This window comes from Dendropsophus ebraccatus, chromosome 7 (genome assembly GCF_027789765.1).
Source record: "Dendropsophus ebraccatus isolate aDenEbr1 chromosome 7, aDenEbr1.pat, whole genome shotgun sequence".
NCBI lineage: Eukaryota > Metazoa > Chordata > Amphibia > Anura > Hylidae > Dendropsophus > Dendropsophus ebraccatus.
The window spans coordinates 103,270,014-103,414,192 of NC_091460.1; the positions used below are offsets into that span (position 1 = coordinate 103,270,014).

The window sequence follows — 144,179 nt, forward strand, 5'->3', positions numbered from 1 at the left end:
GTTTTCCATGATAGCTAAAAAATTAAATAATGAATGTAAATTGCAAACTTGCTTTATATCACATCAACTGTTGATTTAGATTTTGAAAGTTCTAACTAGGGATGGTCTGAACCTGCCGGGGTTTGGGTTCGTACGAACCTGAACTCTCTGCAATGATTCCCGCTCTCTGCCCGCTCCGTGGAGAGGGTGGATACAGCCGGAGGACCGCCTGGAAAACTGGGATACAGCCTAAGGCTATGGCTGTATCCCAGTTTTTCAGGCAGTCCTCCGACTGTATCCACCCGCTGCACGGAGGCGGCAGACAGCGGGAATCATTGCCAAGAGTTCAGGTTCGTACGAACCCGAACCTCGGCAGGTTCAGACCATCCCTAGTTATAACGACAGTGATACTTTAACCAAATAGCAGTTAAATTTAATTTAACCGCAACCAAAAATCTGCACGTGTGGTCACACCATTAATTAAGTTAGGAATATTAAAATTCTGGGGTATATGCTGTCTGAAGTCTTTGCCTTTTTCAACGGTAAGTTCTTCTAAAGGCCCTATTCCACCAAAAGATCTAAAACATTTACCTCTGAAAATGCTGGAACAGAACCCTTACAATGCTCCAGTTTAACCATATTGTGCCTTTGAAAGTTTCCTTCTGAAAAAACTGGGTTAGTATATTTGATATGCTTGTGTGTGTTACCTAAAGGTTTTCTCCTAAATTTTATGGCTATGTTCACACAATGTAAAAATAAGGGCAAAATATGGCCGTATTTGGATAAATACGGCCAGAAATAAAGAACATGATCATTATTTCTGGCTGTATTTAAAAAAATACATCTGTATTTTGCCCTTATTTTTTACGTTGTGTATACATAGCCTAAAAACATGGATGTTTTTATTAAATTGATCCTAGTGTGCCTCATATAGGACACTCAGAAGGATGGAAATAGTGAGTTATGATAATCCCTGCACAGTGCTGAAGAGTATGTTAGCCATATATAAGTAACAGAATAAAATAACTGCATACAGAAGAATTGCATTGATATAAGATCACTATTGTATTCCTATTGCTGCTATGTGGAACAACCCCACAAACACATGCAGAACAATCTGTGTATTAAACAGGACTCATTGTCCGCAGGCTTCACAACTTGTTTGCCTTACACATTCCAATCCCTGCAAGTAAACTCATTAGTTATTAACTAACTAGTTATGAACAAAGACAGTAACATTCTGTTGTCATGAGAATTAACGTGTAGGTTCACTAGTAATGGTTTTTCTACAGTGTTTACCCTTCTATAGCTGGGGATCGCATTGAATCCAGTAACCAGGTGAAATGGAAGTATGACGCACTGTAAGGCTAGGTTCATACAGTGAAATAAAAATTATTTATGACCGTCATTTTTAAAAAAAAATAAATAAAACAAAGTGTGAACAGATAAGAAAAAAGGCCGTATTTTGCAAAAGTAGGTCATAAATAATGAGCATGTTCATTATTTGGACGGTTGTACTCAATTATGGCTGTTATTCTATTGCATTGCCCTTCAATTTCCTTCAATTGACTTTAATGGAGCGTATTACTGTACCGAAAATACAGCCGTATTTTACCTTTATTTTACAGTGTGTGAAGGCTTAGGCTGGCCATAAAGATATGACTTTGACTGGTCACAACATGCCAAAGTCCTATGGCAGATTACTGTCATTGCTTTTCTGCAGAGATCATGAAAATCACAATGAGCTGACAAAAAATAATGGTAGATCACACTTTAGGAAGACACAACTCTGTCTTTGGCCAATGCTAATGATGATTCACATGTATTTTACATCTGCCAGTTGTTCAAAAGTGCCCAAACTCTTCCATTTTACTATTTTCTAATGTATGACCAGCCAAAGATCACTTCACTTTTTAATCACTATTTTGTCCAGGTATTTTAATGCCAAAAAGCTATTTTCTTAAGTATATAGGTCAAGTTAATATGTATGCACCATCTTTCAGCAGCTACTTCTAGACTTGGCTGGATTCCCTCCTTCATAAGCTGTAAAGTTCTGTATGATGGATGTCTGAATGCAGATTCCACAAGACTTTGCCACCATTGACCTCCATTGAGAAGAAACGAACGGTCTGCTGAGCTAAACTTTCATGTGTATGTGGGAACAGGAGGGATAGCTGTTGGCTGAACGAATGTTTGGACTCTGTCTGCACCTTTAGGGCCAGTTCACAATGAGTAAACACGGTGTAATTCCGCGGCCGTCCTCCGCTGACTCTCCTCTCTGCTCAAAGAAGTAACATGTTACTTGTTTGAGCGGAGAGGAGTGGACAAGCGTGCGCCCTCTCAATCACTTACAGCAGCACACTGAGCATGGCGAGATTTTGCGGCAGAGAAGTCCGCCGCGGAATTACGCCGTGTTTACTCAGTGTGAACTGGCCCTTAGACAACAGCCTAGACTGCCTTATAGGTAATCTTCCACCAATTTGGATTAACCCCTTCAGGACCGTGCTAGTTTTCGTTTTTGCGTTTTTGTTTTTTCCTCCTCACGTTTAAAAGGCCATAGCACTTCCTTTTTTTCGCCTACAGACCCAAACGAACCCTTATTTTTTGCACCACTAATTAGACTTTGCAATGACAGACTTAATTTTCCAATAAAATATGCTGCGAAACCAGAAAAAAAAATATTTGGGCAGTGAAATTGAAAATAAAAAGTTTTTTTTTTTTGGGGGGGGGGGGGGAGTGTGTTCACACTATTTGTCCTATAGTAAAACTGTTATGACAAAAATGCGCAATTTTGCACTTGCCATTTACCGTGAAAGATCATGAATGTGATCATTTAATAGTTCGGGCGATTACGCACGCGGCAATACAAAATATGTTTATTTATTATTTTTTTATTTATAAAATGGGAAAAGGGGGGTGATTTTAATTTTTTTTTTTTTTTTTACACACAAAGGGACTTCTACGTACAAAGCATTGATCTCCCATTGAGTTCAATGCTGCGTATATAATAGAGCACCGATCTATGAGATCGGTGCTCTATTGGTCTGGTCTCCTGCAGACCTGATCAACAGAATACCGAGCCAGAATCAGGGTCATTTAGTGAATTACAGGATTATAATCATTTTTTTTTCACAGTGAAGACATGTAGCATACTGGAGTGAGGTACTCGGGGATGAGAGAGAGTTGCTGAATAAATAAATATAATCCTTGTTACAGGCCAAGTGGAACCAACTCTGCCTCTTCCTGAGGTAAAGCTGCCACAGAGGTTGAAGAGAGGGACTGTGCCTAGGTGTTAATGGTGATGGTTTAACCTTGTATTGTCTGCCTGGGACTTCTCTGTTACTGCCGCCTGAGGTGTTGGTGGAGACGCCCTTGATGTTGGTGAGGTGCAGAGTAAAGCAGACAACAGGTAGTCAAAGTCTTGAGGTGTAACGGTGACTTAAACTTGAGGTACATATCATAGAGATAGAGATTTATATGTTAAAATGGAGTAGGCTTTTTATATACCGGCAGTGAACCACAATCCAGTGGAGTGAGAGTCTTACAGGGTATCTGGGCCAGCTGGCTCCTAGAAATCTCCTCAGAGTTCCTCACCAAGCTTGTGGTCCCCCAACAATGTTACCATAACCTCAGCTTAAGGGGAGGCCATTAGAATATCTCCACCCACTTTCTGGATGTTTCTCCTAGCTGGTTTTATACACTATGGAGGCAGTGTGTGTAAATATAAGTGACCCATCTCTACCTAAGCTCAACTCCAGGTTCACACTCCATTTTTGAAGTTTGTTTAACTTATCCGTTTCTAAATGGTTTCTTTTAATGTACACACATTTTTGTATATGCTAAAAAAATGCATCCATTTTGGAAAACAGATCAAAACGGATTGCACACAATTGCATCTGTTTTTTCACCCTACTTTTCATAAAACATATACGTTAAACAGGCTGCAAAAACGCAGTATGAACCCAGCCTTATTGTCAGTAACTTACCTGACCGCGCTCCAGCGTTGTCTGGTCCGGCTGGAGCGCAGCGCCGCCCTCCTCGGCAGGGCCGGGTGACGTCACGGAGACCCGACGGCGTCCCTAGTAACCAGGGGAGCCGCGGGTCTCGCATCAGTGAGCGCCGCCCGGCCGAGCAGCTGAGTGCTGTTGGACTCAGGCTGAGTGACGGATCTCTCTGCCACTCAGCCTGCAGTGCACCAGCTGCTATGTGTCTGGATTCAGGAGGCCGGACCAATCAGTCTTTGGTCCGGGCTCCTGATCCAGTATAAAGTGTTGTCAGTACCAGCCTCTATCGCTGGCTATTAGTTGTTTCTGAACCCAGCTCCCCAGTTCCTTGTATTCTGCCCTATCCTTCCTCTATTGTCTTGCCTGGATTGTGACCTTTTGCCTGACCCCTGACTCTCCGTTCGGTTCCGATTTTGTACTGCGTTGCTCGTTTGGTTTCTGACTCGGCTAGTTTACTCCCCGCATTGTGTTTGTCTGTCTGTCTGCGTTTTATGTTTTGCACGTATACAGCATAGGGATTGTCTTCGTGGTTGTCCGCGACCGCCTAGGGTCGACCGAGGCAAGTAGGCAGGTGACAGTGGGTGGGGTAAGATTCAGGGCCCACTGTCAAGTGTCTTGTCTTCACCTGCTATTCCTGACAGAATAGCCAGCCGATACAGTTTCGTGACGTGCACCAGGATCTCTATTATGGATCCGATGAAAGCATTAGTGGAACAAATGCAGAACCTAAACACAGTGGTGCAGAGTCTTGCTGAACGGGTCCAGGAGCAGGAGGCTGCTCCCCGACAAGTTACCATGACCACCCCTTCTCCCCCTGAACCACCTGTACAACTCCCAGAAAAATTTAAGGGGGATAGAAGGAATTTTCGGACCTTCAGAGAGGGGTGCCGATTGTTTTTTCGACTACGTCCCCGCTCCTCAGGGGACGAGTCTCAAAGAGTGGGGATTATCATGTCACTATTGCAGGGGCCACCACAGGAGTGGGCATTTTCTCTCCCTCCCAATGCCATAGAGTTAACCTCTGTTGATTATTTCTTTTCAGCTTTAGGATTATTGTATGACGACCCTGACAGGACTGCGGTAGCCGAGCGACAATTGACGTCCTTAAAGCAAGGAAAAAGGCCAGTTGAGGACTACTGCGCAGAGTTCCGCCAGTGGTGTATCCCATCCGGTTGGAACGACTCTGCTCTGCGCTATCAGTTTCGGGTGGGCCTATCTGAGCAGCTAAAGGACCTGTTGGTAGCTTATCCACCCCCTGAAACGTTAGAGGAGACCATGACGTTAGCCATCAGGGTGGATCGTCGTATGCGGGACAGACGTAGGGAGAAAGGTACCGCTGAACTCTGTAAAACCCCTACCTCTTTTCTGTCTCCTTCTAAACCTCCTCCTTCCCTGTTACCACCACCGGAGGAACCCATGCAGATCGGTGCTACCGATGCGAAAACTAGACGAGCCCATCGCATTCAACATAACCTCTGTCTGTACTGTGGCAAAGCTGGACACCGTGTTCGGAAGTGTACCTCCAAGCCTGGATCATCGCCAGAAAACTCCAGCGCCTGAGTGACTATCGAGGGGGTCACTCAGGCGCACAGGTACCACTCGATAAGAATAAGTTAATGGTCCCTATCTCACTATGTTTGGGTGAGAAATGTATTTCGGGGTTTGCCCATGTTGATTCAGGGGCATCAGCTAATTTTATTAATTCCGGGTTTTGGTCCAGTCTGGGGGTATGCCCACTTCAGCTTAAGTGCCCGCTGAGTATTACTGGGGCGGTCTTTACCCCATTGGCTCAAGGTAGAGTGAAATATATCACTCCTCCTCTGGAAGTGAAAGTGGGGTCGATTCATTCGGAGTGTCTTGATTTTTTGGTTATGGACAATTTGTCTTCTAATGTTATTTTAGGTTTGCCCTGGTTGACCCAGCATAATCCTGTTTTTGATTGGGCAAGCAGAGAACTCGTTCAATGGGGGCCAGAGTGTGCTGCTCACTGTCTTTCTTTAAATTTAACAGGTTGTTCTGCATTAGAAGGGGAGATCCCCGAGTTTCTGTCTGATTTTCTTGATGTTTTTGATGAAAAATCGGTGGACGAGCTACCCCCTCATCGTCCATACGATTGTGCTATTGATTTAGTTCCTGAATCTAAATACCCAAAAGGGCGAATCTTTAATTTGTCTAGACCAGAGAGGGAAGCTATGCGGGATTATGTTAAGGAAAGCTTGCATAAGGGCCACATCCGTCCCTCCTGTTCTCCTCTTGGGGCCGGATTTTTCTTCGTAGGTAAAAAAGATGGTGGATTACGCCCCTGTATTGATTACCGGGAGTTAAATAAAATCACCATTAAAAATCAACACCCGCTTCCTTTGATTCCTAATTTGTTTGATCAGATTGTAGGAGCCCGGTGGTTTTCTAAGATCGACCTCCGGGGGGCCTATAATTTGATTCGTATAAAGGAGGGTGACGAGTGGAAGACTGCATTCAATACCCCCGAGGGACACTTTGAATACCTGGTCATGCCCTTCGGGTTGTGTAATGCACCCGCAGTTTTCCAACGCTTTGTCAATGATGTGTTTCGTGAGTACCTGGGTCGTTTTGTAGTGGTGTACTTGGACGATATTTTGATTTTCTCCCCAGATTGGTCCTCACATGTCAACCATGTCCGCAGGGTTATGGAACTTCTAAGGCAAAATCAGTTATTTGCCAAGTTGTCGAAGTGCCAGTTTGGTGTTCAGGAGGTCTCTTTTCTGGGATATAAGATCACCCCTAGTTCTTTTGGTATGGATCCCCTTAAAGTGGCAGCCATTGAAAAGTGGGAACGCCCCAGGAATCTGAAAGCTCTTCAGAGATTCCTGGGTTTCGCCAATTACTACAGAAAATTTATTAAAGGGTTCTCAGTGATTGCTAAACCCTTAACTGATCTTACCAGAAGGGGAGCTGATATGGAGAACTGGACTCCTGAAGCCATTCTGGCCTTCGACAAACTCAAAACATGTTTTTCTACAGCCCCGGTGTTGATTCAACCTGACTTTGAACTGCCTTTTATTGTCGAGGTAGATGCATCAGAGGTGGGTGTAGGGGCTGTCCTGTCACAAGGTCCAGAAACACTCACTAATCTCAAACCCATAGCCTACTTCTCTAGAAAATTCTCCAAAACCGAATGCAACTACGATATAGGCAATAGAGAACTCCTTGCCATTAAGTGGGCATTTGATGAGTGGAGACATTTCTTAGAGGGGGCTAAACACAAAATTAAGGTTTTAACCGATCATAAAAACCTCGTTTATTTAGATAAAGCCAAGCGCCTTACTCCACGGCAAGCCAGATGGGCTTTATTTTTTACACGGTTTAATTTTGAAATCACCTTCAGGCCAGGTTCCAAAAATATAAAAGCTGATGCTTTGTCTCGTAGTTTCAATATTAACGAAGGCCCCGTAAAGGAATCCGAAACTATCTTATCCCCTGGGGTGGTGGTGGCTATACTGCAGCCCGATCTGGCTGCTCAGGTGGTTCAGTCTCAGTCTATGGCGCCTAGAAACACCCCGGAAAACAAACTATTTGTTCCCCCAAATCTTCGGTTAAAAGTGTTGGAAGAAACACATTGTTCAGTACTGGCAGGTCATCCAGGTATTGCTGGCACCAAATATCTACTGTCTCGCCATTATTGGTGGCCATCCTGGGCTACAGATACTAAGCTGTTTGTAGAAGCTTGTGAGATTTGCGCCAGGTCCAAGGTTCCTCGCAGGTTACCGGAGGGACTTCTTCAACCCCTGCCTCTGCCTGCTAGACCTTGGACCCACATCTCCATGGATTTCATAACTGATTTACCACCCTCTAAGGGTAAAACGGTGATTTGGGTGGTTGTTGACAGGTTCTCGAAGATGTGTCATTTAATTCCTCTCAGCAAGCTTCCCAATGCTCGTACCTTAGCCTCTCTTTTTATCAGTCATATCTTACGTTTGCATGGGGTACCAGAGAATATTGTTTCTGACAGGGGAGTACAGTTTATATCTAGATTCTGGAGAGAGTTTTGTGGTCGCCTAGGTATATCTTTGTCATTTTCTTCAGCCTTTCATCCACAATCCAATGGACAAACGGAGAGGGTGAATCAGTCACTGGAGCAATTCTTAAGATGTTTTGTTGCAGGTTCACAGGAGAAATGGAGAGAATACTTACCATTGGCTGAATTTGCCCTAAACAATCATGAAAGTCAGTCTCTTAAAATGTCGCCGTTCTTTTGTAATTTTGGGTTTAATCCTCGTTGTTCTTCTGTACATGCGTCCGAATCCATTAATCCATCCGCCGAAAGAATCTACAGAAAACTGTGCACAGTTTGGGCCCAGGCTCTGCAGAACCTGGTTAAAGCCCAAGAAAATTGTAAAAAACAATCTAATAAAAGACGCATATCTGGCCCTGAGTACAGGGTAGGTGACAAGGTGTGGCTCTCTACTAGAAATTTGAAATTAAAGACACCATCTGGTAAACTGTCTCCTAAATACATTGGTCCTTATCCTATAGTAGAGATCATAAATCCAGTATCATTTAAGTTGCTGTTGCCTAGGAGTCTTAGAATTCACGATGTTTTTCATAAGTCTCTGTTGAAAAAATATGTTAATCCTGTGTTACCGTCTGCTCCTCCCGCTCCGTTGGTTATTCAGGGTGAACTAGAATATGAGGTAGAGAGAATTCTGGATTCTCGTCGGGTTCAGAATTCTTTGCAGTATTTAGTTCATTGGAAAGGATTTGGGCCAGAGGAGCGCACTTGGGTAGCTAGTAGGGATATGCATGCGTCACGTCTAGTTAGACAGTTTCATCTGCATAATCCATCTAAGCCTGGTCCCTTAGGTAGAGGTCCGGAGGCCCCTCCTGAAGGGGGGGGTAATGTCAGTAACTTACCTGACCGCGCTCCAGCGTTGTCTGGTCCGGCTGGAGCGCAGCGCCGCCCTCCTCGGCAGGGCCGGGTGACGTCACTGAGACCCGACGGCGTCCCTAGTAACCAGGGGAGCCGCGGGTCTCGCATCAGTGAGCGCCGCCCGGCCGAGCAGCTGAGTGCTGTTGGACTCAGGCTGAGTGATCTCTCTGCCACTCAGCCTGCAGTGCACCAGCTGCTATGTGTCTGGATTCAGGAGGCCGGACCAATCAGTCTTTGGTCCGGACTCCTGGTCCAGTATAAAGTGTTGTCAGTACCAGCCTCTATCGCTGGCTATTAGTTGTTTCTGAACCCAGCTCCCCAGTTCCTTGTATTCTGCCCTATCCTTCCTCTATTGTCTTGCCTGGATTTTGACCTTTTGCCTGACCCCTGACTCTCCGTTCGGTTCCGATTTTGTACTGCGTTGCTCGTTTGGTTTCTGACTCGGCTAGTTTACTCCCCGCATTGTGTTTGTCTGTCTGTCTGCGTTTTATGTTTTGCACGTATACAGCATAGGGATTGTCTTCGTGGTTGTCCACGACCGCCTAGGGTCGACCGAGGCAAGTAGGCAGGTGACAGTGGGTGGGGTAAGATTCAGGGCCCACTGTCAAGTGTCTTGTCTTCACCTGCTATTCCTGACACTTATACAAATAAAAACTAATACATCTTAATAAATACATACAATTAAAATTCAGGGTCCATTCTCTGCCAACCTTAGAGAAAACTAAACTTCAGTACACTGCAGACATTTAAACAACAAAGCTGTTTTTTAAGGCAGTGCTGTATCCCCTGGTTTCTTCCCTCCAGTTTGTAGTGGATATAGATCAATGTCCTGATTTGTTTTGATTAAAACCTCATTTCACAACAAGCAATGAACTTCTAGTAAGAATTCTGTAAATACGCTTATGCTAAGAAGCACATATGTGACATTATGACCCTTATATCGAAAAGAACTATGTTGGCAATCTGACTATTTGTTTAGCAGTTTTCTGCCTCCTACATAACCATGCAGGGTAGCGGCAATGTTTATTTTAAGACACATGGCTTGTAATAAATGGAAAATAGCTGAGAAATTCCAAGTAGGCAACTTATTTAGAGATTCACTGTTGGACAATTTGCTCATATCTGATTATTTCATTGTTGCCAACATTTCCAAAATGGACAAGATGAGTTCATATTCATGTTTGGCAGTAAGTATGTTCAGCCAGATCTATCATGTTGGGATCACTGGTTGAGGTTATAGTAATTCATGATGACTAAGGATGAAGTAACAATTCCTTCTCTTGAACAGCCTAAGGAATTTTGGACAGTGAACATGGGGTAAACAATAAGAACGTGACGCTGGCCTTTGACGTGAGACAATCAGCAGTCAACATCTACAAATGTTTTTTTATTTGTTGGTCATTGACTAATCACTTCCTGTCATCTAATTGCTGACAATCAATCAGTCAATCAAAGATTTGATTTGGCACATTGGATTTGGATATTGGTACTGGCCGGGATGATCTTCTCTGACGCCGGATGTTCCTTAACCCAGCCGGATCACAGAATGGCCATTGTCTTACTACGTGTGAACATGGCCTAAAAATATAGGTATCCAAAGAAAATTGTGTTCTCCCCCCCCCCCCCCCAAAAGGCCATGAAGCTACCAGCACTGGCATATCAATCCTTATAAATAGAGATGAGCGAATCAGATTTGTTTTGCTTCGTAACAGGCAAGACTGATCTATGCTTGTGTTCCTCAGGATACCTTCCGGGGACCACTGTCCATGTTTTCCCAGGATTTTGCAGGCGGTCCCCGGGTGGCATCCTCCCTCTGCACAGAGCCTAAGGGAGATGAGGGCAGATCAGTTTTGCTTCTTACAAAGCAAAATGAATCTGATTCACTCATCTCTACTTATAAATGATGTAAAGTAATACCTTTATAAGTTGTCTGTGTGTCTTCATCTTTGCAACAAATGCATCTATTCATTGATGGATAGTGTCAAAGAGGCAAAGTACCTGTCGTGTGCTCCTCTCCCCGCTCTTTGTCTGAGACCTAGACAGGCCCATAGATTGCATTGGAAGTCCGTCTAGGTCAGGGGTCTCAAAATCAAACACACAGTGGGCCAAAATTAATAAGCACATGGCATCTCCCCCTATTAGATTGGAGTTGATGGCTGCATGACTGCTCTGTTTTAATGCATTGTGTGAGAATTCCCAATATGCCAAGCTAAACATGGAAAGGGGCTTGTCCAGCGCCGGGTCCCGGATTGTGCCGCTCCGTTCTCCTGTCCTGCTGCCGCTTCCTGGTCTGAGCTGCGGCTTCAGATATGACGTCCCAAGGCAGCTCAGCCATGCAGCGGCCAAGGTGGGCCGCTACAATCGCTGAATGGCTGAGCTGCCTTGAGACATCATGACTTAAGCTGCAGCTCAGACCAGGAAGTGGCAGCGGGATGGGAGAATGGGACGGCGTTATCCGGGACCCGACGGTGGAACCGGAGAGGTAAATGGACAGTGGCGTCTATATCCACCCCCTCCTCGGCCATACAGTAAGAAGCACCCCAGCCTGGAGTACCCCTTTAAGCCAAACAGAATGATTTTAAAGCAGGCTTCACACAGCCTTAAAATCTTGGAAAAAAGGGCAATAAAAACAGCATTTATTTATTTATTTGGGAAGTTTAAGAATGTTTTTAGTGTGCCATTTTTTTTCTCCTTTCTGGCGTTTATGAGGCTCTGTGGCAGTTTTTCCAAAATGCATCATGCTGAGGATGTGCCGTCTTTTTTTTTCTGGTCCAGCAGGTAGGTTATGTGATGGTAGAGGAAAAAAGTTCAGCACACAAAAACGCCTAAACCACAAAAAAGATCATTCACACATAAAGTCAAAAACGCTAAAAAAAAATGCCAGAAAAAACACATGCATGAAAAAAAAAGCTATGCGCCTCATTGGCGTTTTTTCTTTTTTGGCCTTAAAAATGTCACACAAAAAGCGTGTGTGAGGGCACCCTGATGGTTACTGGTTATGAAAACAATCTTGGAAGAGTGGAAATATCTCCTGTGATGTTATACACCAGACCTGGGCAACATACAGCCCGCAGGCCACATCTGGCCCGCTGACTTACTCTGCCTGGCCCGCCTTCCCCTTTCAGCATCATTAGAAGTGCAGCTTCTAGGGATGCCTCACCGCTGTAAAGGAGAGGAATAGAGCAGCAGGACCTGTCAGCGATCTGCTGCTCTATTTATTGTAATAGGCTGTGGCCATTTCGTGCCTGAACCCGATGAGCAGCCAGGACATGAACTCTCCAGCAGGCACAATGATATGACGTCATCACACCTGCTTGAGTATCCCTCTCGCGGCTCACAGATTGGAGACAAAAGATGGAGGGACCTACTGCTTTCTTGGAATAGGTGAGTATGATGTGTTTGTTTTATTGTGCTGGAGCACAATGGAGGAATTATTACTGTGTGTAGGGGGACTGTACACAATAGGGGGCATTATTACTGTGGGTGGGGGGACTGTACACACAATAGAGGGCATTATTACTGTAGGTGGGAGCTGTACATAACAAGGGGCATTATTACAATGGGTGGGGGGTGCATAGCAGCGGACATTAATACTATGGAGGCACAGCAGGAGCATTATAAGTATATGGGGGTGTGCAGCAGAAGACATTATTTCTATGTTGATGAGGGACACAGCAGGGGGCAGTATTACTATGTGAAAGGCATAGAAGGGGGCATTATTACTATGTCGAGGACATAGCAGGGGACATTATTACAATATGGGGGTACAGCAGGAGACGTTATTACTATATGGGGAAACAGCAGGAGGCATTATTACTATATGGAGGGCACAGCAGGGGACAGTATTACTATATAGGAATGTCATAGAAGGGGATGTTATCAATATATGGAAGATTCTAAATACGAGGGCAACCGAAAAACCTACTCACTTTATTGCTCATGACACCAAACAGCAGAATTACTACTGTATGGGAGCCTATAGGTAGGAAAAAGGGAAGGAAGTTGAAAGAAAAGTTCAGAGCACAAGATGTTTGGCAGGCAGGTTCTATAGAGATAAAGTATAGCTGCAAGAAATCATCATAGTGGTCTGGGCCGGATGGAGAGGAAAAGGGAAAGTGAAGTAGACGTCACCTGTAAGTCACTGAATGAAGTTTTTTGTATTCTTTAGAACATTATTTGGTCCCCACCAGAACTGAGTTAAGTATATTGGTCTGGCCTTCGAAACCCATTTCAATTTATCATGTGGCCCCATGGAAAAATGTGGAGTATCTCAAGTCACATTGGGCCCTCTTCTCACGGTTCAGCTTCATCCTTACCTCTGGCAGAGAAGAGTTGTGGGATAGATGCCTTTTCCACTTTCCATTGATCCGACACATGTAATTAATCCAAATTGGATACTTGTCTTGACTTCTATCTCTCCCGAAGGGCCACTGAAAGGATGATCTTTTGTATTTAACCTTGACAGCAAGGTGTTATTTTGGATTCATCTCTGCTGTCAGGTCATTCTGGGGTCAAGTGCAGTTGTAAACTCCTCTCCTAGTTCTATTTGTATACTGAGCTGGATACAAGACTTTAGGGAATGTGTGTCCTCTTGCACAGTATGCTCTTAGTTTGGACTTTGCAGACAGGCACTGACAGTTTCCTTCAACCATTTGCTATTCCAACTTAACCTTGGAATGATATCTTAATGGATTTCATCACTGATTTCAGGAATGGTGTCAGCACCCAGCAAACCCATGCAAGTACTGAGGCCCCTTGCTATTGTGGTACCCACTTAGCTTCCGGGTGCTGTGTCTATCCCATTAACTGTAGGTGCTCATAGTGAGTGGAGAAGTCCAGCGAAAATTTTATTAAAGTAAAATATTAAAGTATTGTATTTCCCCCCAAAAGTTATACAAATCACCAATATACACTATTACGGGAAATGCTTATAAAGTGCGTTTTTCCCTGCCCTTACTACGGCATCAAGGCTTCACTTCCTGGATAACATGGTGATGTCACAACCCAACTCCCAGAGCTGTGCGGGCTGTGGCTGCTGGAGAGGATGATGGCAGAGGGATGCTCAGTGTCTCTCCAGTGTCCTGTGTCCCTCAGTGTCCCCCTGTCATCATCCTTTCCAGCAGCCACAGCCCACATCGCCTTGATGTAGTAGTAAGTGCAGGGAAAAAAAGCACGTTATGTGCATTTCCTGTAATAAGTGTATATTGGGGATTTGTATAACTTTTGGGGGGGCAATACAAAACTTTAATAAAAAATTTCACTGGACTTCTCCTTTAAATGCGGCCCTCTGATTGACCCAGCTATGAGCCATTGGTTCCCAGCCCTGCAATTCACAGTTGTGTTCACAGGTGGTATTATGCTTGCGGTTACAAGAGGCCACTCTTTTTCCCAGCTCAGAAGTGATACTATTCAAGCACTTGCAGTAAAGGAAGAAAGAGGATAGGGTGTTGGACTGCATGGGATAAAGGTGAGTATAGATGTTTTGTGTGTTTCTTTTCTTTTCTCTTGTACAGAGGGGAACCTTATGGAATATGGATGTACAGAGGGCTTTAACTACTATAAGGGAGCGCAGAGATAGCCTTATAGTATATGGATGCCCAGAGGTGTCCTAACTACATGGGGTACAGAGGGGGCCTAACTACTATGTGGGAGCACAGGGAGAGCCTAATTACTATATGGATGCCCAGAGGAAGTCTAACTACTATATTGGGGTACATAGGGGGCTTTACTATTATATTGGGGCACAAAGGGTACTTAACCACTCTATGGGGGCACAGAGGGGCCTAACTACTATATGGGGTCACAGAGGGGACCTAACAACAATTTATTATTATTTATTTATAAAGCGCCCTTAATTCCAGAGCACTATACAATAGATAGGCAACAGGCAGGAACAATACAAGATCAGAAAACATTACATAAAGGCAAATGACAGACTGGTACATGGGGGAAGAGGACCCTGCCCGCAAGGGCTTACAATCTATAGGGTATAGGGAGAGAAACAGGAGGTAAAGTGCAGCCATTCAATTGTGATGCAGAGTTATTGTATGTTGTAGCCTAGTTTGAAGAGGTGGGTTTTCAGGTTACTTTTGAAGGAGTTGATGGTGGATGAGAGACGGATGTGTCGGGGTAGCGAGTTCCAGAGTATGGGGGAGGCTCGGGCAAAGGCTCGGGCAAACTATATGGGGGGTGCAGAGGGTTGTAATTACTTTATGGGGGTGTAGAGGGGACCTACCTACTATATGGTACATAAGTAGGGCCTACCTTCTATAAAGAGGGGAGGGGACTTAACTACTATATGGTAGGGGGGGCCACACAGGAGCTAACTACTGTACATGGGCAAAGAGGGAACCTAACTATTTTATGGAAACACAACAGGATCTAGCTACTATATGGAGGCACGGGGGGGGGGGGGCAACTACCATTTGGGGGCACACAGGAGACCTAACTACTATATCAGGGCGCACAGAAGGCCCAATACTATATGTTCAGAAGAAAGGAACCTAAAATTTTCTCTGGCAGAGATTCTGCAAAGAAGAGCTGTGGTCCAAGCCGGATGGAAAAGAAAAAGAAAGGAACAACTATGATCTGAGAATACGTCATTTGTATAGTCAGCACAGTGTGTGTAGAACTGGTATGTGCCAATATAGGGTCACTGTATAGAGGGATGTTGTACACAGACAGCATCTTGTATAGTCGATTTGCCAGCATCCAACCCATTGTAATCTACAGTAGCAACATTGTGAATTGAATTTTAATAAATCCCATTCACATGTTATGGCTACAAGACACAGTGCAAGATTTCACCCACTGCTTTTGTATTGCAAAAGTTCAAAGCTGCAGGAGACCTCACATTTGGTGCCAGTAGTTTCACTGCAACTTCCCACTAAGGGCCTATTAAACAGAGCGATAATCTGCCGAAACAAACTGATTTGGCAGATTATTTCTATGTGTAATAAAGAAAACTATCAGCCGAAGACAATGATCATCCAGACCTTTTGGTCCTGACCTAAAATCATCGTCAGCTGGGAGTGCATTACTACATGTAATAGCGATGAGCAGCTGATGACTGTAAAAAAAAAAAAAGTACATAGATACCTGGAAGCATGGACAGGTATGTATAGTTGTACTCAAAAGTTTACATACCCCGGCAGAATTTTTGCTTTATTTTTCTAGAGAATATGAATGATAACACAAAAACTTTTTTACATCATAATGAAAACCAAAAACATCCAAATGACCTGATCAAAAGTTAACATACCCCAGTTCTTAATCCCGTGTATTGCCTCCTCTAGCATCAATGACAGCTTGTGGTAGTTGTGGATGAGGCTCTTTATTTTCTCAGATGATAAAGCTGCCCATTGTTCTTGGCAAAAGCCTTCAGTTCCTGTAAATTCCTGGGCTGTGTTGCATTAACTTTGTGCTTGAGATCTCTACAGAGCGGCCCAATGATATTGAGGTCAGGAGACTGAGACGGCCACTCCAGAACCTTCATTTTGTTCTGCTGTAGCCAATGACAGGTCGACTTGGCCTTGTGTTCTGGATCGTTGTCATGCTGGAATGTCCAAGTATGTCCCATGTGCAGCTTCCGGCCTGATACTGTGCAGCATTCATCTTCCCTTCAACTTTGACCAAGTATCTTGTGCTTTTGTAGCTCACACATCCCCAAAACATCAGCGATCCACCTCCATGCTTTACAGGAGGAATGGTGTTTCTTTCATCATAGGCCTCATCACTCCAAATGATCTTGTTCCAGAAGTTTTGAGATGTCTCTGTGCTGTGAAGTGTATTGTAGGCGAGATACTTTGTGGCATTTGCGCAGTTATGGATTAGGGTATGTTCACTTTGAACAAATTGTCAATTCTTTGAGTGGAGAGCGTAGGAGAGCATAGGGTCGCCAGCCCTCCCATAGAGACGCTGTCTCACACTGAAGTAGGCGGGATACTGCAGCAGAGAGATCCACTGCGGAATTCTGCCCCATTTGCTTAGTGTGAACATACCCTTTATTGTGCATCTTGAAACAGCCACACTGCTAGTTTTCAAAGAGTCCTGTATTTCAGCTGGGTTTTTCTTTTCATCCTGAACTATTTTCCTGGCAGTTGGGGTTGAAATTTTTGTTGGTCTACCTGACTGTGGTTTGGTTTGTACAGAGAACCTGATTTTCCATTTGTTAATCACAGTCTGAACACAGCTGACTGGCATTATCAATTCCTTGGATATCTTTCTGTACCCCTTTCCTGGTTCATACAGTTCACCTACCTTTTCCTGTAGATCCGTTGACAATTCTTTTGCTTTCCCCATGACTCACAATCCAGAAACCTCAGTGGCTGGATGAAAGATGCAAGAGTCTGTCTGGATTCCAGAAACTCACTGAGCTTTGTGTCACAGATTTAGTAGCCATTCAAACCTATTTGTGTCCACTTCTGTGCATTTTATCAGGCCAAAATCATCGGAGTATGTGAACTTTTGATCAGGGTCATTTGTATGTTTTTGGTTGTCATTATGATTTTAAAAGAGAAAACACAGTAATTTAATATAAATGGCTTCACCCAGGGATTCCATTTCTCTTATCACAACTAGAGGCCAATTAAAGGTTCACTTTGTGTACTTCCTATAAAACATGAAGTTATTCAGATTTATAATTATACAAAATTATATAGATTTGTAATTAACTTTTACTTTTAAATCTCCAGTCTTCCAGTACTTATCAGCTGCTGTGTCCTGCAGGAAGTGGTGTGTTCTTTCCAATGACACAGTGCTCTCTGCTGCCACCTCTGTCCATGTCAGGAACTGTCCAGAGCAGTAGCAAATGCCCATAGAAAACCTTTCCTGCTCTGGATACTTCCTGACATGGACAGAGGTGGCAGCAGAGAGCAGTATGTCAAACTTGAAAGAATACACCACTTCCTGCAGGATATACAGCAGCTGATAAGTACTGGAAGACTGGGGATTTTTACATACAAGTAAATTACAAATCTACATAACTTTCTGACAATGGTTGATTTGAAATAATTTTTTGTTGGAGTACCCCTTTTAGCTTTGTCATAGGAAGGAAATACAAAAACTAGGCATTTGCTTATTTGCCTCCCTTGTCTACTTGTTTACAATCTCGTATACTTAAGTTTATTAATGACCATGAAATGAATTTAGTATTTTGTTACTATGTTTGTATAATTACTTTTAGCAGGTATGCCAATAAGTGGTGTCAGATTTCTGATGCTCTGCTTTAAGGTGGTATTACTGTGATCCTGCACGCACAATATTAAGTGTAAACTTCAGATGAACAAAGCTGAACAAAGACAAAATGCAGAAAGAAAAGCTGACAGGCTTACCCCCACAATGATGGATATAGATGTCTGTGTAATGTGTACTTAAATTACTGATTGACAAAACGGGTTACTTAACACAATTAGGTTTATATTTGCAGACCATGTTAGAAACATGTTAGAGGTGGGTATTGTACGCATTTTATAGTATTTTATATATTATCTTTGAAGCTGAAAAAAAGCATTGTATTATTAATGCCTGTGATACCTACTTGTGGTCAGAGGGCCCCCACAAAAAGCCAGCAGCATTTTTAACCCTTTAACCCTACTCCAAGTATGCATGACCAACTTAAACTACCGACCAACCTTCTGGTTGTATCACCTATATGCAGGGCTGTCCCTATGCTGTGGCCCCGGGGACGGGATATTGCTGTTGAACCAGCGGGTAGGCTCTGGTGTTTTGAGGGCAACTTGTCACGGTGGCTAGGACTGGTATTACCCACCCCTGGACACACGGGCACCGGACCTTTGGTAGAACTAGTGTGAGGAGTCCCACTTAAACAATGCTTAACCTTTACTTGAAAAATATCTTCAGTGCAATACACAAAAATATAACAGTGCTTAGTGCAATATAACAGCAGATATCTCAGTAGGTAACTTGAGGTGAAGGTAAAGTAGAAATAAAGCTGTAGCAGTAGATAGGGGCCGAAAAGGAGCCCTTGCCTTATTAGTATAGTACTCTGTCAGGATGTGTTTGAAGTGTGTCTCTTAAAGGGAACCTGTCACCCCCCGTGCCGGGGTGACAGGCTCCCGACCCCCCGTTAGAGCCCCATATACTCACCTAATCCCGCCGGGTCCCGCTTCTGGATCCGGTCGGGTGACGGAGATATCAGCCGCTGCAGCCCGGCGCGCGCTCTGAGAGATGAGTCCAACGCTCATCGAGAATGACGGAGCGCTGGACTCTCCTGTCATTCTCTATGGGTGTTGGACTCATCTCTCAGCGCGCGCGCCGGGCTGCAGCGGCTGAGATCTTCATCACCCGACCACCTCCAGAAGCGGGACCCGGCGGGATTAGGTGAGTATAGGGGGCTCTAACGGGGGTCGGGAGCCTGTCACCCCGGCACGGGGGGTGACAGGTTTCCTTTAAAGAAACTCCTCATACTCACGTTAGGTAACTCTTTCTTATCTGACCGACTTCTGCCTACACAGTATCGGTGACCACCTGGTAGGTAGTATGAGTCCCAGGCCTTTGTCTCTGGTTGAAGCTAACTAGTGAACGTTTTTCCACGTAGTCGAGTGTAGTCAGTAGAGAGCTTCTAACTTGCATCTGTGCTCTACTGCGGATCAGTCCCACTGCCTTTTCTCTCTAGGCGGTGACTGTCCTGAAGTGAAAAATTAATGGCGTCGGCTAGGGGTTAGTCCTGTAACTCTGGTTACCCCAGGGTTGAGTTCAGCAGTGCATGACTGCTGTGGTCTCTCACACTCTAGAACTAGTTCTGACTCCTGACTGGAGTTCTCTCTGGAGCTAAGACTAAGAACTCTCCTGAACAGGAAGTCCCTTATGTTATATAGGACTGTGTGACTGGAACTGTGAGTGTAAGAGGCTAAACGTTCTTACATGTACTGCAGCTGTGCACAGGGGTAGTAAGAAATCTAGTGGCTGGAGCAGGGCACAGCAACTAAATAACTTAGCTGTGGCACCTGAGTGAAATAGATTTACCTGGGTTTGTGTAAGACAAGAAACCACCCATAGTGGGACACTACACTTAGGGTAGATGGCGCCATGTGTACAATTTGCTTTTGACAACCCCTTTCCCTCACCCGAAAGCAGTGTTATTAGTATCAGTGCTACACACACAGACCCCTTGTGTACTGCCCCAGTAGTATAGACCCCTTGTGTTCTGTCAACTTAGTATAGACTCCTTGCCTGTTGCCCACTTAGTATAGACCCTTTGCATTTAACCATGAGCGCTTGTAATGAGCACTCATAGTTATATTGCCAAGATGCAGCATCACACATGCTAACAAAACTGGCAGGGGGGGGGGGGGGGCGCTGTAGGTTTGCTGGCACTGATCAGCCAGCTCACGTGCATGCAGAGCCAAAGCTCAGTTGTGGAGAAGAAGTAAAGCTGCTCAAAGGGAACCAAGAAAATTCTCTGTTAAGGAGTCCAGTGGGCGGTGTCACTTAATGGACTGGACTTTTTAGAATGGAAACATCAGAGATTTTATTCAATAAATTAGAGGTTACACTGAATCTTTTCCCTATAAGGTTATGTTCACACTGAGTAAATTAGGGGGAATTCCGCAGCGGAACAGAACAGAGACAAGACAGATAAACACCAAAGGATAGTCTTACAGGACAGGGTCAAACCAAATGGACAATGCAGCACAAAACCAGGAACCAGAGTAGTAGTTAGGAAAAACAAGAGCCAAGGTCAGAAAGCCAGATAATGCAGACAACAGGATAAGGAGATGCTTGCATGCTAGTACGACTAGTCTAATAGTCAGCAGTGATAGCGGGAACTTATACATTATATAGGAGGTTAGGGACCCGGTCCAAGAAATAGTTGGATAGGCCCGCTGATCCCTCAACAGAACATATGTGGAACATAAACATAGGGTATAAGATGATGATAATTAGAGTTGAGCGTATCCAAGATCAGTTGTTTGGCCTTTGAATAACGGTGGCTGAAGAAGTTGGATGCAGACCTAACATCCAACTTCTGCCTAGAAAACATGGATATAGCCAAATATTTTCCTGGACTCCAACTTCTTCAGCCATCAGCATTCAAATGCAGAATGATCAGACTTGAGCATGCTCAAGTTGCGCTCATCTATAATGGTAATAAAAAGTAGAGGTGTTGAAAATTCTACAGATATAAAAAAACAATGTGTAACAGCCTCCACTGCATGCTGGGTATGTTTGTGCCCATAGGACAAGGCTTCTTAGGCGTTCCCTACTGACAGCAGAGCAGAACTAGAACCATGTGATTCTATGTTCTGCTGCAGATTTACACCATGTCTAGCACTTCCTTCCTTTCTTATTGCATAAAAGACCCATTTATTTACTTACATGAAAAGACAAAGAACACATGTGTACGTCATCCCTTTGCCTTAATCTACCATACTCAGATTACAGGATAATAAACTTCCATGGTGCATTTTAGCCTTTATATCTAAGATTGATGACATGGCTAAAAGTCATGGTCACGTGATATGATAAAATATGAAGAAGATTCTCCTGGAAAATAACTATATCGGGGAGCTGAATGTATTGCTGTTATTTCTTCTTTTTCATATATATATATATTGTGAGCTTTACAGCTCTGGGATCGTAGCATAGTCCTTGTTATGGCACAGAGACAGGAGCAGTCTTCTTTTTCCAATGCGGGGTTTTCCCGTATTAGGGGTTTATTGCAGCATAAGATGCATACAGCAGTAACACATACAGAACATAAAGAAAAACCTGCTCGTCTGAGCACTTACTATACAGGTAAGTTCCCTCACTATACCTTGTAGTAAACCAAACAGAACCTTGTGTGGCAGATACTGGCTTGCTCCAGTCTTCCTTCTCCCAGGGCCAAAACAGTTAGTCCAGGGTAGTAGCCACACCTAGTCAGCTGACTTGCTGACTTAGATATACCCAACAAGTCCCGGCCTGGAACATGGGGAGCAGGCACTCACCCAACACTTTGCCTGCTCCCAATAAGAGCCGGCCCGGAACTGACTAAACAGTCAATCTAACACTACACGTATCAGCTGCCTAACACCGCTGACACCATCTAAAGGCTCTTATTTCACCAAGGCTCCATACCTTGGTAACATGCGCCTGCGTCTCTCCAGGTATATACCAAGAACCTGGCCGGGATATATATACCATTGCAGACTTTTCCAGCCGCTGCCTTACATATCCCCCCCCTCTGCTCAGGCCTGTGGGGCAGAGCACCTTGTGCCCCGAAACTGTAGACACGTGATAATGCATCCGCATTCGCTTGTTGGGACCCCGGACGATGTTCCACACAGAACTTGAAATCCTGCAGTGCCAGGAACCACCGGGTCACCCTCGCATTTTTCCCTTTATTTTGGGCCATCCATTTCAAAGGGGAATGATCTGTGATTACCCTAAATTGTCTCCCCACTAGGTAGTAGCGTAGGGACTCTATTGCCCACTTTAAGGCCAGACATTCTCTCTCTACTATTGAGTAGTTTTTCTCAGCGGCGGACAGCTTCCGGCTAAGGTATACGACTGGGTGTTCTTCCCCATTGACTAGCTGAGACAGGACAGCTCCTAAGCCCACCTCTGAAGCATCTGCCTGAACTATAAATTCTCTCCTAAAGTTAGGAGTGATTAGTATTGGTCTCTTGCAGAGAACCTCCTTCAGCTTTTGAAATGCTTGTTCAGCCTCCTGGTTCCACTTTACTATGGTGGACCTTGTCCCTTTGGTGAGGTCTGTAAGAGGGGCAGCTATTGAGGCAAAGCCTGGTACAAACCTCCTATAATACCCTGCTATCCCCAAGAAGGCTCTGACCTGCTTCTTAGATGTAGGTTGGGGCCAATTTCTGATGGCTTCAATCTTATCTACTTGGGGTTTGATGACTCCTCGCCCAATGCTGTATCCTAGATAGCGGGCCTCCTCTAGGCCTATTGCGCACTTTTTTGGGTTGGCTGTAAGGCCTGCTGCCCTTATCGCATCTAGAACTGCCTGTACTTTGGCTAAATGGGACCCCCATTCGGAACTATATATGACTACATCATCCAGATAAGCGGCTGAGTATTCTTTATGGGGCCGCAGGATGAGGTCCATTAACCTTTGAAATGTAGCGGGAGCCCCATGTAAGCCAAAAGGAAGGACAACATACTGGAAATGCCCCTCCGGGGTTGAAAAGGCTGTTTTTTCCTTTGCTTCATCTGTGAGGGGAACTTGCCAATAGCCTTTGGTGAGGTCTAATGTGGTTATATACCTAGCAGGTCCCAACCTTTCAATCAGTTCGTCAACCCTTGGCATGGGGTAGGCATCGAATTTCGAAATTTCATTTAACTTGCGAAAGTCGTTGCAAAACCGTAAGCTACCGTCTGGCTTGGGGATGATCACTATGGGACTGGACCACCCACTTTGTGACTTCTCTATTACCCCTAGGGTCAACATATCCCCCACCTCTTTAGAGATAGCTTGTCTCTGGGCTTCAGGTACCCTGTATGGTCGTAACCGTACCTTCTGACCTGGCTCTGTAACAATGTCATGTTTAATGACTTCTGTTCGGCCTGGCCTTTCAGAAAAGACCCCTCGGTTCCTTTGGAGGAACTCCCTTACCTCTTGCTTTTGAACCTCTGACAAGGACTCTGCAATCTGTACAGGGGGCAATTCCTTAGTTGGGGCTTCCCTGGGCTCCCTTAAAGCTGCCAGGCTTTCACGGTCTTTCCAGGACTTGATGAGGTTTATGTGGTATATCTGATAGGGTTTCCTTTTCCCGGGCTGGAACACCTTATAGTTTACCTCATTAACCTTTTCACTGATCTCATAGGGGCCTTGCCATTTAGCTAGGAATTTGCTTTCAACGGTTGGGACTAGTACGAGCACCCTGTCACCTGGCTGAAAGACTCTGACCCTTGCTGCCCTGTTATACACCCTGGCCTGGGTTTCCTGAGCCTGCTGCATGTTTTCCCTTACTATAGGCATGACTGCCGCAATCCTATCCTGCATCTCCGCTATGTGTTCAATCACACTTTTGTATGGGGTATTTTCCTGTTCCCAGGTCTCCCTGGTTATGTCTAGGAGCCCCCGGGGATGTCTGCCATATAGAAGTTCAAACGGGGAGAAACCCGTGGATGCCTGGGGAACTTCTCGGATTGCAAACATCAGGTAGGGCAACAGGCGGTCCCAGTCTTTACCATCCTTATCCACAACCTTTTTTAACATCCCTTTTAACGTTTTGTTAAAACGTTCCACCAGGCCATCGGTCTGGGGATGATACACTGAAGTACGGAGGTGGGTAATTTTCAGGAGATTACATAGTTCTTTGGTGACTTTAGACATGAAGGGAGTGCCTTGGTTGGTTAGGATCTCCTTTGGGATACCTGTACGGGTGAACATGGTAAAAAGTTCCTTTGCTATCCCTTTAGAGGAAGTGTTTCTAAGGGGAATGGCCTCTGGGTAGCGGGTGGCATAATCCACCAGCACCAGGATATGCTGATGTCCCCTGGTGGATTTAGGAAGGGGCCCGACCAGATCCATGCCGATCCGGTCAAAGGGCACTTCGATTATAGGTAGAGGAATTAGGGGGCTTCGGAAATGGGGTCTAGGGGCATTAATCTGACACTCCGGACAGGATTGGCAATATTCCTCAACTGCCCTATAGATCCCCGGCCAGTAGAAGTTCCGCTCCACCCGCTCTTTAGTTTTCTCCACCCCTAAGTGTCCCCCCAGCACATGGGAATGGGCTAACTCTAAAACCATGCGGACATGGGTTTGTGGTACCACCAACTGCTCCACCACCTCAGTTGGTGTCTTTTTCACCCTGTACAATAGGTCATTGTATACTGCAAAATGAGGGTATACCAAACTTTCCCCTGTTTCGTGGGGTTTACCATCAATTACCTTAACGTTTTTCCATGCATTCACCAGATTAGGGTCCCTCAATTGTTCGGTCCCAAAGTTTCCCCTGGAGACTGGGAGGGATGACATGTCTAATTCAGAGGCGGTCTCCTCCGCGTCTCCAGCCAGAACGCATTGTGGGAATGTATTGGGCTCTATTGTAGCGGCATCCCTAGTTTTACACACATCAGTTACGGGTGGTACATCATCATACATGGCACTCATTTTAATTTCCCACATATCCCAAAACAAGGGAAAATAACACCCAATAATGGCACTGTGAGGCAAACTGGCTACAATGGCCATGTCATGTTGTACCCTCCCCCAGGGGGTCTCTACTGTAAGTTGGGCAGTCGGGTAGTCCTTGGTGTCCCCATGAATGCAGACTACCGCTATACGACGTGGGAGGAGTTGGTCTGAGTTCACCAGCCTGGATTGCACCAGGCTCACCAGGCTCCCGGAGTCCAAGAGAGCCTGCACAGTATGTCCATTAACAGTAATAGTACACTCTCGTCGGCTGGCAGCAACATGAGTGGAATACGACGGTCTGGCAAACCAGGAGGTACGCCTTCCTAGGTTGCATTCCATGGGTTCTTCCAATATTGGGCAACGGGCTGCCACATGTCCCAGTCCTTGGCATCGCCAGCAGACAATGGGGTCCCGGGCCCTATTTACAGGGTCCCTTCTTTGGGTGGGTGACCTTTCCCCCCTCTCTCCAGGCCGGACCCCCCTCCCCTCAGGACATTTTCTTTCCCCTTTTTGGGCAGGAACAGTCTTACCCTTTATAAGCGCCTGCTTGTTCCCAAGGGGATGAAGTACCTGAAGGAACTCCTCAGTGGCACTGTACCTCTCCACAACCCCAACCAGCTCATCCACGCTTTTGGGGTCCGTGTACCCCACACACCGCTGGAGCCTGACTGGAAGGGCACGGACAAAGCGGTCACAGACAACTCGCTCGACCACCTGGGCTGACGTGAGAGTCTCTGGCTCTAGCCACTTGTTGGTATGATGAAAGAGGTCGTACATCTGGGATCGGGCTGGTTTTTCCGGTTCAAATTCCCAGGCGTAGACTCTCTGGGCTCTTACTGCTAAGGTGACCCCTAGTCGGGCTAGTATCTCTCCTCGCAGCTTGGCGTAGTCCTTGGCATCTAGGACCCTCAGGTCGAAGTAGGCCTTCTGTGGCTCGCCGGTTAAGAAGGGGGCCAGGACATCTGCCCACTGATCCACGGGAAGCCGCTCTCTCTCAGCAATCCTCTCAAAGGTCACAAGATACGCCTCAATGTCATCATCCTTGGTCATTTTGCGCATCGCGCTTTGCACCACTTGGCGGGGTGTGGACTGCCCGCCTGGCATTCCCTCTGGCCTCCCAGCCAAGGCCTTTAGCTGCTGCTGCAGAGACTGGTTCACCTGCTGCTGCTCCTTCACCGTGGCTTGATGGGATTCCAACAGCAAGCGATTGGTTTCAGCCTGGCGTTGGATTGTCTCCTCATGCGCCTTTTGCTGGTTGGCCGCCATCAGCTGGAGGTTAGCATTAGCTTGGATCAGCTGTTTCACCAGGTCATCCATTTTAGCTGATGATATTGACTGCGCAGTTGCAGCTTTCACCCAGGACATAGGTTAGTAATGCTGTGGTACTGTCTCTTTAAGAGTACTGTCTCTTTAACATGCCGTCATCCTCCACCATATGTGAGCTTTACAGCTCTGGGATCGTAGCATAGTCCTTGTTATGGCACAGAGACAGGAGCAGTCTTCTTTTTCCAATGCGGGGTTTTCCCGTATTAGGGGTTTATTGCAGCATAAGATGCATACAGCAGTAACACATACAGAACATAAAGAAAAACCTGCTCGTCTGAGCACTTACTATACAGGTAAGTTCCCTCACTATACCTTGTAGTAAACCAAACAGAACCTTGTGTGGCAGATACTGGCTTGCTCCAGTCTTCCTTCTCCCAGGGCCAAAACAGTTAGTCCAGGGTAGTAGCCACACCTAGTCAGCTGACTTGCTGACTTAGATATACCCAACAAGTCCCGGCCTGGAACATGGGGAGCAGGCACCCACCCAACACTTTGCCTGCTCCCAATAAGAGCCGGCCCGGAACTGACTAAACAGTCAATCTAACACTACACGTATCAGCTGCCTAACACCGCTGACACCATCTAAAGGCTCTTATTTCACCAAGGCTCCATACCTTGGTAACATGCGCCTGCGTCTCTCCTGGTATATACCAAGAACCTGGCCGGGATATATATACCATTGCAGACTTTTCCAGCCGCTGCCGTACAATATATATATATATATATATATATATATATATATATATATATATACACATATATATATATATATTTGTTTTAAATTTCAGTGAGGCATTCAGCATTTCTCTACTGATCATTGTTACACAAGTACAAAAATAACACTGTGGGAAAGAAGTCTTCCCTTCTAAATCATCCCCAGACATTCATTTGAGACTTCCTGTTTAACGTACATTACCCCTTGTAATTTCTTGGCCAAGTTTTTAGCCAATCATCATGTCTCACAGATAAGGTTTAGTGCCACTAATACTAATGCGATGCCAAAAGAGCCTTAAGAGCTTAATGCGTCATATCTTCTCATCTTCCTGACAAAATATCAAATAACTATTCAAAGTTCCGAGAACAGATGTAGAGTCGACCATATAACCAGAGATGACTTGTGTTCGCTGTGGAGGATATTCTTTAAGATTACACCATCAAACTGGATCAGTTTCCCTTAATGGTAAAAACACTTTTAATACACAGAATTCTAAAAAGAATACTACATAAGCTATCCTTATCATGATGATCATCATGGCATAATATATATGTAGGAACCTATACAAGTAATAAGTACTGACAACAATACAAAACAGTCATAATTAAATGATTTTAGATTAGGTGTTATGTCTGCATGGCCATGATTCAGTGTGCATGTTTCCTTCCAATCTGATTCCAGTACTTACTGTGTGGTGATTGGTGCCACCCCACCTGTCTGGGTTCTTCTGCTAGCCGCTAGAGTAGTGATAGACAGTTGCCTTCTCCACTGATCTCCCTTCCCCGCCAGTCTTTGCTCTGTGTGGTCTGAATGTCAGAGGGCTGGTCCTATCACGCCCTGGACAAGGACTTTGGCATCTCATAAGAAGTCCATTTGTGCTCTGGGACATTGCTTGTAATAGTCTCTTGTAGCTAGAGCTGGTGTTTTATATTGGATTGAATTGCTTGGTATTCTGACCTTCTTACCTGTCCTCCTGACCTCCACTTTCGCCTGCTGTGTTTGTACCATTCTGCTATCTCCGGTTTGACCTATATTTGCCTAAATACTCTTAACTGCGTCGGTCTTGTTGCTTTCTGTGTTTTACTTATCCAGCGTAGGGACCATCACCCAGTTGTCGTTGACCACCTAGGGTGGCTGGCAAGTAGGCAGGGACAGTGTTAGGGGCTAGCTCTAGAGCTCAAACAGTTAGTCTGTCCCTGTCTGTGTGTCTCAGGTTGCTTTACACTAGGTGAAGCTACTTTAGAATAAATGGCCCCATAGACCCAAAAAATAAAAGTGTTATAAGGATGGCAATAGACCAATTTTAAACAGGTTTTTTTTTTTTTTAAAGGTTTAATTTTTTTAAAAAATATAATAAGTTATGTTGTTGCGCTATGGCCTTTTAAACACGAGGAAAAAACAAAAGTGCAAAATATGAAAATAATGGGTTAATTAGAAGATGAAATCTGCTCACCACTGCCATGTTTTGCCTGAGCAAAAAATAATACGTCCAATGGGCCCATGTTCTTGTCCGAAGGCCTGACCTTGTTATAAGAATTCAGAACTATGAACAACAAAAGTATCTAGTGCACGGTCTCTATCTGTATATTATATGAAACACTAGTCTTTATTTAATCCCCCCAGAGTTTACTAACTAAAAACCAAATTGTCCTACCACATCTGTACGCTACCATTAAGATGAAGTTACCACCTATTATAGTCATAACCCCTTTTGTCATTGTAAATTATCATTGGCAAAGCATTATGTGCTGCATGGGACTCAGTATGGCTATGCATGTTTGAACTTTGCTTGTGCTAACTATTGGTTTATATTTGCCATATGTAAATCTGATGACTTCCCTAAAGCTATGGATTTGCCTACAGCTTGGTATTTTCTGGAAAAGTGAATCTAAATTGGAGAAGACAAAGAGACTCCATGTCAAAAGTTTGCTGTGAAAACAATGAGCACACACTGCGGAAGGTGTATAATTATAAGGAAACCACTTCATGTATCCTTACTTAACCTCATGCATATTAATGATATAGTACCTGGCACACTCACCTATTACTATGTTAGCATATAAACAGTACCATTAGATTCTGTGTTTCTATGAGATAATTTACAACAGAGAAAATGACATGACCTTTGGCAGTTTCCCGCAGAGCATTTACTCTTGTTCCCACACGACTTCCTGCTGGTATAACTGGTGAAATAGCTCACAAAAAAAATCTATCCATGTTTATAGGACAAACTAATCTTCACTCCTCCATTATGTGCAAGGGACCTAACCAGTTAGATACTTTACTTTTTGCCATATTTACATAAATATTCCAACAAATTTCCTTTATCCATCTCTTCTCAAAATGTCTTTTCTCCTACAGTAATGTTTCTCAACTTTAGTCCTAAAGAGCCACCAACAGGTCATGTTTTGAGGATATCTTATGACAAATGCATTTAAATAGTTAATTAGCCGGGAGCGGCAATCTGCCATCGGCCACGTCGGCTAATACACCCGGTCCTCAGCTGCACATAGCAACCAGGGACCGTCCGCTGCAGAGAGGGCTCCCGGCGTAAGCCTTAGTTCCCACAGGACGAGTAGACTTGTCCTACGTCGTTAAGAGCTTAAGCAAAGTGGTGTTCCTTCAAGTCAGTGTTTCATTCCATCTAGGAGTTTTAGAACATTGACTGAGAATCTATGCCAATCCAAGCATCTCTCCAAAATGAAAGATCACTAGAGATGAGCGAACCGGGTTCGGGTTCGAGTCCATCCGAACCCCAACTTTCGGCATTTGATAAGCTGGGGCTGCTGAACTTGGATAAAGCTCTAAGGTTGTCTGGAAAAGATGGATACAGCCAATGACTATATCCATGTTTTCCACATAGCCTTAGGGCTTTATCCAACTTCAGCAGCCACCGCTAATCAAATGCCAAAAGTTCGGGTTCGGGTGGACTCGAGCATGCTCCAGGTTCGCTCATCTCTAAAGATTACCCATCTGCCGACAGCTGTTTCAGGGTTGTTGCCCCTCTTCACTGCAGAGCAGGGTGTTAGCTGGCTAGTAAGAGGTCTATCGACATGGGTTGATGGAGTAAAAAACTGACTTGAAGGGACAATATTTTCCCTAAGTGGTGTGAGAGCTATTTTGCATATCCTTTCTTCCCAGAATTCCCAGTGGAGCAAGACTGGCCACATGTCTTTATGACAGACTCTCTTTGACTCCTTGACCCACAGTATTATAAATGGCACTTGGCAGGTGGAGTACAGATACAGAGTTTGCCTCAGGGCCCTGGAACTTTAAAGTTATTCCTCAGCAAGGAAGTAAAGTTAGGGTCATCCAAGTACAGTAACCTGCCGATGCTTTGGTCACACTCAGTTTGTTTTTTTTCTAAGAAATGGAAATATTCTATATCAAGCCTCATCTGTGGAGAAGGTTAAAGATCTGGCAAGTTAGACAGACATTGATTGACTATGGGAACTGTTGTGAGACGGGCTGATTGTCTCTTTGGGGCTTCAACAAGCTATTATGACCTAGCTGTTCTTTCTATTGGCATTAAGGCTGACAGATTTAGTAATCTTTTGGCCTTTCCTAAACTTAGCAAGCCAAAAGTTTACTTTCTGCTGTTGAAATTAATATCGTAACTCAGTCACCAGATCGCAGCTGGCCCTGTACAGATTGACAACAGTACTGTTTAGTGTCAATATCATTTGGGGGTCTGTGTTTGTGGGCATCATTAATCATACCAGTGATTAGATACACATTGACACACTATTTACAATGTTTATCAGTCTTAGCCGCTGATTGATAAGGCTATATTTGGTAGTCACCCTCTAATGCCTTCAAGAAAATGTGTTTAGATCCAGCTACTAAAGCAATTCAGCAATTTTTTTTCAAGATCACTTGGTGATAGAAAGTTATACAGATTTGTAATTTACTTCTATTTAAAAATCTCCAGTCTTCCAGTACTTATCAGCTGCTGTATATCCTGCAGGTAGTGGTGTATTTTTTCCAGTTTGCTCTCTTCTGCCACCTCTGCCCATAACAGGAACTGTTCAGAGCAGGAAAGGTTTTCCATGAGGATTTGCTATTGCTCTGGGCAGTTCCTGACATGGACAGAGGTGTCAGCAGAGAGCACCATGTCAGCCAGGAAAGAATAAAAATACAAATACAGTGATGCCTTGGATTACGAGCATAATTCGTTCTAGGACTGCGCTTGTAATCCAAATCCACTCCTAAACCAAAGCAAAACTTCCCATAAGAAATCACTGAAATGCAGACAATTGGTTCCACACCCCGAAAATAATGATTATTTTTTTTATTCTGAATAACATGTAAAACTAATGAAACAAAGATTTAGAAAACGCTGGATACGTCATAATATAAATTACTGTACAGTATAGCAATCAGGATGTGGAGTATAATTTATAGTGAGTGCATAAGCCTGAAAAAACATCAGCTGTTTGTAGATACAGGATGGAACTGCAGATCCCTATAATGGCTGAGTGCAGGCACATTATAGCAGGAATGGAGAGGATGGGAAACACAAAGGCCGACAGAGACTGCAGGGAGCATGAAGGAATAAGCAGGGCAGATGTGAGCACAGTATAGCAGCACTCTCTGTCCGGGGAGAGAGGGGTTACAGCTATGAAGAGGTTACCTCCACAGTCCTGTCCCCTGATGCAAGCCCCAGCCTGAAGTGGAACTGCTATGCTTTGAAAGGTGAGGGAGACTTCCTGGGTCAGAGTACAGAGCTGTAGACCCCGCTGTGCAGACCATGCCCCTCCCCCACTCCCCCTCCCACCCAGTACAGGGAGCTCTTAAACCAAAGCAATGCTCTTAAACCAAGTCACAATTTTGAAAAATTGTGAGCTCTTAAACCAAAACGCTCTTAATTCAAGTTACTCTTAAACCAAGGTACCACTGTATATATATAAAACTTTCTAACAGCAGTTGATTTGAATTTTTTTGCCTGCTGGAGTATTCCTTTAAAGAGTAACCACAGCCAGGAAAACTAAAAAATTGCCAAAATAACATAGAATCTCTAAGGAGTCCAAATACAGAGGATCCCTGTTTGTAGGGTGGCATTGAAGTGGAATTACCTTTGTCATCATTTGCACCCATTTCAAATTATTTGGTATAACTATCCAGTCTCACCACTTGACTTTAGGGGTAGCTTCACATGTACCGACTCGCAGCGTTAATAACGCTGCGAGTCGGCTAGGTCCTGGCAGTTCACTTTCACTACATATACACAGCGGTCTGAACTACCACTGCGTGTATGTAATTCTGCCGGCCGCTTAACCCCTTCTGTTGCCGCCCGGCTCCCGCTCTGTATACATTACCTGTCTCTCGCTGCACGGGGTCCCGACGTACTGCTCTCCCGCCCGGCCAATCAGTGTGTTGCCCTGCCGCAGCCACTGATTGGCCGGACGGGAGAGCAGTACGCCGGGACCCCGTGCAGCGAGGACAGGTAATGTATACAGAGCGGGAGCTGGAGCCGGGCGGCAACAGAAGGGGTTAAGCGGCCGTCAGAAGTACATACACGCAGTGGTAGTTCAGACCGCTATGTGTATGTAGTGAAAGTGAACTGCCAGGACCTACCCAACTCGGAGCGTTATTAACGCTCCGAGTCGGTACGTGTGAAGCTACCCTAGAGTTGACTTTGTTCAGAATGGGCACCTTCTAGTTAATGTGGGCTAGCTTTAAATAAGCCAGTCCAAGCAAGTCTAAAGAAGCCTCTTTCTCAAGGCTCAAGGCTTGAGAAAGAGGGTGTTGATCCTCGCAGAACCAAAATGTTGCAGAACCAAAAAAAGCACCAATTCCTCTTTTACTTTAGAGCTATACCACATGAAATGTTAACGTTACTGATTTACCTAGAAGTCCTTTGAGATTCCACATGGTTCTGATTTCTCTGCCTTTCTCCTAACATGCAACTCAATAAAGAATCTGATGATGAGAATCTTTCCGTGATTATATAAACTATATATATTTACTGCCGAATCTCCGCTGATTTGTATGGCCTGGAAATCGATGTAGTTGAATGTCAGACCTTGTAGAGGTTGTTTATATACCATGCATACAACCAACTTGGAAGCAGATTCCATAGTTGCCTGACACAGTGTAAACTTAGCGTTCTTTTATACAGGCTGATTGTCAGCCGGGGGAACCCTTACTGACAATAATAGGTCAATGTAGAGGGACCAGCGAGAAATCTCTTGTTCGTCAGCTGATTTTTTGTGCGGACATTAAATTTATGGGTAGTCACAACTGTCCCTGTGGGCCCAGCAAAGTTTTCTGTTTCCACTTGGTGAAAAGTCTTTGACCCCTCGGGCAGGGCTTCTCAATTCCAGCTCTCATGGCCCACCAACAAGTCATGTTTTTAGGATATAAAGAACACCTGTGACACTACCTGATGCACTGAGTATAATTATATCACCTGTAAAATACCTCAAAACATGACCTGTTGGTGGTCTCTGAGGTCTGGAATTAAGAAACACTACCCAAGGGCACTCCTCTGTAACTATTTCCTGGCTGGATATGGTATGTGGGTGCCTCGGATGTTGTGCTTGCTATGTAGACCAAGACTTTGGGATTTAAATGTGGTTGCAGGATAACGGGTAACTTTTACTGAACATTTTCCATAAAGTGGATACACAGATCCTGAATTGCTTCATAAACCATAAGTACTAGAGATGGTCCGAACCTGGTTCGGACGGGGTTCGTACGAACCCGTACGCTCCACAATGATTACCGCTGTCTGCCCGCTCCGTGCAGCGGGCGGATCCAGCGGGAGGAACGCCTGGAAAACTGGGATACAGCCATAGCCATAGGCTGTATCCCAGTTTTCCAGGCGGTCCTCCCGCTGTATCCGCCCGCTGCACGGAGCGAGCAGACAGCGGGAATCCGATGCCGAGTGTTCGGGTTCAGCCGAACCCGGACCTCAAGGGTTCGGACCATCCCTAATAAGTACCTTAAAGGAAAACTATCAGCAGGGTTGTGCATACGAACCTGCTGAAAGTCCCCCGTAGGCCCCTACCTCCTTTATCAAGTGACGCTCATGTCCGTCCTTTTTCAAAAATATTGATCCAGTAAAAATATGTAAATTAGCTCCCTAGGTGCATTAGGTGTGTTCCTTTGCCCCCCAGTGCACCATTCCGCCCGTCCACCAACACCTACATTCACACCTACTATTCATTCTTGAATATGCATTAAGTAGGCATGAGCATCAGAGGCGGCAGGCGGGTGAAGAACGCACCTAATGCACTTAGGAAGCTAATGTACATATTTTTACTGGATCAAATTTTTCAAAAACAGAGGAACAAAAGCGGCGCTGGATAGAGGAGGTAGGGGGCTACCAGGGACTATCGCAGATTTGTATGTACAAACCTGACAATAGTTTTCATTTAAAGTGTTACTGTCATTTGTAATAACTTTTGACATATCATCAACATGTCAAAAGTTATTGACTGCAGTTGGTCTCACTGCTGAGACCTGCTGCAATCCTGAGATACATCTGGGTAGACAGTGACAGTGTGTTTCTCCTCCAGGTGTCAATCAAATCCGGCCCTTTCACTATTATACTTTATGAAGCGAAAGAGTTGAATCTTTGGACATCCGGGGAGCGCACTCTTACAGACTAATGTTTGCGCACACTGACAACATGCATGATGAAAGAGGTAGTTTGATGTCTTCTACGGTGTGCCGATGGCTGAAACATTATGTTGGCACAGTAGGAGTGAATAGCTTTGGTGCAGCTGGTGATATCCCTCATTAATAAGCAGCAGAGCAGAACATGCTTATCTATCATTGGGGATGTTCATAGAAAAAGGCTATGCAGCAGGGTAGACTGCAGGAAGTGGTGTATTCTTTCCAGCCTGACACAGTGCTCTCTGCTGCCACCTCTGTCCATGCCAGAAACTGTGCAGGGCAGGAGAGGTTTTCTATGGGGATTTGCTACTGCTCTATACAGTTCCTGACATGGACAGAGATGGCAGCAGAGAGCACTGTGTCAGACTGGAAAGAATACACCACTTCCTGGAGACTGTTAAATAGAAACAAATCTCTATAGGTTTCTATAGGGTAGTATGGGCGGTTAGGGATCATGGCCTTTTCTGCTTACTCTTTCTCCACTGCTGCCTCCATTTGTCTATATGGACAGTAAAAAATTCATGTACTTGCAGTTGCTTGTATATTCCAGACTAAAGGCAAAAGTTAGAAAGAACTAGCACAGCTGACAATGTTCTCCGCAGACAGAGCCACAAGTTCATTGACATCCTGTGTAGGAAATATTTGAATGGTAGCATTCCATGCAAAAGACTAATAAAAGACAATCAACTGTGTAGCAATAATACAATACACTGAAATAAAGATGTCTTTGGGTACAACCAAGATATTAATCACTTATATATGATATTCTTTCCAGTCTGACACAGTGCTCTCTGCTGCCACCTCTGTCCATGTCAGGAAATGTCCAGAGCAGAAGAGGATTATTATGGATATTTGCTACTGCTCTGGACAATTTTAATCATGAAAATAGGTGACAGCAGAGAGCACTGTGTCAGACTGGAAAGAATACACCACTTCCTGCATGACAGGCAGCAGCTGATAAGTACTGGAAGACTTGAGATTTTTATATAGAAATAAATAACAAATCTATATAACTTTCTGGTGCCAGTTGATTTGAAAAAGGAAAAAATAAATCTGCTCTTATTCTTCCATATTACTTGTATTTTATGCTAATCCTACTTCCTACCATCTTTATTGCAGCATGCTGTCTTGTATATTGTGAACAGTAGAATATAAGTAATATTTGTTCTATTTGAGCACTTCATAAGCTTATCACTGATAAAAGGCAGCTGGTAAAACAGGAAATGTGAATCTCCACTTGTAATGTAGTGTACATTAGAGGACTGCCTGATCAAGGCCAAAGTAAACAGCTTTCAATTCTTATTAAGCAGTGGGAATGTTTCAAACTGCAAAGCAAACTAATAAAAGCAACAGCTAATATTATGTATCTGTGTAGTGTGATGATGGTATATTGGTCATCATTATAGCACATAGTAACATACATTATACAGGATACGTGAAATGAGGATGAGGAGCCAGCTCAGAAGATCTTCTGTTATGAATATGACTGACTGGAATTACAGGCTAGAAACAAGCCAAGCCTGCATAAAATCACTGCAAGATTAGCAGTCCATAGGTCCCCTCTGTGCCTCCGTAGAGTATATGCCCCCACTGTGCCTCCATATAGTATTAACTCCCCTCTGTGCCTTCATATAGTATAGGTCTCCTCTGTTTCCATGTATAGTATAGGCCATCTCTGTGCCTTCATATAGTATAGGTACCCTCTGTATAGTATAGGCCTCCCCAGTGTCTGCATACTGTATAGGCCCTATAGGTCCCCTTTCTCTCCATATAGTTTAGAAAAGTAAAATAACAAAATAAAAAGCAACCCATGTGCATGTCTTAGCGGCAAATACACACAAACGGCCATGGTCGCCTGGTCCTCCGGCACATAAATCCCAAATCCTCAAGTGGGTTTCGCTCCTCTGCGGGCTCAATCACTATATAACATGGTGGCTGTGGCATTAAACATCTACTAGGTGATCAGCCTGAGGGGTCAATTGCAACGATGCAATCCTAGTCACAAATTATTGCACATCACTGTGAATTTTTGTGCACAGCTTGAAGAAGAAAACTTGGCTGGATATGCACACATTCATACGTTTAGTACTTTACATCAGTATAGCGTTTACATAATTTATTCAAAATTTGTATCTTCTGCAGATCCACAAAGAAGTGAAAGTTAAATAAGTGGGAATGGTTTAAAATAATTACTCATCCATATTTCTTTGCTGACATTCAGGACGTTTCATCCTTAAAAAAATTATGGATCTGCAAAAATTACGGACATTCCCAAAGACGTCTATGGGAGAATCAGTGCAGCAGTTATGGTCCTCACTAGAACTTTTCAGTAATTTTTGCAGATTGCGGATCCATAAATATACGAACAGTTCAATTAAAATCAACGGGCCCTAAAATTTGTCCATAATTGTGAATCCGCAATGACAGACAAAACTGTGGAACGTGTGAATGTAGCCTAATGCTGTAATATTAACCTCTGTCACTAGATATTGCTGTTGCTGATTTTGCAGCCACATCTAAACACAGCGTGTGCTAAGTTCCTATGCCCCGCACATATACATTTTACACATCTTAAGAAAAAAATAACTTTTTCCTTCTGTAACCCTCATTTCTTCAGATAAAAACTTAATTAAAAAAAAAACAAAACAAAAGTATTAATATTAAACCCTTCATATTTCCCAAACGCAGCCAACATGATGATTATAACAGTCTGATCCATTTTCAGCAATGAACAAAGAACTATGTCTTAATTGTAAAAGGATTTTGTAAGATAATTATTTTTTTTATGGAAGACATTTGGCCATAGGTTAGTAGTATTCATGTTGCCCTGGGCTGAGCCCATACATTGCAGGGTCTATAAATGCTGAGCTCACAAAATAAGAAACCATGTTAGAAATCATGAGTGTTATAGCGTTTTGCATACTGGGTTGCATATAGTTCCTGTTTCCATTTGCTTATCACAATGAGACATAGCGAATGATGCCTACAGTCAGTACTGTACAGGAGAAGGAAGCCTGGGGGTAAACTGGAGACTCTGCTCCTGTACAGTACATACATTATGGGGGCGCCATACAACAACATGGCTACATGCTACACAATGTATGTAGAGGAGAAGAGGTTCCAATGCTATCTAATGCCAGCTTTCACTGTGCAGATTTAAAGAATATGTCATTTTGTGATAAAATTTCCTTTATGCAAAATAACCAGTGTCTACAGGCAGATCTATTTATCACTTCTCAGGGGTTTACAACCTGGTCCAAGGCAGGGTTACATTACTGTCCAACTGGAAGTGCCGGCTGTGGGGGACCCGGAAATACTGCAGGAGAAATGTACAAATAAGATGTTTATTATAATGTATCTAAGGGCAGCAATATATGAAAAGTTTTTAAGCACTGGAGTACCCCTTTAAATGGCTGAAATTGGGGATAGCTCCTTTTATTCTTACCCCAGAACTCCAGACAAAGACGTAGGTTGGGTTGGCTGGGGTTCACCTTCCTTCTCCCCTTTTTTCTGTGTCTAGGTGTCATTTTCAGGGTAATTTTGTTGTGGTTGTTTAGCCTTTTTGCACCATGCACCTTATCCTCTGCTTTATAGTATACAGCTTCAGCTGTGAACAGTGCAGTGACTTCACATTGGGGTGCTGCTATACTAAAAATTTGTTATTGGACTTTCTCTATACTCGCTCATCTCTAGTTACAGGATGTAATTTTTTTTACACTTATTTTAGATTCATGTTCATATAAAGACACAGAACTGACTTCAAAGCATGTAGAAGCCTTTTTAGGTGTCACATTTGCCTGTAATGGCGTTTTTGTAACTTGATGGCCAAAAATGTCATGATCCCGAAGGTGTGGTGCCTTTGTGTGAATTCCTCAGACAGCTAATATTCTTATGGCTTACAATATGAAGATAGGTATCACGTATTTATTATGGCTTTAGGTGAGTACAGTAACATTGAAAGGTTATCTATCCCCATCTAGTGGCTGAGAGTGGCATACATGTTACAGCATTGCATTCAACCACAAGTGCTGCAAATGTAGATTGCAACTATAATAAGTTTTAGAAAAATAAATTAAGTGTAAAAAAATAAAATCGCCCTTTTCCCAATAAAGCCATATATTATTGTAAAAAAATGAAAAAATAAGCATCCATATATAATATATATATATATATATATATATATATGTAGTTAATTACATTTATTAGTATCTTAAAGAAGTCCGGCCAAAATTAATTTTTGATATGTTGTTACTTATGAAAAGTTATACAAATTTCTAATGTACATTAATTATGGGAAATGCACATATAGCGCTATTTCCCTTAATTTAGTAGATCAGGAAGTGTTAGGCCCCCTTCACACGTCCGGAAAAACCACCCGGATTTCCTATCAGGAAATCCGGACGGTTTTCCGGACCCATACACTTTAATTAGGCACGGACACCCTTCCGGATTTCTCCGGAAGGGTGTCCGTTCCGGAAAAATGATCCGGAAAAAATAGGACATGTCCTATTTTTGTCCGGAATTCCGGCCCGGACGCCCCCATAGAAGTCTATGGGAGCGCCGGAATCACAGGCACTTTCCTGATGTACATCAGGAAAGTGGCCGTGATTCCGGATTGCCTTCTCACCCCCCACCGCCTATACCCCTCTCCCCCACAACTCACCCTGCACCCGACTCTTCCGTCCTCCTGCTCCCTGGTGCCGCGCGTCCTGGAGTGCACCGGGTCCTGCTGCTGCCGCCGCACCTGCCCTCAGGTTGGCGGCCCCCGCCTGGCCCCCTCGCTCGGCGGCAACCGACGGACACCCCCCCCCCCCCCCTCAGGTTGACGACCCCCCGACCCCCCCCCCCCCCACCACCACCACCGGACCGCCCCCAACCGCCAGCATCGGCGGCCCCCGAATCTCGGCCGCCCGCCTTGTCGCTCGCCCGATCGCTCACCCAGCAGCCCAGCAGAAGACCAGGACAAGTGAGATCACTGCTCTCGCTCTCCTCCCCCCCCCCAAAGACGTAAAACTCCCACCATGTCCTGTCAGCAGGGCATGTTGGGGGTTATACTTCTGCAACCTAGATGGCCACAGGCTGCAGAAGTACAACTCCCATCATGCCCATCTGACAGGTCATGATGGGAGATGTAGTTCTGCAAACTGGATGGTCACAGCTTGCAGAAGTATAACCCCCATCATGCCCTGCTGACAGGTCATGATGGGAGTTGTACTTCTGCAACCTGGATGGCCACAGGCTGCAAAAGTACAACTCCCATCATGACCTGTCAGACGGGCATGATGGGAGTTGTACTTCCGCAAGCTGTGGACATCCAGTTTGCAGAACTACATCTCCCATCATGTCCTATTTTTCCTTCTTCCATCAGGAAATCCTGAAGGTTTTTCCTGATGGTTTCCTGATGGTTTCCTGAAGGTAAAAACGGATTACTGTCAGGAAATCCTGATACTATCCTGATGACATTTAAGGTCTCCTGATCAGGATTTCCTGACAGTAAAAACTGACACGGACGTGTGAAGGGGGCCTTAGAATTCTCTCAGATCCAGTGACGTCACGACGAAAGGTGTAATTCCTATGGAGTGTCCAGAAGGGGCGCTCTCTAAATAGAAGTCTATGGGACTTTATTGTTTCTATGGATTTCTATGTAATGTAATGTAGTGTAGTGTACAGTGCTTTATTAAATGAATACATCTAAGGAATACTTTGGGGAGCAAGTGTCCTTGCTCCCCAAAGTATTGCATAAATGTATTCATTCAATACATTAGGATATCACAGTAAGCCCGCCGATCCGCCACATATACACTGAACTACAGCTCCCATCATCATCAGGTGATGGGAGCTGTAGCTGGGTTATGGATGATTTGCCTGCCGCGCGCTGATGCCACTGCTTATGCCGCCGGGTGCAGGGGGGAGCCGCTCAGTACACAGGAGCGCTCCCCCCTCCTCCTCCTTCCGGGAACCTTCCCCCTTATGGCACTGCTGACTCCCCGCCTGGCCGCCGCTCTCATATACTGGCTCCCGATGCATCCTGGTGTCTGCACTGATGCATCGGGAGCCGGTATATGAGAGCGGAGAGCGGCGGCCAGGCGGGGAGTCAGCAGTGCTATAGGGAGAAGGTATCCCGGAAGGAGGAGGGGGGGAGCGCTCCTGTGTACTGAGCGGCTCCCCCTGCGCCCAGCGGCATAAGCAGTGGCATCAGCGGCAGCAGGCAAGTCAGCCAAAACCCAGCTACAGCTCCCATCACCTGATGATGATGGGAGCTGTAGTTCAGTGTATATGCGGCGGATCAGCGTGCGGCGGGAATGCGGCGGGCTTACTGTGATATCCTAATGTATTGAATGAATACATTTATGCAATACTTTGGGGAGCAAGGACACTTGTTCCCCAAAGTATTCCATAGATGTATTCATTCAATAAAGCACTGTAAACTACATTACATTACATAGAAATCCATAGAAACAATAAAGTCCCATAGACTTCTATATAGAGAGCGCCCCCTGCTGGACACTCCATAGGAATTACACCTTTCGTCGTGACGTCACTGGATCTGAGAGAATTCTAACACTTCCTGATCTACTAAATTAAGGGAAATAGCGCTATATGTGCATTTCCCATAATTAATGTACACTAGAAATTTGCATAACTTTTCATAAGTAACAACATATCAAAAATTTATTTTGGCCGGACTTCTCCTTTAACTATAATAATACTTTTTATGCTACTTACAGAACCCCTGAAAAAAAAAAAAGTAAAAAGCAGTGCAGAAATGCAGATTTTGGCCACCTTGCCTCCAAAAAAGTGGAACAAAAATGATGAAAAGGTCACATCTCGCAAATTCGGTACCCCAAAACAAGCCTTCATGCTGGCAGAAAAAGTTTTTTCTTTTTTAATAATGACATTATGGGTACAAGTATTCTGGTCTCAATAATCTGTAAGGTGAAAGCAAGAAAATTAATGGTGACACTGTACATGTTCCCCCAAGACCCAGCAAAATATGTGCTAAGTATGCAAAATGTCCCTGCTTCCTTTCTGAGCCCTGTAGTTTGCTTAAACAGCAACTACAAATTTGTGTGGCCCTCCGCGGAAATGCCTCCCCACACTATTACTGACCCACTGCCAGGCTGCTTATGCTGGAGGATGGTGCATGCAGCAGAACGTTCTCCACTGTGTCTCTAGACTCATGTGTTCAGTGTGAACCTGCCCTTATCTGTGAAGAGCACAGGGCGCCAATGTCCAATCTGCCAATTTTGGTGTTCTCTGGTAAATGCCAATCCCCCTTCATAGTGTAAGGTTGCAAGCATGTTGGGCCCTGGAGTCTGTTTCTGACAGTTTAAGCTAACACATGAATATTAGTGGCTGTGTGTGTATACATAAGTGTGTGCCTGTGTGTATATACTGTACATAAATGTGTGTATACATAAGTGTGTACCTGTGTGTATATACTGTACATAAATGTGTGTGTATACATAAGTGTGTACCTGTGTGTATATACTGTACATAAATGTGTGTGTATACATAAGTGTGTGCCTGTTTGTATATACTGTACATAAATGTGTGTGTGTATACATAAATGTGTGCCTGTGAGTGTATATACTTTAGAAATATGTGTGCATCTGTATACATAAGTAATGGCAGTTAAAAAAAAAAAAAAACAGCAATAAGTGCATGAACAGAACAACTGATGTTACAGGCTGATGCAGTTATTTTATTTGGAATGAAAAAGGCGATGTCCTATAATACATCTCTGTGCTATTATCTACCTTTGCAGTGTGGCACATATGACAAGGGACTATATAAATAAATAGCATGGAAACAAATAATATATAAAGTGACTATATGGGATAGAAGAGGCACTGGAGGACACAGCACAATGTAGTTATGCAGAATAGGGAGAGCGTTAGTTTTTCATTGGAGCGTTGCTGAGTTTTGTGGTCTTCTTTAGGTGGTGATAATTTGGAAGAATCTTCATCAGAAAGTCCAGTTGCAAGGTCTGTGGCTGTATAACCAAGAAGAAAAACAAGGGTCAACCATTCCATTCTAAAGGTTGTGAATGAGTTACCTGATTAACATGACTATTAACTATTGTGAAGGCTGTCGCTTAAAGGAGTATTCCACTGTTGAATGTTGAATGCATGTTGAATCATTCCCCTCTTGGAGATTAACAAATCAAACCATACTTATTATCTTTTCAGTCTCCTTCCCTCAGTTCTAATCCTGCTGCTCTCTGTTGAAGCCACAGAAGAGTGTGTGAGCTGTCCCCTCTATCTTCCCCTCCCCCCCCTTTCCGAGATCACTCACTTAAACAGCATCCCTGGCCAACTGTCTATACTCTCTGTGATGCCAGGAGGCTAAATCTGAGGTCAAGTTCCTGATGACCTCTCTGTGATTAACCCTCTGGGCATTATAGAGTGTAGAGAAAGGGACGCTGTTTACATGAGCCATCTTGGTAAGGCGGGGGAGGAGGGGGTTCACAGCGGAGACGGAAAGAACAGCTTACACACAGTTTTTTGTGTCTTCAGCAGAAAGCAGCAGCTCAGAACTGGGGGAAAGAGACAGAAGAGGTAATTACATGCATGGAAGGAATTGTTAGTCTCCAGGAGGGTGGATGATTTAACACGTATTTAACCTAAGCAGAATACCCCCTTAACCTGCAGTTTTGCCCCTGTATAGTTTACTCCAGCAGTTAGATAGCATATTGATTTACCAATATTATTTTTAAAATCCCATTACTCCATATACTGAACAAAAGAAAACGTCTCTAGCTCCGTAAAAAGATCAATTGTTTATTGTAATAAATGTCTGATAGACACAGGTCTGCATTTATAACCCACCCCTGTATTGAGAATGTGTATACCCTTACAGTCACTCCCAATGAGATGGCTAATACCCCCATATTCCAGCAGACACCCCTTTATTCATTCATCACCTGCATGTAGCAACCTCCTCACCAGATGGAAAGGCAGTCAGGGTAGCCATGACCTTAAGATAAGAAGGACCTCTATCTTCGGCATGGGTGAGAGCGCTAACAATGTCTGGCTAGAGGAATAACTGGCTGATATACATAGATACTATAGTACCCACCTGAGGGCGCTCTGTCTGTACTCTACGTAGACAATCGGATCCATATATGACTGTATTCTCTGGGATAACCTCACAGGTGTCCACCTGGCAGCAGGCGCCGATTATGCAGCCACTGGTTAGGATAACATTTCTACCTACATATGCTAAGAAGACGCAGACATACAATATATTAGCATTTTTACTATACTAGCGTCACTCATTCACAATAAAATCACATATCTAAATTAGAGAGCTTCACAAGAGATATTTTGAGGTTTTTTTATGTTTATTTAATCTGTTTCCTGTTGTTTTTATAGTAACAGCATATGGCAGTGCTGTACAGATTGCTCACAGGCTAATTTCCCAATCTCATACACACAATAACTCATCAGTACGTTGTGTGTGTGTAGAAACTGAAATACCTGTAAGAGACACATGCAAACTCCTATAGACTCTATATACAGTCCTTGGTTGGTTTCGAACCCAGGACCCCATCGCTACAAGGCGACAATGCTTATTTTGGTTAAACTAAAAACATTCAATAATTGAAATTGTATGGATAAAAAAAGAGGGATTTTCCAATAGCATACCTTCATGCCAAATTGTGGTTAAATCAGCATCTGATTAGGGGGTTCCTGACACCTGGGACCCCCCACTGATATAATAGATAAAGGGGTTGACTGGGGAGGACAAGATGGCTTAAGTCCATTTGCCGCTTGATTGCGACTTAGAATCACCCCTCCACGTCTAGAAAGGTATAATTCCGAGAAATGGAATGTCAGGAAGTAAGCACCGGGGAGCAGGTCAATCATCTACTGCCATAGGAAACCCCTTTAAATTAAATGGGCACTGTCAAATTAAAAAACAAACAAGTTTTCATATGAGATTGTGACATATGTGACATGTCAAAATATTTTTGGGGTCGGGTGCTGAGTGTTCAGACTGCGACTGAGGAGGAAGAGCCAGGAGAAATCCGCACTGATTGCGTTCTGTCCAGCCTCTGTGTCATGTGACTGAGTCAGCTGCTTTAAGGGGTTTCTCCAGTGATTATTTTCTTTCAAATCAGCTGGTGTGAAAAGGTTTTACCAAAGTAATTTACTTCTATTTAATAATCTCCAGTCTTCCAGTACTTATGAGTAGCTATATGTCCTGCAGGAAGAGGTGTATTCTTTCCAGTCTGAAACAGTGCTCTCTACTGCCACCTCTGTCCACGTCAGGAACTGTCCAGAGTAGTAGCAAATCTCTAAAGAAAACCTCTCCTGCTATGGGCAATTTCTGATATGGGCAGAGGTGGCAGCAGAGAGCACTGTGTCAGACTGGAAAGAATAAACCACTTCCCACAGGACATACAGCAGCTGATAAGTACTGGAAGACTGGAGATTTTTAAATAGAAGTAAAAGCGTTTGACACAGTTCCTCATGGACGTCTGATGGGTAAGTTAAAGTCTATCGGTTTGGAAAGTAATGTGTAACTGGATTGAAAACTGGCTTAATAATCGTACCCAGAGAGTGGTGGTCAATGATTCCTACGCCGAATGGTCCCCTGTAATAAGTAGTGTATCCCAAAAGTCAGTACTGGGCCCCCTCCTGTCTAATTTGTTTATTAATGATATTGAGACTGGAATTAAGAGCAATGTTTCTATCTTTGCAGATGACACCAAGCTTTGTAGTACAGTACAGTCTATGGAGGATGTGCAGATGTTACAGGATGACTTAGACACACTGAGTGTTTGGGCGTCCACTTTGCAAATGAGGTTCAATGTGGATAAATGTAAAGTTATGCACCTGGGTACTAATAACCCACATGCATCATATGTCCTGGGGGGAGTTACTCTGGGAGAGTCGCTGATGGAGAAGGATCTGGGTGTACTTGTAGATAATAGACTACAGAACAGCACACAATGTCAGTCAGCTGCTTCTAAGGCCAGCAGGATATTGTCATGCAATAAAACAGGCCTGGACTCGTGGGACAGGGATATAATATTACCGCTTTATAAAGCTTTGGTGCGGCCTCATCTGGAGTATGCTGGCCAGTTTTGGAACCCGATTCATAAAAAGGACGTTCTAGAGCTGGAGAGGGTACAAAGACGGGCAACTAAACTAATAAGGGGAATGGAGCATCTTAGTTATGAGGAGAGATTAAAAGAATTACATTTGTTTAGTCTGGAGAAGAGACGTTTAAGGGGAGATATGATTAATTTATTTAAATATATAAATGGCCCCTACAAGAGATATGGGGAAAAGATGTTCCAGGTAAAACCCCCTCAAAGGACAAGAGGGCACTGCCTCCGCCTGGAGAAAAAAAGGTTCAATCTCCGGAGGCGACAAGCCTTCTTTACCATGAGAACTGTGAATCTGTGGAACAGTCTACCACAGGATCTGGTCACAGCAACAACAGTAGAGGGCTTCAAAACAGGGCTAGACAAGTTCTTAGAGCAAAATAATATAAATGCATATGTATAGAACCTATCACCCCTCCCCCTTCCCTGTATCCATCCCCTCCTTGGTTGAACTTGATGGACATGTGTCTTTTTTCAACCATATCTATATCATAAAAATCAAAGTCTGTCTGTCTGTCTGTCCTTCTGTCTGTCTGTCTGTCCTCTATAGACTTCCAAACGCCTGAACCTTTGACCCCAAATTTGGCCCACAGATACATTGGGTGCCCAGGAAGGTTATTGCGAAGTTCCCGTCCCCGCCAGATGTACAGGAGGGGAGGGGGAGGGGAAAGAGCGGCGCCTCATAGAGATGAATGGGAAAATCTCCTCACTGCAAACACAGGTGATATAATTAGGCTAGGTTCACACTGCGTTTTCAGCATCCGTTTAACGGATCCGTTTTTTTTAACGTCCAGAAAAATAGGGTCAGCAACGTTTTTTGGTCCGTTTTGGTCCGTCAAAAAAAACGGATCCGTTTTTTTTTATAATGGAAGTCAATGGAAAAACGGATGCACACAAATGAATCTGTTTTTTGCAATCCGTTTTTCATGCGTTTTTTGCAAAAAACGGATGCGTTAAACGGATGCTGAAAACGCAGTGTGAACCTAGCCTTAGCTGCAGCAGACACGGCAGTTGGAGCCTTAGCAACCAATAGGATTACTGCTTTCATTTTCACAGGGAGCAATGGTTGCTAGGGAAGCTGCCTCACAACATCCACAGTAATAACTGGTAGACCCCCTACTCCATCTATACAGTACATGTATATACAGGACCCCCTACTCCATCTATACAGTACATATATATACAGGACCCCCTACTCCATCTATACAGTACATATATATACAGGGCACAACAGATATACCAAACTGTGACTGGGTAACACTGCTACACCAGACCTGACCAATACCGCCATACTGTGCTGGATAACACTGTCATACCAGACCTGACCAATACCGCCATACTGTGACTGGATAACACTGCCAGACCTGACCAATACCGCCATACTGTGACTGGATAACACTGCCAGACCAGACCTGACCAATACCGCCATACTGTGACTGGATAACACCTCCAGACCTGACCAATACCGCCATACTGTGACTGGTTAACACTGCCACACCAGACCTGACCAATACCGCCATACTGTGACTGGATAACACTGTTATATAAGACCTGACCAATACCGCCATACTGTGCTGGATAACACTGTCATACCAGACCTGACCAATACCACCATACCGTGACTGGATAACACCGCCACACCAGACCTGACCAATACCGCCATACTGTGACTGGATAACACCCCCATACCAGACATGACCAATACCGACACTCTGTGACTGAATAACACTGCCATACGGGTAAATACAACCCTGCAGGTATACAGGACACTACAGGTATACAGGACCCCAAACTTTACACTACAGGTATACAGGACCCCAAAACTATATACTACAGGTATACAGGACCTCCACCAACTATACACTACAGGTATACAGGACCCCAAAACTATACACTACAGGTATACAGGACCTACACCAACTCTATAATACAGGTATACAGCACCTTCACCAACTCTATACTACAAGTATACAGGACCCCAAATATACTATAGGTATACAGGAACTCCACCAGCTATATACTACAGGTATATCGGACCCCAAACTATACACTACAGGTATACAGGACCTCCACCAACTCTATACTATAGTTATACAGGACCATCAAACTATTTACTACAGGTATACAGGACCCCCGAACTATATACTACAGGTATACAAGACCTCCACCAACTATACATTACAGGTATACAGCACCAACTATATACTACAGGTATACAGGACCCCTGAACTATACAGTATAGGTATACAGGACCTTCACCAACTGTACACTGCAGGTATACAGGACCTCCCTTAACTATACACTATAGGTATACAGCCCCCCCAACTATGCACTACAGATATGCGAGACCCCTAAAAACTATACATTGTGGGTATACAGAACCCCTCCAACTATGCACTACAGGTATACACTAATTCCACTGATTAACTCAGATGAAACAATACCTTTAGCTTGGCCTCCTGGGCACCTTAGAACAAATCTAATTAACACACTGACACTTTATACCCGGGCAGTGCCGGGTACATTTTCTAGTTAACTATATAAATTACAAATCTATATAACTTCCTGACACCAGTTGATTGAAAGACTTATTTTTCTCGACAGGGTTTCCCTTTAATGTAAGATGTAAATATATGAAGCTGTCTTGCTCAAACAGACACAGAGCAGGAGAGAGGCTTGTTCATGTGCGTTTCTCCACACGCGGTTGTGATTTGAACACTTTATTTGACCGATAAAACTTTTGACAAGTCAAAAGTTATCTCTGGCGACAGGTACACTTTTACAATACTTGTTTGGTGACAGATTCCTGTGACTTAAAAAAGGTGAAACATTAAAGGGGTATTTCAGGTTATTTTGATATTAACTCTAGTGATTTGTCTTGTAATATAATTAATATATCTCATTGGTTTCTATTAGAAATTTTGTCTCATTCTCTTAATTTTTACATTAGTCACGTGGTTCTGTGACGTCACCGGCCCGGAAGTGTGGTGACTTCCCCAACTCAGCCGGCCTCTAGCTATTTATGTACTTAGAAAGCTATCAGAGCCTTACAAACATCCCTCCCTGAGCATGGGGCGTTACATGATGCCCCGTTCCAGGGTGGGCCTGTCAGTGTGAAGGAGGTTGCATCCACCTCCTGTGTAATCACTCCTGTGTAAGACCCTCCAACCCCCTGCCAGTGTGATCATCCCGTTACCCCCCCCTTCCTGTATCGTCATCCCGATCCCCCCCCCTTCCTGCATAATCACTGCGCCCCCCCTGCCCCCCTCCCCTTTCTGCATAATCACCGCGACCTCGTGGGTGGTGGTGAGTGATGTTTGAATTGGACTGATTACATAGGAAAGGAGGGGATCGCGGTGATTATGCAGGAAGAGGGGGGGCCGGGGGGGAGGCGGTGATTATGTAGGAAGAGGGGGAGGGGGGACAGTGATGATAATAAAGGAAGGGGGGGGGAATCGGGATGACTGGCAGGGGGTAGGAGGGTCTTAGTGATTACACAGGAGGTGGATGCGACCTCCTTTACACTGACAGGCCCGCCCTGGAACGGGGCGTCACATGATGCTCAGGGAGGGCTGTTTGTAAGGCTCTGAGCTTTCTAAGTATATAAATAGCTAGAGGCCGGGGAAGTCACCACACTTCCGGGCCGGTGACGTCACAGAACCACGTGACTAATGTAAAAATTGAGAGAATGAGACAAAATTTCTAATAGAAACCAATGAGATTTATTAATTATATTATAAGACAAATCACTAGAGTTAATATCAAAATAACCTGGAATAGCCCTTTAACTTTAAGAAGTTTTTCAATTTCACTACTTTTTGACCGCACATCTTACATGCTGGAACAAAATCATGTTTTCTCACAGCAACTTGAAGAAAATATTGGTAATGGCCACAAGGTGCTGTTTACACTATGATGCATGTTTAGTATAGTCTGAAAAATGAAAGTTATGCAATTTTTTAAAAAATCTTTTAGTATACCTGGCCCATCATAGTATACAGCTCACCTTTGGATTCAATAACATTGTTATCGCCTATCTTCATTGCTTGTGAATCTGGAAGGACATTAAGGAATTTTGTGCAAAATCTCAAGGTTAAAAAATATCAACACAATGCGAAGTACAGAACTACTACGAGACAAATTAGAAAGGACTGGACTGTAACCACATCCCAATATTCTATCAGGTTACTGGGCAATATGGTGACATGTTTACTACTGGAAACCCCCATCCAGCATAAGAATAAATGACCTGTTAATCTGAGCAATGTAAACCAGGGAGTCATGATATAAGGAGGGTAATCCATCCGGAGTATGAGTGGGCTTTAGAGTGATCTGGTTGGGAGGAAGTGTCAGCTAACATCCCTATGATCCCTGATCTCAACCATTAGAATGTATACACAGTATATACATACAGTTCTTATCCCTCCTTAAAACTATATATTTAAGTGCATATAAAAGAAGGATACAGCATCCGACTTCAAAGACATTGTTGGTGCCAATGATCATCGCTTTGGGCTCCACATCTTCTGAGTCAGGTGCAATGTTTTCTGGAAAACTGGAAAGGTAATTGAGAGGAAGACTTCAGATTACATCTCTATACCCAATGTTATCTGTATACAAACTCTGTGTACAGTCCCTTCTGCTGTGATAAGGTGTTATAATGTCTGAATGTAAATTAACATCAGGAAATCAGACACACATCAGGAAAATCTATCCACACAGGCTTGAAAAATAGGCTTGGAAATTAAAGTACATGTTCCAGCAAAGAGACCACATAGAACCCTATGGGGGCACCCTGAATTCCAGATGTGCTGCTTGGCAATGCAGGCAAGCGCCAGCACCTGGGCAATTTCCAAAGGGTACCGACACTGGCCCTTTAAAGGGAACCTGTTAGCCCCCCCCGTGCCGGCATGAAGGCCGCCTGACCTCCAGATACTTACCCCCATCTCGCTAAGTCCCACTCCTTAAGCTGTTCCCGGGACGGATATATGCTAGTCGGAAGCCCAGCGCGTGCGCTGCAGAGACACGACCGACGCCCAATAACAGAGAATAGAGAATAACAGCTCCATTGATTCTCTATTGGCATCGGACTTATCCAAGCAGTGCGCACGTCAGGCTTCCGACAAGGATATCTCCAACCCGGGACCGGCTCCAGGAGCGGGACTTGGCGAGATGGGGTAAGTATCCGGCTCTAGGAGGGGGGGGGGGGGGGTCGAGCAGCCTTCACCCCGACACAGGGGGGTTACAGGTTCCCTTTAACTGTACACGCTCCTAGTCATGAAATTAAATGTGGCGCACTGTTTGGCTCCTGGCCCTGTCAATCACATATTGCATCATTATGCTTCTGGCCACAAGAGGCCGCTCTCTCCCCCATGTCGTGTCAAGATTTAAACAGTTTATGATGATTCCGAGAGCTCCGGATGCCGTTCAGTAGCACATCAGAGCAAAAGAGGTGGAGATTTCAAGCAGAGCCTGCACGGGGGACGCTGCTTAAATTTGTGGCCTCTTTTGCTCGGTGTGCATGGGCCCTTTATTCTGGACACCAGCCTGTTTAGATTTCAGCTGGGGGAATCAAACTGGTGAATCTCCAAATATGCGTCACCTGTTTCTTATAAAAGCCTGCTCCTCGATTAAGTTGCCTTCCCCAATAACGATGGGTCCTGCTTCAGCATATATACGGGCTTTGGGATGAACTACGGTCCTTGGTCCTGGGAAAAAATAAAAAGTGAATAGACACTAGTTATTGTTCAATGTAACCCAAGCACCCAATGCATACAGGACTGTCCCGGTGATTATGTGACTAACCACAGGCTCACCTGGGACAAGGTGCATTCAGAACTACAATAGTCACATGATTAATGATCATTATTTGTGGCTGTCAATATTAAGAGAAGGCCATCTTTTCCCGCTATGACCCCGTAGTAGGTTCACACTATGTAAAAAATACGGCCGTATTTCATACTCCCAAGGGTCTTACTGAACCGTGGAGCAAACTACTAACTGCAGCGGAACAGCGCGGAGGAGGAGGGTATGTGTCTTACCTTCCTCCTAGGCACCTCCTGTTCAGCAGGGACATATAAGCAGGTTAGATTCTTCTAACCTACTGATAGTTCCCCTTTAAAAAAAAGTCTATAGCATTAATGGATCAGTGTCTCCTAGCAATAGTACAGTAAGTAGCCTGCAAATATGTGTGAGTGCTTAATAGTTTAGCAAGTACTAGTAGGATACCAGGCTGAGTATAGACTTACCTATCGTGACATCCCCTTTAATTTCACTTTCCACGCACACAACTGCACCCGGGGCAATTTTAACACTGAAATGAGAAAAGTTTCCTGGTTGCTGAAAGGATTTATAAAATAACAGAAGAGTGTAAATTTAGCAATGTTACCCAGAACATCCAAATCCCAGCCAGGAGCTGTTTGGGTGCAACCAAAAGCCACAATACAAGGGATTTATGCACATGGCTGGATTATACAGATGCCTATACCAATCCATGTGCCCACCAGAGCTCTAGCTGCTACTAATCTCATCAATGTGCCAGCACAGAGACATTACAGAGAGCAGGACCTGTGTGTATGGTGGCAGCACAGAGATATTACAGAGAGCAATACCTGTGTGTATGGTGGCAGCACAGAGACATTACAAAGAGCAGTACCTGTATGTATGGTGGCAGCACAGAGATATTACAGAGAGCAGTACCTGTATGTATGGTGGCAGCACAGAGATATTACAGAGAGCAGTACCTGTGTGTATGGTGGCAGCACAGAGATATTACAGAGAGCAGTACCTGTGTGTATGGTGGCAGCACAGAGATATTACAGAGAGCAATACCTGTGTGTATGGTGGCAGCACAGAGACATTACAGAGAGCAGTACCTGTATGTATGGTGGCAGCACAGAGATATTACAGAGAGCAGTACCTGTATGTATGGTGGCAGCACAGAGATATTACTGAGAGCAATACCTGTGTGTATGGTGGCAGCACAGAGATATTACAGAGAGCAGTACCTGTGTGTATAGTGGCAGCACAGAGATTTTACAGAGAGCAATACCTGTGTGTATGGTGGCAGCACGGAGATATTATAGAGAGCAGTACCTGTGTGAATGGTGGCAGCACAGAGATATTACAGAGAGCAATACCTGTGCGTATGGTGGCAGCACAGAGATATTACAGAGAGCAGTACCTGTGTGTATGGTGGCAGGACAGAGATATTCCAGAGAGCAATACCTGTGTGTATGGTGGCAGCAAAGAGATATTCCAGAGAGCAATACCTGTGTGTGTGGTGGCAGCACAGAGATATTACAGAGAGCAGTACCTGTGTGTATGGTGGCAGCACAGAGATATTACAGAGAGCAGTACCTGTGTGTATAGTGGCAGCACAGAGATTTTACAGAGAGCAATACCTGTGTGTATGGTGGCAGCACAGAGATATTACAGAGAGCAATACCCGTGTGTATGGTGGCAACACAGAGATATTACAGAGAGCAGTACCTGTATGTATGGTGGCAGCACAGAGATATTACTGAGAGCAGTACCTGTGTGTATGGTGGCAGCACAGAGATATTACAGAGAGCAGTACCTGTGTGTATAGTGGCAGCACAGAGATTTTACAGAGAGCAGTACCTGTATGTATGGTGGCAGCACAGAGATATTACAGAGAGCAGTACCTGTGTGTATAGTGGCAGCACAGAGATATTACAGAGAGCAATACCTGTGCGTATGGTGGCAGCACAGAGATATTACAGAGAGCAATACCCGTGTGTATGGTGGCAACACAGAGATATTACAGAGAGCAGTACCTGTATGTATGGTGGCAGCACAGAGATATTACAGAGAGCAGTACCTGTGTGTATGGTGGCAGCACAGAGACATTACAGAGAGCAGTACCTGTATGTATGGTGGCAGCACAGAGATATTACAGAGAGCAGTACCTGTGTGTATGGTGGCAGCACAGAGATATTACAGAGAGCAGTACCTGTGTGTATGGTGGCAGCACAGAGATATTACAGAGAGCAGTACCTGTGTGTATGGTGGCAGCACAGAGATATTACAGAGAGCAATACCTGTGTGTATGGTGGCAGCACAGAGACATTACAGAGAGCAGTACCTGTGTGTATGGTGGCAGCACAGAGATATTACAGAGAGCAATACCTGTGTGTATGGTGGCAGCACAGAGATATTACAGAGAGCAATACCTGTGTGTATGGTGGCAGCACAGAGATATTACAGAGAGCAATACCTGTGTGTATGGTGGCAGCACAGAGACATTACAGAGAGCAATACCTGTGTGTATGGTGGCAGCACAGAGAATGCCTACACATTGCTAATACAGAACTACAGGGATCGGGCTTTTCCTTCACACCATCATCTAGTGACATCTCCAGGATTTAGGAATAGGTGGCGGCATAGTAATATAAGGTGCCAGTAGAGTGACAGGTGTATAAGCAGAGATTTGTCCGTATTCTGCAGGTCCCTCCTTGCCCTATGACAGCTTTCTTTTACCAAGATTTCGACACGCCTTTCTGTTACTTGTCAACTGGGACTGATGAATCCATGCTCATGTTTAACATTTAAAGGGGTACTCCAGATATAGATACTCCAGTTATATAGATCTGTAAATCTCTTCTAATTAAAAACCTCCAGTACTTATTTGGTGCTGTATGTCCTGCAGGAAGTGCTCTATTTTTTCCAGTGTGACACAGTGCTCTCTGCTGCCACCTCTGTCCTTGTGAGGAAATGTCCAGAGCAGTAGCAAATCCCCATAGAAAACCTCTCCTGCTCTGCACAGTTCCTGTCACAGACAGAGGTGGCAGCAAGGAGCACAGTGTCAGACTGGAAATAATATACTACCTACTGCAGGACACACCGCAGCTGATAAGTACTGGAAGACTGGAGATTTTCAAATAGAATTAATTTACAAATCTATATAAGTTTCCCTGATTTTTTTTTTTTTTTTGCTGCAGTCCCCCTTTAACACGTGTCTTATATAAAACATAAACAGAACACAGCGGACCCACAGCAATTCTTTTAATGGGACGTCCGAATTATTTTAGATAATTTGTCTCCCCCTTTGCTGCAGCCATAAAACCCATGACATCACGGACTCCTTTTAATAGCGCCCCATGTGCCAGATTAGGAGTGGGGAGAACCTGAACGTTTTCAGACATCACCTTTAAGAATAAGTCACCCCCTTTTAAGGACGTGAATAGCAACTGCAGTATAATACAGGACTCCGTTCACACTCTTGAATCTCTGTTGTGGGACCTGTCAACAATTCGTAGATTTTTCATAATTTGTATAAGGCAGCCTGAGCCCTAACTTCAAGGTGAGGGTCAATGTCTATCTCACTGGTGTCAAACTGCGGCCCTCCAGCAGTAAGAAGACTACAACTCCCATCATGCCTTAGCAGCCAAAGCTTTAACTGTCCAAACATGATGGGGATTGTAGTTTTGCAGTGAGTTTGACACCTGTGGTCTTGGGATCCACTAGATCACGTGGTGAGGGTGACACTGGAGCTGCCCATCATACCTGGGGGCCATACATCACCAGACTACAGAGAATAGCTGACACAGTGTATGCTATTAGCTATATTACGGTAATCCAAGGCCTGCACGCTATATGCCCAGCTATACTACGGTAATCGGGACTACCAGCCTCTAAGGTCTCCATTCTATATCCCCGGGAGGAAGATGTAAGAAGCCGTCACCTCTTCTGCAGCTGGGCAGCCTGCTTCAGGAGCTCCGCCATCTTTATGGGAGGGAGATGCTCAATCCCAGGAGCGAGAGCCGCGGTGACGTCACGGTCACATGATCAGTCACCTGACAGGAAGGAGTCAAGCTGCGCTGTCACGTGCCACAATGGACTAGGAAGAATAATATCCGCTCCACAACCGAGAGTGTGTTCAGACTGTGCGGCCACGTCGTCTGTTATAGGAAAAGCGGCGGCCTTTATTTTTAAATACCGCACCGTCTGCATACGTAAAATGTACGACGGTAATACACGCGGCCTCTCAGTATGTGTACTCAGTGCTGTACTGTGCATATACCGTAGTAGAGCTGTGTTAGAAGGGTTGTGTATAGGTGCAGGTAGGCTGGACTTAAAGGGGTTATCCAGCACTACAAAACCATGGCCACTTTTCCCCCTACTGTTGTCTCCAGTTCAGGTGTGGTTTGCAATTAAGCTCCATTTACTTAAATGGAACTGAGTTTCAAAACCTGCACCCAAACTGGAGACAACAGTAGGGGGAAAGTGGCCATGTTTTTGTAGTGCTGGATAACCCCTTTAATAAATGTCCCCCTATATCTGTATATACTCCAGCCAGACCACTGCCAATCTCTAGCGTTTTTTCTCCCATAGACTTCAATGGGATTGCTCTGGTTGTCTCAAAAACACCATTGCTATGCGTATGGCGGGTCTTTTTTTTTGGTGTTTTGTCACTTTTTGTGCCAGAAAAAACGCAAATGCATGGAAAAACTTTTTCTGGCGTGTTTTTTTTTTTTGGGGGGGGAGGCCTGAAAATGCCTCATAGGGCGGCACCCTGATACAGTGTTTGGCTATTGCAGCTCACTATGAACATGACTATGGTTTAGCAGCGGCCGTCAGTCTGTCCGGTCACGTGTTCCCCGCGTTCCCACACAGTATTTAAGGCCATTTGTTGAGCAGCAGGCAGAACTGGACCAAAAGCTGCATATAAACCTCTGTGGGAACATAACCTTGTATAAATCAGCTGGGAACATAGCCATAACACTCAGTTAGGGGACGTCTTTAGGCAATTTATGTCCACAGAATTGCAGGTTTGCAGATTTCATACTAGAATTTGATATTGATCACAAAAATGAAATTGCAGAAAACGCAAAAAAACAAACACCCCCCCCCCCCCCCCCCAAAATATGCTAAATACAATATGAAATCAGTAATAGGTTGCTATAATTGTTATCTGAGTGTGCACATAGCCTTAGAGCTGCCATAACTACATGCACTTTACTGCACATTAGAAGGCATCTTGTTGCATTTACAAACCGCATAAAATTTTTTTTAACAGAAATTGCAGCAGTACCACCTCAAAGAATTATATATATATATATATATATATATATCCACACACATGTATACACAGTCTTTAGCGCCATAACATAAACAGATAGCTAAGTTCAGAAAATTTATCAAACAAGTAGTAAGGGTACAAACACACACGGCATATACGCTGCGTATTTACTGCTGCGATACGCAGCAGATACGCAGCAGATACGCAGCAGATTAGATCTAAATAACTGAACACAATATCAAATCTGCTGCGTATCTGCTGCGTATCTGCTGTGTGTGTTTGTACCCTAATAACAAAACAATGTAATGAAGCGGTATAATAGCACCACCTAGAGGCCAAAGGTGGACACTACATCACTTTTCAATCATTCACAGTAATGTGAAAATGTAATCTGCCCTTACTGTACCCCATTCACTGTCCTGTTCCACCAAGTATAATAATATTAACTCCTTCACTGCCCTTGGTTGAAGCATAAGTATGAAATCACAGGGTTCCGACTGTTGGGCCCCTAGCAATCTCAGAAATGGGCTGATTCCATTACTTTAAAGCAGTGCTTCTCAATTCCAGTCCTCAGGCCTCACCAACAGGTTATGTTTTGAGGATTTCCTCAGTATTTTACAGATGATATATATATATATATAGTGCATATTATACACTCACCGGCCACTTTATTAGGTACACCATGCTAGTAACGGGTTGGACCCCCTTTTGCCTTCAGAACTGCCTCAATACTTCGTGGCATAGATACAACAAGGTGCTGGAAGCATTCCTCAGAGATTTTGGTCCATATTGACATGATGGCATCACACAGTTGCCGCAGATTTGTCGGCTGCACATCCATGATGCGAATCTCCCGTTCCACCACATCCCAAAGATGCTCTATTGGATTGAGATCTGGTGACTGTGGAGGCCATTTGAGTACAGTGAACTCATTGTCATGTTCTAGAAACCAGTCTGAGATGATTCTAGCTTTATGACATGGCGCATTATCCTGCTGAAAGTAGCCATCAGATGTTGGGTACATTGTGGTCATAAAGGGATGGACATGGTCAGCAACAATACTCAGGTAGGCTGTGGCGTTGCAACGATGCTCAATTGGTACCAAGGGGCCGAAAGAGTGCCAAGAAAATATTCCCCACACCATGACACCACCACCACCAGCCTGAACCGTTGATACAAGGCAGGATGGATCCATGCTTTCATGTTGTTGACGCCAAATTCTGACCCTACCATCCGAATGTCGCAGCAGAAATCGAGACTCATCAGACCAGGCAAAGTTTTTCCAATCTTCTACTGTCCAATTTCGATGAGCTTGTGCAAATTGTAGCCTCAGTTTCCTGTTCTTAGCTGAAAGGAGTGACACCCGGTGTGGTCTTCTGCTGCTGTAGCCCATCTGCCTCAAAGTTCAGAGATGCTCTTCTGCCTTCCTTGGTTGTAACAGTTGGCTATTTGAGTCACTGTTGCCTTTCTATCAGCTCAGCTTTCAGTCTGCCCATTCTCCTCTGACCTCTGGCATCAACAAGGCATTTCCGCCCACAGAACTGCCGCTCACTGGATGTTTTTTCTTTTTCGGACGATTCTCTGTAAACCCTAGAGATGGTTGTGCGTGAAAATCCCAGTAGATCAGCAGTTTCTGAAATACTCAGACCAGCCCTTCTGGCACCAACAACCATGCCACGTTCAAAGGCCCTCAAATCACCTTTCTTCCCCATACTGATGCTCGGTTTGAACTGCAGGAGATTGTCTTGACCATGTCTACATGCCTAAATGCACTGAGTTGCCACCATGTGTTTGGCTGATTAGAAATTAAGTGGTAACGTGCAGTTGGACAGGTGTACCTAATAAAGTGACCGGTGAGTGTACATAGTGCATCAGGTATTATCACAGGTGTTCTTTGCATGGGAAATCCTCAAAACATAACCTATTTGTGAGGCCTAAGGACTGGAATTGAGAAGCACTGCTTTAAAAGGAGCACCAGCCTGTACTGGGCTGTCTTTTGGTGCGTTTACACTGGCAGATTTATCTGACCAATTTTGGAAGCCAAAGTCAGGAATGGACTTGAAAAGACAGGGAATCTCAGTCTTTCCTTCATGACCTGCACCCTGTTTATAGTCTGTTCCTGGCTTTGTCTTTAAAAATCTGTCAGATAAATCTCTCTGTGTAAACGCACCATAAGGCAACTCTGTAGACATGATGACCCACCAATCCATCCCTGTTCTAGAGATTACAAGGGTAACTACAAAGTAGTCAGAGTCTCTCGTAATCTCACACCTAAAAGTAAGTTTACTTTGGAATAATATTTTAAATTAGTCAGGGCAGAACTTTTGCACCAGCTTCCAAGAGCCTTTAAAGGGGTACTCCGGTGTAAGCTTTTTTCTTTAAAATCAATTGGTTTACAAGAGTTAAATTGGATTTAATTTACTTCTATTTAAAAATATCCAGTAAATTACCAGCTGCTGTATGCCCTGCAGGAAGAGGAGTATTCTTTCCAGTCTGACACAGTGCTCTCTGCTGCCACCCTTTAAGACTGGCGTCGGAGACATAGCTCTTTATATCCCACAATGCGTATTCCAATATTTGTCTGCAAAATTGGAAAAGCGGTCTAGCGCTATTGCCCTTTGTCCTCAAAACAGGACTCTCTCCATCACTACGGAGATTGACCACTTTTCCATTAGTCTTTCAGCAGGGTAGATCTCATTTCCTCATTATCTGCCTACTTGATCTGCAGCATGGGGATTTTTGGTAAACCTAGCACGCTTAACGTTTCATAGATTTTTCCTGCATCCGCTTTCTTCTCCAAGACAATAGCAAAGTGCTGGACGCCGCTCTTAGGAAAACAAATCCCTGTTGCTTTGCACTAGCGTAGACAAATACACCCTCTTCAGGATACCTTGGTCACCTTGGCTATCAGGTGCAGTCTCTGCATTTTTGTTTGTTTTCTCTAGTGCTTCTTATGTCTTAAGCCACTATATAAGGATGAGGAGTGACAGCTTCTTTACACTGGTGATGAAGACAAGAGAGGCAAGCTACCTGCCAGATTACAGGACTTTTAATGGATTCTATTGAGATTACATTTCACCCTATCACTCTGTACCAGTTGGCTGCCTTCCCTTGTGCTGTGCTGTACTGTTATCTCTCCTCCTATGCCCTCTTGCCTACTATCCTCAGGTATGCTTTGTGCTTTGATGTGCCAATGCCAGCTTTGTTATTGGTAAATTGCTAAAAAGTTCATTAAAGGGAAATCCGGCAAAAATGTTTTGTTTTTTTTTGTTTATTTTATTTTTGGTTTTTTTTCAAAGCAACTGGTTAAAAAATTATATAGATTTGTAATTCAATCACATTTAAAAATCTCCAGTCTTACAGTACTTATCAGCTGCTGTATGTCCTGCAGGAAGTAATTTATGGTTCCAGTCCAGCACAGTGCTCTCTGTTGCCACCTCTTTCCCTGGCAGCAACTGTTCAGAGCAGGAAAAGTTTTCTGTGGGGATTTGCTATTGCTCTGGACAGTTCCTGACATGGACAGAGGTGGCGGCAGAGAGCACGGTGTCAGACTAGAAAGAATACACCACTTCCTGCAGGACATAAAGCAACTGATAAGTACTGGAAGAGTGGAGATTTTTAAATAGAAGTAAATTACAAATCTATTTAACTTTCTGACGCCAGCTGATTTGGATTTCTATAGTACCCCTTAAAGTGGCTATTAGAAAAGCCCAAACTTTATCCCTGCAGGTTAATTTTCATGTATGCACCTTTGTAATATTCTTTGTGTTTTACCACTATCAGGGTGACCAGCAGGATGGATCAGTGGTTATTATCACTGTTTCCCTGTAATGCTGAGGTCCTTTCTTTCAAATCCAATAAAGGGCAATGTCTACATAGAGTTTGTTGAGATCAGATATTGTGAGTCACTGTACAGCAGAAAATACTGGTAAGCAATGGAAATATTACAATCTGCAGCTAGTCCTAAAACAGCAAAGCTGAGAGATGCACAGCCTACTTCTAACCAGGCATGCACCTGTGTAAGCAACACCGAAATTAAAATTTCATGGAGCATGTACATGGGGGAAAATAAGTATTTGATATGCTGCCAATAATGCAAGTTTTACACCTACAAAGAATGGAGAGATGTGAAATATTTATTGTAGGTACACTTCATCTGTGATAGACAGAATCTATGAAAAAAAAATCCAGAAAATCACGTTGCATGATTTTTAAAAAATATTTAGCATTTTATTACATGAAATAAGGATTTGCTACAATAGAGAAAAAGAATTTTAAGGGGTTATCCAGAATTAGAAAAACAGAAACTCCTGACGGAGTTGCAAAACTCCCCCCAAACTGGAGACAAGAGTGGTGCTGTTTCTGGAAGAAAGCAGACATGTTTTTTTAAAGCCTGGATAACCCCTTTAATATTTGGTCCAGAAAACCTTGCAGTTACAGAGGCCCGATGTTGCCTGTATGCCTCGACCAGGTTTGCAGACGCTGCAACAGGGATCTTGTCTCACTCTTCAATTCAGATCTTTTGGAGACGTCTTTGGGTAACAGACTGAGTTTTAGCGCCCTCCAAAGATTATGTATTGGGTTCGGGTGTGGCTAGGCCACTCCTGGACCTTGAAATGCTTCTGATGGAGCCGCTCCTTACTTGCCATGCCTATGTGTTTTGGGTCATTGTCATGCTAGATGAACAAGCCCCAAGCCATCTTCAATGCTCTTACTAAGGGAAGGAAGTTGTTGGCCAAAATCTTACAACCTTCAGTACGGTGCAGTCATCCTGTGTCCTTTGCAGAAAAGCAAAGTATGATGTGTCCACCCCTATGCTTCACTGTTGGCACCCTGTTCTTGGGGTTGTACTCATCCTTCTTCTTCCTCTAAACATGTTGAGTGGAATTGATACCAAAAAGTTCTATTATGGTCTCATCTAACCACATGACCTTCTCCCATGCCTCCTCTAGATGGTTATTGGTTAACACCAGCCAGGACATGTGCTGGTCTGAGCAGGAGGACCTTGCGTGTCCTGCAAGATTTTAATCCATGATGGCATACCGTGTATTCTTCAAGACTGGGGTCCCAGCTCTCTTTGGGTCATTGACCAGGTCCTCCATGTAGTTCTAGGCTGATTTCTGACTTTTTTTTTTAGAATCATCCTTACCCCATGAGGCGAGATCTTGCATAGAGCCCCAAACCGAGGAATGTGTACAGTAATCTTGTGTTTCTTCTATTTAGTTGTGCCAACAGTTGTTGCCTTTTTGCCAAGCTGCTTGCCTATTGTCCTGTGTATTTGTATTTATCCTCCCCCCACCCCCTTCCTTGACTTTTATAATATAAGTTATGTTGTTTTTCCTATTTCAGATACTTATATCTCCTGGTTGGTGGAGTCATTTTAGCCAGTACATCAATGGGTTATTATGCCATTTTGGTTTTAACTCCTGCCATGGGTGCTACAGTGTTGTTTCACACCAACGGCCACCACTCCATTCACAGATGGGCCTTTATTCTGCAGATGGCATGGCAAACACTTTGCCATCTATGGGTGATGTACAGACAGTATTACTTACGGGAATTAATGACTATAAGGTAAGTATAATAGACTGGAAATGGTACGGAGTGCACATATCTCAAACAGAAACAGGGGTTGTTTGGGGAAATAGTATTACCTTTCCTCGCTCCCCAGTGCTCCACTTCTGAAACAGTCTTAAATCAAAAAGTATTCACACAGTATGACGACTGTGTGCGGCCATTGGTGACCATATGCCTACATGGTTTTGACCACATACAGTGATTGTATACTTCTGAGAGGAGACTGAGCCAGAAGTGGAGCATTGGTGTTAGAAACGTACCTCCCCACGGTGTGGTGATGGAGACAGGGCGGCTTCTCTGTACCTGCCTGGCTTGCTGATGGTGCAGTGGTCTCGGACAGGCTAAGTTATGTAGGTTGCATTCAGCAGAAGCACCAATCAATAGCAGCACAATGTTCTCTGCAGATTCAGGGCGGGAGATCTAAGCCACTGTCTGCATTCAACTGACACTGGAAAGAGTTTTGACTTGTCCTATTTCACCAGCGTTTCTGCAGTGTTTCCTGACCCCGGCTTGTATCCTGATCTTGTACTTCGCTACTGACTGTGTTTTTGACCTCGGCTTGTTTATGGTGTTCACTTTGCTTCTGACTATGTACTGTGTTGCTCTCTTGGTTCTGACCCCTGCAGTGTTTATTGGTTTATCTTTCATACTTTGATTTGTGGCCTGACGTTATCGCTTGTTACTGATTGTGACTGTCTGACTATTCTTACCACTCAACGGCATCAGCACTTTAGCAGCGTAGGGACTGTCACCCAGTTGAGGTGTACTGCTTAGGAAAGCATGTCAAGTCAAGGACAGTGGACAGGGTTCCAGTACGGATTCAATGTACCCCCCCCCCCTTGATGTGACAGTTGGGCAATTAGAATAGGTAATATCTTTTCTGCCCTCCTGGACAACCCACTTTAAGCGAGTTGTATCTACTTCATAAATGAAGATTCAATGTAGAATTAAAAAAAAATACCAAACTGTATTCAGCCTATGAACGGTTAAATGGGTATTCCCATCACATAAAGTGATAATATATTTGTGATAATGGGGTCTGACTGGTTTAGTCCTGCGGCATTCCCATGCAGTTTTTCCTTAAACAGATGGGAATACGCCTATAGGGTACCTTCACACATACTGTATTGCAGCAGATTATTCGGCATTTGAATACCGGGGGCTGAAGAAGTTTGATGCAGCTCTAGGGAGGCTTTTGGCTTTTTCAATGTTTTCCCGGACTCCCTAGGGCTGCATCCAACTTCTTCAGCCACCGCTAATAGAATGCCGTACAATCAGACTCCAGCATGCTCCAGCTGCGCTCATCTCTAATTCTCACTCTTACATAGCGCCAACATATCCCATATCACTTTCCTTTATCCCTCACTGTCCCTAGCGGCTTACTATCTAATTTTTATAGCAGAAATGGTGAATCTCATGGTATGCTTTTTTTTTAATAGGGCGTCCATCATGATTTCCTCCCTTATGCTGCTGACTCAAAAAATTACATCTCTTGCTATGGATATTCATGAAAAAAAAGTGACTGTAAGCACAAGAGGTCTCATGGAGTTGAAGGATAAAGCCCTTCCCCATCCTCCTCTGACGCGCTCTGTACTAGCCGTCCTTTCCTACCTGCTCTTTTTCCCAGCACTTCTGGGTGGCCCATTGTGTTCATTTGTGGAATTCCAGCAGCAGATCAATAAGCGTAAAGTGTGGGATAACCTGGGGCTCATCTGGACTGTAGGTAAAAGCTGCACATTCTTCTTCATCTTCCATCTACTACAAAGTATAATAACTGACCACATAACCTTTGAGTACAACCTTACAGATTGCAGACAGTGGGAATGCGTCTATGTAATGTGGAGCACTGCGTTGGTATATAAGATCACCTACTACTCCCACTGGCTGCTGGATGAAGCCCTATTATACAGTGCAGGCTTTTACGTAGGATCAGGCTTCTATATAGCTTATACTGACAGCAACATCTATACCCTAGAAACAACCAACAGGATCTCATTGTTTGCCAGAACGTGGAATAAAAGCACGGCCATGTGGCTCAGAAGACTCATATTCCAGAAGTGCACAAAGTGGCCGTTGCTGAGCACATTTGCTTTTTCTGCTTGGTGGCATGGACTGTACCCCGGACAGGTGGTTGGTTTCCTATGTTGGGCTGTGATGGTAGAAGCCGATTACAGGATACATGCCAAGTTAAGCATAATCTCAAAATCACCATATATCAGATTTCTTTGCAAACTAATCACTTGGTTTCAGACACAAATGATCATTGCTTTTATCATGTTGGCTGTAGAAATGAGGAACGTGACGATGCTCAAGGCACTCGTATTTTCTTACAACAGCTTATTTCCTCTTTTGTACTGTGTGTCACTGATATTCTTGATAAAACTGAAACCATAACATTATACATTATATCTATATATTAGCATTATTGCTATGATCCAAAATGAAGTGTCGCTATGCAAGTGTGCTCCTCATTCAGAAAACCTAGCCAGGACCTAGACTGTGGATGTGTTACATGGCTGGTCATAGCCTGCAATGGAAATAACTATGGCTTTCTAGAGCTAGTAGCTGATTGCTGGGAGTTAAAGAGGATGTACCATCAGGTACCCATTACATGGGTAATATGACCCACGGATAGAACGGCGCAGTCACGGGGAAGCCGGTGCCACAGTCTTTTTTTTTTTTAAACATTTTTACCGGGCCAGGGCTGAAGCACTGGAGGGGGTCCAGCCCGCCCCCAGTGGGAGGGAATTCCCTCCCCACTATGATGCGGCTCCTTTAGAATCAATGGAGCCGCGTCATAGAGGGGTGGGGGTTCGCTGTTTGCATGCACATCATCTCTTTTCATGCACTTACTAGCATTGCTCCCACTAGCCAGAAACCTACTCCACACTGATGAGGGGCAAATACCCTGAAACAGCTGTATGTGGATGGATACCTTGCTTAGGTGGGTTCCTTGACTGGAGACATTCCTTGGCTTGGTTGTTCTTTCCCGGAGGGAAGGTCTGGCTAGCTCACTACATTGAGACCTGTGATGGTGTCTCTGGAGTGTTTTTTTTGCATATTTGATTTCCCAGGGGGCAATGTCCTAAAATACACTCACGTTGAGACCTGTGATGGTGTCTCTGTGGTGCCCTCGGTACATCCTCTTTAAAGGGGTACTCTGTTAAAAAAAATTATTTCAAATCAACTGGTGTCAAATAGATTTGTAATTTACTTCAATTTAAAGCGATCCTGTCACCCCCCCTTACTCTATGTGCCGCTCTCCGCACCACAATCTTAGATGCTGCACATTCAATATATACCTGTATAAAACGTGTCTGTGTCTTTTGTTTAACAGTATACTTTTCAGACATGCTTCCTAAGCATTTATAGTAGCATCGTCAAGCCCAGGAGGATAAGCTCATAGTTAGCATAAAGAAATGTTTTGAACACGTTAAAACATATCACCGATAGACTCTACATTAGTAACCATATCAAAACCACATAGTACAAGAGGCAACAAGTAAGAATTGGTTTATTGTAATGTTCGTTGTCCATGGTAGTTTTAACAGCAGAACCTGTCCGAAAATATAGTAAAAAACAGCCATGTATCCATCTATACTCCTTCAGCAGCATTGTGACAGTGTAATTCTCTCAGGGAGAAAACTAAACTCAGGAACCAGGCAACAAAGGAGAAGAACTGACTTCTTAGCAGGAAATCCTGATTCTCTCCTCCTGTCTATGTGATACAAGCATATTGTTTGGGAAACTTGGCTATTGTGGAGGTGATCACCAGGTATAGTACTGTACACACAGTTTACAGAAAGATGTTGATGCAAAGAAAGTAGAACTTCTGAAAGTACAAAAAGGCTGCTGTCAGGGTGGGCATAGGTGGATTGTGTGGTTCAGACAGACAGAATAGAACAGAATTCCAGGGCACAGATTAGCAAAGTATGAATAGGGTAAGCCTGATATTCCTGTCCTAAAAGGGTGTATATCAACCTAACACATTTGTTAAAGAGGAACAATATATAGTTATATAGATTTGTAAATTACGTTAAAATCTCCAGTCTTCCAGTACCTATCAGCTGCTGGATGTTCTGCAGGAAGTGATGTATTCTTTCCAGTCTGACACAGTGCTCTTATCTGCCACCTCTGTCCATGTCCGGAACTGTCCAGTGCAGTAGCAAATCCCCACAGAAAACCTTTCCTGCTTCGGACAGTTCCTGACATGGACAGAGGTGGCAGCAGAGAGCACTGTGTCAGACTGGAAAGAAACACCACTTCCTGCAGGACATACAGCAGCTGATAAGTACAGAAAGATTTAAGATTTTTAAATAAAAGTAAATTACAAATCTATATAAGTTTCTGACACCAGTTGATTTTAAAAAATGATAAAAATTGCTGACGTTGCCCTCTAATAGATACATGGGGAATAAAGTAGTAGTAGGGAAAAGCTGATGAGTTCACTAGTTCCATCACATCTTTCACCTTTTACAAAGCATTGAGGAGAATATTTCCTTACATGATTACCAGACCAGACGTTTTTTGTTATTCCACCGACAGCAGTATGTTGGCTGCCATAGTGCCATTGTTACTCATCTTCCTCCTAGACAGATCAGCATTTTGGAGTCTGGCAGTATTTCCGCAAATCTTGGCTTCACAAAGAATTATTTGAACTAAACGGATATGGTCAATGAATATACAGCATTGGTATCTTGTTTTTCGTTGTTTTTACATGATAGCCGATTCATAGAGATAAGCCAAAAGTATCCTAACACTGACATAGGAATGACTTAATGGCTTCCATTTCCTCTAGAGAGAGGGCGGAATCAGGAAATACCAGTATAAGATGAATCACATGATTGGATACATGCCAATCATTAGCTTAGGGTCCATTTACACAGAAAGATTATCTGACAGATAATCTGCCAAAGATTTGAAGCCAAAGCCAGGAATGGATTTAAAAAGAGGAGAAATCCCAGGCTTTCCTTTATGACCTGATCTCTGTTTATGGTCTGTTTATGGCTTTGGCTTCAAATCTTTGGCAGATAATCTGTCAGATAATATTTCTGTGTAAATGGACCCTTAGTGGTAAATAGTTGACTGATCACCTATAAAATCTATTCATGATGAGCAGGAGCAGCAGGTGTGATATGGTTCAATGCTTACTTCTAAAAGTCAGTCCATCATTAGTTAGACATTAAAGGGTTATCCAGAATTCTAAGAACATGGCCACTTTCTTTCAGAGACAGCACCACTTTTTTTTCCAGTTCAGGTGTGGTTTGCAATTAAAGCGAACGTACCATCAGGTGCATTACTGCTGGTTGTTTACATTAACGGATCAGCGCCAGTGCGGGGATGCACATGGCGATGGTCTTTTCCGGAGCACCGGCCCTCTCCAGAGCACTGGGGGCAGGCCCGCGGGCCCCCAGTGTTACAATCTCCCCTCTGTGAAGCAGCTCCACGTCACAGAGGGGTGGGGGTTTCATCACACTGGGAGCCGGGGTGTCTGCCCCCAGTGCTCTGAGGCGGGCCAGGTGCTCTGGAAACGGGAGGCGGTTCAAAAAAAAAAAAGGACCGCGTCACTTGCATCCCCGAACCATCACCGATCTGTAAATGTAAAAAAACAGTAGCGATGTACCTGATGGTACATTCATTTTAAAGAGGATACAGAGAGGGGTTACAATACCTCAATGGTGAAAACAGAAAGTAGACAGGCGCTTCCTGGTGTGGTATGTCAGACAAATTAACGTGCTCATACAGAGTAGTGAAGGTTCCCACTCACCTGATGTGGTTGTGCAATATCATAGACACAACTCTACAAAGCGCATTGATAAAATGCGGTGCAGCTCTCCGAGGCCCACTACTGGCGATCCAGTCAATGCAGCTAGTAATGAAGTCTGACCGAGCGGCATACCCGCTTTTTTATTTTATATTTTTGGCTGGTAGCGCTTTCATCTTTCTACGGGTAGTGCCCACTCTGTATACATCCCCCCCTCTGCAGTCCCCATACTGTATACATCCCCCTCTGCAGGAAGTCCCCATACTGTATAGATGCCCCTCTGCAGGTAGTCCCCATACTGTATACATTCCCCCTCTGCAGTTCCCATACTGTATACATCCCCACTCTGTAGGTAGTCCCCATACTGTATACATCCCCACTCTGTAGGTAGTCCCCATACTGTATACATCCCCCCTCTGCAGTTCCCATACTGTATACATCCCAACTCGGCAGGTAGTCCCCATACTGTATACATCCCCACTCTGTAGGTAGTCCCCATACTGTATACATCCCCACTCTGTAGGTAGTCCCAGTGGACAGGAGTGGCATTGCAGCAGTGGTCGTAACAAAAGTAGCAGATGCTTGGAGGAGTGAGAATGTTGGTGGATGAGGCAGACATGGAACCAGCATGGAGTGACAGGATTGAGGCATTGAGGAGGACCCAGAGGACGCCACTGGCAGTAAGCATTGGGACACAACCAGGTGCCACCCAGCAGAGTTGCAATTTGAAGCTGTAGTTGTAACATTAGAAAGCTGTCAAACAAGCTCTCTCTCTTGATTCCCCCAATACAATGTCCATTTGACTGCAACAGGTCTGGCAGCTTGCTTCTGGCCAACTGAGCCGGTGACTTCTTCTATGACATCCATGTACTCAAACATTGGGACTAGTCAGAAGAGGGAGAGATGATAACCCATACACACACACACACCCATAACCAAACACACACACCATATACGCAGCGTATTTACTGCTGCGATACGCAGCAAATACGCAACAATTACGCAGCAGATTAGATCTAAATATCTGAACACAGCATCAAAACTGCACCATCAAATCTGCTGCGTATACGGTGTGTGTGTTTGTACCCTTAAGAACTAGGTTTTAACATTTACAGAAAATATAAAGTATATAAAATATAAAAATGAAAAACTCTTTTACAAGATAACACCCCCCCACTATATACTCGGCAAATGTTACTGCATACAAATGTAGCCTAGCGGACACATGTCATTTCCTTTTTCCTTCATACTTCACTCAGTGATTCACATATCAGATATCCAGTCCAGGATTGCTTAGCTGATGAATCACAGGCAGAAATGTATCACCTGTGCACTCAACCCAGCTAATACATAGAATGGCCAGAGAATTTGGGGATAGTATCTTTTCCGATAAAGAAAATTTTTCGTTTTTTTCCACTTCCTGATTTACAGCTTTAGGCACATCTTCTCTAGAATAGGAATAGTCAGACTTGTGCTCAAGGATGTTCCTGGTCCTATAATCTGTAAAGTCTGCACTCACTTCTGCGAGACAAGATTACTTCACTACTATAATACCTAGTTCCCACTTTTAACTCCCCTCCCTACTCTGCCCCCTGAGGCCACCTCCACATTCCTCTCATTTTACTTGAGGCCACCAGATTGACAATGACGGAGAAAATATTACATGGCCACTAACATTTGACAGGTCATTGGGACATGCCAGAAGTAAGGTCCAATGGCACAGTGTATAGGCATTTGGTAGGTAGGTGTAGAAGGGGCAGCATAAAAGGGGGCAATATTTATTAAGCATACACCATACACCAGTCTTATTTAAAGGCCTTTCCCTTTTTTCCGGGCCGGATTTACTAAGAGGCGCACGCCTCTTAGTAAATGCATCCGGCCGTGCACCTGGCTCAACAAATCTACACCTGCACAGAAGCAGGTGTAGGTTTCTGTCGTGATTACTGTCTGCCAGTGGCTGGAAATTATAATAAATCAGGTGGGGTAGGAGGCCACTCCCTCCTATCCGGCCATCAGGTGAGGAGGGGATATGGCTGGCATAGGCCACGTTAAAGGGGTGATTCTGCCCCCATGTCAATTCTTTAGGCGGATGGCTGAGTGCATGTGAGATGTCCTATTAAATAAATGGGACAGGTGGAACTTCAAGTAGAGTCCCTGCTGTGGACTCCACTTCAAATTCTGTATAAACTTTGTAGTGTGAACAACCTCCTAGGTCCCTGCAGTTTACACTGCGTTTTTGCAGTCTGTTTATGAAAGAAAAAACGGATACAACTGTGTGCAATCCATTTGGATCCGTTTTCCATTGCCTTTTATTATTATTATTATTATTATTATTATTATTAAAAAAGAAATAAAAAAAAAATGGATCCTTTATTTTTCTTACCACGTTTTTGTGTATGTTAAAAGTAACCATTTAAAACTGGATATGTTATACGCAGTGTGAACCCAGCCTTTCCGGTACATGTCAAAAGTTTTAATGAGTTTCTCCTCTGAGACCCCTGCCGAACAAGACAACAAGCCAAGAGAAGCGCATGGTAGTGCATTTCTCTCCCGGCACGCTGCAGTCTTCATACTGCTGCTCAATTATAAGTCTGTTGGGCCACTAGATGGAGGCTCACTACTGTAATTCCTTTCCTTGCTAGCTCTCCTCATTGTTGGGGTCTCATGTCCCTGGGACATGTAAAAGGTTATTCCAAAAGAAAGCTATGTTTTAACTATACTAACTATGTAACTGGAGATTAGAGAACAGAATCTTACAAACCGAGATTCATAACGAGTTTGTAAAGATGCTGGACGCACAATTTAATACACATAAAAAAATGGTATACTTACCTGTCCGCGCTTCCCGCTGTCCTCCTATGGGTCTCCGGTGTCTGCAGCCATCTCCAGCTCACTCAGCCAATTATTGGTTGCGGCGCTGTCTTGTCTCAGCGGGTGGAGATGGATGCAGGGGACATTGTAGACCAGAAGGACACTGGGGGACCGTGGACAGGTAAGTATAGATGAGCGAACTGTCCTGCAGGATGTGATGTATTTGTTCCAGTCTGAAACACCTCTCTGCTACCACCTCTGTCCATGTCAGGGACTGTCCAGAGCAGTAGCAAATCCCCATAGTACGCCATTCCTATGTGCTGTACATTAGATATCATCCTTATTAGTATCCATCTATACAGTCACATATAATACAGCAGACTCTCCTTCTTTGTTTCCCTTATCTCTTCCATTTTAATTGTATTTTGCTAATTGCGTCTACACTGTTAATAATTGATCGGTTTTCTACGTCAGACTTTCCAGATAGACGTTCCCATAAACACTAAGGACTGAACCACCCAGGGCTCGCTGTATTTGCTTTACGCAGTGATTCACCTAGGAATTTGTGTAGGAGTGTCTAAGGGAAGGGAGACACAGAAAGGTTATGATATGTGTCCTGTGGAAACCTACAGACAGTATATAGCACAATGATAGAAGACTTCAGGGAATGTGCAAGTAGTTAGGACTCATCTTTCTACACTTTCAATGACTTTGCAAATGTACAATGAACTGGAAGGAAATGTATTCAGCTGTAACTATAGGGCTATTACACCCACGGGAAGCTAATTTCCAGAACTTTCTATCTCAGCATCCTGCTGTGCTATTCACAGGCCATATTTCCCACAGGATGTGGATAATTAGTCACAAGACAGAATTCCGTATTAGCTTATTAACACTAATAAGATGGTATGTCACTGCTAATATACAGTGGTACCTTGGTTTAAGAGTAACTTGGATTGAGAGCATTTTGCAAGAAGAGCTCACAGTTTTTCAGGCTGGGGCTTGCATCACGGGACAGGACTGTGGAGGTAATCTCTTCATAGCTGTAACCCCTCTTTCCCTGGACAGAGAGTGCTGCATGTATGTGCCCACATCCGCCCTGCTCACTCCTTCATGCTCCCTGCAGTCTCTGTCAGCTCTTGTGTTTCCCATCCTCCCCATTCATGCTATAATGTGCCTGCACTTACACTCAGCTATACACACTGCTGCTATAATGTGCCTGCACTAACACTCAGCTATACACAGTCCTGCTATAAGCACTTACACTCAGCCATACACACTGCTGTATAGAAAAGTTTCTGTCCATGTCCTCCTGCACAGCTCTGTGATTCTCACTTACTGATTGGTCCATGCTGAACACACACCCTTTCTTCATTGTGATCATGTGACCACACAGAGGAGCAAAGTGAAGACAGGTTTTGGGTGTCCATTATATCCTATGGAGAGGGGAGGGGCTGAGGAGGATGAGTGAGCAGGAAGAGGAGACAAGCAGCTGTGCAGTTTGGAGACTGTCTGGGAACATAAAACGCTGTATTCACAGGTCAGACTGCTCAGTGCTGGTCTGGGAACTTGGTGAGATTAGATTGAAGGATGTTGTGTTGTACAGGGCTGCCTTTTCTACCCTCCATGCTCACTCTTTCCCTCTCACCCCTTCCCCCTTCATAGACCAAAGTGGACACAGAAAAGAAAGAAACTATTTTGCTTCATAAAACCTATTACAGAGTTTCTTAAAATTGCTTGTAGTATTGATACTGATTTAGTTACTGATAGTTACTGATTTCTGCAAAATGACATTTAAATGACATTTACAATTTAAAGAGGTACTCTGGTGAAAACAAAACTGTTTTCAGTTAAACTGGTGTCAGAAAGTTATATATTTTAAAATTCAAGTCTTTCAGTACTTATCATTGGCTGTATGTCCTGCAGGAAGTGGTGTATTCTTTCTAATATCACACAGTGCTTTCTGCTGCCACCTTTGTCCAAAGTAGTAGAGGTTTTCTATGGGCATTTGCTCCTGCTCTGGGCAGTTCCTGTCATGGACAAAGGTGCCAAGAAAGCACTCTGTCCATGAATACGGAATACACCACTTCCTGCAGGACATAAAGCATCTGATAAGTACAGGAAGACTGTAATATTTTAAGTAGAAATGATTACCAAATCTAACTATCTGACACCAGTTGTTTCAAAAACATTTTTCCCCTGTGGGTAGCCTTTTAATACTGATATTGTGTAAGCAGTCAAGCAAAATTTGCAACATCTACAACTTTGTTCTTTTAGAGATAGTCTGCTCCAACTAAACTTTTAATATGCGGGGATTGTGGTCGCTTACCGGCACAGTGATGTTTTTTGGTTAGGGACTCATGTGTATCAGAAGACCTGCACGTGGTACATGAGGCAATATGGTTTGGCCAAATTATATACTAACTTCTGATGTTGGTTTTAAATATAGCTGAATAGGCTTTCGTGCAAGCCATGGGTGAGATGTGCAGCCATTTCTGTCTTTTTGGCTTGTGCAAACTTTTAATATGTTGCTGCCCAGTTGCAGAACATAAAAAACAGACAATTTTTACCTCTCCGCACTCCCCTGGTGTCCTCTGACATCATCTTGGCTGAACAATTTACTTCCTAAGCAGACTCATCTCTGCAGTGACAGCCCACTCAGCCAATGACTAGCTGCAGTGCTGTCCTGTCTCAGTCAGTGATTGGCTGGGCAGGCTGTCACCCCCAGACGAGTTCATCACCAAAACCTCCTTATAGATGGTCCCCCTCTGTGTATCCCCCCTTATAGTATATGCCCCCTACTATGTGGCCTCCTTATAGATGCCCCCTCTGTGTATCCCCCCTTATAGATGGCCCCCTCCCCCCCTTATTTATTGCCCCCTATAGATAGCCCCCTCTCCCACCCTCCTATAAATGGCCCCTTCCCCCCCCCCCCTTATAGATGACCCCCTCCTATAGATGGCCACCTCTCCCCCCCCTTTATAAATGGCCCCCTCCCTCCTATAGATAGCCCCCTCTTTCCTTTATGAAAAAACAAAAACACACACAACTCACCTAACAACGCGCTCCCCCGGCGATCCTCTTCTTCTTCAGCCTCCGTCTGTCCCCAGATCATGCGCTGCTGCCGGGGGTGTGGCGTCCTATCCTCAGCAGCACGCGCATCATAGAGTTCCCTGTGCTGGGACCTCCAGCACAGGAAGCGTCTCTAATGTGCGCTCCCTGTGCCGGAGTTAACAGGCGCACAGGGAACTCTATGATGTGCGCGCTGCCAGGGATAGGACACAACACCCCTGGCAGCAGCGCATGATCCGGGGACAGACTGAGGCGGCCTCTTGTGACCGCAAACAACACAATGCTTGCGGTCACAAGAGTGATTGATGAGGGGTGGCCCCCCTTGTGGCGACCGCTGCAACCCTGGTAGTTACGCCACTGGATTAACCTATTGTCCATTGATTTCTATTGTGCTATTCAAACATTCCACTTTTTTATGGATCCGCAATCTGTTCTGTGAAAAAAATAGGAAATGTCCTTGTGCGGATTGTGATTGCGGTATGGATTATACAATAGAAGTCTATAGGATCTGTGTTTTTTTGTTGATGTCACATCCGTAATTATTAGAGATGCGCGGACTGTCGGACTTTTGGTCCAATGGCATTTGCGCTCGATCGTGATGCCTGTGATCCCGGGGGCATAGTTGCGTTCCCGGAAATATGCGGCCAGTAGAGATGAGCGAACCGGGTTTGGGTTCGAGTCGATCCGAACGTTCGGCATTTGATTAGCTGGGGCTGCTGAACTTGGATAAAGCTCTAAGGTTGTCTGGAAAACATGGATACAGCCAATGACTAAATCCATGATTTCCACATAGCAGTTCGCTCGATCGTGATGCCTGTAATCCCGGGTGCGTAGTTGTGATCCCGGGATCACAGGCATCACGATCGAGCGAACTGCTTTCAGACCAAAAGTGCGAAAGGTTCGCTTATCTCTAGTGATTATGCGGATGAGAATTAAGCAAACTTGTTAATTATTATTTTTTCTACCAGTTTAACATTTTTGCCGATGTCTGCAGATGCAATTATGGACCATTTTTCACGGATCACGGGTACAAATAGCGGGACTATATGCGGACCTGAAAACCTACTGAACATGTAAAGGTTGCCTAAAGGGTTAAAAAAAACAACCAAAAAAAATAAAATAAAAAACTGAAGGGAAAGGCAAAAAACACAGCACAGTGACACCAGTGAAAGTGAATTTTTAATAGTTTATTTTCCAATATTATTTTAAAAATTAAACACATGAATATACAAAACATGAAATGTTTCACCTTTAGTATATGACATTGTGATAATTGTGATTTGTAAACAGTATGAAAAACACAAACTATAATGAACTAGAGCATCCGAAGCTAACAAACCATTGCACTGCAACGTGATTAGGCTCCCACAAAAACGCTGGAATAATTTTATTAAACAAATGTACATCTATAATACAGAAATGCTGGATTACCTCTACTACTACCACCTTGTTATCCAACTAGAAGCTATAAGTAGCAATCCGGGCTACTTCAGCCTTCATTTATATACATATTTATGAAGTCCAGTGTGACACTCAAGACATAAAGCAGCCATTTTTAGTTAATGTAGTCAATGTATACATTTAGGAAGAAAAGGTGTCAAGTATTCAAAGTAATGATGAGGATATAGAGCGACCTGCCAAACATGCAAATAATAAGTTTAGTTTTGAGGTCCTTTAAAATCAATCACTGATTGAAAGGCATTAAAATTTAAAGGGGTTTTCCATGTTAACGCCATGCCTCCCTGTGCACCAATACAACTGCCTGCATACTTACCTCCCATGCTCCTCTGACATTGCAGCTTTTATATTTCTCAGTCACTGCTCTGGTGTTGCTTTTTCTTCTGATGATAATGCCCTGCTCCCGGCTCAGCCAATTAGATCAGAGAGGGGGTGCAGGATGCTATTGGAAGAAGGAAGAACAGGACACGAGGGGTGACAAGACATGACAGCAGGGGAGGTAAGTATGCAGGCAGTTTTTTTTAGTGCATGTGGAGGGGATGTGGTTAGCAATTGGGTTTTCCTGTAAAACCTCTTTGAGCCAGCCATCAGCCATATACTTAAAGGATATGTCCACATGGGACATAAATGCTACAGATTTTCTGCAGTGGCAAATCCATACCCAATTGTGCAGATTTCGGTGTGGACTTCCAACAGAAGATTCTGGTCAAGATTATGTAAATAGAAGAAGAAAAAACACTGTTAGGAGGCATTCACATGTCCTGAGATTATGGTCTGTGGACAGAACATGCTACAGACTGTTTGGCTAACAGCTATTTCTCTAAAGCCTTATTTACCCGTACCATGCACGGTCCATATATATGTACAGATGTGGTTTGGAGTTCCCAGTATCATGCATCAATATGATGCCTGGCGCTCCAAAATAGTTTCAAATTTTGCGATACTGTGTCAGTACAGTACAGTGAAGATTTAAACAGTTGCGGCGCTTTGGGCATCATAATGATACATGATGCCGGGAGGTCCATTAATCCGGTCCGTAGTACATCTTCTGTGCACGGACCATATTCATGGAATGTGTGAATGAGCCCTAACACTTTATTTCTAGAGTGGCATCTAGTGGTCACTTATCTCCTGCCGGAACAAAAGTTCAGGGATTTTGAAATCGATCATGTCAAAACCCTCTTTCCACCTAAAAGTTGACAGGCCTCCATATCCCTGAAACTGTAGTCGGATTCTAATAAAATCAGCAGATTTAGCAATCTTTTATCTCAAGTGAATGGTAAGCTTTAAATGGGTTTTAGCACAAAAGACCACAGTTAATTGCGCCCCGAGCGGGCTCAGGTCGGATCTCTCAGCATATTTTTACTGATGGCGGAAGTTGTTGGATGCAGCCCAAGGGAGTATGGGAAAACATGGATACAACCTATGGTCTTTGGCTGTATCCATGTTTTTTAGGACTCCTTAGGGCGGCATCCAATTTAGTCAGACACCAGTATTCACATGCCGAGTGATCTGACTTGAGCGTGCTTGAGTCGCGCTCACTTGTACAAAAGACATTTACATAAAAATGTGGGAGATTTCTTGAAAATCTGCTATCATTTGTCAATTGACCTTTCCATTTTGATCTGGGCAGCTCTATGCACATTAACATTTAGAAATCTCCAGAGTGTTCTATGTATTGTGCTAAGCTGAAGAGTGCAGACTGGTCAGTTGCTCGGACCACAGCCTTGTTTTAGTGCACGTTCCTATACAGTACTACTGGTATATTCAAGTACAGTTCAGAGTGCTTTATATTGTGCAGAACAATGGCCAGCGTTTACCAGGAACCATGTAAAGTTTAAATATTTTCTTTTTTACAAAAGGTACAAGCATTTGGGTCAAAAATAATCATACAATTGCCAGATAGGGCCGTTTTGTAAGTGATATTAACATACTGCACCATTCACTTCAATTAACTGAGCTGTAAAACCCAAACCAAGAAAGAGTGTTCCTGGACAGGTTTTTCTGCCAGGACAACCCCTTAAAATACTGTATGCACAATTTCATGGTGAACAAAATATTGGGTGGATTTAGTGGAAAAGATTACATATGAATCTTTGCCAGTAGATTGCTGCCAATGTTCATAAAATTTAATTTGCAGAAAAAAAAACACCAATTTTGAAATTCACAGCATTGTCTGAAGCTTATATACAGTCTACAGTAATAAGGGAAGATAATTCCATTAAAGGGGTTTACCCATCTGAACTAATATAGTTAAATAGGAACCATCTGTAGGTTAGACGAATATAAACTGCTGATAGCCCCCGGAACGCTGAGGAGAAAGGCATGTGTCTTACCTTCCTCCTCGGCTGTCATGATTGGAAGATTCGTCTAACCAGCTGATAGTTCCCCTTTAAACTTGTTGGGCTCTGCAAAAATATTTTTGCCTCCTTCTCGTGATATGCTTTTAGAGCAAAGTGGTGGTCGTTACCTAGACAACAAGCTGTTAACAATGCTAAGGAAAGAGTGGCATATTAGGCAAAGGAGGCTTAAAGCGACTCTGTACCGACAATCTGACCCCCCAAACTACTTGTACCTTCTTATAGCTGCTTTTAATCCAAGATCTGTCCTGCGGTCCGTTCGGCAGGGGATGCAGTTATTGTCATAAAAACAACTTTTAATCCTGCAGCGCTGTGTCTAACGGCCGGGGCTTACATTTGTATATGCATTAGGCTGGCACACCCTCTCTGTCCTTCCTCCCCACCCTCCTCATCATTAGGAATGCTCCAGGCAGATTGCTGGTGGGGTGAGGGTAGGGAGGAAGGATGGAGAGGTGGTGCCAGCCTAATGCATGTACAAATGTAAGCCCTGGCTGTTAGACACAGCGCTGCAGGATTAAAAGTTGTTTTTAGGACAATAACTGCATCCTCTGCCGAACGGAACCCCAGGACAGATCTTGGATTAAAAGCAGCTATGCGAAGGTACAAGTGGTTTGGGGGGGGGGGGCCAGATTGTGGGTACAGAGTCACTTTAATTTTGCTTCATGAATGTTTTAGAAAAATACTTAATTTGAGTCCTACAAGAATAACTACTGTATGTTAATTGAGATGGGAATACTCCTTTAAATGTTTAAGACCAGCTGAAACCATAACATCACGGCTAGTTTAAGACCTTGTAATGAATTTCTCAACGATGATCTTCACGACTCAATGGGCAGATCTTTTTTAGCCATGGAATACGCAGCGTAGATCATGTAATGAGTTTAATAAGTTTGAGTGTCTTATAAAGGTAGCACGGATCAGCAGATGCTAAGTATTGACAGCATAGCCAGTCCTCTAGAGAAATATTATGCTCAGGCTCTAAAGCACGCTCTGCAAACTTCATCATGAGAAGGGCTCGCTTCATGTCAATCCAGTTCTGAAGGGCGCAATGTAATGCCTCGTCATGACTAAATGGCTGATCTGTTAAGTCTTTCCTTGGACCCCATAAAAGACACTGGAGAATGCGTTTGGCTTCAGATATGCGAATGCGTTTAATGGGATCGGCTTCCAAAAGTAAGTGGGCAAGTTGTTGGAGGCCACAAGAATAAACTGATAATTTCTTGAGTGGGGGCAAATCTTTATGACTGTACTCATGCTCATGAAGACTTGAACGCGCTTCGAATGGATTTTGCTGGTGGAGTAGTTCATAAATAAGGATCCCTGTCTGGAACTCATCAAATTTTTTATACTGGGAGGCTGCCATGATTTCCGGGGCCAGTCTTGTCTTATCTCTCTTGAGTTTGGTGTCCTCAGACCCAGGTCTCTGTTTAGCTTTTGAAAAGTTGCTCACAATAAGCCTTGGGACATACTTTCCATCTTTAATTTTATCAGCTGTGGTCTGGCAGTGGACAAGTAGTAGATTTTCCAAACAAAGGTCCCGGTGGATGATGGCATGTTCCTTTAAGTGCTCTAAGCCATTGCAGAGCTGTAGCAGAAGTAGGCAGACTTGCCGCTCATAAATCTCTGGCTGGGTATTATGAGTGGATACAGATTCCTTGACAAAGTCTGCAGCTGTACGGTAAGGCACCTCTCGAGTGATAACCACCACACAATCTTCCTCCAAGGACAGGCCAGCGGCCTGTGAAGTCTCATTGACTGAACCTCCTTTTAATGTTTCAGAAGGATGTAACAAACTTGAAGGTACAGTGGCCAAAAAGTGTCCGCAATCTTGCTGTATGTTGAAGTGGACAGGTAGGGAGAGGTTAGAGTAAAACGGCGTCTTTGTATCTTCTGTTCTACATAACTGCAAAGAAAAGAAAATAAGAATCACAATGCATGTATACAGTGGCTGGTAATTTTGGAATCTTCTTACTAGTTAATTTTCTAACACAGTGTAAAACTGAGATAGACTGGCAACCAGCATTTGAGTTGAAACACAAAGTATTGGAATTTAAAGCTGAAGCCCAAACAGGCTGTAGTCTCCATCAGTGCCATCAGACAACCCTGCCCTGCCAATCCCATGAGAGACAACAACTGACTTAAGGCCCTATTACGCAAAACTATTATCGGCCGTAATAATAATAGTCTGGTGTAATAGAAGACAACGATCAGCCGACGTGAACAATGTAAGCTGATCGTTGTCTGTCGTTGCCTTTCAGCATGTTGAAAGACAAACGAGTAAGATAGCAACAATCTGCTGCCGTCCGTGGAATAGGAGCAGTGGCAGCAGACCGCCGCTATCTTCTGTGGGCAGCATGGACGATCTAGCGATCACCCGGGCACCCCCCCCCCCAGCTCTTACCCGCTCGCCGCCGCCGACACATGTAATTGCGCCTGCAGCAAGCTGGGAACGAGGAGCAAACGAGCGCTGACAGCACTTGTTTGCTCCTCTCCATTGCCATGTGTAAAAGGGGCTTTAGATGTTGTGTTTTGTTTTTTTTTTTTTTTTTTTTTAAGTGTAATCTGGGGGAAAAAATTTTTTTTCCAATCAACTGGTGTCAGAAAGTTATATAGATTTGTAATTTACATGTATTTAAGAATTTTAAGTCTGCCAGTACTTACCAGCTGCTTTATGTCCTGCAGGAAGTGCTGTATTCTTTCTAGTCTGACACAGTGCTCTCTGCCGCCACCTTTGTCCATGCCAGGAACTGTCCAGAGCAGTAACAAATCCCTATAGAAAACCTTTCCTGCTCTGGACAGTTCCTGACATGGACAAAGGTGGCAGCAGAGAGCACTGTTTCAGACTGGAAAGAATACACTACTTACTGCAGGACATACAGCAGCTGATAAGTACTGGAAGGCATGAGATTTTTAAGTAGAAGTAAATTACAAATCTATATAACAGCTGCTGGGAACAGCTCTCTGGTGCTATGCCCAGCAGTCTCCAGCGGGATGGCAATTGAATCTTGATCTTAAATTGTCCATTCCAGCATCCTGTGGGTGGAACCACAGTGGCATTTAGTCATGCTGCCTCCACCCTCTTCCCAGACAGCCACGCTTGACGCTAAAGAGAGCAGAGGCAGTGTGACTACATGCCACTGCGGCTCCACTACTGGGCGCTGGAGCGGAGTATTAAAGATCAAGATTTTGAAACTGTGGCCCTGACAGACTGCTGGGCACAGTGTCGGAGAGCTGTTCCCGGCAGCTGTAAGGGTATGTTCACATTGAGTAAATGTGGAGAGCAGCGGAAGGAGAGGCGTGCGAGCCCTCCCATAGACAAACTATGGGACACTTTGGCAGGCAGGATTCCGCCACACATACCCTAGGGTACTGGGACCAACTCACTCTACCTCAGGGAGGTAATTTATCCCTTTAAGACACAACAATATTTCTTCTACACAGTATAGACAGTAGCTTTAAATCAATACATGAACTTTAATGAATAGAAGTCAAAGTTTACCTTCACAGCATAATTATTCAGAGGGTCCTTGGCACAGGTGGCACAGTAATAGATGGCATCCCCAGCATTACAGCAAGGCTTGTTGCTTGTCAGCTTGAAGAGTGACCAGTTATTTTCATTAAAATGCAGTTCCTTCTTTTGGTCCCGCATAAAATAATCCTCACATTTGTTCATTAAACGTCTTGTGGATTGTGCGTAGAGTCCACTGAGTTTGGCATACATCCCCTCTTTGCTATCTATGTTGCTAAGAAGGTGGTGTAGCTGGAGACTTGAGGCAGACGAAACCTGACTAGAAACGCTTAGTTGTGACATGGACATGGTCGGAGGTCCTCGGCTTTGAAGACAGTTTCTGCTTCTAACCTCATTTCTGTGGCCGGTGCCTCTACAACAGATCTCCAGGGACTCAGAAGAAGAAAACATGGCATGTCTGTCGATTGGACTGAGCAGTGTAGATTCTTCTCCACAGACATTGCTTTCTGACTGACTAAGATTAAGCCTTGGACTATTTGGACTGGCTCCAGTTCTTGATGGGAAAGCCCGACCCCATGCAGAGTTATCTGGTGCCGATACAGCCCTGTTCATTGACTTCTTTACGGGCAATGGAGGCGGCTGTCCAAGTCCATTCTGAGCCTCCATTCCAGAGTCCACAGAAAATGAAACTTGGGCAAAATGCTTCTTGTCAGGGCCAGATGAATGACTTGGAGGAGAAGTGACAGCTTCATATGACTGACCTACAAAGACATAGACTAATTAACTACTTGAGACATTGATAGTCATACTAGAACACACAAAGTGCTTTAAAATAACAGGAACTTTGGGTTATATAAAACAAACACAAAGGCACATAGGGCCAAAAGCCTACTAGAACCCAAATATCCCTCATATACTAATAAAACATAACTTTTACTTGTATATCAAGTAAAATAGTATATAAAACGTAAGAATTAAAAAAACTCTTATACCACAAGCTTATAAATCGTGTATACGGTCCACTATATGAATTAGAGCCAGATTAGCTGCACACTTACTGGGTACATATAAGAGCTGTGGCAGTAGATTTTAAAACGCTAACACCGCCCCCCACAACTAGTTTCATTCCATCAGGAGTGTCTTCAGGTGTAGGGCGCTCCTGAGGACGTTTCTGATGGAGTGAAACTAGTTGTGGGGGGCGGTGTTAGCGTTTTAAAATCTACTGCCACAGCTCTTATATGTACCCAGTTAGTGTGCAGCTAATCTGGCTCTAATTCATATAGTGTACCACCTTGTGGTATAAAAGTTTTTAATTCTCACGTTTATACTATTTTACTAGATATACAAGTAAAAGTTACATTTTATTACTATACGGGAAATATTTGGGTTTGTGATTGATAGTCATAGACTCTGTTGTGTTAGGCCCCCTTCACATATGCATGAATTTACAGACCCATAGGGTTCTATTGGGCACGGATGCCCCTCAGGATTTTTTTCTGAAGGGTGTCTGTGCTGCAAAATAGATCCAGAAAACATAGGACATGTCCTATATTTGTCTGGAATTGCAGCAAGGAAGCCCCATGGGATCATCCAGAATTGCGGACAGCTACAGATGCACATCTGGAATCTGCCCCAAATTCCAGATGCATTTCATGGCAGCCCGGGCTAGCACCAGCACCCAGGCAAGTGCCATTGGGTAATGAAGCTGACCCTTTAACTATACGCTCATACAGTTAAATGAGGCACTGTGATTGACCAGGCCATTGGCTTCTATCTCCATAACTTCTGTGCATGCAGAGCCAAAAGAGGCAAGCAGAAGTCTAAGGAGGACACCGCTGCAACCGTGCAGCAGGTGAGTATGTTTTTTTTTCTTCCTTCTTTTTTACGGCCAGGAAACACTAATTATTTCCTGAATCATCCTGAGAGGCTTCCTGCCCATACAAAACAGCCACAGAGGTGTGAAGGGGGCCTTATACTTTATTTTACAGACATTTATATAAATTTAAACACTTTATATGCATGAAACATTGAAACTTTATTTTTCTTGATTTTCTAGATTGTCTTCTTTTGTAACTGGCTTACAAAGGCTCAGTTTCTGTAAGCCTTATCTATGAGATAACAGGTAAAATGGCTGCAAACGGATTTTTGTGCCAACAGAGCATTTCACGTTTGTTTGTGTTGCTCAGGTAGTCAGAATAAAGTACATTCCAAGGCTGCTTTGTGACAAGAGGCTCATTGCAATCGGATTATAAATAGAGACAGGGAGTGGCAACCTCCTGAACACTGATCTGGCAAGCTTATTTTATTTTAAGTACATATTCTGAGGAGAGGGCAGATGTTGCAACAGCCTTAAAGGAGGCTTAGAGGATCTTTAAAAGCAACGCTAACCCCTTGCATAACCTTACCAAGTCCGCTTTCCAATATGCCCAGCTTTATGCAAGAAACAACCTTATGCGGTGAATAGAAATACATTCGAAATCTCTATTAAATACTCACATGAAAAGAGATGAACAGGCTAGGTTCAAATAGCCAGCAAGTTTGTAACACCAAAGCACTAGTTGCTCTTCTGCTCCCTATAACTATGCTTGATGAAACCGACCTTTCTTGATCAAATGCAGCAACTTAAATTTCATAGTGGTCAAAGTGCGATAATGTTACGAAGTCCATAGTGTAATACTCAAAGAAGTGAAGTTAGAATAAACTGAACATATCTGCACTCGGAAGTCCACCAGACATTTACAGACTGTAGTAACTGGAGATCAGGTGGACTTTGCTCCTTTTGTAAGAGTTATGTAGATATCTTAAAGGAAGAATGTTTATGGACGCCCTTACTTCTGTAGAAAAACTATAAGAGCTTCATGTAAATGCAAGAGATGCTGTGTGTATAAATATCGTGGTCAATATATGACTATGGTTACATTACTTTTACTAGTGACCTGGTGGGGAACCCCCACTATATATAAGAAGGACATGGCTGAACTGGAGCGGGTACAGAGGAGGGCGACCAAGGTCATTAAGGGAATGGGTGGGTTACAGGACCAAGACAAACAATAGCTTTGGGCTATTTAGTTAAAAAAAAAAAAAAAGACGACTTAGGGGCTATCTGATCACAATGTACAAATATATGAATGGACAGTACACAGATCTTTCTAGTGATCTTTTTATACCAACCCCTGTAAACATGACATAGGGGCATCCTCTACATCTAGAGGAAAGAAGGTTTCACCATCAACACAGACGAGGATTCTTTACTGTAAGAGCAGTGAGACTATGGAACTCTCTGCCACATGATGTTGTCATGGCTAATTCATTAAAGGGGTAGTGCGGCGCTAAACAATTATTCACAAAATAACACACATTACAAAGTTATACAACTTTGTAATGTATGTTATGTATGTATATGGCCCCCTTCCCAGTGTTCCCCCCCACCCACGCTAGACCCGGAAGTGTGGTGCACTATACTTACCGCATTCATGTCGACCCCCAGCCGCCATCTTGTGACAATGACGTAGTCTTCGGGAGGCCGGCCGAACGGCTCCATCCGTCCCTCATGCCGGACCCCTTCTGCCGCGTCATAACTGTGCTCACCCGCGATTGGCTGAGCACAGTTATGCTCAGCCAATCGCGGATGAGCTGCTGCTGATGAGGCAGAGGGGGGGGGGCGGCATAAGGGATGGATGGAGCCGTTCGGCCAGCCTCCCGAAGACTACGTCATTGTTCCAAGATGGCGGACGGGGTCGACACGAGATGCAGTGAGTATAATGCACCACACTTCCGGGTCTAGCATGGGGGGGGGGGGGAACACGTGGAAGGGGGCCATATACATACATAACATACATTACAAAGTTGTATAACTTTGTAATGTGTGTTATTTTGTGAATAATTGTTTAGCGCCTCACTACCCCTTTAAATAAGTAAAAGGGAGGCCTGAATGCTTTTCCTGATAAATATAATATTACAAGTTATGTCCACTAGATTTCATGTGATAGAACGTTGATTGAGGGATATATTAGAGTGTGGATATATATATATATATATATATATATATATACACACACATACATACATATACATACACACACGCACACTAGTGTTGGGGTGATTGGCATCTGCCTCATGAGGGTTTTTGCCTTCCTCTGGATCAACACAGTAGGGTTATAGGTTAAACATAGTAGAAAAGAGGAACAGGCACTCACCGAACTGTGTGTAGTCTTCTTTATTTATTCTTCATGACAAGGAATAAAAATGCTGAGAAAGGGAGCATGGCAGTGGCATTCACAGCTTGTGTTTTTATTCCCTGTCATGGATATTGAATAAAGACGACTACATGCAGTTTGGTGAGTGCCTGTTCCTTTTTTCTACTATGTTCATTGTCTATCATTGCTTATATTGAATAATAGCACCACCGTAGCATATAAAGTGATCTAGGCATCAGCTGGACCCAGTAGTGCCAAGTCTTTGTTTTAGTGGACTTGAGGGTTATGCCCTGTATGGTAGCTTGGACAGCCCTGCAGTTCCCGACATGAACTTGATGGCATCAGTTAGGCCTGTGTTGCCCTCTTACTGCTGCTACTTAAAATAAAGGGATGAAAAATAGAAAATTATACATTTTTATGAAGTTATACTAAAAGTTAATTATAACTTTAGGAAAGCAATGCATTTAATAAAAAAAAAAATCATTCCTCTCTGGAGAACCCCTTTAATTATAATTCATTATAATTCGTTGTCTGATACATATCCTTTATGTTGCAGGGCATTTCTTTATTGTAAAGGGGTCATTTAGGTGACAGCAAATCACAAGGATTAAATGAAGTTGATAAAAAAAAAAAACACATGAAAGGGAATTCTAGGAATTTCCCAGCAAGGGTCTCATTTTTGTATCATGACCTTGCTCTTCTGCCAACAAGATGGCTTATAATTTGCATGCTCCATCAAATTCTGGTATTTCCAATCTAGGCCATTTACCAGCTCACTGACTCATGTTCTCACTGGAAATTCTAACAGTGCATGTACATCTATCTATCTATCTATCTATCTATCTATCTATCTATCGCTTTGAACTGAATTCTTTAAACGTATGTTGTGTTGGATATACACACACAATTACAAAAAAAAAAGTTAAGAGGATGTCCTTTTTAGCTTGTATTGACAACATATTAGCGGAAGGTAAAGCAAAGAGGTGCTATTAAAAAGATATTGAACAGACCAAAAATGCTATCGGCTGCAAAACAAATTCTCAGTGGAATCAGACAAAAACGTGATACAATAATGAGATTTGTTTTCTTCTTCTGTGAATTGTATCATGAGTATAGTGGTGGCAAAGAGAACATGGATACGTTGCCAACATTTAGCAGGCTCTCTCTGAGCAACCTGTCCTATCTGGTCCATCTCTGACCGACCTCCAGGGTGAGGTTTTCATTTCTAAGACATTCAGGACTATTTATATCACTAGCTCAAACTCCTTAATCTTTCTAAGAATAAAACAATCACAGTACACCTACAAAATGTAAAGAATGATGCAGTTTCATGCATAATTCTCTTGGCTTGAAAAAGAGGCTCCGAAGCCTTGAAACGCGTTGCCTACTATGCGATTAAATATCTTTTAATATCTACGTGTCCTGAGACCTCCCTGTGCCACGAATACTCCACTTTGGAAGTGTGCACCCCCGGCGTCGCACTCCCTTCTCTGCACGGTTCACTGCATCCTGATACCACTGACGTGATGCATCTCGTCCTGGGCTCCTGGAGTGGCAGCATCGAGGTCTTCTTTCCATTCCATGTGTTTACAGGTGTTGTGCTCTCAGTACAACCCTACCAGGTGAGCACATTCCTCATCACTTTCTTGCATATGTGACAAAATCGATTCACCCAGGGAGCGCCTATCCTTTGTGTTTTCAGCCTCTCCTCAATGCTAGTCATGTAATATTACCTCCTTCACTGCAGGTCCTGGAGTCCAAGCTGTCCATAGATCCAGTACTGAAGCTGACATTGATGTTAACATTTGAGCTGCTGATGTTGGTTCCCTTAAAGGATTCTCCAAGACTCTCCACCGACCCAAGACTCATATTCTCCAGTTCACAGCTACTCTTGTTTATTTTCACTTGCCTTGGGACAACAATAAAACACAAAAAAATGTCATGAGTAACCTTTTTATTATCTTTTTCCCCTCTAGTACTTTACTTTTCCTTTTCGGAAAACTACAAGTGATTTAAATGCTTTAGAAATGAGTGAAGTTAGATCCATATAAAACATTCATTGGAGACATTACCGTGCTGAAATGTTATGTACTTTTGGGAGAGATTCATGTATGCCATGTTAAATATTCTCAATAGAGCACAATGCAAATTCCTAAAGCTACCTGAACAGGATGCACATATTGACACGTCCTGTTCTCCATCTTAAGCGGGTGAAATAGGGAGCAGAAAAACTGGTTTTTCTTTCCACAAAAATGCACTTTTGAAGTGAAGCAGAACGATGTATATTGTACCTCCCTAAACACAAGCAAACACTGGAGCTGCTGTTATTACACAATAGTGTATACTGCACCTAGACTACAATAGGCAGACACACTGACTGATGGCTAGTCTGCAGAAAACAACAGTCACTGGTCTAGAATTAAAAAATAGGTCAAACTATTAAAAAAATCTTTTCACTCCCAAAAAAGTGCCACTCTTGTGCATGGTCTATGTCAGGTATTGCAGCTCAGAGTTACTGTCCTGAATTAGCGGAGCTGCAATCCAAGGTACAGTCATTAAACAAGTAGCCCATTGTTTAGAAAGGAGTGGAAAAGGCATTTTGTAATCCTAAACAAGTGTCTGATGCTTGGGTCATGGCTCAAAGGTCAGAGAGCATTTAAAAATAAAAATAAATAATCCAAAGTATAATAATATCTGAATTTGATGATGATGGCCACACAAAAGGTCAAAGCAGTTGGCGAGTATACACAGGCTGATTATCGGGGGACTGAGCATTCCTGTGAATGCTTGTTGTCAATAATCGGCTCATGTAAAAGGGCTTTCATGCTACCTTAAAGGGGAACTCCAGGTAGAGGTTAAAAGAATGAAACTTCTGCAGAAGCATACAGCATTACTTACCTGTATATCCCAGTTTTGAAACTACCCAAAGTCCATTTTTTTTTTTTTTTGGGGGGGGGGGGGGGTTGTTCTGTATTGTGTTTCTGTCCTTCCTGGTTGAGCAGTTCCCAGAATGCAATGCTTTCCCTCACCTGATCACAGTCCCCCACCTATCACAATCAGTAAAATTAGTGCTGCACATGCTTCTGCCCATTTAAAGATGGTGAATCACTCAGGGGATTGGGGGATCCAGCCAAGCCTCCTGTGACATCATGCCCTGCCCCCTGTCTGCATCATCAGCCTGTGCTCAGCAAACACACTCAATGTGAGACAGAGGCATGGAAAATTTGTCTCCTAAGGGAGGGGGGAGAGCAGAAGGAGCAGGAGACCATGTGAATTGGCACAGGGGCCATTTTTTTTTCACTTCCTGAATTTCTATCAGCTACCGGTGTGGCAGAACCGCACAGATAGGGTAATTAGAGATGAGCGAACCTGGAGCATGCTCGAGTCCATCCAAACCCGAACGTTTGGCATTTGATTAGCGGTGGCTGCTGAAGTTGAATAAAGCTCTAAGGCTATGTGGAAATCATGGACATAGTCATTGGCTGCATCCATGTTTTCCAGACAACCTTAGAGCTTTATCCAACTTCAGCAGCCCCAGCTAATCAAATGCTGAATGATCGGGTTCGGATGGACTCTAGCATGCTCGGGGTTCGCTCATCTCTAATGGTAATACATTGTATAGACACATCTATAGAACTTTTAATAGAAAACAAGTTTTTCTTATCTGGAGTTCCCCTTTAAAGGGGTACTCCAGCAAAAATAAAGAAAATCTCTCACCTCAATTTAAATTAACTGGTGTCAGAAAGTTTTGTAAATTGTTTCTATTAAAAAATCTCCGGTCTTACAGTCCTTATCAGCTGCCGTATGTCCTGCAGGAAAGTAGTGTATTCTTTCCAGTCTGACACAGTGCCCTCTGCTGCCACCTCTGTCTATATTAGGAATTTTCAGACTGGAAAGAATACACCACTTCCTGCAGGAAATACAGCAGCTGATAAGTTACTGAAAGGCTTGAGATTTTTAGATTTGAGATTTTTTTTAGAAGTAAATTGCAAACCTATATAACTTTCTGACAACCAGTGATTTGAAAGTAAAACATTTTTACCCCTTCAAATAAGAAAATCTGTCACATTGGATCATGGCCCTAGATTAAGATTTAATCTGGGACCATGACAACAGCACAAGGCACTTTAAGGGTATGTTCACACTGAGTAAATCAGGCGGAATTCCGCCTGCCTCAGTGTGTCATAGCCCGTCTACGGGAGAGTGGGTGCTCCTTCGCTGCCGCTGCTCTCCGTTCAAAGAAGTGACATGTCACTTCTTTGAGCGGAGAGCGGCAGCAGGTTTGTGTGAACATACCCTAATAGTGTGACTGCAGCCAAAGTGAGGGAATATTTTTTAGAGGCAGATAAAATACATACATGCTGTCTCAACAAGTATTCCCATGGATTTTAGCACAGATTCATTCAATGGGATCCCTTTTTGCCCCGAAAGCTCAGACACAACACCTTTCATATCCTTCTCATCCCTACTTGGTGCTTGGCTAACGCTGCACATATTTCTGGGTGATTAGACTTGGAAGAGATACAAAACAAAAAGATAAAAGCTAGGATCTCAGCAGAAATATGTGGAAAGGCAACTCTGTCCTGGCATCATTAACAGGAATGTTTCTGAAAGAAGACATTGTGATGGGGAATGTTTGTTCTCCTTGGAACATTAACAATCATTAACCTCATTCTTCTATATTTACACGTGCTGCGCTGGAATCGCTGGAGACCCGCTCACCGATTCGTTTTATTTGCACTAATGTTAACTTGTGTCTCCTTCCTAGTTTTGTGCAGTAAAGATGACACTTTAAGCATTCTCAGTACTGGGAGGCTGGGGGCTACAGAATGGAATGCGACTAGGCCACACTCCAGGTCCTTGCCATGGAAGCTGTGGGAAGAAGTGGCAGGCTCAGTCCATATAGAAGGTAGTAGGTCATCGGGAGACTCGGGATTCAAGGACACAAGGAATTCTTTGCATAACTCCCAGCCTCTCCGAGCAGCCCTGTTACTGGGAATTAGAAAACAAATGCCATGTAAGGCTTTGAAGTCTTCTCAAACAAAAACACAGCCTGAACCCTATAACTGGAACAGGTTCTGCCTTTGATAAATCTTACTCAGTCGATGCCAGGAAGAGAGTTTGTATAAGACACATACCATCTCCATAGCAGCCCATCAGGTCTAAATATGAGTCATAAGATTGATTCAATCCAAACACAAGGCAAACCAGTAAAATCATCTCTAGAAACGTTTCTTGGGCTATACAACGCCAGTCTACAACTCTCTATAGCTGATGGAGAGAAAACTATTAAAGGATCCCAGAGAGGAGTTGTCCGGCACAGCCCCTTTAAGTAGAGGTTATGCTTTATATCACTGACATACTTCAGATATACTTGAGATAAATGTGAATTTCATTACCCAGAGCAGATTGGCTACACAGGTGTTAATGCTAAGCAATGCTTCAGGATAATATAGCTAAGAGACATAACTTTTTGCTAGACATTCCAATGCAAGTGTGAACAATAGTTTATTTTCATAGACGAGCAATGCCGAACCTGTGTAATATATTTTCTACAATAACGTCAATGAAAGAATCTTGGTATTCTAGGTCATTGCTATCTATCTACTACTGTATGCGGCATTACTTGCATATAGTTGTCCAAGAACAATTACAGAGGATAATGCCATGGACACTCATTCCCATATCTAGCATAAGGAGAAGATACATTCTTCTGTTTCTTTTCTAATACTGCATATCATAAGAAGTTGGGTTATGTCTAGAGATAGGTGTTGAGCAGATTTCCAGTTTCTGTCCGGGTTCGGCAACTTCTCCGCACCCTTAGCATTTAACTCCCGGTGTCTGGAGAAATCGGTGGCTTTCCTAGGTCTGTGAAAAAAAATATGGATACAGTCTATGGCTGTAGTCATGTTTTACAGGACTCGCAACTTTTCCAGATGCGAGGAATCAAACTATGACCATTTCTATGATCAAACTATGACCAGGTTTGGAGAAGTTGCCGAATCCTGACAGAAAATGGAAGTCTGCTTAACAGGCAGCAGGATTCAAACGCTGATCATTAGGATTCGTGCAAACCCAAACTTTTGGCAAGTTCACTAATCTCTAGGTATGTCATGTAAAGGGAAACGCTTACCAAAAGTAAAGATTCTCAAGTGTTCCATTAAGGAATTTTATGTTTTGCCTTCACCTGATCCTTTTCTTGCTGCTTTCATCACCATATGCGATATATGTGCAGAAGACGGAAGACATATATTGCTTTTGTCAATATCCCTCACCAATCGGTGGTAAATAACATGTACGCTTTTATTTCCAGTGCTCCAGGAGAATCTTATTATTATAGTTGCCACTGAAACGTATAGTCTGTCCACATAAAGCACATTAACAAGCTCTCTCCATCTTTTTAGGAGATCTCCATTCTGGCTGATGAAGAAAGGTTGTTACTAGAATATAGTACTGATATAAGGTCTTTTATTGTGGCACATGTGATTAATACTTGTGTCAGTTCTGCAGGGACTAGGGTGGTGTCACAAAGAGGTCTATACTGATGCATTATGTTAAAGGAGAAGTCCAGCCAGACCCTTTTTTTTAAGCAAGTGCTGGGGAGGATAAAAGAAATAACATGCTCTTACTTCCCCTGCTCTAGTGCCGGTGGTCCCCGGGTCCCCAGCCACTTCCTGCTCTAAGCGGAGACCTGGGTTATGATGTGAGGTCCGCTCAGCCAGTCAGGGACCCCACTACTACTGTTGACTGGCTGAGCGGACCTCACACATCACAACCCGAGTCCCCGCTCAGACCAGGATGCGGCTGGGGACCAGAGCAGCAGGATGTGGCCACCAGTGCTGGACCGGGGGAGGTAAGAGCACTATTTTTCTCCTCCCCCTCCCCAGCACTTGCTAAAAAAAATGGGTCTGGTGGGACTACTTCTTTAAATTAAAAATATTTCAAATCTACAATTTTTCAATATCATTTTAAAATAATAGACTCGCTAATACTCCATGTGCTGCTTAGCTTCATAACCTGTTGCCCTTGGTTACAGCCTGCCAGTAATTCACTTTCTTGGGACGCTCATACTAAATTCAACTGCAGTCACGTGATCTGTCCCATTAGTACTGGCAGTTGGCTTTCACTTCACATGCAAGCAAGGGGGATAGCCTAAAACTGGGAGAACATAGCCTAAAACTTACTAATCTGACAGTATGGGGGAGATTTATCAAAGTGTGTAACATATAAACTGGTGTAAACTGCCCATAGAAACCAATCACAGCTCAGCTTTCAGCTCTGGTCAAATGAAAGAGGAGCTGTGATTGGTTGTTGTGGGCAGTTTACACCAGTCTATATTCTACACCCTTTGATAAATCTCCCCCTATGTGTCTAACCTAACAGTATATAGTCTTTGTCTACCATTATAATGGATCCAGACTCTTTTTACTAACCGTGCTGCAGCATGGTCCTCTCCCCGCTCGTTCTTCCGATTGACCCGGACCAATCGAAACTTTTAACATGTCTCTATGACATGTCAAGAGTTTTTTTTTTTTTTTTTGTAATGACAGGTTCACTTTAAGTCTCCTCATATAGTGTTATTTTCAGCAGACAAGAGGTGGACTTTTAAGGACTTGTCACCATCTTGGCTGGAAGGGATGTGTGAAATAGAGATAATGTTCACAGTCATGTGTTGATCTAACCTAACAGACAACCTTTTGTGTGTCCAGAGTCAATGATCCTATTCATCTTATGACACAGGTCAGTGACAGGAGCTATCAAGTCACACACTTGTATATGGTGAGTAGTTAGAAAGTCATCTTGCGGCACACAATGCCTGTAAGGAATGTTGTGATGACTGCTCAGACAAAAGGCGCACATATCATTGAGGTGAAGTGACCTTTTTCCTATTACACAGCATTATAGACTTAAGCGCCATGAGGAGCTTTGGGTAGAAAGGAGAAGTGGAGAATGATTGTGAATAAACATGTTATATAACTGGCATTACATTCATTCCACATCCTTAAGTGTAAAGCTAGAGAGCATATAAGGCCAAATGCCTACTTAAGTAGCACATAGATTAAAGGAGTATTCCCATCTCAACCAACTTAGTTGTTGTGGTAGGACTCGTCAAGGTAAATATTTTTGCAAATAGTCGTTTAGCAATTTTGCCTTCTCCTGATATGCTGCTTCTTCCCTCCAATTGTTGACCGCTCGTTATCTAGTTTACCAACCACCACTCTGCTCTAAAAGCATTGATCTGGTGTATACATATGAAACATAGAACATTGTTGGCAGAAAATAACCACCTTGTCCATCTAGCCTGCCCTTTCAGTATTTACTTTCATATTATGTTGGGATAGAGATATGTTTATCCCAGCTGTTTAAAAATTTAGTTACTGTAGATTTATCGTACCTACCACATCTGCTGAAAGTTTGTTCCAAACATCTACTACTCTTTCAGTACAGTATTTTTCTTTTGTTATTTCAGATTTTTTCTACAACCAAGCTCAAATATATGCCTCCTTGTTCTAGAGTTCAGTTTTTTTTTTCTCAATTAAAACTCTTCCCCCTGGAACCATATTTAGTCCTTTAACATAGTTAAAGACCTGTCACCCCCCCGTGTCGGGGTGACAGGCTCCCGACCCCCCGTTACAGCGCCCTATACTCACGTGATCCCGCCGGGTCCCGCTTCCTGAGCCGGTTGGGTCACGGAGATATCAGCGCCCGAAGCCCAGCGCAGAGACACACAGCAGACGCCCATAGAGAATGAATGGGGAGTCCGATGCTCCGTCATTCTCTATGGGCATCGGACTCTCCTGTCAGCGCGCGCGCCGGGCTTCGGGCGCTCATATCTCCGTGACCAAACCGGATCAGGAAGCGGGACCACGTGAGTATAGGGGGCTCTAACGGGGGTCGGGAGCCTGTCACCCCGGCACGGGGGGGGTGACAGGTCCTCTTTAAAGGGGTACTCCAGGCGGGAGGGAGTGGGTTAAAGCAACGACGTCCACTTACCTTCCCGGTTCCAGCACTGGTAAGTGGACGTTGTTTCTTTCAACCCCTCCCCGGCCATAGTGAAAAAGCCCATCTGCAGTACCTATTTGAAACGTTTCAATCGTGTCCCGCTTTTGCCTTCTTTCCATCCTTTTTTGTAGCCCGGCTTTGGACTCGTTCTATTTCATCAATATCTTTTTGTAGGTGAGGTCTCCACAACTGGACACAGTATTTCAGATGTGATGTCACTAAAGCTCTATACAGCGGGATCACAATATCTCTCTTCCTACTGGTTATACCTATACAGCAGAGCATACAATTTGCTTTCCATATGCCTGGTCGAACTAGTGACTCATTTTAAGGCTGTCAGAAATCACTAGTCCTAAATCCTTCTCTTCTGAAGTCTTTGCCAACACAGAACTGCCCATATGATACTCAGGGGAGACATTAAAGGAGGTTAGTATTGCTAACGCTGCATATGATATCTGTGCCGACACTAGGGCACAGGCACCAGTGACCATTTGCTGTGTCTTAGGACAGAGAAATAGTTCTGAGCAGCAGGACCTCCACAAGTGAGGGATGGGCAGCAGGTAATTAGAGTTTTAAAAGTTAAAATATTTTCCAGTGAAACCTTTATTTGGAGCCTTCCACGTGTATACATTCAATGTACATGGTTAAAATAGCTTAAGCCCATTTAATTCCACTGACTATTGGCAGAGCCTCAGCTTTCGTTAGACTAGTATGTTCTTGTAATTAGGTAAAAAAAAAAAAAAAAAACTAAGCATTTTACAACCTTAGGCTATAGGCAATGAAAAAAATAGCATAGGATACATTCCTTTGCACTGATCTTTCATCTACCTTGTGATTACTGACTATTTACTAGCAAAGTCCGGAAATACTCATTGTAATTATTGATGGAAGGAAAAACAACGAAATTTATTTTCCATCAACTAGATATACGCAAAGTATATGTGCATTTTCTTCTTAGGGTGCGTTCACACCTACAGAATCCGCAGCAGATCTGCAGCAGATTTGATGGGGCAGATTTGTTGTTGTGTTCAGTTATTTAAATGAAATCTGCTGCGGATCCGGTAAGTGTGAACGTACCCTTAAGAAGTCTAGCTGTCAACTTTTTAATGGGTTATGGCAGGTAAACTTCATTCAGAACTTTTCATCTATAATGCTGCATAACTAGGACGTGGTCATATTTCCCTGGCTCAGGATCTAATCTTGTGAATTGAGTTTGTGTATACATCTTCAATAGCTGTTGGCTGAATGGTTAGTTCTGCTGACAGCTTTCCCTCTCGTGATTCCCCCCTGACACACGTGAACAGTCCGGCTTGGCTCTCAATAGAGACAGGGAGCAAAGCGCTGCCAGACAGCTCTGAAGGTGGATTCTCTCTGGAGACGAGCACAAGTCGAGCTTGCTAGAGTCAGGAAAAAACAAGGATGCAGCCATAGGCTGTATTCCAGGACTCATAGAACTGCATCTATCTTCTTCAGCTCCCGGTATTGAACCCCAAAAGATTGGACTTGGGTTGCATGCTCGAGCTGCACTCACCTCTGGTTATCTCCCAAAAACAGAAGGGTAAGACAGTTGAAATCCAAAATGCTCAATCCTTCTTTCCCCCCACATCAGGTTTGGAAAAAGTCACTGTACAGTAGTGGAGGGTCACGAGTCTCTGCAAAGACTGTGGGTACCACTGACTTTTCAGTAGTGTGTATTGAGGCCTTATAAGTCAGTACAAGTGCCCCCCTAAGGGCCATATGTACTAGATTGCATAAATTACACAGCTGAGACATGATCATGCAGCCCTTGCTGTGTATGTACAAATCAATAATGTTTTACTTACCTCTCCAGGCTCCCCGATGTCGTCCTGGCTTTTCCACGCTTCCACCACAGAAGCTAATAAACTAGTCTCTGCGATGACAGGTCAGTTAGCGAATCACTGACTGAGACAGGACAACACCACAGACAGTGATTTGCTTGTTGCTTCAGAAACTGGTTTAAGAAGCTTCAGTCGCAAAAGCGGGGGAAAGCTAGGAGGACACCAGGGAGGACAACCCTGGGGATAAATCTAACCATATTATTTTCTATATACTCTTTCATTAATGTGAAGTGACAAAGTATAAGTAACAAATGGCTCATACCTGGTCTGTTTTTTGGGGGGAGGAGGTGGCGGCTCAGAGGAATTGTCAGATTCACTGCTTGCTTTTGATAGTTCAACAGGACAGGAGGCAGATTTACTCATGCCCTTCGGACCTCTCTGTTCATTCATAGTGTCTCTTTCTTCAGCGACATAGCTGGATGCACTAGGCTGTCCACCGGTTACAGTATTTGCTCTTGGCTGTGATGAAACAGGTGAGGTCTCCTCTTCCTCCTCTTCATCGATCCTACACTGCCGACTCCATGCTGGCTGTGTGATTCTCTGTCTGCGCTCTCCAGTAAGCAGACACCTGTCATTCAGCATCAATGGTTCTTTTTTATGGGGTATTAAGGATAACATCCCAGTGGTGTGCGTTGGGGATGATAACTTCGAAGTAGAAAAATCCTCAAGTTTGGTACTTTTACCCGGCATCACCAGACTGGAGCTGCACTGGAATTTCTGCGATGACGAAGCCTGGTACTTTTTATTGGCATCAACACCTTTTCCATGGTTCCTTTCTCCCCAGAGAAAAGTAGGTGAGAGACTCAAATTCTCTACAGATGATGGACTACTGCATGACCATTCAACCCCAACCGCAGAATCAGGGCTGCTCAGGTATATTGTTCTGTTGTCTTCCTCTGTATGCGCAGCCATGACGGTTATCCTTGCTGCCACATGAGTCGTAGACTCTTGTAGTACCCTCTCAATGCTCACAGAACACTGGTTCTCTTTGGTGCCATTTTCCTCTTGTTTAGAAAGACTTTTCTCGGTTTGCATTACTGTTTTTGTTCCCTTGCCCGCGACACCTTTTCTTTTAGTACTTTCAGCATAAATTGGTTCATGGTCCCTTCCATCTACAGACGACTGAAACTCAGCCTGGGAATCTGTAATGGTTGGAGATGTAAGGGGGCTGTCCTTCATACCAACACATGAGACGTTATGTGACTCAGAATGAAGTGATACTTTCGTTCTGCTAAAAAACATGCTCTTACTAGAAGCTGGATTGGAGCTATGGCATGGATTGCTATCATTTCCAGACCTTGCTTGGTTGCACAATCCTGGAGCATTTTTGTCTATAGAACAAGGGCTTCCACTGGGAGACAGCCTATTTACTATGGACTGGGTTTCTGAGATATAACCACCGCTGCTCTTCAATCCTAATACTGCAGAGTCTGTTTGGAGACATTTCGGCTTCTTAGTTTCTCCATCTTTATTCTGCTTTGATAACAGTGTACATTGCTCCGAAGAAGGTGCAGACAACTTTTCCTTGAGAAACACAGCTTTGTCCAGCTGACCACCATGACCACCAAAGTGGCTCACATAGGTTAGATTCTGCACTGCATTAATCTCAGTCCTCTTATCATGATTTGACAAGCCATTGAACACATATTTGGGGACATCACTGGAAGAGCTGAAATTATGGGTAAAAGGCTTTGTAATCCTCTCCAGAACAACATTAGATATATTGCCGGATTTCAAAGTAGTATTGCTGGTTGATAACTCTTTCCAACTAACCTGAATGAAGAGAAACACAGATGATAGTAATGTGAAATGACACACTTTCCTAAGCACAGGTTGTTACTAAGAACCATAAGGTAATAAACTTTTTATAGGCCATAAACTTCTGCGTATGAAATGTTGTTTCCAGAAGACAGTCTTCACTTTATTCTGGGAAGAAAGGATATGCTAAATAGCTCTCACACCACTTAGGCAAAGTAGTGTCCCTTCAAGTCAATTTTTCACTCCATCTAGGAGTCTGAGAACATTGACGGGGGATATATGCCAAGCATCTCTCCAAAAGGAAAAACTACCCATCTACTATTTTGCACATCCTTTCTTCCTAAAATTTCCATTGGAACAGCAATGGCCTTCAAATCTCCACACCTCTCCATGGTGGACTCTCCTTGTGGAGAACCAGTATCCCTTCGACCAACGTCGATAGGTGAACACTCTGCTCTACAGATGGCTAGTCTTTCCTTTTGGAGAGATACTTAACATATATCCCCAGTCATCGTTCTAAGACTCCTAGATGGGGTGAAAGGACACCACTTTGTCTAAGTTATGTAAGTCCTATTTTGCATATCCTTTTTTTCTCATAAAAGCATAAAGCATGTAATGGAGCATCCCAGTGTGGCCTCATATAAGATTAGAGCCACATGGAGGAACACTGTTGCTCCATATTACCAACTTATATAACATAAATCCTGAATATGTTATTTGCATAACCTCTGCTTATTTAATGACCGTGTATTAATATGGTCTTGGCTTTGAGTAGAACTTACCTGAGTGAGAGTCTCCGTGCGGTCCAGCTCAGCCCACTCCTCAGCAGTCTCTGATGTAATCATTGTAGGCTTCACTGCTATGGTGGGCTTTGAATACAGAGCAGCTATTACAATGTCATCATCTTGGTTTGTGTTCTCCTGCTTGATCCTAATCCCATTAAGACTTGGCAGAACTGGTAAGTTTCCGACTTTTCCATCGGAGGGTGCTTGGCGTTTTCGGTGATCGCTCTTTGGGTGAAAGCAATTTTTACAAGATCCAGGTTTCCAAATATGTTCAACAAAATCGTTGCAGGCAGACATCTTTGAGCCTTTATTAGTCACGGTGATAGCTTTTTGCATGTTAGGTTCGGGATATCCGCTCTCATCTTGTGCACACAAAGTGCGGGACAATAAGGGAGACTTCTTTATGCAACTGAAAGAGAAACCATCACATTGATGAGTGTTAATAAAGCAATTTAAATAGAAAAAAAGAAAAACATATAGGTGAATACATTTAAAAAAAATTGCGTTGGAATATAAACCTATTTTCTCTTTTAGACAATGTTCACCAATGCAGTATTTAATCCATAAAAATACCACCAACTCGACAAGACCTTAATAGGGAAACTCCATTAAAGCAGCTGATGGGTTATCCAAGATTAGAAAAGACACAGCTTCTTTCTTGCAAAAAACAGCGCCACTCTGTCCTCAGGTTGTGTGTGGTATTACAACTTAGCTCTATTGACTTCAACAGAATAGAGCTGCAAAACACATCCAAACTTGACAGTCGCACAGTTTCTGGAGGAAAGTGGAAACGACGGTGCCTATTTAAAGAGTATATTCCCATGTACATAAACTACTGCCATTTTCTCACTGTGGAAGATCCACAGTAGATTTTGGTACCCACTGACCCAAATGGGTTTGCAGCATATTTGCAAAACTTCCAGCATTGCAGATTTGCTGCTGACCCAAAAGGTAGCAAAATCTGCAATAAATTTTCTGCATCAGATTTTTCAGGTGAGAATATACGAGGGGTACTAAAAAAAAAAAAAAAAAAAAAAAAAAGTCTGAAAGTTATATAGATTTGTAATTAACTTCTATTTAAAAATCTTTCAGTACTTATGAGCTGCTGTATGTCCTGCAGGAAGTGGTGTATTTTTTCCAGTTTGACAGTTCTCTCTGATGCCATCTCTGTCCATGTTGGGAACTGTCCAGAGCAGGAGAGATTTTCTATATTGATTTGCTACTGCTCTGGGCAGTTCCTCTCATGGACAGAGGTGGCAGCAAAAAGCACTGAGTCAGACTGTAAAGAATACACCACTTCCTGCAGGACATACAGCACCAGATAAGTACTGGATGACTTGAGATTTTACAACAGAAATCATTTACAAATCTTTATAACTTGTATAAGTTGATTTGATAGTGCTTCCCATGGACTATCAAATTTATATCCAGCAAAAAATGTTCATAATGAACCTTTGATTTAAAGAGATTAACCATTAGGGTGATTCACCCAGCACTGACTGTACAATAACTCCACTTAGGTCACCACCAGAAGTAACTATGTCCTGAATGAAATGTAGTGAATCACCAATACAATCTACGTATCCCTTGACAGGTCTGTTAGTCAGTATTTGGCAAGGTGTATAAGCAGGAATCCTCCCTGTGATCACGTCTGCAACTGTCACGAACCAGGGATCGTGATACAGCGAGATATCCGTTTTCCTGCCATGACTGTATAATCTGCAGACTCCCTGCCCATGTGCACTGTGACAAAGAAAACTCTTGTTCATCCTCTTCTTGCAATATGCATTTCCTTTCTCAGCTCAATGACAATTAAAAGTGACACCTAGAACATTTACCATATCAAAAGTGTTCATTGCCATTTCACAGCTCCCCAGACTGACTGATCTGGAAATTACACGCTTTAAATCAGGCACCAATTGGTTTTGCCTTGTGGTAACTGTTAGGGTATATTCACATGCAGCGGATTTGTTGCAGAAATTTATGGGACTATAACATCCATCTGAATAAAGGCTTGCAAAAACCCATGTGCTTGGCCATTCAGACAATGTTCACACCGTTTCCTGGCTTTTTCTGTAGCAGGTTTTCTAAAATTGTAAAAAAAAAAAAAAAAAAGGTTTTTTTTAATGAACTCCAATAATATGGTCAGGAACCTATAATATACCTTTACATATACCGGAGCCATTAGACAACCCTAGCCAACTAGGTTGATATGCTACGGAATATAGGAGTTCATTCATGATGATGTCGGGGGCTCCGACACTGTGTCCGTACAGTAGCACAAAGATTTAAACAGTTTTAGAGCTCCTGGCATCATAATGAAGGATGACGCCAGTAGAGATGAGCGAATTTATAGTAATAAAGTTAAGCGCTCCATCATCTCTGCAATCCGCTCATCAGCCTGCTGCCATTTACCTGACTGCCGCTCCTCCCCGGATGCTGGGAAAAGCAGATCTAGCGCTGATCTAGCAGATTGGCACTCGTTTACAGTTGTGATCGGGCCGTGTAATAGGGCCCTTAGACTTTATAACCACACAACTCAGTGGCTTACAAGTTATCTATTATACATTTACCAACTAAGTAACATAAATTAATTCAAAAAAGGTCATAATGGCATTTTTTAACAAAGCAGCTAATCTTATCGCTGCATCACAAACACTACGACCACCATTCATTAGGGTCATGTGTCACATACATCTTGAGACATCTGCTAATGAACTGCATGATCAATCCTTGTGTGACAGCTTAAAAACAAATAAATCAGATAAGAGAAACAGATCTGAATGTCTGCTAGTGCTTAGGAACCTGACACTTGTGATCTGGAACATCTTTCTATGCTACTTCATTTGTGAGAATAGTTTCCCCGTTTTCAGCAGATAACATTATCACTTATTCATGGGATCAGACTAGGGAGGAATGGATGGCCGGCTTTCCTCGTTATAGCAATTAAAGGGGGTCGTAGTGCTCAGATCTCAGTAGTGTTGAGAGGAACTATTAAACTGAAGTTTCGTCAGCGCTCTCCAAACCTGAATGCTTGGCATTCGATTCCCAGTGACTGCAGAAGTTGGATGCCGCCCTAAAGCTGCCAGGAGAACATGGATATAGCCATAGCCATAGGCTGTATCCATGTTTTCCAGGACTCCCTGCTTCTGCAACCGCGGGGAATCAAATGCCAAGCATTTGGAGAATATTGCTAAACCCGAACAGTTTGACAGGTCCGCTTCTACTACTTCTACTTATATGTATTGGGATTTTAATGGGGTTGAATGAGTAACAGAAAAATATTTCATGCCTTCTGCTTCCCAGTGCTTACTTCTGCTGTTCCAATGTCTCATAAGAAAACCTTTGGATATTGCATGGTTACATCCGCACACAATCACTGGGGCCTACACCCAACCCCCACTTCAGAAACATTGTAATAGCGGAGGTAAGCACCAGGGAGCAGAAGGCATGAATGTTTTTCTGCTCCCCGTACAACCTCTAGGTAAAATTTAAAAACAGTTTCATAGTGACACATCTACTGATCACTAAATGAAAAGTGCAGAAAACTCAAGTGGTTTGCCCCTTCATTGCTGATCAGCTCTGCTTTGCCGTCGTCGGGGACTCAAACAAGCAATCTTGATAGACATATTAGACCCTACTCTTTTCTTTAGGTCACCCCTTGGTTTGCTTCCTTTGGATCAGTAGTTTGTGCAAACTTAAAAAATACAGTAGAGGCAAGGGAATGGAAGAAGATAATAAAGAATTTATATTGACTTGTCTATGTGCCCCCGCAGCACTGTCACAGCCACCACCTCACTCTTATCCTTTGGTATTCAGTTTCTCTCATGTTCCATTGCCATCACAACCTGGCGGGAAGTGCCCAGTGCGCCAGTCAGTGACTGTAGCCGTGTCCCGCCGCAGTCACTGACTGGCTGAGTGGGCATTCTTGAGCCAGGTCTTGACACTGCAGGACTGGGAGCTTCCCGAGTTGTGATGCAGTGCTGTGGGGGCGGGTAAGTATAGATTTTTTATTATCTTTCCTCACCCCCCTGCCAGCACGGTATTTTTAGTTTTTGCCCGAATTCTCCTTTAATAATACTGTATTTATACACATTACAACTCCTCTTAGCCGCACTCCTTTTGCACATTCCTTTAATGTTTTCTGCTGCAATTAGTGTCAGATTTATGATGAATTTTGCCTAATATATTTACACAAATCTTAGGTCTGGGATTTATGTTAGACTATACCCAAAAAATGAAGTCACCGGATTATTCAGTATTATTATTGTGTGCATGTGGCAGGATCCTTAACATACAAAAGGCAGGGGAGCAGTTGTTAAAAAAAAACCCTCAGGAAATGAGGTAAAACCCAAACAATCAGCAAAACTGTGAATTTAACTCCATGTCACCAACTAAATCCTGCGATTCATGAGACTGCACTATCTTGTTTCACCAAAACTAAGCTGTCATGCAATGCACTTATTGTTTAACTTTCCTGAAAAGCCTGTCGTAAAATGCGTTGGTGAAAGCTGGATGAATGTAATAGGTGTTCTTGCTCTGGTTGGCCAGCTTTTCAGTGGCTCAGCTTTAGAGAGTAATCTACCTACAGTGTATAAATTCCTTAAAAATGTATGAAATTGACAAAAAGCTGTAAAAAAATTTGAGAATTTCTTTTTTTCCCAGAGAAGGTTAAAGAAAATGACAGATGTGACCTTATCATTAGCAATTCATTGTACATTCCTTAAGAACCAGTCCCTCAGGGGGTAAAGTCCGAGGGACTCATTGAGTCACCAAAACGGTTAAACAACCAGTGCAATAATCGAGATTCTGATTCCAGTAATAAAAATACTAAAGACTCTGTTCACTATATATTTGACCTATACAGTTTAAGGAGTGTTTTTTATTTTTATTTTTAAGATTGATTGTTTTAAAAAAAATTCTTTTTATGGTTCTAATATAGGAATGTGCAAAGATATGCTGAAAAGTGTACTGCACTGCGTTGTTTAAAACTTTAAAATTCGAACCAAAAAGAGTAAAGATGTGAACCTTTAATCCATCACAGCAGCTGTGGGGATGGAGGCTTGAGGCCTTTTGCGAGTTGTGTGGAAGCGCACATGTTCAGGTGCGCAGAACCTTCCATCACCCTCGTACCGCTGTCCTCGCAACTGCTGTGATGGATTAAAGGTTTACAGAAGAAACTTCAATGAGTGTCGCATCTTTTTTTTTTTTTGGTTAAAAACAAACAACAACAAAAAAAACAGGTTCTAGTACAGAGCCACAATTGCAGCACGAATCTTTATATTTCTATGACAGAGGTCCGTGCGTTGTGGAAAATACAGAAGCACACAATCACGGACTGCATTACAGACGTGTTAATACCTCCAAGTGTCATTTGCAGCAACTTTTTCAGACGTGTTAAAAGTTACTGATCGCATCGGGTCTCACACGGCATCATGATTAGATATCAATCAAATCTGACTCATATGCTTCAAAAGAGTCCAACAAGAATATAAAGACTGTGCTGGGTTGAATCATAGCTCACATCTACTTGAATATCTAATACAATTTTGAAGATTTGCACTCATCTGGCTGCCATTGGATCTTCTCTTCATTGCTATATTGCCATACAGACTATTTTGGTGCTGCTGGACTCTGCAATTTTTGGTATGTCTGCAAATCTCGGCAAGACTTTAAAGAGCACCTGTCACAATGGAGATGCAGTCTGATCTGCAGTTAACATGTTACAGAGCACATTGATATATAGTATATCTCTGTATACTTCTTTTGATGTGCTACATGCCAGAAATATATCTTGAGGTTCCTGGGCCCTTCTGCCATCTTATGTAAAAGAGGCACCAGAAACCAGATGTGACTGCTACTTCTAAGCCGCATTATGTTTCATATGCGCTGCACACATGGTGTAAGTGTAATTCTTATATACCGTAGTACGTAGAATATGGAGTTTTGACACACTGCAGTCTGCTACCTCTATAGACAATTATACTATATTATTGCTATTACCCATTGCTTAGACATGATATAACATACAGATCTTGCTTTCTTGCTTTATTCAATGTGTTCCCAGGATACTAACAGATTAGTCCTAATATGAAGCCTATAGTAAACACGGCTGGTTTATTTCGGACACTGGCTTGCTGTGAAAACAGGGCAGGAATTCCTGTGAAGCCCTATCTGTATGGCCCGATCAGTTCACATTCCTGACTTCTTTATGGTCAGCTACCATTGCCTTTGTTATGGAGCGGAGGGGAGATTCCCATTCTAGAGTGATCCTGCATTCCACACCAGAAATAGGCCAAGGCCTAAGATTCCCAACAAAGCAAACGTGATTGAGCTCTAAAGTAAAAGCTTTAACTGAATCCCAATAAATTTCAAGATTATTAAGGATTTTTTAAATCTCCTAAAAAAGTTCAAATAGTTTTTCTTCAGTTGGAACCAAAAGATGTAATACTACTTGTCTAGCATGAGATGACTACATGATGGCAAATGCACAGATATCCTTGTTTACCCGTAAACCTGATCATACACGGTAGGATGACATGATGTCATGTAAACCACTTCATGGTATGAATCTCATGGGGGTTCATGATAAAGAAGTGAGAGACACAGAGTGATGTTGCACATTATGGCATGCAAGTTGTTTTCCCCAGCGTTTCTGAAACGCCCAGTTCACATGGCCCCATTAGATAGTCATACACGTCCCCAAAATGGTATATCAACCAGAGATGACTTGCTTGTGTACCAGGTGCAAAGATTAACCCTTCTTACCGCTATCTGTTGTACTGATTCCCATATACGTCTCTGCGTCATGTCAAGCACCATCTTCGCTCCAAACTCAGGATATCAATAGTCTTAAGGAAACTTGCCGAATGTCTGGGTTTGACAACCTTTGTCCGAAACTGAACACTTGACATTTGACTACTAATTTCTGCCAAAATTGGATACCACCATAGAGCCTATGTTTTCCCTGGACTCTCTAGGGCTGCATCCAACTTCTCCATCCAGCAGAAGTCAAATGCTGAGTGTTCGGGTTCGAACGAATGTTGCTAAAACCGAACTTTTGACAAGTTTGTTCAACACTAGTTATCAGCAGTACTCAAACTTAGTGGGTGGTTGGAAGCACAAAATCGATTCGATGAAGGCTCTGTGGCCAGCTATTTGTTCTCATTGAGGTTCCATCATTTAGACTGTTCATAAACTAGCTAGTACGCACTGTGTGTGTTTTAGGCCAGCTTCAAACGTTCCGCAGCTAAATCTGTTGCGATACCCGGTATGGTATATCAACCAGAGATGTCTTCCTTGTGTACCAGGTGCAAATATTAGCCCTTCTTACCGCTATCTGTTGTACCCAGTACTGTCGTTCTCTATGGCTTTAGATCCTCGATTTTTTATTCCACTGCCACTTAACCCACCGATGCCGGGCTAATACGTTACCTTCCCACGCCCCTGCTTGCTTCTGTGGCTCCCTGGCATCCCGCTTATCAGAGCTCTGCCCCACTGCACCCACCAATTTACAGGGGGGGAATGTCAGAGAGCCAGAAGCCAAAGAAGCAAGCAGGGGTGTGGGAAGGTAACGTATTAGCCTGGCAGTGGTGGGTTAAGCGGGAAGCTACATTTTTGCATTGGAATTAGGATGTAAAGCCATAGAAAAAGACTGTACTAGATATCGCATCACATTTCGCTTCTGAACTCGCAATGTAAAATCCACTGCGATGTGATACGTGTGAAACTGGCTTCACAGCAGATTCCCATGCTGTCATGGTCCAATTTTGTTTGCGTCAACTTATCTCACTTGAAAAAACAGCATAGCCAGCCCACTGCAATTTGAATATTCATGTTGTTTTGTTGTGAAGTGGCTGCATGGCACACTACAGCTTAGTGTGAACCTAGCCTTAAGGGAGAATGGCTAATTAGTCATCACAAACAGCTGATCACTGAGCATAGGTCAACTAGTAAACTAGTACAACTGACTGGATACTGAGGGGCCATATACACACTTTCAGGTTTTTGATTAAAATTATTAAAAGGCGTAGTGCAGCGCTAAGAAATTATTCACAAAATAACACAGATTACAAAGTTATACAACTTTGTAATGTATATTATGTATGTGAATAGCCCCCTTCTCGTGTTCCCCGACCCCGCCCGTGGACCCGGAAGTGTAGTGCATTACACATACCTGATACATGTCGACCCCCGTCCGCCATCTTCTGACAGTGATGTAATCTTTGGGAGGCCGGCCGTCCGTCCTGCTCCTGCCGTCCCTAATGCCAGCCACCCCTCTGCCGCGTCATAACTGTGCTCAGCCGCGATTGGCTGAGCATAACTGTGCTCAGCCAATCGCGGCTGAGCATAGTTATGACGCGGCAGAGGGGGAGGGCGGCATGAGGGTCGGCAGGACCGGGTCGGCCGGCCTCCCGAAGATTACATCACTGTCAGAAGACGGCGGACGGGGGTCGAAACGTATCAGGTATGTATAATGCACTACACTTCCAGGTCCACGGTGGGGGAACGCGGGAAGGGGGACATTCACATACATAACATACATTACAAAGTTGTATAACTTTGCAATGTGTGTTATTTTGTGAATAATTTCTTAGCGACACACTACCGCACTAAACACAAAAGGAATAGGTGTGAAGAGAGACTGAAGCCCCTATTACACAGGGCAATGCAGAGGAGCAATCCTCGTTCCCAGCTCGCTGCCGGCGGTATTACACGCGCCGGCTATGAGCAGGTAAGAGCCGGGGGGAGGGGGGAAAGAGGAGCAAGCGAGCTCTGACAGCATGTACCATGTAATAGGGGTAATCCCATGTAATAGGGGCTTTATTCGTTTGCCTTTCAACATGTTGACGACAGACAATCAGCCGACATCATTCATGTCGGCTGATAGTTGCCTTCTATTACACAAGACGATTATTGGCCGTAACAACTGTTATCTGCCAAACACAGCCAATAATCATTTCGTGTAATATAGGGCCTTGAGAGGCGGAGAGAAAGGGATTGTATTCTAAAGCTTTGTATTCAATTAAAAACCTGAACATGTGAACACACTCTAAAGATTGGAGAATTAGGAAAGAATGAGACCATGTTCACACATCCGTAGGGCTGCCATAGTTGCTACAGACAACACTGGTTGTTCATCTGTGTGCAATTGCATGGACCCATTTATTGGTGACTGCAACTACAATCCCTACTAGGACCTGTCAGTATTTTTTTTGCATCACAGATTCCAGCCCTGTTACACCTACGAATGTTTTAAAGGGGCCAATCAATTTAATGGGCCAATCAAATGAATTGCAGACAGAAATTACAGATGCGAGACCTAAGGCTACATTCACATGTTCTGTAAGTTTATCTGTAATTGGGTATCACCAATTACAGACAATTTTAGGGCCCATTGATTTCTATTGGATTGTTCACACTAGTTTCACAGATTCGTAATCCGTTTTATGGCTCTGCAAAAATTACTGATGAGCTCTAGTCCGGACCATACGGCTGCATTCACACGTCCGTAGATTTTGCAGACCTACGGACGGAGAATGCATGCAATGGATTGGATTACACTCCTTTCCCGCCTGTGAAGTCCACAAATTTGCGGATGTTTGAATGCCCCTTAGGCTATGTTCCCTCACAGTATTTTTGCTCAGTATTTTGCAACCAAAACTAGGAGTGGATAGAAAACACAGAAAGGCTATCCTCCACACTGTTGAAATTTAGTGGATGGCCATCAATTACCGGCAAATAATGTCTGTTATTTCAAAACAACGACCATTGTTTTAAAATAACGGCAATTATTTGCCATTAAATGGCGGCCATCCACTAAATTTCAACAGTGAGTGAACATAGCGTTTATATGTTTTCAATCCACTCCTGGTTTTGGTTGCAAAATACTGATCAAATATACTATGTGAGAACATAGCCTAAGTCTTGTTTTTAGCATTTATTTTAAGTTTTAGCTTCTGTTCCCCCCACACACTATCCACAAAGTCTTTAATGAGTAACATAAAAGGAACAGAAAATTAGTTAAATGCTTGTGACGTGGTTAAATTGAAGGGGGGGGGGGGGTAAAAAAAAAAGGACATGTTCCCAAAAGCAGTGTGTGCGCACATACAATTTTTTTCATAATTTTGTTTAATATTGAAAAATATCATTCAATTGATACATATCCTAATATTGTGTTCTCATGGCCATGCTTGTAAAAAGAGTATCTAAAATAACATTGCCATCCAGCAACAACATTTGGATCTGAAAACTGTCAGGCCACTAAATGGCACCTTGGGTAACATGAATCAACTGAGCTTCACATTACTAGGTATTGACGGTCCTGGGACCTCTCCTGTACTCAGATTGTAATGCAAAGCAATGCAACAGATGGATTATTGCCCCTTACAGTCTGATTACCTGAGCAGCAATATAAGCGAATAAGTACATGCTAATACCCCTAACCTATTGTTCAACAAAAAATTTGCAAGCCATTGACAATGAAAGGGGGGGGGGATTCCCATGATGCCCTGGAATGTGGCAGTAGGAACATTTATTACAGCAATAAATCCATAAAAATCGTTGACTTGTCCACCAAATAGGAAGTCGAGGCATTCCATAACCAATGATAATAGCCAGGAAAGAGTCTAGAGTCCTACTAGGAGAAGTGTCAAGGTCTTTCCTGGTCACCATTCAATACATTAATAATACATGACTCTTCAAGTTCACAGGTCAGGGCCCCTGCATGCCTTCCCAGTACAGATATAAAGATTTCCCATAGGATCCCAACTCCAAGATCTGGTTACATCTCTGTAAATGTAGCCATGTGTATATAGACAGGTGAGCAAACACCTCCGGCACAGCCTCACATTGGGCTAAGTGCACCTTTCATCATAAACCCTTTAAGAGTTTGCTGATCAGGATCTGTCTAGTCTCTAGAGATCTTATCCCAGCCATAGTCCTTACTTTCTCAGAATTTACCTGTCCTGTTAAACAGGATCCTGAGTGTAAAATACATCCCCGGGATCGCCTAATGGCCCTATTCCACGGGCCGTTTTAGAGGAGCAAACGAGCGCTATTCGCGCTCGTTTGCTCCTCGTTCGCCGCTCGCTGCCGCCGCTATTCAACGCGGCTGCAGCGAGCGGGTGAGTGCGGGAGGGGCGGCGGGGAGCTGCGGGGGGGCTGCCCGGGGATCGCTGATCGTCCGGGCAGCCCATAGGATATAGCAGCGTCTGCTGCCGATGCTCCTATTCAGCGGAGCGACGGCAGCAGATCGCTGCTATATCAGTCGCTTGTTTTTCAACATGTTGAAAAACAAGCGACTGCAACGATCAGCCGACATGAACGATGTCGGCTGATCGTTGCACTCTATTCCACGGAACGATTATCGTCCGTAGCGGTCGATATCGTCCGAAAATGAATGATAATCGTTCCGTGGAATAGGGCCATAACAAAAGTGCCCCCTTAACAAAAGAAAACTCTGTTTTGGGCTGAAATGCAAAACTAAAAAGTCTCAACCATGACTTGTTGCTCCTATCCCCGGGGACAGACAGCAAACCTGCCCCATAACCCTTTCACTGCTGTCACAAGCCTGGGGGAAGGGGTGGGAAACATTACTATTTAGAAGGTAAGAAAGTGAAATTTGCCCAGGCAAGTCCCCAAAGTCTGAACACAATGAAAACTTTTTTTTGACTGCAGAGGGGAACTCCTAGTATGGTGCATGCAAGAGATATAGGGTCTAACATGTGCTACATAGTTATATCATTACCTGAGATAGTGGCTCCTGTTGGGGCTGATGGTGATATATAATAATCCAAGGATGACTAGATGGGTAGGATGCTGGAGGATGAATGGTGCTAGCTGTGCCAGTCACACAGTCAGGGCTGAGCAGCTCTGTGCACACAGTCAGCAGGCAGCAAAGTTACTACTGGAGTGAGGAGGAGGAGGATGGTCTGGGACAGAGGTGGAGACACTAGGGTGGAGCTGTGTGTGTGTTGGATTAGTCCTCCAGCTCTCTCTTTAGTCCATGCTCTCCACCCACAGGGCATGGATTGTTACTTTTGTCTGCCTTAACTATTTCAGTGCTCGCAGCTACAGCGATTTAGTGAAAAATGACGAGCAGATGCAGAAGGCACAAGAGCGACCTGTAGAATTCCTATATATTACATTCTGCTAGTAACTATTTGTTACGTGTCTGCAGTTTGGAGTGACGCTCTGGACCCACAGTCACTGTGTTAGCTTACATTCAGGACCGTGCGTAATGTCTGTAATCATCCACAATTCTCAAAAAATGTCTCCATATTGCTTCCATAATCCGTATTTTTTGCAAATCAGCAAAGACGGGGAAGGAGATGATAGTTAAATAAGTGGGAACGGTTTAAAATTTTTTAAGGATTTGCAGACGTTATGGACGTTTGTTCTGTAAAAAATTACTGATCCGCATAGACTTCTATAGGACAATCTGTGCCGTAATTACAGTCTGTACTAGAGCTTGTCAGTCATTTTTGTGGCAGCAATTTTTGCGGATCCCTAATGGGATTACACAGACAGATTTATCTGACAGATTTTTGAAGCCAAAGCCAGGAATGGATTTGAAAAGAGGAGAAATCTTAAGGTTCTATTCCACGGAACTCTTTTGAACGATTATCGTTCATAAAATCGTTCAAACGACCGCTCGTTAACGATATTCGTTCTGTGGAATAGCTGTAAACGAGCGAACGACAACAGCGAAATCATTGTTGAGTCGTTCACTATTTTTTTTCAACATGTTGAAAAAAAATTGTTGGTCTTTCAATTCGCTAATCTTTTCATTGAATAAAAAATCTTTCAGTCGTTCTTGAAATGTCTACCTACATTTCCCCACGTTTTAAATGACCATGTAACGATGTAACGAAAAAATCGTTACACTACAGATATCGTTCATGTTCCCACTCGTATAATGTGTTATAGTTCGCTTAAAAAAATCGTTAAGTGCTCGTTAACGAGCTGTCGTTGGAGCAAGTCTATGAATGATAATCGTCCCGTGAAATAGGGCTATTAGTCTTTCCTTAATGACCTGTAGAGATGAGCGAACCTGGAGCATGCCCGAGTCGATCCGAACCCGAACTTTCGGCATTTGATTAGCGGTGGCTGCTGAACTTGGATAAAGCCCTAAGGCTATGTGGAAAACATGGATATAGTCATTGGCTGTATCCATGTTTTCCAGACAACCTTAGAGCTTTATCCAAGTTCAGCAGCCACCGCTAATCAAATACCGAACGTTCGGGTTCGGATCAACTCGAACCCGAACCCGGTTCGCTCATCTCTAATGACCTGTTCTCTGTTTATAGTCTGTTCCTGGCTTTGGCTTAAAAAATCTGTCAGATAAATCTCTCTGTCTAAACACACCATGTTCACACTACGTATTTTTACAATAAACAGAGGCTGTTGTTGCAGATAGCAAGAACGTCCGCTGTTTACTGACATTGTGGCATTACATTAGATTGTATGGAACAACGGCTGTAATGTATACACACTGTATACACTATGGTTGTTGTTCTCTGCGGCTGCACAAAATAACTGACAGGTCTATTCAGTGAACAGTGGCCGTTCAAAATGGCCTGTGCACACAATGTTAAGTACGGCTCCTGGCCATACATTACATTGTGCTCTATGGCTAATTGGAGTGCGGGTAACTTGATTAAAATTAAGTAGTGTTCACCCGTCCCATAATGCAGTATCGGCTGGGTGAACATCTGAGGCATAGGCCGTTGTTTGACAAGTTCAGCATCTGAACATGGCATAAGACTACAGATAATGTGAACAACTCAATTGAGATCAACGTGCCCTAAATCTGTCCATAATTGCGGATCCACAATTACAGACAAACACATGTAAACTGTGAATGTACCCTCAGGCTATGTTCACACACAGTATTTCTGCGCAGTATTTTACAACCAAAACCAGGAGTGGATGAAAACACAGTTAGGGTATAAACCCACACACCGTATAAGCAGCGTATTTACTGCTGCGATACGCAGCAAATACGCAGCAAACACGCAGCAAATACGCAGCAAAAACGCAGCAGATTATATCTAAATAACTGAACACAGCATCAAATCTGTACCAACAAACCTGCTGCGTATTTGCTGCGTATTTGTTGCGTATCTGCTGTGTATACGGTGTGTGGGTTTGTACCCTTAGGCTCTATTCACACACTGTTGAAATTTAGTGAATGGTGGTTGTTTAAAAATGACGTCAGTTACTTACCGTTATATGGTGGCCATCCACTTAATTTCAATTTTGGTTGCAAAATACTGACCAAAATACTGAGCAAAAATACTGTGTGGAAACAAGGCCTTAGGGATCATACTGTATGAAAAAGGTGAGGAAAGTGCTGAAAAAATTTAAGATGTTTTGCAAGAAGCCATCACATGCAAAACATTCATCAGGTTAGGCTGGGGCTCCTCTATATCCTTGTGTTTGCTCTCCAGGGCTCGCAGGTATTTGCTTTGTCATTATTTGGTGATAGTATTTTACTCTGGAGACAAATCAACTTGGGCTATATGAATTAGCAATATCTACACCAGGGTAACAGTTTGATACCACCTACATTTGTCTTCATTTCTACCAGCTGTGGGGCATTCCAGTAGGAATTATCAGCCAATACAATATAGCAAGCTTACTTATGCTGTAGGGAGTATGGTACAAGGGGAGATCTCCTGGCGGAGTAGTTCACAGTCTCTGGCTGTGCAGAAGGACTGGTCACTCATATGCTGTATCTGCCCAACAGATAACCTTCTTTTGCTAATGCCTAATGACAGAGGTCAGCAACAGAGGAGGAAGCAGCATACACATAACTTCTTGTTGGCTTCTCATGTGTCACTTTCTGGCAGGGGAGCAGTAAGGGGAATGTCTTTTTTTTCTACTTTCAATCGAGAGAGAGAGAGAGAGAGAGAGAGAGAGAGAGAGAGAGAGAGATTGAGTTGAGCCAGCCTAATGGTCAAAGGGTGTGTTCACACTATGGAATTCTCGCAGATAACATCCTGCAGATTCTGCCAATTGCCCCCGTGTGCTCTCACTTGACTCTCTGCCTGTGCCATAGACTCTAATCTATGCTCGAGCAGATTCCGCTGTGACTGCTGGAGAGGATGATGGCAGAAAGATGCTCAGTGTCCCTCAGTGTCCCCCTTCCATCATCCTCTTCAGCAGTCAGGTCGTGACATCACCATTTTATCCAGGAAGTGAAGCCTTGATGCAGTAGTAAGTGCAGGGAAAAAAAGCACTTTATAAGCATTTCCCGTAATAAGTGTATATTGGTGATTTGTATAACTTTTGGGGGGCAATACAATAATTTAAAGGGGTTATCCAGCGCTACAAAAACATGGCCACTTTTCCCCCTACTGTTGTCTCCAGTTCAGGTGCAGTTTGCAATTAAGCTCCATTTACTTCAATGGAACTGAGTTTCAAAACCCCACCCAAACTGGAGACAACAGTAGGGGGAAAGTAGCCATGTTTTTGTAGCGTTGGATAACCCCTTTAATAAAAATTTTCACTTCTCCTTTAAACTTTTATTATGGAATGGGATTTTTTTTATTAATACAATTTTTTTTTCCTTTTTATTATAACTTAAAGTCCTGGAGGACTTCTATGCTAACTACACTAATCTCTCATAGAGATCAATGCAGTACATACAGTGTGTACTGCATTGGTCTATGAAATCAGTGCTCCATTACTATGGGCTACTGGAGCCCATAACAATGGAATGCTGAGTCGAGATCAGCATCAATGTGGCGCTGACTGCCAGCCTGGCCATAAGCACGGATTGCCCCTCTGCAATCACATTGCGTGGGGGGTTGCATGGGCGATTCGTTCACTGAGTGAGGCTCCTGTGACATCACAATTGTGTTTCTGTCAGGTATGCTCCTGTGACATAAAGGTTATTGTGACATTACAACTAGAATCTAGCCAGGTTATCAGTTATGACATAATAAGTGGGTTTCAAACAATAAAATGTTGTGAAATCACAGCTAATTTCAGAACTGCATCCAGTTCTTGCAGAATTGCCTTTCTTCATCCCTGGTTTTACTTATGTTACGTAATAACTGGAACCTCTTAGCAGATTTATGTGCCCTTTTTAATCAATATGGAAAATACCAAAAGAATAGGTATTTCTCCCCATCATCCAGCTTCACCTCCTGGATGTAACTTGCTTAAGTGTCTTATATTGTAAACAGGAACTCATTTGGACAATAAGCCATGTACTTTCGATCCAGGAAGGGAAGTGGTGTCAGCATTTCCCCAGGGCAGAAGTGTAATATCTGGATATTTACTAAGGCTTCCTCTTTCTCATTGCTCCTTTTCCGTTTCCTTTTTTTCAAGGTCACGGAAACTTAATATGCAACATTCCAACATTTACACAAAATGTGACCAGGGAAAAAAAGAACCATAACGGACCAGTCATTGAATCCCATTTCCTTATATTAGGATACCGCCATATTATGATTCATACAACCTTCATATCAGACATAATAGGGAACCCATAGAAGTACCTATACCCACTATACCATAACTGTACCGTTACATACAAATCTGACAAAAATAGTTATGCACCAAATTATTAGCACATAAAGAGGTATTTCTCCAAACATTGCAAACGGAGGCCGTACAGATAGATGAGCTTATGCTGCTTTTACACGGAACGATTATCGTTCGAATTTTCGCAATAACGATCGCATTTGAGCGTTAATCGTTCCGTGTAAACACAGTGAACGATCAAGCGGCAATCGAAAAATTGTTCATTTTGATCTTTCAACATTTTCTCAAATCGTCGTTCGTTGTTCGCTAAAAATTTGCCGATCGCTTCGTGTAAACAGTCTTTCAAAGATTCACCCTATGTAAAAGATGGGCTTAAGCGATCTTAAAAACGATCGCAATAACGATTTTTCTTACAAATTTTCTAACAATTTTTCTAATGATTTATTTGTCTAAACTCTGATCGTTATAAAAACCAAATCGTTGCTACAAAATCTTTAAACGATCAATTGGGTGAATTATCGCTTCGTGTAAACGGACCATTAGACTAAAGTGTTATGTACACAGCAGAACTACTATGGCGCTATTGGCTCTCTGTTTCCATAGGAGAAAAAAAGTGTTATTAGGGAGGATGTACTAGGTCCAGAAAAAGCAGGTGATTTCAGTGGCACAACCCTATCTGGTCCTGTTCAGCCCGCAGTAAGTGAGAACATTCATGGACAGAGGTTAAAATAATAAAAAATAATTTCTTTTTTAGGCCCCTACACACATTCGGTAAATTTATCGAGCTTTTTCATCAGGAAATCGAGATAATTTTCCAGACCCATAGGGTTCTATTGGACACAGATACCCTTAAGGATTTTTTTTGATGGGTGTCTGCCAGAAAATAGCTCTGGAAAATAAAGGGCATGTCCTATATTTGTCCGTAATTCCGACACAGGTGCCCCATGGAACCCTATGGGAAAATTTTAAATTCTGGTCAGCTTTGCATGCACATCCAATATCAGTCTGTAATTTCAGATACATTACATGGTGGCTTGGGCCAGTGCTGCTGGGTACTGATGCTGGCCCTTTAACTGTATGTGCTGCTAAACAGGAGTGCATACAGATAATTTTGCACCTGTGATTGACAGGGCAAGGAGCCATTGGCTCCCGACCCTGTTAATGACTCGTGTCGCTGGAGGCAACATTATACAGCTAGCCACAAAAGGCTGCTACCTCCTCCTCTGTCTTTTTACGACCAGGTGAGACTGATGGTTTCCTTAAGCCTCCTTAAAGCTTTCTGGATCAGCGTTTTTCTGACCGTAAAAATGTGTGAAGGGCGTTTTAGTGAAACCAAAATAGACAATATGTTTTAAAGGAGATCTTCTTTCTACATCAGGTCAATCAGGTTGTTCCTTATAAAGGAGAAAGGAGTAGAGTGAAGAGAAAACACCAAGGGCGCACATTGTGCATTCCCACAAGCTAGACATAAACATGAAAGTTGTGGCTAAGAAGCCGCTCACCTGGGGTGGTCGTGCTACGAGCGCGACACCGCCAATCGCTTGATCAATAAAAAAGCCACTTGCAGCCAGTCCACAGAGCCGGGGGAACCCGGTGTAGTATCCGAAGCAGAAGATGCAAACTGGAGGCACAGTATTGCAGAGGTCCAGGACTTTTTAGGCGCTGTACGGCATCAGTGAAGATACACTACTTGGACCGATGAGAGTCGTAGTGGAAATCTAAATTTTTATAGCAGTGATTATGCGTTTCGAGGCTCCGCCTCTTCATCAGATCAATATAACAAACAGCATTGACCACAGGATATTTATGCAGTCCTGTAGTCCTAAATATCCTGTGGTCAGTACTGTTTGTTATATTGATTTGATGAAGAGGCGGAGCCTCGAAACGCGTAATTACTGCAATAAAAATTTAGATTTCCACTACGACTCTCATCGGTCCAAGTAGTGTATCTTCATTAATGCCGTACAGCGCCTAAAAAGTCCTGGACCTCTGCAGTACTGTGCCTCCAGTTTGAATCTTCTGCAAAGGAGGAAGGAGGACGTTCTCCTTCAAGGTTGCATCACTACCACAACTGTACTCTCAAGTATCCAGTGCTACAAAAACATGGCCACTTTTCCCCCTACTGTTGTCTCCAGTTCAGGTGCAGTTTGCAATTAAGCTCCATTTACTTCAATGGAACTGAGTTTCAAAACCCCACCCAAACTAGAGACAACAATAGGGGGAAAGTGGCCATGTTTTTGTAGCGCTGGATAACCCCTTTAATGTTTTTGTACCTACAGCACAACCCATTCAGGAGAGCGTGCATTAGTTAACACTGTGCTCAACTACCCATTAGTAACTGCACAGTTAGTGCCCTTTTGTGTTGCTTTTGTTTCTAAATGGGACTTTGTGATATTTGATTTGAAATTCTGGTTACTTTTTTAAAGTCTCTCCTATATGTTCTATTCCCATGATACCATGGATAGAATAACCTTTACTAAGGCTGGGTTCACACTACGTATATTTCAGTCAGTATTGTGGTCCTCATAGTGCAACCAAAACCAGGAGTGGATTAAAAACATAGAAAGGCTCTGTTCACACAATGTTGAAATTGAGTGGATGGCCGCCATATAACAGTAAATAACTGACATTATTTCAATATAACAGCCGTTGTTTTAAAATAACAGCAAATATTTGCCATTAACTGGCGGCCATCCACTCAATTTCACCATTGTGTGAACAGATCCTTTCTGTGTTTTTAATCCACTCCTGGTTTTGGTTGCAATATAAGAACCACAATACTGACTGAAATATACGTAGTGTGAACCCAGCCCAAGAGGATGTATTGCCTAGTTTTTGTGCTAATTACAGTTAGATACTGAAACAGCATTTTTTTGTTCTTCTAATCTGTTTCTATTTTCTGGTTGTAATGCTCTGTGATCTCTGGGATCTGTACAGAGGTCATTCTTCAGAGTAGGGAAAGCTGAGCTTCTTTTGTCCTTTCTATCTAGTGTGACCTTTCACTGTAATGCTGTACAGATCACTTTTTAGCAGCCTCCTTATCATCATCTTCATCATCATCATCATCACAGACAGAACAGAAAGTCACATCTTAATATCAGGCACAGTGGCCAGTCTGAAATCTGCACAATGTCAGGATTATTTTATTATATAGATAGAAAAATGGAATATTAGAAAGCAAAAACAAAAATTTGCTATGCTATTCCAGGCCAATGTTGCCCTTTAGTACCAATTTAAATACGTTTTTAACTGAACTGGTGCCGAACAGTTGTACAAATTTGTAAATTATTTCATCTTAAAATTTTTAAGTCTGACAGTACTTGTCAGCTGCTGTATGTCCTGCAGGAAGTGGTGTATTCTTTCCAGTCTAGTGAAAAGGATAAGAAAAAAAAAGGCACATCGCCTCATCGGGTAGTAGGCCAGAGAAAGTATTACAGCTACAAAGCTTAATGGGTTCTGCTCACTTGAATGGGTTGTGTCACAACCACCAATATGCACAGGTAGTCACAAACAAGAGAGCTGCAGCAGTAAGGCCAATACCGCAATTCCAGACAAATCACAAAATATGCATGGAAAAAAGTAAATCTCTGCACAGGCTGTCGGTGTGATTATATTTATTGGTCCTTCGAAAAAAACTGTTTTAGGGTGCGTTCACACCTACAGGATCTGCAGCAGATCTGCAGCAGATTTGATGCTGTGTTCAGTTATTTAAATGAAATCTGCTGCAGAAAATCAGCTGCAGATCCTGTAGGTGTGAACGCACCATTAAGGTGTTTTATATCACCTCTTCCTCAGATCAACAGGTGCTCTCTGCTGCCACCTCTGTCCATGTCAGGAACTGTCCAGAGCAGGAGAGGTTTTCTATGGGGATTTTGTTTACTGATCTGGACAGTTCCTGACATGGACAGAGGTGGCAGCAGAGAGCACTGTGTCAGACTGGAAAGAATACACCACTTTCTGCAGGACATACAGCAGCTGATAAGTACTGGAATGCTTGATATTTCTCAAATAGAAGTCATTTACTTATCTGTATGACCTTCTGACACCAGTTGATTTGAACATTTTTTTTTTTTTACCGCAGTACCCCTTAAATGCATCATCTTAAAGCACATTGGATTAAAAAATGTATCATATTTTAAACAGGTGGTCAGGTGGTTCTTTCTCATCAGCTAACAGCACATTTTACATTCTCTTTTAAACCAAGGTGACACTGTCAAAAGTTAGCACCTGCTATTCTGATTTAGAAGTTTTAGGCTATGTTCACATTAGCGTTCGTCCTTCCGACACCATTCCGTCATCCTTTTCCATTTTAGAGAAAGCGAAACGGAAATTGTCAGATCCGTTATAATCCCCATAGGTTTCACGAGGCTGAAGTTGGTTTCTTATTCGGCCAGTTTCTTATTCGGGGCTGAAGTTGGTTTCTTATTCGGCAGTTTCTTATTCAGAGGATTTTTCTTTTTCCTGTTTTAGCTATTATTCTTACAGAAATGTATAATATTCATACCCTACCGTAAGTGAGGGGCCCTGAGAGGACTGGTGATAAAAATGGCAAAAAAGACCCCACGGTTGGCATAAAAATGGGCATGAAAGTAAAACCACAAAATTATTATTTAAGAATAAAATTGACTTTGGGCCACTGATCTCACACTGATAATACACAGAGAGGGATACCCCGCATCATACCCAAGAGAGTCCAGCCTGGCCCAAAGTGGTTCTGGGTATAAAAACTGGCATCAAAGTGGGCACATAGCCATTTTTTCATGATTTGAATAAGTAACAGCTATTTTCAAAGGGTTAAATGAGTTTGGGCCACTGATCTCACACTACGTACACACAGATAGGCATGCCTCGCATCACATCCAAGAGAGTCCAGCCTGGCCCAAAGTGGTTCTGGGTATAAAAACTGGCATCAAAGTGGGCAGATTGGCATTTTTTTCCTAATTTGAATAAGTAACAGGTGTTTTCAAAGGGTTAAATGAGTTTGGGCCACTGATCTCACACTGATAATATACAGAGAGGCATCCCCCGCATCACATCCAAGAGAGTCCAGCCTGGCCCAAGGTGGTTCTGGGTATAAAAACTGGCATCAAAGTGGGCAGATTGGCATTTTTTTTCCTAATTTGAATAAGTAACAGCTGTTTTCAAAGGGTTAAATGAGTTTGGGCCACGGATCTCACATTGATATTACACAGAGAGGGATGCCCTGCATCACATCCAAGAGAGTCCAGCCTGGCCCAAAGTGGTTCTGGGTATAAAAACTGGCATCAAAGTGGGCACATAGCCATTTTTTTCCTAATTTGAATAAGTAACAGGTGTTTTCAAAGGGTTAAATGAGTTTGGGCCACTGATCTCACACTGATAATATACAGAGAGGCATCCCCCGCATCACATCCAAGAGAGTCCAGCCTGGCCCAAGGTGGTTCTGGGTATAAAAACTGGCATCAAAGTGGGCAGATTGGCATTTTTTTCCTAATTTGAATAAGTAACAGGTGTTTTTCAAAGGGTTAAATGAGTTTGGGCCACTGATCTCACACTGATAATACACAGAGAGGGATGCCCCGCATCACATCCAACAGAGTCCAGCCTGGCCCAAAGTGGTTCTGGGTATAAAAACTGGCATCAAAGTGGGCACATAGGCATTTTTCATGATTTGAATAAGTAACAGCTGTTTTCATAGGGTTAAATGAGTTTGGGCCACTGGCATCACATCCAAGAGAGTCTAGCCTGGCCCAAAGTGGTTCTGGGTATAAAAAACTGGCATCAAAGTGGGCAGATGGGCATTTTTGTCCTATTTTGAATAAGTAACAGGTGTTTTCAAAGGGTTAAATGAGTTTGGGCCACTGATCTCACACTGATAATACACAGAGAGGGATGCCCCGCATCACATCCAAGAGAGTCCAGCCTGGCCCAAAGTGGTTCTGGGTATAAAAACTGGCATCAAAGTGGGCACATAGCCATTTTTTATGATTTGAATAAGTAACAGCTATTTTCAAAGGGTTAAATGAGTTTGGGCCACGGATCTCACACTGATAATACACAGAGAGGGATGCCCCGCATCACAACCAAGAGAGTCCAGCCTGGCCCAAAGTGGTTCTGGGTATAAAAACTGGCATCAAAGTGGGCAGATTGGCATTTTTTTTCCTAATTTGAATAAGTAACAGCTGTTTTCAAAGGGTTAAATGAGTTTGGGCCACGGATCTCACATTGATATTACACAGAGAGGGATGCCCTGCATCACATCCAAGAGAGTCCAGCCTGGCCCAAAGTGGTTCTGGGTATAAAAACTGGCATCAAAGTGGGCACATAGCCATTTTTTTCCTAATTTGAATAAGTAACAGGTGTTTTCAAAGGGTTAAATGAGTTTGGGCCACTGATCTCACACTGATAATATACAGAGAGGCATCCCCCGCATCACATCCAAGAGAGTCCAGCCTGGCCCAAGGTGGTTCTGGGTATAAAAACTGGCATCAAAGTGGGCAGAATTGGCATTTTTTTCCTAATTTGAATAAGTAACAGGTGTTTTCAAAGGGTTAAATGAGTTTGGGCCACTGATCTCACACTGATAATACACAGAGAGGGATCCCCCGCATCACATCCAAGAGAGTCCAGCCTGGCCCAAAGTGGTTCTGGGTATAAAAACTGGCATCAAAGTGGGCACATAGGCATTTTTCATGATTTGAATAAGTAACAGCTGTTTTCAAAGGGTTAAATGAGTTTGGGCCACTGGCATCACATCCAAGAGAGTCCAGCCTGGCCCAAAGTGGTTCTGGGTATAAAAACTGGCATCAAAGTGGGCACATAGGCATTTTTCATGATTTGAATAAGTAACAGCTATTTTCAAAGGGTTAAATGAGTTTGGGCCACTGATCTCAGACTGATAATACACAGAGAGGGATGCCCCGCATCACAACCAAGAGAGTCCAGCCTGGCCCAAAGTGGTTCTGGGTATAAAAACTGGCATCAAAGTGGGCAGATTGGCATTTTTTCCTAATTTGAATAAGTAACAGCTGTTTTCAAAGGGTTAAATGAGTTTGGGCCACTGATCTCACACTGATAATACACAGAGAGGGATGCCCCGCATCACATCCAAGAGAGTCCAGCCTGGCCCAAAGTGGTTCTGGGTATAAAAACTGGCATCAAAGTGGGCAGATTGGCATTTTTTCCTAATTTGAATAAGTAACAGATGTTTTCAAAGGGTTAAATGAGTTTGGGCCACGGATCTCACATTGATATTACACAGAGAGGGATGCCCCGCATCACATCCAAGAGAGTCCAGCCTGGCCCAAAGTGGTTCTGGGTATAAAAACTGGCATCAAAGTGGGCACATAGCCATTTTTTTCCTAATTTGAATAAGTAACAGGTGTTTTCAAAGGGTTAAATGAGTTTGGGCCACTGATCTCACACTGATAATATACAGAGAGGCATCCCCCGCATCACATCCAAGAGAGTCCAGCATGGCCCAAAGTGTTCTGGGTATAAAAACTGGCATCAAAGTGGGCACATAGCCATTTTTCATGATTTGAATAAGTAACAGCTATTTTCAAAGGGTTAAATGAGTTTGGGCCACTGATCTCACACTGATAATACACAGAGAGGGATCCCGCATCACACTGATAATACACAGAGAGGGATGCCCCGCATCACACTGATAATACACAGAGAGGGATGCCCTGTGGGTCCTTACCAGACTTTGGAGCAAATGCCAAACTTTACTGAAACGGTAATGAGGATTAAGGTAAAACACACCTTTATCCATGGTGTTTTTGGTGCAATAGGGGGCTATCAGCAGTTTAGATTAATCTAACTGGCTGACATTTCCCCTTTAATAATGGTCATTATTTGCCCTTATTTTTACTTTGTTTAAACATAGCCTAAAGGGGTATTCCTGGAAAAATTGAAAAAAAAAGAACCAAAATTAACCCTTAACTAAAGAACTTATATATTCCTTGTTGGCTTTACTCGGAGATTGCTGGTCCAGTCACATGATGCAACCTTTCTTACAGTGATGTCCTACTTCCTTTCATCTTCTTGGGTATGGTGACGTCAGCACTTGGGGGCAAAGCCATCTCTCGTACCCAGAATGGCCTTCCTACACGTGCGCAGTGCGATCATTAGTATTGCAGCATGCATCTGCTAATCCCACTGGGTACAGGGACATCAATGCTCCCGTAATCAGGTTCTGCTGGCTACAAGGGTGGTCTTACTGGCTACAAAGGGGTCCTATATGGCTATTAGGGGACCCTGACATTGCAGGCAACACATAGGACAAATATATTTCAATGGCCCTGTTCACACATCTGTACAAGTGTTCAGGTCCACGTCCCACGCTACAAAAAAATAAAGGATAGATTATAGTGCGGACTTGGATTTGCGGCACGAATCATTGTCTTCTACATAGTGCTCCGTAAACTGCGTAGCACTGTTACTGCACATTCATAGTGCGGTCCACCATTACAGGTCCGTATTCACTGGCTGAACTATGGATGTGTGAATGAGGCCTAACATAGCCTAAAGCAGACCTGTCAGCAGAAAACATTGCTGCAGGTATTGTTACTATAGAAATGTATTCAGGGTTAGCCGAGAAATGTTTAATAAGACGAGATGGAACAGCGAATTCTGGGATCCTGTTATGCTGACAAATGCCTCCTGAGTACTTTAGCCCTGTTTGCTTAAAGGGGTAGTGCGGCGCTAAACATTTATTCACAAAATACCCAGAACCACTTTGGGCCAGGCTGGACTCTCTTGGATGTGATGCGGGGCATCCCTATCTGTGTGTACGTAGTGTGAGATCAGTGGCCCAAACTCATTTAACCCTTTGAAAATAGCTGTTACTTATTCAAATCAGGAAAAAATTCCAATCTGCCAACTTTGATGCCAGTTTTTATACCCAGAACCACTTTGGGCCAGGCTGGACTCTCTTGGATGTGATGCGGGGCATGCCCATCTGTGTGTACGTAGTGTGAGATCAGTGGCCCAAACTCATTTAACCCTTTGAAAATAGCTGTTACTTATTCAAATCATGAAAAATGGCTATGTGCCCACTTTGATGCCAGTTTTTATACCCAGAACCACTTTGGGCCAGGCTGGAGTCTCTTGGATGTGATGCGGGGCATCCCTATCTGTGTGTACGTAGTGTGAGATCAGTGGCCCAAACTCATTTAACCCTTTGCAAACAGCTGTTACTTATTCAAATTAGGAAAAAATGACAACCTGCCCACTTTGATGCCAGTTTTTATACCCAGAACCACTTTGGGCCAGGCTGGACTCTCTTGGATGTGATGCGGGGCATGCCTATCTGTGTGTATGTAGTGTGAGATCAGTGGCCCAAACTCATTTAACCCTTTGAAAACAGCTGTTACTTATTCAAATCATGAAAAATGGCTATGTGCCCACTTTGATGCCAGTTTTTATACCCAGAACCACTTTGGGCCAGGCTGGACTCTCTTGGATGTGATGCGGGGCATCCCTCTCTGTGTATTATCAGTGTGAGATCAGTGGCCCAAACTCATTTAACCCTTTGAAAATAGCTGTTACTTATTCAAATCATGAAAAATGCCTATGTGCCCACTTTGATGCCAGTTTTTATACCCAGAACCACTTTGGGCCAGGCTGGACTCTCTTGGTTGTGATGCGGGGCATCCCTCTCTGTGTAATATCAATGTGAGATCAGTGGCCCAAACTCATTTAACCCTTTGAAAATAGCTGTTACTTATTCAAATCATGAAAAATGCCTATGTGCCCACTTTGATGCCAGTTTTTATACCCAGAACCACTTTGGGCCAGGCTGGACTCTCTTGGTTGTGATGCGGGGGATCCCTCTCTGTGTATTATCAGTGTGAGATCAGTGGCCCAAACTCATTTAACCCTTTGAAAATACCTGTTACTTATTCAAATTGGGAAAAATGCCAATCTGCCCACTTTGATGCCAGTTTTTATACCCAGAACCACTTTGGGCCAGGCTGGACTCTCTTGGATGTGATGCGGGGCATGCCTATCTGTGTGTATGTAGTGTGAGATCAGTGGCCCAAACTCATTTAACCCTTTGAAAACAGCTGTTACTTATTCAAATCATGAAAAATGGCTATGTGCCCACTTTGATGCCAGTTTTTATACCCAGAACCACTTTGGGCCAGGCTGGACTCTCTTGGTTGTGATGCGGGGCATCCCTCTCTGTGTATTATCAGTGTGAGATCAGTGGCCCAAACTCATTTAACCCTTTGAAAACACCTGTTACTTATTCAAATTAGGAAAAAATGCCAATCTGCCCACTTTGCTGCCAGTTTTTATACCCAGAACCACTTTGGACCAGGCTGGACTCTCTTGGATGTGATGCGGGGCATCCCTCTCTGTGTATTATCAGTGTGAGATCAGTGGCCCAAACTCATTTAACCCTTTGAAAATAGCTGTTACTTATTCAAATCATGAAAAATGGCTATGTGCCCACTTTGATGCCAGTTTTTATACCCAAAACCACTTTGGGCCAGGCTGGACTCTGTTGGATGTGATGCGGGGGATCCCTCTCTGTGTATTATCAGTGTGAGATCAGTGGCCCAAACTCATTTAACCCTTTGAAAACACCTGTTACTTATTCAAATTAGGAAAAAATGCCAATCTGCCCACTTTGATGCCAGTTTTTTATACCCAGAACCACTTTGGGCCAGGCTGGACTCTCTTGGATGTGATGCGGGGCATGCCCATCTGTGTGTATGTAGTGTGAGATCAGTGGCCCAAACTCATTTAACCCTTTGAAAATAGCTGTTACTTATTCAAATCATGAAAAATGGCTATGTGCCCACTTTGATGCCAGTTTTTTATACCCAGAACCACTTTGGGCCAGGCTGGACTCTCTTGGGTATGATGCGGGGCATCCCTCTCTCTGTGTATTATCAGTGTGAGATCAGTGGCCCAAACTCATTTAACCCTTTGAAAATATCTGTTACTTATTCAAATTGGGAAAAATGCCTATGTGCCCACTTTGATGCCAGTTTTTATACCCAGAACCACTTTGGGCCAGGCTGGACTCTCTTGGATGTGATGCGGGGCATCCCTCTCTGTGTATTATCAGTGTGAGATCAGTGGCCCAAACTCATTTAACCCTTTGAAAATAGCTGTTACTTATTCAAATCATGAAAAATGCCTATGTGCCCACTTTGATGCCAGTTTTTATACCCAGAACCACTTTGGGCCAGGCTGGACTCTCTTGGTTGTGATGCGGGGCATCCCTCTCTGTGTAATATCAATGTGAGATCAGTGGCCCAAACTCATTTAACCCTTTGAAAATAGCTGTTACTTATTCAAATCATGAAAAATGCCTATGTGCCCACTTTGATGCCAGTTTTTATACCCAGAACCACTTTGGGGCCAGGCTGGACTCTCTTGGTTGTGATGCGGGGGATCCCTCTCTGTGTATTATCAGTGTGAGATCAGTGGCCCAAACTCATTTAACCCTTTGAAAATACCTGTTACTTATTCAAATTGGGAAAAATGCCAATCTGCCCACTTTGATGCCAGTTTTTATACCCAGAACCACTTTGGGCCAGGCTGGACTCTCTTGGATGTGATGCGGGGCATGCCTATCTGTGTGTACGTAGTGTGAGATCAGTGGCCCAAACTCATTTAACCCTTTGAAAATAGCTGTTACTTATTCAAATCATGAAAAATGGCTATGTGCCCACTTTGATGCCAGTTTTTATACCCAGAACCACTTTGGGCCAGGCTGGACTCTCTTGGATGTGATGCGGGGCATCCCTCTCTGTGTAATATCAATGTGAGATCAGTGGCCCAAACTCATTTAACCCTTTGAAAATACCTGTTACTTATTCAAATTGGGAAAAATGCCAATCTGCCCACTTTGATGCCAGTTTTTATACCCAGAACCACTTTGGGCCAGGCTGGACTCTCTTGGATGTGATGCGGGGCATCCCTCTCTGTGTATTATCAGTGTGAGATCAGTGGCCCAAACTCATTTAACCCTTTGAAAATAGCTGTTACTTATTCAAATCATGAAAAATGCCTATGTGCCCACTTTGATGCCAGTTTTTTATACCCAGAACCACTTTGGGCCAGGCTGGACTCTCTTGGTTGTGATGCGGGGGCATCCCTCTCTGTGTAATATCAATGTGAGATCAGTGGCCCAAACTCATTTAACCCTTTGAAAATAGCTGTTACTTATTCAAATCATGAAAAATGCCTATGTGCCCACTTTGATGCCAGTTTTTATACCCAGAACCACTTTGGGCCAGGCTGGACTCTCTTGGTTGTGATGCGGGGGATCCCTCTCTGTGTATTATCAGTGTGAGATCAGTGGCCCAAACTCATTTAACCCTTTGAAAATACCTGTTACTTATTCAAATTGGGAAAAATGCCAATCTGCCCACTTTGATGCCAGTTTTTATACCCAGAACCACTTTGGGCCAGGCTGGACTCTCTTGGATGTGATGCGGGGCATCCCTCTCTGTGTATTATCAGTGTGAGATCAGTGGCCCAAAGTCAATTTTATTCTTAAACAATAATTTTGTGGTTTTACTTTCATGCCCATTTTTATGCCAACCGTGGGGTCTTTTTTGCCATTTTTATCACCAGTCCTCTCAGGGCCCCTCACTTACGGTAGGGTATGAATATTATACATTTTCTGTAAGAATAATAGCTAAAACAGGAAAAAGAAAAATCCTCTGAATAAGAAACTGCCGAATAAGAAACCAACTTCAGCCCCGAATAAGAAACTGGCCGAATAAGAAACCAACTTCAGCCTCGTATAGGTTTCAATGATATTTTATTGTGCTCCGTTTGACCAAATAGTGCTCCATTAGCCTGCAATCCGTTAAAGTTCCATTTTTCTGAACGGACGAAAAAATTGTGTTTGCAGTATTTTTTGTTTTTGTTTTCAAAAACGGAACTTAAACGGATTGATGCAATCCCTTTTTTTTTTATAATGATAGTCAATGGTGACGGATCGAAACAGAAGGTTAATCCGTTTGCGTCCGTTGTTCAAGTTTCCGTCCTATTCTGTTTTCTAGTTGGAGCAAATCCGTCTTTACTCTTTAGCTATTCAAAAAATGAACAGATCCATCAATTTCATGTAAAAACACTAGTGTGGCCGAGCCCTTACACTGATATTTATTTATTATTATTTATTCATAAAACGCACTTAATTACAGAGCGCTATACAGGCGACAGGGGTAACACACAAGAACGTTACAAGATCAAAACACATTACATAAAGGCAAATGACAGACTGGTACATGGGGAAGAGGACCCTGCCCGCGAGGGCTTACAATCTATAGGGTATAGGGAGAGAAACAGGAGGTAAAGTGCAGCCATTCAAGTGTGATGCAGAGTTATTGTAGGTTGTAGCCTAGTTTGAAGAGATGGGTTTTCAGGTTACTTTTAAAGGACTTGATGGTGGATGAGAGACGGATGTGTCGGGGTAGTGAGCTCCAGAGTATAGGGGAGGCTCGGGCAAAGTCTTGGAGGCGTTTGTGCGAGGTACAAACAAGGGGGGAGCGGAGACGGAGGTCACTGGAAGATCGAAGGTTGCGTGAGGGACGGTAGCGGGATATCAGGTCAGAGATGTACGGAGGGGACAGGTTGTGGATGGCCTTGTACGTCATGGTCAACAATTTAAAGTGAATACGTTGGGTAATAGGGAGCCAGTGGAGGGATTGGCAGAGGGGAGAGGCAGAGGTAAAGCGAGGGGAAAAGTGGATTAGTCGGGCAGCAGAGTTAAGGATACACTGGAGGGGAGCAAGGGAGTTAGATGGTGGCTGGAGAGGAGGATGTTACAGTAGTTCAAGCTGGAGATAATGAGAGCATGAACCATCAGTTTTGTGGAAAAGAGCGGATTCTGGAAATGTTTTTGAGGTGAAAGCGGCAGGAGGTGGTCAGGGCCTGAATATGTGGTTTAAAAGACAGGGCAGAGTCAAAGTTAATAAACAGTTGATAAACAGTTAATGCTCGTACCAAGTGGGCTACCTGACTCCATGGCACTTGCTTCTACATTGTTTCCAAGCCGGAACTTGTGAGCGTGAAATATGGTTTTATAAGATGCAAGTGATTTACATAGAATGTGGAATGTGAGGAATTTCACAATAGGAATAACTGACACATTTCCCCCCATACTTTGTAAATTACAGATCAATAGGCCATCTGCTGCCATGCCTATTATATGCATGCTGCATAAATGTATGTGTCCCAAGCAGCTGCTAGTTGAATGGAATTTCAGTATACCGTCTATGGAGTACCCAGCATCAAAGCTGAAACCTTTAATACATTCAATAAACTGGTTCTTTTCAGCTTCAAATCGTAAAAACATAGCACTCTAACCATTGTTATTTACACTGCTCAAACAAATTAATGGAACAATAAAATCACACATCTGATCTCGATATATGATTCAGTCAAGCTGGAAATCTATACTGATATAAATGTTGTAATTGATTGATAACAAACTAATGTTTCAACAATGAATAGAAACTAAGCTCAACCAACCTCTTAAGTCTGGGCATTCTATAATGAGATGTTAAATTGTGTCAGTTAAAGGTGTGCTCCAGCTAAATGTTTTTCCTTTAAATCAACAGATGTCAGAAAGTTATATAGATTTGTCATTTACTTCTTATAGTACTTATCAGTTGCTGTATGTCCTGCAGGAAGTGGTGTATTCTTTCCAGTTGGACACAGTGCTCTCTGCTGCCACCTCTGTCCATGTCAGGGACTGTCCAGAGCAGGAGAGGTTTTGCTACTTTGCTACTGATTTGCTACTGCTCTGTGCAGTGTCCCAGAGTGGGGTCCACTGTCCTTTTCTAGCAGGTATAGGTCGGTATCCTGTATATGTGGATGCACTCCAATAGATAGCTATAGTATGCAACTCCCACCACTTGGTGTCACTCTTCCACGTCACTGAGGGGAACAGTGGCTTGATTATGTGTTCTGGCATATGAAGGTTCTATTGTAAGCTATCCAAGATCCAATCCTTGTCAAAGTTATCTTACACAACACCCTTCCCTCACACACAGCCTATCAGAGGCCTTGGATCCTGTCACAGGCTGGGTTTCCCCCAATCCTAGAGCTCCCTGGGGATGTACGTGAAGAAGTAAGTTTCAGTCTCAGTTAGTTGTTACCAGCTACTAGTCTGAGGAGGAGAGAGTGTAGACTAGTCAGATTCCAGGGAGCTATCTAGTGATTATCAAAAGAGTTACAGAGGTAGCCATGTCTAGGTAGAATACCTTTAGGAGTGTGAAAGAGGTAGAGACAACTTATCTACACAGAGGGACTATTGGAGGAGAAAGAAGGAGGATTTTTCAAGAAGAAGATAAGTTAAGCCAGCAGTTAGCTAAGTGCACTATTCAAGCTGAGACTCTGCTGCAAGTCCCTAATGTTTCTAGAGGGTCGCCCGGATAACTAGCTCACCCAGGTTTGGGGCCTGCATCCCTGATCACGTGTCACTCTCTGCCCACAAGTTAGCCAAGGTGGACGTTCATCCCGATTGAAGCAGGTACCCCAAAAGTGGTCAAACATAGACATAAACAATGACGAGCATTAAAGAATGAGACCGGCCTGATACACTGTATTATCTTATAATCCACTTTTCATGGATAAGCCCCCCCCCCCCCCGTGCCTTTCAGACAGTCAACCCTGAAAAGATCCAACTAATTGTATTGTGTATAGTCACTATGTATAAGCAAACTTCTCATTAGAAGAAGTCACAAGGCTTTTTCATTGTGATGGCTGCAAATGAAAAACAATAGCTACAGGCAATGAAGTTTCAGGCCCTCAGGGCAGCATCTAGATACTATATTGTTTATTATGTATACGAATATCCTTAAAAATGGGATTTTCTTCTTTTTTTGTATAGATTTTTACCATTTTCTGCTTGAAGTTTTCTGCAAATTATACTTTACCTTTACCTAACATAGGGATCACATACAAGACAAAGCCTTTTGTGTGTTTAAATGACATGCCTGTAGACACATTGGTGCCAGTAGAGGGGCATCTCCAAATTGCTTCAAGGGTAGAATACTGTACCTCCATAATATGGCATGCATTGGAACATGGCATGTTTTTCTTTGTGGATCTCATTGTTAAGTATAAGCAATCTAATATTGCTTATATAAGTACTTTATTTGTAAATATTTTTTAAAATATTAGCCCCCTTCCCCCCAATAAAAGTTTAAATCATCCCCTTTCCCATTATCCAAATAAAAATATGAAAAAATAAACAAATTTGTTATTGTAGCGTGCAGAATTGTAAACAACGTAAACGAAAAAAGGGGGAGGGGGGAGAAAGATTGCTTTTTTTAAAATTATATATCAGAAAAAAATGAATAAAGGTATGACACCCCAACCAGCCCTGTAAGTGGGAAAATAAAAGTGTTACAGTTCTAAGCAGGAAGGAAAGAACACTCCTTTATTGTGACCTGGACATCCGTGCATCACTGACTTTTGGTATCAGTAAGAAAAACACAGGATTTAGTTTATGAAAGTAAAAACAAAAATAGAGAGAAAATGTTTCAAACCTTCTGTAACAAAAGGATTTTATAATATTCTGAACACAATGGGGGAGATTTATGAAAGGGTGTAAATATACACCTGGTTTAAACTGCCCACAGCAACCAATCACAGCTCAGCTTTCAGCTCTGGTAGAATAAAAGAGGAGCTGTGATTGGTTGCTGCGGGCAGTTTACACCAGGTGTATAATTACACCCTTTCAAAAATCTTCCCCATTGTATATAAAAACGTAAGATTCAAATGCAATTGTTATTATGAGGCCCCTGGACACAACCGGAAAATCTGTCTGGATTTCCTATCCAGACCCGTAGGCGAACATTAGTGATGGACACCCTTCAGGATTTTCCCTCGCCCCTGGACCTCGGCACTCAGCGGTGATGCCGACTCTGCCCGACCCCGCCTCCCCCCAGGACCTCTGTAGTGGTGACTGTCGTAATACAACCTCCAATGCCCGCTGCGTGACCCTGCCTCTGCTGGGACCTCTGCGATTATGCTCACTCTGCCCGACCCCATCTCCCCCCAGGACCTCGTGACCTTTGTGGCCCGCCGAACACCGCCCAATGATACCCCCCCCCCCCCGCACCACCAGTGGTACCACCCCACCCCCCCGCACCACCAGTGGTACCACCACTACAACCCCTGCAGCAACCACTCCCTCACCCCCCCAAACCTCGGCAGTGGTAGATGCCTTTCATTGGCCCTCCCGGAACTGAGTAGCAGAGGCCCGCAACATCCACCCCCCCCAACAAACATCCATACCTCAGCACGGTATGGGAGGGGGAGACGGTGGCACGATATGCGAGGCGGAAAGAGTGGCACGGTACGCGAGGGGAAGACAGTGACACAGTACGCAAGTGGGAGATGGTGGCACGGTATTCAAGGTGGAGATGCGAGGGGGGGGGCTGTGGTACGGTATAAGGGGGACACATTTCAATTCTTTGAGCAGAGAGCGGCAGACAGTGAAGGTGCGCAAGGCATCACATTGCTTTTGGTAATACAACCCCCCTGTGTCCCCATCCTGATACTGTACTGGGTAGAAAGCCCTCTCATTTTAACCCACTGCTACCTGATTTACTCTCCTGGTGATCGAACACCTTCCGGCCCATCCACTTAGGGACCCTGTACAACTAACTTATTTTTAGGTTATGTAACAAATCTTCTGCAGTTCAATTAAATTACAAGCACATTCCCGAAATTTCTGCTGGTAATCCAAGGTTTCACGGTATATTCTTTCCATAAGTAGATTCTGTAACGCCTGGAGTCGTGGATCCACTGGACCGTCACTAGCGATGGTATTAACCGCACCAGGGAGCGGAGTCTAAGGGGCCGCTGGTTTTCACCAGAGCCCGCCGCAAGGCGGGATGGACTTGCTGCGGCAGGCGACCCCCAGGTCACTACCCCTTACTTGGTTGCTAGTGACAGCAGGCGAGGCGTGGCAGGAGCAGTAGGCAGGAGATAGTGCAGGCAGAGGTCTGTAGGCTTAACCGCAGGTGGCAGACAGTACTCAGGAACAATGGGTAAGCAGCGGACAGGGACTAGGGACCGGGACAGCGGACAGGGACTAGGAACAGGGACTGAGGTCAGGAACAACAGGGAGCTGGGCCAAACGCTATGGGAAGCAAGTAGAGGCTCCAACACCTGTAGTGGGGCAGGGCTGGAATTTATAGGAGAGTGTGATGTGCAGCAACCAATTAGGGGCGGACTGGCCCTTTAAATCTGAGACAGCCGGCGCGCGCGCGCCCTAGGAGGCGGGGACGCGCGCGCCGGCCAGCACAGCGGGTGACAGGCGCGGGGCGAGGTAAGGCGCCCCCCGGGGCCGAACTAGTAGCAGCGCCGGGTCCCTGCACATGGACCCCGGCGGCTGCATGGAGAGGTCGCGGCAGCGGCCGTGACAGTTTCTTCCCCTCAGTTTCATAATTCCCCTCATATTGTTAAAGTTAACAACGTACAGATGACGTCTCTACAGCGTAATCCCATTTATTTCTACACCTACATCCAGGGTGATGAATTGTACAGATATGTCAAAGAAGGCTGACAGTGTTCTTAGGTTTGGACATGATAAGACCTGCACAGCAGGTGTATGGCAGAAATCCCAGCAACGCAGCCCCCAATACAAGGGAAATCTGTTACGCAATGTAAAACTTTTCTTAACTAGCGACAAACTGTTTCCTCTTTGTTAAATCTCATTAACAAAGTCAATAGTGGGGAGTGGGTGGGAGACGAAACTACTGTATCGTGTTATATAATGGTGTAGCGTGTTATACACAGTTTGTTAGTTTAGACCTTACCACTGGGCAGCTCAGTGGCCTGTCTGCTCAGTATAAAACAATAGAAAAACATTGTCATTGTTTCTCTGACTGGGACAAATCCCTACATAAAAACCCAACTCCCCACTGTGTCCTCCCTCCCCCCCAAAACAAAAGTTTACTTAGTCAGGGATGTATATTGTAAATTGCACAAGCTTGTGTTTACCGAACACCTGGGGTGGTTGCTTACATAGACAGGCAATATTTTAGGATTTCTCACTTGTCTCAATTATTTTCCCTTTTAACTCAGTGGGATTAAAATGATGGAGGGATAAGGAAAATGAAGAAGAAGGGAAGAAAAGAAAACAGCCCAGCAAGAGGTTTCTAGCGCTGTCAGATGCTATTTGTTTTCTGTGGGCCTATGTAATGCCATGTAAAGAACTGGAAAACTTTAGCTGATAAGGTGTCTATAGACAATGGATAAACCTAATGTACACGGGGACTCTGCAACTGTCATGCAGAAAACAAGGAATGGCGATTTTGGATTTCAATATGGCCAACGTAGAGAAGGCTACATTAACATCTTGTAAGGACCCTGTTTGGGGTAGATGCTGGCATACTGGCAGGATGGTACTGCGATGTACCCATGCTGGGTCTATTCAGCGCAGTGAACTAAACGTACTCTACTAAATACACAAGATAGCAAAATAGCAGCATACACTTGGAAGTGGAGAAGTGGGCCAAACATAGTCACAAGAAGCCAACATTTGATCCTGCAAACTAAATGGACTCACAAAGGGTATGTTGTCAGCATATGGTATATATCAGCATATCATGTGTGAACATAGCTTATCCTCTTCATGGCCAAGCCTAAAATGACGTAAAGGACAGCACCAATTTTCATTTTTGCCTTCTAAGAGCTCTAGCACTTTCATTTTCTATCTTCAGGGCCATGTAAAGGCCTTTTTTTTCAGGAACAAGTGTACTTCTACCATAATCTATCTACCATAACATGTATGATGGAACCCCCAAAATATTATTTACGGAAATAAAAATTGGTGAAATTGGGGGAAAAATGCAATATTGTAACCTTTGGGGGTCCGTGTCTACATAATGCACTACACGGTAAAAATGGCATGATGCCATTATTGTATAGGTTTGTGCTGAACACAACAATATGCACATTTACACAGATTTTATCAATTTTTTAATGATTGTTGGCACTACATCACTATATCATGTCACGTGTTCTACTTTTGTCTATGTTGCTTTCATATCCTGCTAATGTACATGATGTGTATAGGCTATACTTATCCTTAATAAAAACAAGTTAAAAAAAAAAAGAAAAGAATACCAAACTGTTATAATGCTCGCCTTTATCATTAGCCAATACTTCAATGGGGCATTTTTAATTTCCTGCTTTTAAACACTAAATAAATCCGGTAACACATCCGTATGTCTATATAAGCTACTTGGTGCAGCTTTTAACCACACTGACTCAGGGCTTGAACTAAAAATAAACCCAACTTCCTTTTCCAGATTTGTCAACATTATATAATGTTGACAAATCTCAGCAGTAGGTAATGTGAGTCAATGAGACAAGATGATCAATTGGGTATTATTGGGTATTGAAGGCAATTAGATTTGAAACAATTGGTCACAATGTACACAGCTTACACATAGGACTGTTCCCACAGGTACAAGCTGAAATGCAAGCGTTACTGACGCTAATTACTGAAGGAGAACAAATAATGAAAACTCCCCTGATCCAATCCGCACAATAGGATAACAACTAATGAGGGCAATATGGATCCAATTAAGAGTTTGGAAATGTTTGGAATCTTCTTAATTATTAAAAGTTACCTAAAGTAAAAAAGTGTATTCTATAGTTTTTTTTAATGTAAAGAAAAACATTGTCAACCACTTTTTTGTGTATGCTAAAATAATTTTTTTTAACCCCTTAAGGACAGAGCCAATTTCGATTTTTGCATTTTCGTTTTCTCCTCCTTGTGCTTAAAAGGCCATAGCACTTGCATTTTTCCACCTAGAAACCCGCATGAGCCCTTATTTTTTGCGTCACTAATTGTACTTTGCAATGACAGGCTGAATTTTTGCATAAAGTACACTGCGAAACCAGAAGAAAATTCAGTGTGGTGAATTTAAAAAAAAAACAACATTTTGTTTATTTGGGGGAAATGTGTTTTTACGCCATTCGCCCTGGGGTAAAACTGACTTGTTATGCATGTTCCTCAAGTCGTTATGATTAAAACGATATGTAACATGTATAACTTATATTGTATCTGATGGCCTGTAAAAAATTCAAATCATTGTCAACAAATATACGTCACTTAAAATCGCTCCATTCCCAGGCTTATAGCGCTTTTATCCTTTGGTCTATGGGGCTGTGTCAGGTGTCATTGTTTGCGCCATGATGTGTTCTTTCTATCCGTATACAAGAGACAGAGGTATGTCATAACTCACCAAGCACACAAATATAAATTCAAAAAGTATACATAATCTTTATTCTTATATCTGTACATACACAAAACAACCCTGCACAAACCCAAAATTTAAAAACACTTAAAACACCCAAATATATCCAGGAGGGACCCTCGAGCAATACATAGAGTCCCTACCTCCCCATATACAGCTACTATATTCGAACCAACACTCTATACAATATATATATATATGCAATACACCAATATTAAGAATGAATAAATAAATGTGCAAAAACTATATATAAATATACAAAGTGCAAGTGCATAAACCCTCAAAGTGCAATATGCATAGATAAATAATTAACCATATATCCAAGTGGTAACCTAAATAAAAAAAAATCAAGAAGTATTCCCAGATAGAGTGTGGTCAGCTGAATGGGGTCAAAACACCCTACGCGTTACGTCACGAACCCGGAACTTTGTCAGGGGTACAGACAGGTCATACAGGGTTGCTTATATATCCAACAAAGTAATACATCATATTGAGCACCTGACATAAATAAGTCAGATAACTTACAGGTGGAGGAGAGCTCTAGTCCGCATGTCCCTAGGAATGTACATAATCAAAATGGCGCTTCGGCGTGTTCACGTCCGTTCTGCGCATGCTCCAAGGCTATGCCCTATTCTAAGATGGCTGCGTCAAGCTCCCCTAGTATTGCGCATGCGTCCATTTCATCCAGTATATATAAAAAATGCACTCTGCGCATGGGCCAATGCTGCTATCGGCGTTCAATAGCCCAAGATGTACAAGCATAAATATACTCTTATAAAAGTAGTCATGTTGGGGGAACATATCCTTATAGACATAAAAAACGGAACTAATAATCAGAAAACGTACTTCCCAATATTTGCGCATGCGCACATAGTACCCCGGGATACAAGTCCACTCTTGTGTTATCGCGCATGCGTCAATACATATACTAAAATAGTGTCCGCAGGACGAACATATCCTTATAGACATAGATGACAGAACAAATAATCAAATGTACTTCACGATATTTGCGTCTGCGCACATAGTACTCCGGGATCCAAGTCCAATATTATGTTATCGCGCATGCGTCAATACGTATACTAAAGTAGTGTCCATAATACTCAAATCAACACACAATTGTAATCCATAGCAATAGCAATATCACCACCATATACTGTATATGATTTGCAATGCGCTTAGAAGTAGCCACGTATGCGCAACAGATCGCAAACAGCTAGAGAATAATAGCATCCTCATATGGAGAGATCACATCTAGATACCTAAAAATATATACACATTTTATAACCCATAAATCTCCTCTATGTGCAGATCGGGGCGTATAATCAAATGTACTTCGCGATATTTGCGTCTGCGCACATAGTGCTCCGGGATCCAAGTCCAATATTATGTTATCGCGCATGCGTCAATACGTATACTAAAGTAGTGTCCATAATACTCAAATCAACATACAATTGTAATCCATAGCAATAGTAATATCACCACCATGTACTGTATATGATTTGCAATGCGCTTAGAAGTACCCACGCATGCGCAACAGATCGCAAACTGCTAGAGAATAATAGCATCCTCATATAGAGAGATCACATCTAAATGCCTAAAAATATATACACATTTTATAAACCATAAATCTCCTCTATGTGCAGATCGGGGCATATAAATAATGCCTATGAGTATAATACGCATGCGCTATTGTACAAACAAATGGTAACATAACCTAAAGAGAGTCGGATGGATAGGTGTATCAAATGAATATATTGCCACATTATTGGCATATGTAACTGGGACTCCCACGTACATAGGAGTACCAATTATATACACTCACACAGACGATAAATGTAAGTAAACCGCCAACCCTCATGCATACGCACATAACCTAATACAAAGGAAGGGGAAAATAAATGTTTTTTCCTCAATTTATAGCACCACTTTATATAATTCGCGGACAATGTCTCTCCTCCACCTGTATATCTCACATTAATAAATACAAGTGGCAATAATCAAACGCAAAACGAATATATATTTATACATTCAAAGTATATATACATGGCTCTAGAAAATAAGAGTCCCAAGTAAGCCTGGCTCTAAGACCATAAGTCCAGTAATTTGTGAAAAGAAGAATATAGTCTGTGACATCCGGATCCAGTCCCTTTACTTCCTCAGCAAATCCTAGGTTAGTAGGTGGTGTTCCATTTCCGAGGGTATATAGGGAGACAAGATAGAAAGATATCCTGGGCAAAAGTTGAAATCATCCCAGGGACTTTAGTATATAAATCGAGCTTTCCGCCTGTTTTCTCTCATTCATTATGAGTACCAGTGCACTGGACGGCTGAGTCTCATCATATGTCATACAAGTCACCTAGTGAAATACGGCAAACAGAGGCATCAATACAGAGCAAACAAGAAAAACAAGCAAATCAAGCCAGTGTGTGAGAGAGTGAAAAAAGGAAAAAGACAAGAGCGAAAAGTAAAGTATGAAAGATAAGAGAAAAGAAAAGAAAGGATCCACAATGAGTGGGAATAAGTGATCACATGTAAAGCCATTAAGGGAATATATATATACTCTAATATATGTGTAATGAATTAGCTAACAATAAAGGTGACACATAAAGTGTAAAGGTAAAAGAATATGTGTAACCACTCTAGTGACAAGTAAGAGGAAGGGAATAAAAGATCCCTACCATAGAAATGTGTCAAGTATGACTAGAGAGAAATATATATAAAAAAAAACATATACATACATATACATATATATGCATATATGTACTCACATACACACATACATACATGTACACACATAAAAAACAAAAAAGTACATATGCCGCCTACAACAAACCTGGGTGCAAATGGTACTCCGTTGTAAAATCCAGTATATAAAAGCTCTTCATTTAGGCCCCGTGGGGCCAGGCTGCCCAGTTTAAAAATCCACCTAGACTCAGTGCGGAGTAAGCTCTGTTATATTCCCTCCCCTAATGCCCAGGGAAACCTTTTCTAATCCCAAAACCTTCAAACCATCCACCTTACCTGCATGGCATTCCTTGAAATGTGTTGCCACCGAAGTCATATCAGGTGATTTAAATAGAGATCTGGAAGCTTTATGGATATTCGAAAGATGTTGTTGTATACGTTTTCGTAATTCCTGCGATGTCTGGCCTACGTAAACCTGTGAACAAGAGCAAGTAATAGCATAGACCACATTTCGGGTACGGCAATTGATATATTGGTGTATTTCGTATTCCTTTCCATCGGTGGGATTACAAAAAACTTCTTTTGATACCATAAGTTGGCAAACATTACAATTTCCACATGGGAAGGACCCCTGCATCTTATTGCCACTTGCCAATGATGTCGTAGGTCGTACGAAGTGGCTCTGTGTTCTTTCTATCGATACCTTGATTGCGCATATACGACTTTTTGATCGCTTTTTATTACAATTTTTCTGGATTTGATGCGACCAAAAATGCGCAATTTAGCACTTTGGGATTTTTTTGCGCTGACGCCGTTTACCGTGCGAGATCAGGAATGTGATTAATTAATAGTTCAGGCGATTACGCACGCGGCGATAGCAAACATGTTTATTTATTTATTTATTTGTTTACTTTTATTAATAACCTGGGAAAAGGGGGGTGATTCAGACTTTTATTAGGGAAGGGGGCTTTTTACTATAAACACTTTTTTTTTCTTTTTTTTTACACATATACTAGAAGCCCCCCTGGGGGACTTCTAGTATAAGTGCTCTGATCTCTCATAGAGATCTCTGCAGCATAGATATGCTGCAGAGATCCATGAGATAGGCACTCGTTTACTTCCGGCTGCTGCAGCCGGAAGTAAACGAGTGCCGAGCCGGGGACGGCGCCATCTTGGAGCGGTCCCCGGCCGGCTTCAGTTACAGAGATCGCTCCTCCGGGATAACATCCCGGAGGAGCGATCTCCCCACTAGACACCAGGGATGACGCTGCGTCCGGTAATCGGATGCAGCTGTCAACTTTGACAGCTGCATCTGATTACTGTATTAGCGGGCACGGCGATCGGACCGTGCCCGTTAATACCTGCGGTCCCAGGCTACAAGCGGCACCCGGGACCGCCGCGGTTCAGAGCGCGGCCCCGCTCTGAACGTCCCTAACGGCATCAGGGTGTAAATATACGCCCTATGTCGTTAAGGGGTTAATTATGTTTTAATCTGTCTTTTTATAATGTACAGTAAGTCAATGAAAAGCAGATCCTACAGATCCTGCATATCCTGCCATACAACAAGCAACCGAAATGTGGTATAAACCTGTAACGCCTGGATCCACTGAACTGTCACTAGCGATGGCACTAACCTCACCAGGGAGCGGAGTCTAAGGGACCGCTGGTTTTCACCAGAGCCCACTGCAAGGCAGGATGGACTTGCTATGGCAGGCGACCCCCAGGTCGCTACCCCTGGCTTGGTTGCTAGTGACGGCAGGCGAGGCGTGGCAGGAGCAGTAGGCAGGAGATAGTGCAGGCAGAGGTCTATAGGCGTAATCCCAGGAGGCAGACAATACTCAGGAACAACAGGAAGGCAGCGGACAAGGACTAAGGACCGGGTAGCGAACAGGAACAAGGAACAAGGACTGAGGTCAGGAACAACAGGGAGCTGGGCCAAACGCTGTGGGAAGCATGTAGAGGCTCCAAGACCCGAGGTGGGGCAGGGCTGGAATTTATAGGAGAGTGTGTGGGCAGCAACCAACTAGGGGCGGACTGCCCCTTTAACTCTGAGACAGCCCGCGCGCGCGTGCGCCCTAGGAGGCGGGGACGTGTGCGCCGGCCGGCACAGCGACAGACAGGAGCGGGGCGAGGTGAGGCGCCCCCAGGGGCCGAAGTGGCAGCAGCGCTGGGTCCCTGCATGTGGACACCGGTGGCTGCAGGACAGGGTGAGGGGCTGCGGCGGCGGTCCGGAGCGCGGGTTGCGGCCGCAGCCCTGACAAAACCTAGCCTTATTTTAGTGTTATTATTATCTTACAGGTTCTAGTCAATGCTGATAGTGTTGCAGCATGGCCAGTTGGTGCCAGTTTACATAGGGAGCAGTGCAAAATTAAGAGCCTTCTTTTGTCTATTAAAGGGGTAATTTTTTTTTCTTTCAAATCAAGAGGTGTCAGAAAGTTATATAAATTTATTTACCTCTAATTAAATCTCCAGTCTTCCAGTACTTATCAGCTGCTGTATGTCCTTTTGGAAATGGTGTATTATCTTCAGTCTGATAAGTAAATTACAGATCTATATAACTTTCTGACAACGTCTTGATTTAAAAGAAAAAAATATCTCCGGAGTAATTCTCCAAATCATTATGGTGCAAAGAGACTTGCCAATAATTTATCTGGTTCAATCACTAATAAGCAGTCATGGGTGATGTCAGGGTACACAACGTTATAAATTAACAAGTTCCATCAGATATCTTCATGATTTTTGTCACTAGTCACACACGAAAAATGCAGACAGACGGGGGTAAGTAAACTTACCCATCCTTGTGCCCCCGTAGTTCCTCTGCCGGTGTCTTGCAGCTCTCCTAGCCAATCAATGACTGTGGTCGGGCACTGCCCCTGTCACTGACTGGCTGAGTGGGCAATCACTCTGCAAGGCTGTGACATTGCTGCTGGAGGAGCTGGGTATGTGAAGTTCCCGGTTTCCAGCTGAAGATGACAGCTGGTGGCCGTCAACAGGAACTGGGAGTGGTGCAGTGGTGTCACGATAGGTTTACTGGTTTATTATTTTCTTGCACCCCTATGCCTGCCATTTTTCATTGTCTTTTATTCTTTCATCTTCTTTCCTCCTAAAATTTTGTACTCTGTAAATTAAACTATATAACTTATTATACCATATTGTCAGGAACTTAACTAACCGCGCTCCATCGACATCTTCTTTTGCTGGAGCGCAGCGCCGCCTTCCCAGCAGCGGCCGCGTGACATCACGGATACCTGACGGCCTCCCTGGTTACCAGGGACGCAGTGGGCTCCATTGACGTGCGGCCGCTCAGCTGAACAGCATCTGCCTGCAGCGCATCAGGTGTAATGGATAAAGACTCATGAGTTTGGACCAATGATGATCTGTTTGCTTCCTAAATCTGTAATGCGTTGTCCGTTTGGTTCTTACCTGGCTTGTCGACTCAACTTGTAGCCTTGGGTAATATCAATTCCACTGCAGTTTTTAGGTTGTTGCTATGCCCTTCTGTTCTTGAGTTATAGGGGTTTATTATTTAGTTGACTACCTGCACTTTTCCCTAAATAGTTAGACAACAACTTTATTTATTTATATATACCAATTAATAAAAGCCCTATATCTCAGAAAAGAAGGGGGTGTAGCAACAAAAGAGAAATCAGAAAGGGCACTAGAGCAGACAAAGCTACATATTCTTACCGAGCACAGGTCTCCTTGTGCAATTTTAAATGGAAATCAAGGGGCAACCCATGTAATGCACAGATACACCGGTCCTCTAAAATGAGGATGCTCTTTGCTGTAGCTCCCAGCTGCAGAATATAGGTTGGCTTTAAAAGACTTTCTCGGTCTTCCACAAGTCATGACCCTACATTGCCCCTCTAGGCAGCAGCAGCTGACTCACTGACTCATACTCAATCAATTAAACAGACTTGGGAAACCATGGTTCAAAGTCAGAACACAAGTCAAAGGTCACAAGAATGGAGATGGTCAGGGAACAAACTTAGTAAACAAGACAAAAAATGAACTGTAGCAAAAAATGGACTCTAACTCTAAGAATAGGACAAAGCACCAAATAGACCTCATTGCATCAAGTCTACATTCAATATCAGGACACCCGGGAGCGTGGAGAGGTAAGCATAGCATGTTTATTATGTTCTTCAGCAGGACAGCCATATATATATATATATATATATATATATATATATATATATATATAAAATTCTAATGCTGGACAACCCCTTTAAATAGGAGAAACACATAACACTTTAAACATCTTAGATGATCTTTATTAAACATGCCTTTATGGTAAATGTTTAAAAGCTTTTGAAGCTTTCAACTTTGTCTTAGGGGTAAGATGGGTAAGCGAGCGCCGATCTGCAGGATCGGCACTCACTTACTGAGTCTATTAGGCAGCTTCATTATCTAGGAGGATATATATATATATATATATATATATATATATACTGTATTATATATATATATATATATATATATATATATATATATATATATATATATCAAAAATAAACACATATTGTTACCTCTCCACGCTTCCCTGGCACCCTCATGCCTTCTCTCTGCGCTTCCCCAATCCCCTCACTGCTGACACTTCCGAACCAGTCTCTGCATTGACAGCCGGCTTAACCAATCACTGGCTGCAGCACTGTACTGTCTTAGTAATTAAGCTGCCACGGCAGAGACAGGTTCGGAAATGTCGGCGGCTGCAGTCATCAGGGGACCCAGAGACACGGCAGAATGGCACTGGGGGATTGTGGAGAAGTGAGCATACATCGTTATTATTTTCTATATACCAAACTAACTGTTGGCCGCA

The 144,179-nt window shown here is 43.4% G+C and overlaps 3 protein-coding genes across 3 annotated transcripts; 1 reads left to right on the top strand and 2 right to left on the bottom strand.

Annotated features, from left to right (window-relative positions):
* Window positions 1-42,345: 42,345 nt before the first annotated feature.
* DCTN6 (dynactin subunit 6) lies at window positions 42,346-55,594 on the bottom strand. The gene is made up of 7 exons (XM_069976685.1): window positions 55,487-55,594; window positions 52,029-52,093; window positions 51,383-51,488; window positions 50,247-50,335; window positions 49,787-49,834; window positions 43,743-43,885; window positions 42,346-42,657 (listed from the first exon to the last, which is right to left on the bottom strand). The coding sequence occupies exons 1-7, from the start codon at window positions 55,525-55,527 to the stop codon at window positions 42,559-42,561; spliced, it is 591 nt and encodes a 196-aa protein (XP_069832786.1). The 5' UTR covers window positions 55,528-55,594; the 3' UTR covers window positions 42,346-42,558.
* A 4,162-nt stretch (window positions 55,595-59,756) lies between these two features.
* MBOAT4 (membrane bound O-acyltransferase domain containing 4) lies at window positions 59,757-65,077 on the top strand. The gene is made up of 3 exons (XM_069976193.1): window positions 59,757-59,992; window positions 62,174-62,398; window positions 63,841-65,077. Exons 1-3 carry the CDS (start codon window positions 59,877-59,879, stop codon window positions 64,793-64,795), a joined length of 1,296 nt encoding a protein of 431 aa, XP_069832294.1. The 5' UTR covers window positions 59,757-59,876; the 3' UTR covers window positions 64,796-65,077.
* A 13,342-nt stretch (window positions 65,078-78,419) lies between these two features.
* Window positions 78,420-110,834, bottom strand: PRAG1 (PEAK1 related, kinase-activating pseudokinase 1). The gene is made up of 6 exons (XM_069978055.1): window positions 110,686-110,834; window positions 98,934-99,345; window positions 96,656-98,166; window positions 87,265-87,440; window positions 81,366-82,096; window positions 78,420-79,769 (listed from the first exon to the last, which is right to left on the bottom strand). Exons 2-6 carry the CDS (start codon window positions 99,270-99,272, stop codon window positions 78,735-78,737), a joined length of 3,792 nt encoding a protein of 1,263 aa, XP_069834156.1. The 5' UTR covers window positions 99,273-99,345; window positions 110,686-110,834; the 3' UTR covers window positions 78,420-78,734.
* Window positions 110,835-144,179: the final 33,345 nt, after the last annotated feature.

What these genes read in the sequence shown, in the direction of transcription:
- DCTN6 (XM_069976685.1), bottom strand. Translation starts at nt 55,527, where the DNA reads ATGGCGGAGCTCCTGAAGCAGGCTGCCCAGCTGCAGAAGAG. An exon ending in TGTCTTTGAAGTCGGATGCT is followed by an intron (nt 49,835 to 50,246) that starts GTATCCTTCTTT and finishes ATGTCCTTCCAG; the next exon opens with ATTCACAAGCAATGAAGATA. An exon ending in TACAGACAGAGCGCCCTCAG is followed by an intron (nt 42,658 to 43,742) that starts GTGGGTACTATA and finishes TTGGTTATACAG; the next exon opens with CCACAGACCTTGCAACTGGA.
- MBOAT4 (XM_069976193.1), top strand. Translation starts at nt 59,877, where the DNA reads ATGGATTCTATTGAGATTACATTTCACCCTATCACTCTGTACCAGTTG. An exon ending in CTCTTGCCTACTATCCTCAG is followed by an intron (nt 59,993 to 62,173) that starts GTATGCTTTGTG and finishes TTCCTATTTCAG; the next exon opens with ATACTTATATCTCCTGGTTG. An exon ending in CGGGAATTAATGACTATAAG is followed by an intron (nt 62,399 to 63,840) that starts GTAAGTATAATA and finishes TTTTTTTAATAG; the next exon opens with GGCGTCCATCATGATTTCCT.
- PRAG1 (XM_069978055.1), bottom strand. Translation starts at nt 99,272, where the DNA reads ATGCAAAAAGCTATCACCGTGACTAATAAAGGCTCAAAGATGTCTGCC. An exon ending in GCACGGAGACTCTCACTCAG is followed by an intron (nt 98,167 to 98,933) that starts GTAAGTTCTACT and finishes CTCTTCATTCAG; the next exon opens with GTTAGTTGGAAAGAGTTATC. An exon ending in CCCCCCAAAAAACAGACCAG is followed by an intron (nt 87,441 to 96,655) that starts GTATGAGCCATT and finishes TGTTGTCCCAAG; the next exon opens with GCAAGTGAAAATAAACAAGA.